Below are 121896 nucleotides of genomic sequence, written 5' to 3'. Positions count from 1 at the left end.
TAAAACTTCTGCCCTTAGATTCCAGGCTCTTCCTTCTGGAGTTTTGTCTGGTGCATTTTCTCAGTGTCTGTAGCTTCAGTTTGGAGCTTCTTTCCAGTCAGAATCCATTGAAGACATGCAGCAGGGGTTAGGTGAAAATACAGCAGAAATGCCAGGGATTATGTGCAGTTTTGCACGGGGTATGGAGGAGGCCATGCTAGCCATGAGTTCTGCCATATCCCACGCATTGGAGCACATGGCTTCATCCATGGAGAGGATGACAACCGCATGGAGATCCAGGTCGAGCATCAATCCATATGCGCTCAGGTTTGCATTCCATCACTCTAGCAATGGCTTCAGTGCAGCAGTAACTAGACAAGAGGGGGTGTGCGAGGCCTCTGGACCTCTCTCCGGGAGTCTCTTCCCCTTGGGGAGACAGGGAGGTGCCTTCCTGCACCCAGGTGGAGGGGGAGCGTGTGCCACCTGCCCCAAGGCTGTCCTCTCAGGACACCCCCAAAGGTCAGCGGCGTCTCCTCAACCCCTTCACCACTGACCACAATAGCTCCAGCAGGCGAGGCCCCTGTACCAGTGCTGGAGATCTCCAGATCTATAGTAGACAGCAGCCCTCAGGGCGCCACATCTCCAGAGCACCTCTGTAACCTTGAGGGCCACTGACATGGGGCTCCCACCAAATCCATGTGGCTGCATGCCTTGATAATCCAAGATATTTTGGTCACCATTTCCTGGGACATTCTCAGACATCTCTGGCATCATCTCTTGGATATCTGTAGGTTGTTAGTTCTTCCCTGGATGTCTGCAACCGGACCAGCTTCCCTTCTGGTGCCGCCTGCTTTTGGCCTTGTGGCCTCTGCTGTTGGACAACAAGAGCTGTCCTTCTTTGAATTCTCTTCTCCTGCTCCCGAGGTTGCAGGAAAATTGGGTGAATGACACCCATGGTCATGGCAGTAATGGCACTGTATGAAGAGAGCAGACATACAAGTGAAATCATGCTCATCTATGGTTCTCATCCATTTAACTATTTATTGGGGAGATCCTTTAGTCAGCCAATTGTGCGCAACATGAATTTCACCCACCCAAAACGACCCGCCTCCCATCGATCGAGCTTACATTCAGAAAAGCTGCGTTTAATTCAAGACTCTAAAAGTATGGTGAGTGTTATATTCTGCCCCTCTACCTTCTACCCTCCTAATATCACCCACATGTTTCCCCCCAACACCCTTGACCCACCAACATAACTATTCCTCTCCCCTCTGTTACCCTTGAACCTCTTCCTGTTACCCTGGACTCTATAACTATTACCCTCCACAGGCCCTGTACATACACCCATGACCATCCCAATGCCCCGTCTGACCCTAACCCCTCCTGTTATCTGCCTCACTTCTTTTGTTAGATACTGTGATCCAACCCAAGACCTAACAATACCCAAACATGACTCTGGTCCTGCCCCCATACCAAATACCACTTCCCCCTTTGACTGTGACTGTTTCCTTCTCCACCAGCATATCATGTTTCCCATTCCCAGGTGAGCCTGTGGAATTCGTTACCACAGAAAGTAGCTGAGACCAAAACATTGTATGTTTTCAAGGAGTTAGATATAGCTCTTGGGGCGAAAGGGATCAAAGGGTACGGGGAGAAAGCAGGAGCAGGCTATTGAGTTGGATGATCAGCCATGATCATATTGAATGGCGGAGCAGGCTCGAAGGGCCGAATGGCCTACTCCTGCTCCTAGTTTCTATGTTTCTATTCTTGCAGGCTCCATTAAATTCCACCCATAAGTATTAAATGGTTATGTCACACGTAAGTATCACAATTGTCCACAAAGTCTGAAAGGTAATTATAAAAAATCATGCCCTGGTAATTATACTTTTAAAATATAAATTACTATAAATTGCTGTGAACACCATAGCAGAGGCACTGATGTACAGCACTAACTGAAAGCTGGAAACTGACCTTCTGAGTAAAATAAACAGCTATCTTATGTAAAGTAATAAGAAAACCAAGAGGCAAGATTTCCTCTATGCCCTGGATACAGCATAATTGTGAACACATTTATAAAGGGTCTATTTATAATTTCACTACAATATTAACCAGATTAATACTTTAAAAATTGATCATTTTGTAACTCTGATTTTTAAAACAAGTGTCACTCACATTTTTCTTTAAATGCCCTTTGCTCTTCTAAATTGAAAATACAAATTATGATACATACTCCAAAGTGACATTTCAAGCTTTAGAAGTAATTATCAAAGCAGGTTATCTAAGTGAGATGATTTATTCATAACTGTTTAACCCATGTAAATAATCTTTGCAGTAGTTAAGGAATACAATTGAGAAAGATTAATTGTATACATGCACTATTCAAACCAAACTATAGCCCAATGTTTTGTAAAACTGATAAAATGGCACTCCAAATGGCTCCAGTAGAAATATAAACACTTGGCAAAGAACTAAAATATCATTTACAAATAACTATTGCAATATTAGTAGGCAAATACTTGCCATCCTCATATGGCATTTCTTTGATCCCTAATTTAGCATTAACCTAATTAACATAACTGGTTAAACAATTGTTCTAAAATAACGGAAGGAGTATTACCCTGTGAAGTAACTGATTGCCCACTAATATCACCAACAGTAATAGTCAATGTTATATCTGTTAAAGAGTTGAACAAAGCTAGAATATCTTTTTCTCACAACATAAGCAATGCTGCTGATAAATTTTACAGGTGAAGAGGGCTGAAATTTAAGTGCATCACATTATACCATGACCAAAAATACTTTTGCAATTGGGGACTTTTAAAAGGTAGTAGGCAAGTAATGACAACAGGGTTAAAGTCCCATAATACATGCAAATTTTAAATGTAAAGCGATATGACGAATTTAAAAAGTAAAGTTTTCTCCAGCTGTCCACATGCCTCAACATGGCAAAATACTTTTAATGGATCATTACCAAATGTAAACTCATAAACAATTAGAAAAGTTACATTCTGATTTTCTTCATGTAAGGCTTTGCATAACTGCCTTTTAAACATATACAAAATACATCACATTTTCTTTCCATTGGTCACCTGTAATTAAATTAATCCATAGGTTGTTCAATGATTCAAAACAGCAATGCAACCAAATATAATTTAAATGCACTTTTTATCTGTACAGTAATGTTTCCACAATTTTTATAAAACAAATTGCTAATACTTTCATTAAATTACATTTAAAATGCAAAACTGTCACTAAAATCTTTTCACATAATGTCTCACTGGGTTTCATAAACAGGAATATAATCCAAATATTCTATCACAGATCTAGAGATAAATCAAGCAATGTTTGTAACTTCACATACATACTGTCAACTACTAATGCAACTTGTTTTGTTCAATTTTCTTGCCATTTAGCACAAATTTACCAGTTTAAAAGAAACAAAAACAGAAATTATTAACAAAACACAATTCTCAGTTCTTCTGAAGGAGTTTCATTTTGTTTCTACAAGATTACGTTGCTCTTAAATTCACAGGAATGTCATGTTAGAGTATCATCTGCACTTTTGAACATAAGAATTGAGTTATAAATCTTTAATGCTGGGCCAAGTTTAATGCTCATGATCTTCACTATATCCACCTGTGTTAGAAGAAGAAAAGCCTCCCCATCGATCGACTACAAAACAAAAGTGTAGGCGTTCATCAATACAGTTCAGGACACAGGAATGAAAATGTCACATCACATGTCTTATTTCTAGAAATGTTCCTAAGAATAAACTTGGACAGTGATTCATGTTTCATCTGCTTAAGAAAATAATAATCTTTTAAATCGTGCTATGGGATATTAACTGCAAACTACAAACACATTAGCTTGAAATTCTGCTAGTTTAAATAGCAGAAAGAGGAATTTCAGCCAAGCATGTTAAGAATTTATAGGCTGGTATCCAATGGCGACATCTCCGGGCTTTAATAAAATTACACAATGGCCCGTAATTTCTGAGTTGCCCAGGTCGGATTTGGGGTGTATCCCAAAGATGCACTAGGGAATCCCGTTGGGAAGTTTCCAGGTTAGGGTCTGTATGGCAATTGCCCAGAAGTGCACACTTCCTCTGGACAATTGTGCTGCGCTGGGAACGATCCGAAAATGCGGCTTAAATCGCAAACTTCAGATGGTTCCGCCAGGGTTATACCAATGGTTACTCAGAAAAGGTTAGAAGAATTAAACTTCTTAGTAACTATTGTAAAGACCCAGGTCGACCCCACAATCCCCTCACACCCCCAACATCCCCCCCACAGGAACTCCCCCGACATCCAACACCCTAAACGCTCCCTGCCTCCAAACCACCACTGTTTCCCCCCCACCTCACCCCCGACACCCCACACCTGTCGACCTCCGACTCCCACCCACCCACCCCAGATCTCAGACTCCCCCATGAATTGCCCCAGACCTCTGACCACCTGGACCTCAGATCCCCCCACGAACCCCCCCCCCGGACCTCCGATCCCCACTCCGAGGAGTCTTTCAATGCAGGCCCCAAGCAGCTCTGGCAAACCGGAAGTGTCAATGTAATTTTCAAGACCAGGTAAGTGTGCATTTATTTTTTTCTAATTCCTGCGGGCCAGCACTTTCTGGCATTAGTCGGAAGTTACGGCCCAATATGGTACAAAAACTATTGGGAGCATGAGGTAACTCATCTCTTACCTCCTCTTTGAAGAGCTTTGCCTGTTGCTCGCAGCCAGTGAGCGTCTGAACAAAGTTTCCCACCTAAATAAATAAATAATGTTATTGCTGTGTCAATAATATACTAAATGAAGGAAATATGTGCAAAGGATTACTTTCATCTTTTATAGAAGTCTGCTCAGTCGACCAAAGTACAGAAGTTATTAGATTGAGTCATTTTGCTTACTTAACTGAGGAACACTGAATATGGTTACTGAGATTAACTATTCCCAGCTTGACAATATTTTTTAACTTTGTATGTTATTTTAAAATTCATAATACTGTTTAATGAAACAGGCTTGAATCAACTATTCTCCTGTACAGTTGAGTGATTTTCTTGTTTGAGGTGGATTGTAACTGGATAACATGGCATGAGTTTTATTCTTGAACGAGGATCATCTTAAACGACTCTACCAATTAAACTCCAAACTTTATGTCAAGAAGTTGAAATTCCAGCTCGACTATTTTCACAGTATAACATTGTTGAGCTGCTTTTACTGCTCTCAGTGAATTAACTAATGGCAGTCTTCACCCGTCCGCCAAAAAGCGCATGATGATAAGCCGCTTCTCCCTTAACTGGGGTATTTCACGTATAAACAGAGTGAGAACTAATGAACATTACAGCACTCCTTCCCACTTTGTGCACAATTTTCTTCCCTTTCCTCAATGTTTTTCCCATGAGCATGGTGACAGCACTATGGCTCCACAAACACCAGCAGCCATCCAGTATCTTGCCTACTGAATGTTAGCAAGTTTTTTTTAGCCTCAGAGCGGAGTTCAAACTGTCTTCATTAGATGCCCGTGTGTTTTCTAGTATGGAAAAGCAAGAACACCAGGTGACTTTTTCTTCCTTCCCTTGCCTGAAGGCATTAAGATCAGTTGAGCTTTCTAATCTTCTTCAGTACCAAATTACACAGTGCTTTTACCCAATGAACCATTGGAGCAACTGATGTTTTGTTTCAAAATAAATATTTGCTAACAATCAGGCTATGAGACAAATAACTTCAAATTACTTACAGTGCAAGAAGCATTTACATATTTTAAGTCATGCTAAACAATTTTAATCAGAAGCAAAGCAAACCAGAGTCCCACATCACCAAAAATGGTTTATACATTTTGGACAAAAATATGCATTCAAACAATGGCGAACCACAGAGATTTGTTTTGCTAGTGTCATTTACGAAAGATAGTTAGCTCTATAATTGCAAAAGAGACTGTAAATAATTGACATCATGGTCACGTAGCTATAGTTCAGAACAATTCCAGCGTTCAAATGGACTTGTTATATAATTTTTAAACTTCTGCATTTCATTCGCTTTTCTTTTTCTTCTTACCTCTTCGATAGTCCATTTGGCCACTTTGCTGGCACTAATTCCAGCCACGCCTGGAAGCAGCTTGCAGTGTTGTTCCCAGCACAAGGACAATGAACGAGCTGGATGTGGGGACATGGCAGACATAAAGACTGATTGATGCAAGTCTTGTTGCATACCATCTTTTGGAATGTCTAGAAATATAGCATTAGAGAAACACTAAGGCTGTAATGATACATTTGAACCCTTCTAAATATCCTTAACAATTATCTGCTCCTTTCAAGGTTAATTTTGCTTTTTTGACAAATTATGTAACTTCTAGATCTTGCACCTTAATGAAACAATTGGTAAGTACATTATTACAAAAATTAAGCTGAAAGATGTTACACAGAATTACATAGAGTAACATCACACAAAAGACCATTGGGCCCAACCAGTCAATGTGATGTTTATGCTCTACTCAAGTCTTTTCCCATCCTTCCTCATCTAATTCTATCAGCATAACTCTCTGGTTCCTTCACCCTTATATGCTTATCTTGATTTCCCTTAAAGGCATCTATTCTGTTCACCTCAACTACTCACTGCACCGCATTCTCAGCAGTCCTTGGATAAGGAAGTTCCTTCTGAATCCCCTATTGTATTTCTTGGTGACTATTTTGTATTGATGGCCTCTGATTTTGCTCTCTGTAAACTTTAACAGACAGCTAGCTGTCTGTTTTTCTACTTTTCTCCTGATTCTGCATATTCTGTATGTGAACTAGCTAAAAGACCCCTTACTTTCTTACCACTGATCATGTCTTAAAGAGCAAAAAAAAAATCAATGGGTGGAATCGTCCCAGGTTTGCACTAAGGGCGGTAGCGGGCGGGTAAGGCGTTGTTTTACCCACCAACCATGATGCCATCCCAAGTTCGCCGCATTACTTATGCATTCCTGGGAAACACGCCATTTTGATGGCGGGTGGGCGCCTTGCCGCTTCATCATGCCGGGCGCCATGTATAAAGTCCAGCAGTACGCACACATCTCAGTGCTTCCAGAGAACGACTACTGCAGGGAAGATGTCCACGAAGGGTAAGAAAACTGCAGTCCCCAGGTTTAGTGACGCGTCACTGGTACGCTTTTTGGATGCCTTGGAGTACTGCCGGAATGTCCTCTACCCCCGTGCTGGCCGCAGGATGGGCAGCAACATCACTAATCCAGTTTGGGAGGCGGTGGCAGCAGTGAGCAGCGCCAACGCCCTTCAAAAAAGGACGGGGGCCCAGTGCCGCAACAGGTTGAATGATCTCCTCCAATCTGCCAGGGTGAGTCACTCTTCTCATCACTTTCAGCTCACACACTCATAAACCCATCAGACATCCAAAGGAATTAACTAACTGCAGGTTCAAAGGACATCACCATTCACTCTCACACTCACCGTCATTGTCTTCATCTCATCCATGGGACCACTCACCACCCACACAGGCCAGGCATACTTATCATCTGGCCTGGCAGATGTCCTCCTTACACTCTCTCCATCTCTATTCATGCAGGATAAGTGGGCACACAACAATAGGGAGAGGTCGCAGACCGATGGACGAATGCCTGAAATCAAGGTCCTTAAGGACTTTGAAAACAGGGCCATCCAGCTGGCTGGCGACGATCTGGACTGGTCCTGTGCTGACGGTGAGGTCGGCGGTGCTCTACCAAGTAAGGGTTCAGCTGTGCAACATCCATCAGACAACCATGCTGTGAGTGATGTGTCCTGTTTCACAGGCCACTGCCATGCATTAATTATCACCCCTTGCTTCCGCAGGCACATCTGGGAAACAGCTGACTGAGTCCATGACCCAGGGACTCCAATCAAGCCCTGAAGAAACCTCTGAAGAACCTCCTTGATGTCCCATCACAGGGCACACCCACACCATCCACCAGTGCAGAGATACACAGTGGGACCCAGCCTTAGAAAAGCCTCGGGATCACAATGTGGTGAGCACATTGCACTGTCTGATCCATAGAAGGGGGTGCCAGGGACTTCCCAAGTGTCCGGCATTCGGAAGACTGCTGGAGGCCAGAAATGTGCTGAGTCCGAACCAGATGACAAGCCTCTGGACTTGGTCATATCACAGTTGCTTGAACTATAAAGGCAAGCTTGGAAACATCAGAAAGGGATGTCCGCTCCATTCCTCAGATTGCAAGGCACGATGGAGGAGTCCATCCGCCATCACTCTGAGGTGATAGTGCCGGCATGCCAATGCACCGAGGTCAACACTGGTTGGATGGCTGCCACAATGGAGACCTTGGTCCAAGACGTCGCAACTGCACTGCTGCGTGGGCTCAACTCCATCGTTTAAGTCATAGTTGGCCTCCAACAGTGTGTACATGCGAGAGGGGTGCCGGGCAACTCAATCTCACTCCAGCTACTCCTTCTCCTCAAGCAGTCAGCCTGGATCTTCGGGCACCCATAGGGAGGAGGATCAGCAGATGCACACCCCAGGGCCATCCATCCAGGTGACACCGGGAGTGTCCAGCCCATCTGAATCCCATCTTTCTGTGACCTCAGCAGCTCCAGTTCCACAGGCCGAGGAGGGTACCACTGAAACACAGCAGCACCCTGAAAGCAGGCCACTGTCTTCTAAGTCTCGGTCCTCCAAAGGCCGCCCATCAAGATCACCACAGACAGGGCATTGCAGTCAGCAGGCTGCCTCCACCTCCTCTGTGGATGTCCTGGGAGCACCAAGATGTAGTGGCAGGGTTAGGCAAGTTAAGAAGACGTAGTTGCACAGCCTGGGCACGGGTATTAATCACTTGTACATACTGTTCACTACTGTCAATAAACTCCCAAGAATGTCTCCCTGCCTATGGCTCCTTGTTCTGATGAGCAGTGTTCTTGTCACTCTGATGTGAAACCTTCCTGCACAAAATAAAGGCAGGTATCTCAGTCCAGGGCCTCTTCCCTGTGCTCTGTGCAGCCTTCAGGCCAAAGTGATGGTCCGGCTTCACACTCCCTGGACACATTACTGATGCCTGCACCTCGATGGTGCTGGTCATTGCTGCCAGTATGTGGTGGGCAGGTGCCACAGAGTTCTCTCATTCTCTCTGTGTGCTCTCAGCACCTTTAAGGTGGGGCTGGCCCCCACCTCTTCAGCATCTGTGACCAGTGACGCTGTGCTTCTGAAAGGATCAGGTGCTGAAGGCGGACCAACAATCAGATGCTTCCAAAGTTTCATGGCTGCGTCTCTATGATATGACCCTGATCACAGAGTGTAAGTGAACTGCCTTCGGCCAGGGGTCAGACGTTCTCAGAGGCAATGTGAAGATTTATGGAGTGTCCTCACTGCATGTCATCATCATCTTCCTACAATCGAGCAATTAATAAGGTCTCCACTGCGTCTCCATGACAGGAGCATTCTCAGAGGGTATGTGCGCTGCCATAAGCCAGACTGGAACCAAACATTCATAGGTACAATGTGAGGATCTAAGGTGTCACCTCACTGTCATCATCATCTTCCACAAATCTAGCAGCTATGAGGGCCAGCACCGTCTAGCCAGTGCAAGGGCCTCATCCCCGTCAACGTTGCCTTCGAGGACCTCCTCACCCTTATCCCCGTCGGCATCCTCCACATCGGAGGAGACCTCCAGCTCCTCCATCTCCTCCTCAGCCAGCTCCTCTCCCCGTTGCAGCACCAGGTTGTAAAGGGCACAGCAAGCGACGACGGTGCGTGACACCCTCTGTGGACTGTATTGCAGGCTCCACCAGACCGGTCCAGGCACCAGAACCTCATCTTTAGCATCCCGATGGTCTGCTCCATCAAGTTGTGAGTTGCAGCATGAACCTCATTATACTGTCGCTCTGCTGTAGTCTGAGGCCGCCGCACGGATGTCATCAGCCACACCCTCTGCGGGTAGCCCTTGTCCCCGAGGAGCCATCCCTGCAGCTTCTGTGGACCCTGGAAGACTCCAGGGATCTGTGACCAACTGAGGATGTAGGAGTCGTGCACACTCCTGCGGGATGCGTTTCTGGTGGTCGCACACTAGCTGTACATTCAGCGAGTGGAACCCCTTGCGGTTGATGTAGTTGACTGTGTGTTGCAATGGACACCTGAGCACCACACGAGTGCAGTCGATGGCACCCTGCACCTGTGGGAAACCCGAGATCTGGGCAAATCCAATTGCTCTTGCATCCTGACTGTCCTGGTCCCGGGTAAAATGCACAAAGTTATGTGCCCTCACAAAAATGGCGTCCGTGACCTCATGGATGCATTTGTGGGTGGAGGCTTGTGATATCCCACAGAGATCACCTGTGGAGCCCTGAAAGGAGCCACTGGCATAGAATACAGCTTTCAAGGCCACTGGCAGAGGATGCCCGCCATGTCCCCATGGCACCAAATCCTGCAGTAGCTGGCAGATGAGCAGTTCCCTATACAATTGCAGTCTTCAGCGACATTGGTTATTGGTCATTTTCAGGAATGAAAGGTGGCGTCTCTAGACCCTGGTCGTTGCTAGGCGCCGACCAGCGACTGCATGCTGTGGATCTCAGTGGCGTGTGAGGGAGCCCCAGCCGCCCCTTCTTCCTGAGGCTACTGCTCCTGTCTCTGCGCAGCCAGGAGCCTCAGTCGCTCTCTCCTCTGTCATCTTCGCTCTCTGTAGGCCACAAAGCATACAGTTAGTTCACCAGGCTCCATGAGCCTGATGTACTCCTCCTGCAGGGTGAAAGAGAGACGTGTAGGTTACCATGTGTACTAAGGATCTGTCCTGGTTAAGTATCAAGGCCCCTTAATGCTTCCCTTAAAGTGCTGGCCACCACTTGGATGTCCAAAGATTAGTGTGCTGTATGGCACCCTGAAACACCACATACCTCCGTCCCACTCCACCCGACTGATTGGCGGCAGCTTCAGCCATTGGACTGTATGCTGTGCTCTCAGCTCAGGCACAGACATTCTCCTAACCGGCACTGCAAGGCTGCGCTGTTAGCTTGAACCATGTGGGAGACTGGTCCAAATCGGGATGCTGACATTGCAAGGGGCTGTGAGCGTCTCCAGCAGTGGCTGCTCCACGGCCAGCTTCCCCAAGCAGATTGTACAACCTGTGCTATTCTCCAACTGTTCTGCAGCCCACTAAAATGCTCATGACTTTGCCCTCTGTGCCAGAGTGGGGGTGAAAAGCTTTGGAGCACTTGGTGGCACTTTGCTGCCTCTGTGTTGCTTGAGTGGGCAGATAAGCTAGAGGCCCGACTGAATGTGGCTGCTCCTGAACTGTCTCAGCTGCAGAGGAAGGGTCACTTTATACAGGTTTCTCTAATGCGTGGCCACGACCCTCACCCACCCCACCTCCCCACCCCGAATGTTTTTGCGCTTTATTCAATGGCAGGGCTGCCCTTCAACATCCCTACCCACAGCGCTCCTCAAGCTTGAAGTCGAACAGGTGTCCCTGGCGAGTGCTGCACAACCTTACTGTGCACTCACCTCCGAGTTCCCCTCAAAGTGTAGGCCGCCAAGTGCTCGCCTTTTACACGCTGTTGTGAAACATGTCGGCGTGCTTTTCCGCTGACGTGGACGGACGATCCAGTGGCGGGGGGGTGGGGGATGATTCTGGCTGTCTGGCCTGACAATGATATCCTGATGTATTGCGATGAGGTTCCTGATGTCTGATGGTGGGAAATGCGGCCCGCTGTTGGCGGGCTGAGTGGACAATCGCGAACTGGTTTCACGCCATCGTGAAACCAATTGTGGCATATTGTCTGCTCACGCCACTGAACATGCCCAACGCCGGAGGACACGGAAAATCCATGAGCGCAAAGGAGTTCCTCAGACCTTTTTTTGCAAAAATTAACATAAAAACTTTCAGCCTGCCAATTTACCCCTTGATGTTAACTGGATAACTAGGGTTCATTAAAAGATTTTTTTAAAATTAGCATTACTGAAATACCAAATTAATATAGAATTTCTAGAAATTTGATCAAAGCCAAAAAGGAAATGGTAGATGACACAAGAATGCAAGGGGTGAGGCAAGCAGGGGATGGAGCATGAAGCAGGAAAAGTGTGCAGTGGCCAGAGCTTCCAGGGGATAGAGCTCACAGAGGGGGTAGGACATGCAGGGTTGGATTGTGCAGAGGGTGAAGGGTGCTGGGGGAGGTGTGTGCAGAGGATGGAGCAAGCAGAGAGTGAAGTGTGCTGCGGGTGATACAAGCAGACAAATGGAGGGTATAGTGGGTGGAGTGTGTCGGGGTGAACCAATCAAGAGGTGGAGCTCGCAGGGGTGGACCGTGCAGGGGGTTAAGTGCACAGTGGCTGGAGCAGTAGGGAATGGAGCACAAATTCCACACGCCTGCTAGTTTTGGCCCTGGGGCTGTCCTGCAGAACTCCAGCCGGTTAGCCCAGGCACCTGAACTTTGCTTGAGGGGTTGCTCTTGCAAGGTTCTCTTTATATCAGCGCTCAACATCACTTCCTGGGCCCGTGATAGGATTCGTAATCCAGGTGTACAGAGGGTGTCCTCCAATTTCCAAGGAACTAATCTGACATGTGCTAATCTCGGTGGAAGACGGGATGGATCAAGTTCTGGTGTAGGATAAATACATCATGACTATTGCACAGAAAGTGGGCACAGGGCTGCATTACTCACTGCCTATGGCCACTACCTCTGGTCAAGGGCCAGCTAAATATTCAGTGAAACTCATCCCTGGTTTGTGATGGGAACAATGTAGAATAATGTTTATACAGTCAATAATGCCCTGCATCTGGGAAAATGCAGTGTAGCAATGTAGCAAATCTGACAGTTCTTTCTTCCTGATCAGCAACCTGCATTGGGAAGATGATGTATAGCTGTCTCCTTGCGAAGAGAGCATTGTCACCTGTTTGATGGTCAGATGGATAGCAAACTGACTGATGTTGCTCATGTCGCCTGTTGCAATCTAGAATGAACCCATGGCATAGAAGTTCAGGGCCACCATAACATTCACACCCACAGGCAGTGCTGTGTTTGGCTCCAATTCCTGCAGCAAAAGGTGACAGGTTAGTGACTGCTGACCTCCTGAAGTGTAGCCTCCCCACACACTGCTCCTCTGCAATGTTGAGGTAAGTCTTCCTGCTGCAAAGCACCCTCATGCTCAAAGGCTTCCTCTGCGTTTGCCTCCTTTACCATCATCTTTGAGCCTGCGCAGGTCTGTGCTGACAAATTTGCTTCTGCTGGTCATTCTAAGATCTCCATCTTTTCCTGTATTCCTGCAGTAAGTGGAGTGACAGATTACAACTGCAGCAAAACGTCAGCTATCCAACAGCTATTTTGCCAGAAAGATTTTCCAAACACTGCCAAAAGCAGCCAAAAAATGGCTCCAAAGGTCCCCAGCAGCCAACATCAAGTATCCAGAGATGCCCTAATAGAGGTTGGGACCGCTTTAAATATCAATTCTGTCCCTCTCAGGGCAGAGATCTTGCTTCCAAGAGTTGCTGGTCAATCAGAGGGTCAACAGCTCTTCAGTCTGAGCACTCCCACTGCCTCTACAGCCCACGCTTGAGCGGGGAATTAAACTCTGCCCAAAGTGTGCCTTAATCAATATTGTGACAGTCACATTTTGTGCACATTTCCCATGGGGAATTGGTGATTTGAATGCCAATTTTGTGCCTGAAAACTGTGCAGAGTGGAGATGAATTTCTATTCCCGTGTGGCCACCAGGTAAGGAGACGACTGGACACCACAATAATGCTCCAAATGTTAAACAGCCTACCAGCACAGTTAAGACCAATACTTGGGCTTTACGAAACACTTGGAACCAGACCCTAGCATCAGTCAGCACCTTCAAAAGAGGAGGTAAAGAAAAGAGGGTAAAAAGGCGAAACAAATAAAAAAATCAGAGCAGTTTTCGCTTTCTTGTAATATAATTAAAAATTGTTTATACGCTTTCTTTCACTGAATTTTCATAATAGCTTGTTAATTTGTTAACTTAGTAGTTGAATTCCATTTGTTCTGTTTACTTTTCACTAATAGACTCCAAGAGAGAAGTGAAATTTTCTTACTTGCAGAGTATAAGGAAATAGGCTTCTAAAAATGCCATCATAGTGTTCAGAAAACTATAAGGTTAAGATTCAGAATATCATTTACAAATATTTAATGCTCCCATATTGCCTTACTGTGTATGCTATTTTTATTTTAAATGGTGAATGCCTCTGTACCAACAGACAGTGGAATGTAGCATGAACACACTAAGTGTTTGTTTGTGAAGTTTACTGATTGGAATTTCTACCCCTATAAATATACTGCTGCTGAGATTTCAAATAGGAAAAATTGAAATTTGTACTAAATCAAATAGTAAATATGTGATGCATCAAAACTGCCAGAAATAACTGATCCTGCAAAGCATTCTGCATTTCAACTCACTCTGAAAGCTGACTTTTAATTCCTCTTGTTGAAGCTTATGATACTTAGGTGGACGACCAATCCTGAAAAAAAGAGAAACAGCAGAAAATTAAAGAAAGATATTAAACTTGAGGAGTAAATTCTCACTGAGGTGGTGATTTGTGGCTGTTTATATTTCTGCGGCTTCATTTTCCAGTGCACCTACCACCAATATGCCTTTTGTCAGCCCCATGTGTATTTCTGTGCGTCTCTGCACGGTGATAGGGGAAAATAGGCAACATCCTGTTCACTAGCTGAAAGAGAATATCTGGAACCACGCTACCACAAAGTAAAGCACAGAAATTTGAAACATCAAAGAATCAGTGTTTTATCAAAAGGATCACAGTAGAGAGCACTGTCTTCCTTTGGCACTCAAGAGGTACGATGTGCTGCTTACCAGTGTGGATGATTTAAGTTCTTGTGATGTAAAATTTGTCTATAAATTAAGACCACATTTGTATACTACTTTCAGTAAGATAGTTTGTTAATCCTGTTTTCCTTATCCAGTTTGTTATGGACAAGCATCTACTGTTGTACCCTTGAGTAAATTGTTGGCCTTTTCTCAATCACTTTATTGTTATGACACACTTTAATGTTTATTATGTTGTTCCTGAATTTGGCAATGTGGCTGTGTAGAATAAGTTTACTTTTATTTCTAAATAAATACAGTACTTTATCCTAATGCATCAGTGTTCAAAATGTATGTGTTGGCGATCTGTGAAAGTACAATAAATACTGCAGAACAGACCAGAGATTTCAGCAGAGTTCAAATATAAGAAATGTCATTCAACAGTCCAAATGCTTGACTGTTAACATCTTTACTAAAGTCTGAAAATAAAATGTCTGAACTTTGATCTTGCAGAAAATTAAGAAATAGTCTGCATTTATTATAACTCATATTGAGATAAATGTGTCTTTGATGAAGTAACTGCTTTTTGTCAAAGAAAATTGACTGTGAGATAAGAATTCCTCTTGTGCAATGACACTGGAAGTGGATGAATATTTCCTATTAGGTACTTATACTAAAATGTTAAACAGTTCACTAGAAATATTGAAGAGAAAATATCATGAATGTATTTATACTGTTGCTGAACATAGCAACCAGAGGACTACTTAATCCAATATTTTAATAGGAAGAAATTTTCTCATGCATTTTTATTGCATATTGCTGCAAGGCTAAAGCATATGGTTTATGCTTTAAATATAAAGCATAAAGCATATTTAAAGCATAAACCATATGCTTTAGCCAGTCGTGAAATAGCGTGGTAGCATAGTGCCTTATAACGTGATGGGTCATAGAGTTTGAGAATAAGACCTTTTATTCTGTCAGTCTGAAACATGTCAAATTCCTGATTGCCATTCCATTACCAAGGGAGGTACAAAGCAATGGCTGGGTATCTTCCTAAAGCTAGTGGAATATCAGAAGACACTCTTGCAGACCTCCGATGAGCATTAATGGGAGCAAGTTACCTCCTCACTCTCTTATCTAAGGAATTGTGATGGGCCTAAAAGTATGGAAAAAAACAAAATGTGGGAGGGAGTGAAAAAATTAGCTAACCATGATAAACACCAGTCATTAACCAACTTACTTTGATACAGTTGGTTGTTTATTTTAATTATGCAATTATGCTTTATGGCATTTACCATTATTACCTCCCATGATGTCTTGATTTCTTTCTTCGACCAAACGACAAGAGATTTCTTTTTCGGGAAGATCCTTCTGCATCTGACATCTCTACCTTCATCCTTGCTTGATTCCTTTCAGCTAATGGACAGCCTGACAGACGATGATGGGCAGTGAACTTCCCAGTAACATGCCCCGAGCCATCACAACCAGGAGTTGGGCACTTACTGAGGCAATCAGTGTGTACAAAACAGATTCAGTCACCACATTGCATAAATCTATTCCAGTATGTCTCGGTGTGGGGTAATATTGATGGAAATGAAAATTCAAGAAGTATATGAGTGTGTAACATAAAAATATAATGTATCTCTTTCACTGAAGTTCAGATGGATTCTATCCTTTACAGTAATAGCTGACTTCGCAAATGATAAAATGACTACAGACACTTGAACTTTAAGGAAAAAAAAACAGCTGGTCACACCTATGTTTCCAAAACATTAAAAATTTGGCAATCGGGTAGGGCAACTGTGCATGTGTGCAAACATGCAGGAACAAATCTGTTTCCTGGCATTCACAGGATCTCACAAAGCTCTCCAGCTATTCTGAATTAAGATTCTGCCAGATGCAAGAACAAGAAGTACACATTATTCTTTCTATTTGTGTTTTCAACCACATTCTCAGGAAATAAAGAACAGCCATTTCCTCATGTTCCCTCATGCACAGCTGCAGCAGGAGCTCCCCAAGTGTTATAAGTTACATCAATACTGCCACTTTGTCTTGGTATGTGGTGGTTTCTGATTTGACATTTTAATGACATAGTAACTTGCTTGGAAAGGATTTTTCACAAAGCTTGGGCCTAAAGCCATGTGGAATTTAACTAGAATATGGTTTCAATCTTGGCTTACGGAGTGTTACTGGCCCTCCTGCACTTTGTAAAATAGCTACAGGGTCCAACAGGTTGACAAAGTAAATGTTCCTGCCAAGCTCTGAAGAAATTAGAAATTTACTAGCTCTGGAACAGAGCTCTTCTGGTAGGAATTTGCATGTTGCTCTTTGCAGCTACTGGCCCCAGTCGGATCAATATAGCTACAACTATCAATTCTGTTGGTATCAGTTCTTTATTTTTTAGAATTTATAAAACAAATATATAACATTAAGCTGATTATTACATTTTTCATATGGGTCTTCGCAAAACTATGTAGCAGCTCTTGACTAAACTACTTTGTTCTTACCAAGGAGTTATTTTATCCAACTCAACTGTTTTGTGGTATTGCAAACTCAAAAGTCCTGATTTTAACCTGGAGCAAGATATTAGGCAGATGAGCATCAAATAGTCACCCCGCCAACAGCCACCGCACCCACACCCGCTGACCTTATTAGCGTAAGGCACAGGAACATTTAATGCCCAGATCTCATCTGCATCCCCCTAGTCAGCTGCCTGCCTGAAACAGCAGCAAAAAGGTAAGTGGCAGGGAGAGGGGGCTGCATTTGACATGCCCCCGCTGGGCATGTTTTTAGTGGGGCTGCACGTAACATTGGGCAGGTGCCCACATCACCACCTTCCCACCCATTCCCATGCTCACCCACATAATAAGGGACCAGAAATCAGCAGCCCGCCCCGTCATATTTAAATAGATAATCAATAGTCAATTAGACTTGTTAACAAGCCAATTGATCCTGATAATACATTGCCCATGCCAGAAAACGTTTGGCGTGGGCAGTCGGGTGGGAGTGGCAGCCCGATTTTATAAATAATCTCTTCAAAGGGCAGGAAGGAAGGGGAGGGGGGTGTTTTATCTTCAGGGACCTCCCTTTGCTGATCAAAGATAGAACATCCCCTTTCTTCCTACCCGCCCATAGCTTTAGACCCACTCCACCCATCTCTCCCTCCCCCTCCCTGGCCTGTTCAAATCTTCCCTGCCTAAGACCCCAGACTTACCTGCTCCCGGGGATCCAGGGGCCTTCTTCCTCCTCCTCCTCCTGCAGTCCCGTCAGCGCCACTAACCTGCTCTCGGCGCTGCAAGGGCTGATGGAGCTGGCGGCCAATCTGATTGGCTGGCAGCATCTGAAGAAGGCAGGACTTGCTACCCAGTGAGGGGCAGGAGTCCCTGTCGGCCGTTGTTTAGCCTGCCCACAGCTCATTGAGACTGCGGGGTGGACTGGCATGCAGCGGGTCGGCTCCACACCGTCTTTGCTTCCAGTGGGGGATGGTGCCAGCCATCCCCCGCCACCCCCCCCCACCCCCAACCCCATAATATTCAGCTCAGTGTTCTACATTCGGGAAGGGGAGAAGCAGGGGGGGCCTAAATTTTTTTCAGCATGCTTATTGGATGAGTGTCCTCATACCTGATCTGACTCTGGATCCTCTTTATATTGTCTTCACCTGGCAGGAAAAACACAAAAGCTTCCCCACTCAGGTGTGAAAAAGGTTAGATGACCTGAACTGTAGCGTCATTATCTAGTCGGTGTCCCAGGGAGCAGGACACTGGAAGGGAACAGGGAGAAGGTCCCAAACTAAAGAAGGGGGGCAGGGAGAGGTCCCAGGAGCAATTCCTAAGTAAGGTACAAAGACAGAGGTCAGGAATAGATGCCGTTAAGTTAAGCTGAAAGAAAGGAGCAGAGAAATAGGCTCCAAATTAAAGAAAGAGCTGCAGTGAGCAGACTTGAAGGGAAATGGGCTTGACAGAAGCCCTGAAGATCCGAGGAGGCAGCTAAGGGTTGGTGACTCTGCGCTGCAGGCCACTGGGGCAAAGGTACCCCTTTGAAGCAGAGCTGTTCTGCTTGGCACAGCTAAAGATCTGAAATCGTGTTTGGAGGGTGACGCTTGAGTGTACTTCAAAATATAGGGGAAAGGAAACTCGGAAGGCGAGATTGAAAACCTGCGAGGTAGACCATTGTTGAAACCGCACGAGTAAGTGCAACTTTTGGAAAGAATTCCAAGGTGAGATCTTCAAATGCGGAGATTGGAAACTCTTGTGAGAAAGATGAAGTTTCAGTGAGACTGGTTGGATCATTGACAAATGTCTGGGTGCTTTGGTCGCATCTGTCATTTATTGAGGAATGGTCAGTGTGTGTCAGAGAGAGAAGAATGAGATTTTAAGCTCTCTGAGAAGAAAAATCTACAAGGCCATTGGGCAGTAGTTAGCTGAATAATCAGTTATAGGACTCAGCAAAGTGATCAGTTGCGCAGAGATGCTACTGGAAGACTGAGTTTCGGGAGCTCATTTGTTCACTCTGCAGTTGAAGAAACGTTAAGTTTAGAGTGCAGTTTTTTGGTGTCTCGGGAAGAGATACAAGTTGGACGAAAGGCATCAAGTGAATGCTCAGGAATTCACCGGAAGAAAACTGTGTACAACTGTGCCAGTCCCAAGCGAGAAGCCTTTGTGCCAAGCTAGTGGTAACTCTTCACAGGTACCTTTCAAATGAGCTGAGCGATTCAGCCTCAACTGCTAACTTAGGCAGTGAATTCCAGACGCCCACCACCCTCTGGGTGAAAAGGATTTTCCTGATGTCCCCTCTAATCCTTCCATCAATCACCTTAAATCTATGCCCCCTGGTAATTGACCCCTCAGGTAGGGAAAACAAGTATTTCCTGTCTACTCTATCTAGGTCCCTCATAATTTTGTGCACCTCAATTAGGTCACCCCTTAGCCTCCTCTGTTCTTAGGAAAACAACCCTAGCCTAACCAACCCCTCCTCATAGCTGCAATTTTCAAGCCCTGGCAACATTTTTGTAAATCTCCCCTGCAATCTCTCCAGAGCAATTATGTCTTTCCTGTAATGTGGTGACCAGAACTGTACACAAAATTCCAGCTGTGGTCTAACCAGTGTTTTATACAGTTCCATCATTGCATCCCTGCTTTTGTATTCAATACCTCATCCAATAAAGGAAAACATTCCATTTGCTTTCTTGACCATCTTGTCCACCTGCCCTGCCACCTTCAAGGACCCCAAGGTCTCTCATTTTCTCAGCCCCTCTCGATAACTTCCCATTTATTGAGTATTCCCTTGCTTTGTTTGTCCTCCCCAAATGCATTACATCACACTTTTCTGGATTGAATTCCATTTGCCACTTCTCCACCTAAGGCAGGATCTTCTCCCCCGTCGAGGGGGGGGGGGGGTTGTGCAGGAGCGGGTACCGGGCGCGTGTGGGTGGGTTCCTGATCGGCGCCCCCAGTCAGGGATGTGCCGCCATTTTATGTGGGCGGGCCAATTAAGGTCCGCCAGTTGTGCGGGTGGGGGTTCCCTGAGCCTGGATGCGCGCGAAAGAGTACTCAGATCTCCCTGAGGTAAAGTGCTGCCTCACAGAGATCGGTTCAGATTTGAAAGTTTGACTAAAGATCAACATGACTGTCACATGAGCTGGGACGTGTCAATTTATTTTATTTAGACATTTTGGAAATTTTAATACCCTCATGAAACCTCGTCCCACCTGTGGATGAGGTTTCATGTTTCTTCAGAAGCTGGCCTGGGCTCCCGGCCTGCTCGCCGACCTTGAGGTTGGACGGGCAGGTCCATTGATTACCTCAATTACTTTATTAATGGCCTTAAGTGGACGTTGACACCACACACCATCGTGACGGTCGGCCGGTGCATAGCTGACTCAGCTCCGCGCATGCTGACCTGAAAATGTAAATAACGCGGGGTGACATACGCCCCGTCCCCCGCTCGCCCACCGGAAGATGCAGCCCCTAGTCAACCAAGCCATTGATTTAATTCTGGAGGCGACAGCTATCCTCTTCACTATCAACTACATGGCCAACTTTTGCAGATTGTTTTACTTCTGTGGCTTCATATAGTAAGGTTTTTTGTTTGCAGTTGTAGAATTTGTGGCTTTATTCTCCTAGAGGGTAGCCGGGATTTAAAACTTTGTCTACTTAGACAAAAAGTTACTGATCCCTGGCTAGATTATAACAATACATATGCTTTTAATAAAAGAATTATAGCTTTTGACCCTGCTAAACATGTTTACACTGACTGAGGTGAACTGTACCATTAAGTGTTAGGGATGTGATAGAAGTCTTTGACAGTCTTCCTAAACTTAACAGTACTCACCGATGATGGGTGGTGTATTTAGAGCTCTTTGTATGATTAACAGCTTTCCACCCTGGAGTTGGACATCCTCTTTGCCCAGATTCAGCTGAAGAATCTGTTACTTCTGTAAAAGAAAAGGAAGCATCATATTTAAACAAAGCTCCTGATCAACATTTTCCCAAATATAGCTGTTGACGGTGCCTTACAGCAATCTGAGAATTTTTTATTTAAACATGCTTGCTTTTGGTCCAGGCATGACTCACAGAATCATTGGAAAAAATTTGCTGGACTAAAAATAAATGTAAAGTAATAACGCTACGAAGAAACAAATATTGCTTTAATCTTCAACAATGTTATAGTTCTCCTTATAAATGGGTGCAGACCAAGTTTCAGAGATAACCTTAAAGTTATACACCTCATCTGGGCCTGCAATAATTCTTGTACACAACATCATGCGGAATAAATATCCAAAACCTTTAAATTATACCCTGAAATTAATATTAAGAATTTTGATAATGGGAGCAGTGAGGAAGAAATGCTACTGTACTCACTAATTGGTGGTTGGAGATAATGTCCTGTCCGGGCACACCACCCTGCAGGATGTATATCTGGATTATCAGTATCTACCCAGTAATTGTAAACATGGCTCGATCCATCAAAATAGATCTGCATAGAAAATAAATTAACAAAAAAAAAAATTTTTAAAGGAAAACTATATTTTTTTAATAAATTGTTTTCTTTATTCTTTCATGGGATGTAAGTGTTGCTGGCAAGACCAGCATTTGTTATCCATCGCTAATTGCCCTTGAGAAGTTGGTGGTGAGTCGCCCTCTTGATCTGCTGCAGTCCATCTGGTGTAATTACACTCACAGTAATGTTAGGAGGGGAGTTCCAGGATTTTGAACCAGAGGCAGTGAAGATTCAGCTATACAGTTCCATGTCATGGTGGTGTGTGATTTGGAAGGGAGCTTGCAGCTGGTGATGTTCCCATGTATCTGCTGCACTTGTCCTTCTAGTTGGTAAAGGTCTGGGTTTGGAAGGTGCTGTCAAAGGGGGCTTGATGAGTTGTTGCAGTCCATCTTGTAGATGGTACATACTGCTGCCGGTGGCAGAGGCAGTGAATGTTTAAGGTGTTAAAGGGGGTGCTGATCAAATGAGCTGCTTTGTCCTGGATGGTGTTGAGCTTCTTGAGTGCTGTTGGAGTAGTACTCATCCAGGCAAGTGGAGAGTATTCCATCACACTCCTGACTTGTGCCTTGTAGATGGTGGACAGGCCTTGGGCGGTCAGATGAATTACTCGCCACACAATTCCTAACTTCTGATCTTCTCTTGGAGTCATTGTACTTATGTGGCTTGTCCAGTGCTTCTGATCAATCATAACACCCCCACCTCACCCCCCACACCACCCAGGATGTTGATGGTGGGGGATTCAGCGATAGTAGTGCCATTGAATGTGATGGGGAGATGGTTAAATTCTCTCTTGTTGGAGATGGTCATTGCTTGGCACTTGTGTGGCATGAATGTTACTTGCCACTTATCAGCCAATATCGTCCAGGTCTTGCTGCACGTCAACAGGAATTGCTTCAGTATCTGAGGAGTTGGCTCACTGCAATTATCAGCAAACATCCCTACTTCTGGCTTTATGATGAAGGGAAGGTCATTGATGAAGTAGCTGAATATTGTAGAACCTAGGATACAATCCTAAGGAAGTCCTGGGGCTCAGATGATTGGCCTCTAACAACTGCAGCCATCTTCCTTTTAGCTGGTATTGGCTCCAACCAGTGGAGAGTTTTCCCTGATTCCCATTGACTTCAATTTCACTAGATTTCACTTTGATGCCACACTCAGTCAAATGCTGCCTTGATGTAAAAGGCAGTTACTCTCACCTCACGTCTGGAATTCAGACTCTTTGTCCATGTATGGACCAAGGCTATAATGGGGTCTAAAGCTGAATGGCCCTGGCAGAACACAAACTGAGCACTGGTGAGCAGCTTATTGCTGAGTAAGTGCCACTTGATAGCACTGTCAATGACACCTTCTATCACTTTGATGATGATTGAGAATAGCCTGATGGAACACTTCAGTACTTGGTAATTGTTTAATTCATTTATGGGATATGGGTGTCACTGGCTAGGCCAGCATTTATTTCCCATCCCTAATTGGCCTTGAGAAGGTGGTGGTGAGCTGCCTTCTTGAACCGCTACAGTCCCTGTGGTGTAGGTACATCCAGAGTGCTGTTAGGGTGGGAATTCCAGGATTTTGACCCAGTGACAGTGAAGGAACGGCAATATATTTCCAAGTCAGGATGGTGAGTGGCTTGGAAGGGAACTTCCAGGTGATGGCATTCCCATGTATCTGCTGTCTTGTCCTTCTTGGTTGTAGCAGTCATGGGTTTGGAAGGTACTGTCTAGGGAGCCTTGGTGAGTTTCTGCAGTGTGTCTTGTAGATGGCACACGCTGCTGCTACTGTGCATCAATGGTGGAGGGAGTGAATGTTTGTGGAAGGGGTGCCAATCAAGCGGGCTGCTTTGTCCTGGATGGTGTCAAGCTTCTTGAGTGTTGTTGGAGCTGCACTCATCCAGACAAGTGGGGAGTATTCCATCACACTCCTGACTTGTGCCTTGTAGATGGTAGACAGGCTCTGGGAAGTCAGGAGGGGAGTTACTCTCCGCAGGATTCCTAGCCTCTAACCTGCTCTTATAACCACAGTATTTATATGGCTAGTCCAGTTCAGTTTCTGGTCAACAGTAACTCACTAATAAAATCCGCTTCAGAACCATAGGGTGTGAATATGAGTCCATAAGTGGGTCCAGGCAAGGGCCCATAATGGGTCTGTGCCCTATCCACACTCTTCCTCCACCAAAGAGGATTTTTAAAATTCCTCGGTTGGTTTCAGGACTGAGGAAGGTTTGGAGAAGTTCACTTTGTGCTCCACACAGGTACATGGCAGGTGAGTACCAAAGATGCCCCATACAAATGAGATGCCCTTCTCACAAGGAGTCCCCACACAGTGGTCAGTGATAAATCTTGGATGAACTGGTGAGTGCTATCCCAGGGTAACCAGAAGGTTAAATTTTAGGGCACTCAGGTTTAGTGGAGCAGCTTTCTCCTCGCACATGCAGCTATCTTTATTCTTTCAGTTAAGGTTTCCACACAATTATGGTATTCAAGTGAGACCAACAAATTCCATTAGGAAATTCTTTACTATCTTCAGCAGGATTTATCCAGTCTGCTCCTTCCCATATCTAATGAACTGCTCTCAGCCAATTTCTCACTCTTTCTTCATACATAGCGACTACACTACAAAAAGTACTTCATTGGCTGTAAAACACTGCAGATGTCTTGGGATCATGAAAGGTGAGATATGAATGTAAGTCTTTTTTTTCACCAAATACACCATTTGTAATTTTCCATTTTTACAAGAGAAGAAGGGAATATTGATATACCAAGATGTAGACCCACAATATGTCTAATAAGACTGAGCAATGCAATCACCTACCACTACAAACCATCAATTAAAAGTGGTGAATATTCCTGAGGAAAAGCTCTCTGACTACCTTTAACCTGTGGTCGTCAACATCTACAATGGTGGATACACGAATCAGCATTGGATTGCGTCTGTCTACAACTTCCAGCTTCATGTTTTTCTGGAAACCATGTGGAGGACGCTGAAACACAAGGAAACCACATTCAAATATGTTTAAGATTTCAAAATTATTGTACAAAAAATGGGAAAATTTTATTTGTGAAGGTCTTTTTCAAAACACTTTAAATGACTTTAGTAAGAATGAAAATCATTCCACTTACAACTTTAAATGCACGAGCAGGAGCAGCAGAAGATCCAGTTTCTTCCAAATACCTATCCCAAGAAAAATCCTCTGGGTGAGGGTAACCTAGGGTACCCGAAATTAAACAGATTATTAGTCTCTGTACCCTGGACTAGATTTCCAGGTAGATTTTTTTCGGTACTCATTCATGGGATGTGGGTGTCGCTGGCTAGGCCAGCATTTATTGCCCATCCCTAATTGTCCTGTTCAGAGGGCATTTAAGAGTCAACCACATTGCTGTGGGTCTGGAGTCACATGTAGGCCAGACTAGGTAAGGTCAGCAGATCGCCTTCCCTATAGGACATTAGTGAACCAGATGGGTCTTTACAACAATCGGCGTTGGTTTTAACTTCTGAGCCTAATCTGCATGTCTCCAGTCAATGTCCTGCCTGAAATCTGGAGGAAATGACAGCTGGACAGGAGGTGACATGAGGTGTGCCAGGGTCCAAACAAATCGTCCTGTCACTCATTCAGGGCAGAGAGGGGTGGGGTGGGCTGGGAAGGTCTAAACTCTCAAAGGGAGAATCATGTTCCTCCTGGCTGCATAAGGGAAATGCAGAAATGTAACAAGACTTACTTCTCCTTGGCTATTTTGTCTCTCTGACTCTTCCTTCCCTTGCACTATAGCCACACTCAAGCCCACTACTAAAAGGGCAGACCAGCCTCAGTAATCATCAGAGCTCAATCTGTATACTTACAGAGGCATTTCAGTGGTTTCTGGCAGGTGTTCTTCTCACCTGCTCTAAAGGAGGGTAAAATTATAGCCTCCAGGTTCAGTATGGGATGTTAACTAATTGCTGATTTTTAACTATCCACATATCTGGTATCTGCCAAGCAGGCAGGTTTAAAATCATCCCTTAGAATCACGATTACGGGGTCTGAATGTGTACCAGAAAACTGGAGCGTGGCCAATTTAATATCAGATTTTAAAAAGCGAGAGAGGAATAATCAAGTTAATTACAGGTCAATTCACTTAACACCTCTGGTAGGGAAAATTTTAGAGTATTTAATTAAGAATGAAATCATATCTAAATGAAGAGAAATAGAAGTAACAAGTATAGATCTCAAAAGCGATAATCATGTTTTACAATCCTGATAGAATTCTTTGAGAAGGTAACAGACATGGAAGGTGGGGGAAATATAATGGATGTAATTGAGATAGATTTTAGAAAAGCCTTTGACAAGGTAACACACGGAGGGATACGAACATACAAATTAGGAACAGGAGTAGGCTATTTGGCCCTTTGAGCCTGCTCCGTCATTCAATAAGATCATGGCTGATCTGATTGTTGCCTCAACTCCACATTCAGCCAAACTGGATTAAAGATTGGTCAGAAAGGAGAAAACAGAGGCCAGGAATTAAGAACAGTTTTTCAAAGTGACTCACACAATGACAGCTTGTATTTATATAAAATCTTTAACAATAAAATGTACCAAGATGCTTTATGGAACCATTACAAATCAAAATTTGACATTGGGCCACATAAGAAGATATTAGGCCCGGCGACAAAAAAAAACTTGGTCAAAGAGACTGGCTTTAAGTGGTTTCTTAAAGAAGGAAAGAGGGATAGGGAGGTGGAGAGATTTAGTGAAGAAATTCCTAGGCATAGGGCCTTGGCAGCTGAAGGTACAGCCATCAATGGTGCAGCAATTAAAATGGGGAATGCTCAAGAGGCCAGCATTGGGGGAAGACAGGTACCTCAGTGGATTGTAGGGCTGGAGGAGAGAGCAAAGTAGGTAGTCATGTCCCAGCTCTGGAGGCCACTTCTGTTCGCTCTAAATATCAATGATTTGAATATAGGCCTGAAATTGGAATCTTCAAATTCTATGCAGTGTAAGTTTTCTCTGCTTACCTTGTGGAGGTGTCAGTGGTTTACCATGCTGCTGGCACCAACCTATAGGATGGATGTATGGGCTGCTGGCATCACACCTAGTAGAAAAAACTGTGAATTAGAGGAGGGTTACCAATCCATCCTCTTAGTTCGATATGCCGAAAGAATTGGCATTGTTATTTTTAATTAACAACAGGAAATGAAACAATCAAGCATTAATTTACAATTATAGCAGTAGTTGCTGAGTGTGAAACATAGCCGACAAGATACAAGTTACACCATAAGTTGTAACTGGCTGTGAATCATAAATGCTTACACATCTGCACGCAGCTCCACTCCTCTGGTGGTTACTCTTTAAAATTGGGAGAGCACAGGTGGCAAAAATTTGGTATTAGTTTTAAAAAGTGCCCAGGAGATCTACTGGAACATGACCATTTTTTAAACTTAGCTTCAACCATACTGGAGTTATATTCTAACCAGTGCACTATCCAAGTGATGTGGGATGACCTCTTAGACATGAAAAGTTTAACTGCAGCTGTAACCCACTCTCAAATGTTAGGAAATAGAGATAGTTTAAATAAGCTATATTGGTATTTGTAGGTGTTAGGAATGAGTTTTAGCTTTAAAGTTTAAGTTTGATTTGTATTTCTGTATCTGTGTGTTAAGAAAAGGTCAAATTGAGTTTTAGTTTCACTTTAAAAGATGCCTGCATTTCTAATGAGAGTTTTACGACTGTTGCAGCTATATTAAACAAACAAAAGTAAAGAAACTGGTCTGGTTGCAATGCCTAGCAACAGGGGTCCAGAGAGACAGGACCCTCCCACAGACACACACAGAAGAAACTAGAAACAGCAGTTTGATTTGGAAGTTGTTTGAGTTCAGTTGGTCAGCCCCAAACTAAAGAAAAGATCCCAAAATCCAGAGGAGTGGAACAGGAGAAAGTCCCAAGAAGAGCTTCTAGTCAAAGGGAAGTACAGGGACCTGGAAAAGGTCCTGTTAAGTGAGGTTATGAGTGAGGGGCAGAGAGAATGGCTCCAAGCTTCAAATTTAAAGAGACAAAAGCTGCAGAAAGCAGATTTAAAGTGAGAACAGCTTGCAAGAGGCCAGGAGGTCCAAGGAGACAATTGAAGGTCTGTAACTCTTTGCCATGGGCATGTGAAGCAGTGGTGTACTATTGATAGCTGAGTTGGTGGGAGAGAGTGCGTTGAAGAAAGCTTGATTGCACATGGTGACCCAGAGGAGAGGAACATCGGAAGGCGAAGTTTGAAACCCTGGAGGTGAACCCCTGCAGAAGGTGTCTGAGAGAAAGTGTCGATTTGGGAGAAGATTCCTAAGTGAGTTCTTGGAGAATGGAGATTGGAAACCCTCATGTGAAAGATAGAGTTCAGTGAGACTGGTTGGCTCATGGTGTAACAAGTGTCTGGGGGGAGCTGATGAGAGATCCACAGCATCTGTCTGGGGTGGCATTTGTCACTTGGGTTCAGAGTGTGGTGTGTCTGACCACAGGTTGCCAATTGGATTACATGGACTGTACTTACTGTGAACATTAGAGTATAAGATAGTTTTTGTAGCTTGTGTTATCCTTACAAATCTGTATATAGCTGTAAAAGTATAGTTGTGGGTGAAGGAGTATTGTAATATAGTTCATATTTTCTTGTTTAATAAACATTTTATGCTTTCATTATTCATTAGCTGACTCCGGTGACTCTGTTCAATAGCCCCATTCCACGTATCTAAACAAACAAATAAAAGTTAGGTTCTATCCAACTGGGTTCCAGACTAGGATCAGGCTTGTCCAGGGGTAACCTCAGCTGGGATCCTAACACAAACCAAAAAGCATTTTGGAGAGTAGTCGAAGGTCCAATGTTTTAATCTTATTAATTCCATTCATTTATAACAATGACATAGCTGAAACCATAGGATGTTATAACATTAAAATTACCTTAAACATCATGACTGACGTGATGAATGAAATATAAGTTTCTGTTCCCAATTGAGCATAGAATAAATTTTTGACCTTAGCTGCCTTGGTACCAGACACCATATGGAGGCTTTTAACCAATAAGAGTGAGAAATAAACAGCAAGACATCTCAGGCTACTCTTACTCTCATGAAGCATCTAGTTGGCTCAAACATTGTATTAACAGACATGGTGCAAGTCAGCTGCCAACCTTTTCAGGTGGGATGGTGTTTAATTATTATGCTTGACCACAGAGAGAAAAGGCTAAAAACAATGTTGAAAAGGGAAAAATATGAATAAATAAAACACCCTCAGCATAATTTATATAAATGTTGCTAATTTTTTATAAGAAAATTTATCCCGCCCATCTGTGCTCATATCCCTTTTCTCTCATTTTTTTTAAGTCAATCGTGCTCTGGCAGTATTTTTCTTCATTTTTTTTTCTTTTCTACTCCATTCTACAATGCTTTTCATAATCCATTTTGAAGAGTTTTCTCTGTTAACCTTTCCAGAATCCATGACAAAATGCAAGGCCTACCAGTAATCGTATGTGTCATCCCAGTTATCAAAATGTACCAGGAACCTGTTTTCAACTATATCAGTCACTGTAGCAACACAGATCAGGGATGGATTCATTCTATCAACTGCTTCCAGTTTCATTCCAACACGAAATCCCAAAGGGGTAACCATCTGGGGAAAAAAACCTATCATTAAAACATTGTTAGGTTCAACCAATTAACATGCAAGTACAAAATGAAATTCGGAATGCAAATGGTATTTTAGTTTTTGGTTATGAAGGCATTGGAGAATAAAAGTAAAGAAGTCTCACTACAATTGTACAGGGCACTGGTGAGGCCACACCCAGAGTACTGTGTGCAGTTTTGCACTTATTATCCAGGGAAAGACGGAGGGTGGAATTTTATGGCCCCTCCCACCGGCGGGATCTTCCGGTCCCGCCAAACTCAATGGAGTTTAATAGGGCTCGCCACGTTTTATGGCCCTGCCCCCACCATGACGGGGCCGTAAAATTCTGCCCAGGCTTGTCCTAAACAGAGAGCAATGAAGGTTCACTAGTCTGGTTCCAGTGATGAGGGGATTATCCTATGAAACGAGATGGAGTGGACTGGGCCTTTATTCCCTGGGGTTTGGAAAGATCTTGCCACGACAGATGGTGAAATTTGAATTCAATAAATAAAAGTCTGATGATGACCATGAAACCATTGCTGATTGTCGTAAAAATCCAAGTGGTTCAATAATCTCCTTTAGGGGAGGAAATCGGCCTCCCTTACCTGGTCTGGACTACATGTGACTCCAGACTTACAGCAATGTGGTTGACTCCTAAATGCCCCCTGAACAAGGGCAATTAGGGATGGGCACTAAAGCCAGCAACACCAACATCCCATCAATAACTTTAAAAAAAAGAATGAGAGGCGATCCAATTCAAACAAATAAAATTCTTTGCCTTGGCAGTACAGATGCAGAGGAAATATTTCCCCTGGTCACAAACTCAGAATAAGGAGTCGACCATTTAGGTCTGAGATGAGGAGAAATTCCTTCACTCAAAGGACTGCGAGCCTTTGGAATTCTCTACCCTAGAGAGCTGTGAATGCTCAGCTGTTGAGTATATTCAAGTCAGGAAAGATTTTTGAATCAAGGGATATAGTGATAATACAAGAGGGTGTAGCTGAATTGTAGATCAGCCATGATCTTATTAAGTTGTGGAGCAGGCTCGCGGGGCAGTAAGGCCTACTCCTGCACAAACTTCCTGCGTTATTATATTAATTTGCAGGCTACTAAACTGGTTTAAGTTTAAAGTTGTAATAGAAAAACACTGGGGAGAACTTTCTCCCCATCGGGCGGGCCAGTTGGGAGCAAGCGTGGGCAGGCACGGAGCCAATCGCCGCCCACCATCGGCTGCGCGGCGCCATTTTATGTGGGCGGGCCAATTAAGGCCCACTCATTGTGATGCATGCCTGGTCAGCGCTACCTGTGTGGGCGGGGGGAGGAGGAGGAAGAGCCGGGGCCTGCGCGCGAAAGAGCACAGAAATCTCCCTGAGGCACGGAGCCGACTCAGGGAGATTAGGTTCAGTGTTAAAGATGGAAAAAATTAAAAAATAAAATTATTTATACATGTCCCCTCATGTGACAGGGTCACATGAGCTGGAACATGTTTATGAATTTGCATAAAATTTTTATTTAATTAATATAACCTTCATGAAACCTCATCCCACCCATGGATGAGGTTTCATGAAAAATGCGAAGGCCGCTTGGGCTCTTCGCCTGCCCACCTACCTTAAGGTTGGCTGGGCAGCCCTGAAAATTGCTTTAATTAGTTTATTAATGGCCTTAACAGACCTTTGACAGTTCGGCGGGCGCGCAGCCGACTCGGGTGCGTGCCCACCGAACAAAAGATCGGAATGACGCGCGGTGACATCGGGACGCACGCCCGACGTCACCGAGCGTCATTTTACCCATCTGCGTGCAGGACCCGCCCCCACTCAACGAACAGAAGATTCTGCCCATTATTCTCAACGTCAGGAGAAAGCCTATGTTGTGCAAACAGTCTGATGTAAGAAATTGCCTAAAAATGATGCTCACTGTATTTTGATTGATGAAGAGCTGTTTTGGTGCAGCTTGGGACTTTGTTATCTTCAGATAATTTGGCCAATTAAACTCTTCCTCCTTGTACCCTGAAATATTAAAACAATGGCATTATGTACCCACCTGAACCAATCCTCTACTAAATAATTCCTTCCACTGGAATAACATCAACTTGTAATCTAAATTCAAATTCATTTTCATGTTTGTTCAGTGGGATTATTTATAATTTATTTCAGCACAAAAAAATGTTGATGAAGCATCATGTGTTGGTATGGCGCCATCTGGTGGAACATGGATATTTTTGTTCCTGTAGGTGGATGCCCCAAATACTGCACATGGCTGCTAAACAATACTTAGATGCAGTTTAAAGATTTAATTATATACAGAAAACTATAAATTATATAGTACAGCATAGCCAACTTGCTTATTTATTAACAGAATAAATCTACTAAAATCACATTATTGGTTCTTAATGACACTGTAATCTGATGCCATCTTATGAAATTTAATCACAAATAGCCTCAAACAAAATAATCAAACTTACTAATCATACAATATAAGCTTGCACCATATCTATATTTTCTCTCCAATATATAATTGCACTTCAGGATGATGCTTATGGCTGGCCCAACAGTTTTGTACCAGATCACTTTAATTTAACGGCACAAGTCTATCTACCCAGTAATGTAATAAATTACCCCCAAAGTGAGTTTTGCTGGTGAGTTATGCTGGTGAGATTGATGCCGGAACATCTCTCACCTTTAGGAAGATGTAATCTGTGACCTGTCTTCTCACACCAGCCTGCAGGGTGGATGTCTGGAGAGTCAGCATTCACCCAGAAATCGTGGCACTCAGAATAACCATCAAAATGGAGTCGCAAACGATGACCACAAACCTTCAGGAAACAAGATATTGCTATGATTCTCCAATTATAGGTAGCCTTTCTTGCAGTTTAATTATTAAGTTACTTACCTTAATCTAAGTCCTCTTGCTCTGCCCAGTAAATATGTTACCTTACAAAAAAACATGGTTAACGCCAGCCTTTCAAACTGGGCCCTCGATGCTACGCAGCCATCATTATCACCACTAACAAGAAGAGGCAAACTAGAATTAAGTGGCAATGTCAGCAAATCATTTTCCTGTGCAAGATTATAGCCTCTCGTCTTTTTAAAAAGCCATAATGAATCAAGTGATAATAGCTGAATTTCCAACAGTTATGAATTAGTTAAACAACTTAAAAATTTTAGTAACATACACATAATAACAAAATTAGTCTCTCTGGGTGGAATCATCTGTGCCCGCTGGCATCAGGCATGTTCGGTGGTGTGAGTGGGCAATATGACGAAAAGGCCAAAAATCGGTTTCACAACGTCATGAAAACAGTTTGCGATCGTCCGCTCAGCCCGTCAATGGTGGGCTGCCTTTCCTGCCGACAGACGTCAGGAACCTCATTGTAATACATCAGCATATCATTACAAGGCCAGCCCGCTGGACTCACCCTACCACCACCCCCGCCCCGCCCCCACCCCACCCCCCAGGCTGGATCGTCCGTCCACATCGGCGTGCAAGTTTCACAACAGCATATAAAAGGCGTACACTTGGCAGGCTGCACTTTGAGGGGAACTCGGAGTTGAGTGCTCAGTAATGTTGCAGAGCACTCGCGAGGGTCGCCTGTTGGGCTTCAAGGTGAAGCGCATTGGGGGCGGGGGGCGGAAAGGCTGCCCTGCAGTTGAGGCAACTTGGGGAGGGGAGGGGGGGGGGGGCAAAGGTAGCACACAAGCACGTGTGGGGTGTGCGCTGTGTGGGCGAGGGAAGCAGCCACACATTAGGAAACCTGTATAAAGTGACCATTCCTCTGCAGCTGAGACAGTTCAGGCGCAGCCACTTTGATATGATTAGAGTCGGGCCTCTAGCTTATCTGCCCACTAAAGCAACACAGAGGCATCAAAGTGCCACCAAGTCCTCCAGAGCTTTTCACCCCTTGGGCACAGACAGCAAACTAATGAGTGTTTTAGTGGACTGCAGAACAGCTGGACAACTGGGCACGTTGTACAATCTCCTTGCTAAAGCTGGCCATGGAGCAGTCACTGCTGGGGGCGCTCACAGCCCCTTTGCAATGTCAGCATCCCGGTTTGCACCTGTCTCCCCCATGGTTCAAGCTAACAGCACAGCCTTGCAGTGCGGGTTAGGAGAATGCCTGTGCCTGAGCTGAGAGCACAGCATGCAGTCCAATGGGCAAAGCTGCTGCCAATCAGTCAGCTGGAGTGGGGCGGAGGTGGGTGGGGTTTCGGGCAGCCATGCAGCGCATTAATCTCTGCCATCCAAGTGGTGGCCAGCAAACTCCGGGATGTGTTAATGGGCCTTCAGATTTATCCAAGACAAGTTCTTAGTGTACCCAGGCTAACCCACGTGTCTCTCTCTTTCATCCTGCAGAAATACATCAGGAGCATGGAGCCTGGTGAACTAGCTGTATGCCTCATAATGTAAAGAGAGTGAAGACAAAGGAGAACAGAACGACTGAGGCGCCTGACTGCGCAGAGGCGGGAGCAGCACCCTCTGGAAGACAGGCAGCTGGGGCTCCTGCACACATCGCCAAAGAGCCACAGCAAGCCATCGCTGGTTGGTGCCCAGCTAGACCCACAGCCTATAGACACCGCCTGTCATTCCTGCAGATGACCGAGAATCAGTGTCAGTGAAGACTGCGTGTGTCCAGGGAACTGGTTGGTCACATCTGCCACTTACTGCAGGATTTGGCGCCACGGGGACATGGAGGGCATCCACTGCCAGTGGCCGTGAAAGTGACCACGGTGCTCAATTTCTATGCCAGTGGCTCCATTCAGGGCTCCACAGGTGACCTCTGTGGGATATCACAAGCCTCAACCCACAAATGCATCCATGAGGTCTAGGATGCCATCTTTGTGAGGGTACATGGTGGGGAGGCAGTGGCATTGGCTGGTATTCTAGAGGCCCAGGGTAATGCTGTGGTGGCCTGGCTTCGAATCCTACACCACGGCAGGTGGTGAAATTTGAATTTAATTTTTAAAAATGAAAAGTCTGATGAAGACCATGAAACCATTCTCGATTGTTGTAAAATCCCATCTGGGTCACTAATGCCCTTTAGGGAAGGAAATCTGCCGTCCTTACCTGGTCTGGCCTACATGTGACTCCAGACCCAAAGCATTGTGGTTGACTCTTAAATGCCCTCTGAACAAGGGCAATTAGGGATGGGCAATGGATGCTGGCCTTGGCAGCGATGTCCACATCCCATGAACAAATAGAAAAAAATAACTTTGTGCATTTCGCCCGGGACCAGGACAGCCAGGACGCAAGAGCGATTGGATTCGCCCAGATCTCGGGTTTCCCACAGGTGCAGGGTGGGAACTGCACTCATGTGGCGCTCAGATCTCCATCGCAACACATGGTCAACTACATCAACTGCACGGGATTCTATTTGCTGAATGTGCAGCTGGTGTGCGACCACCACAAACACATCCTGCAGGTCTGCGCACGGTTTCCAGGGAGTGTGCACGACTCCTACTTTCTCAGTCGGTCACAGGTCCCTGAAGCCTTCCAGGGTCCACAGAAGCTGCAGGGATGGCTCCTCAGGGACAAGGGCTATCCACAGAGGATATGGCTGATGATGCCCATGCAGCGGCCTCAGACTGCAGCAGAGTGAAGGTAGAACAAGGCTCATGCAGCAACCCGCAGTTTGGTGGAGCAGACCATTGGGATGCTGAAAATGAGATTCCGGTGCCTGGACCAGTCTGGTGGAGCCCTGCAATACGGTCCACAGAGGATGTCACGTATCTTTGCCCTGCTGTGCCCTTTACAACCTGGTGCTGCAATGGGGAGAGGGGTTGGCTGAGGAGGAGCTGGCAGGAGCTGGAGGTCTCCTCCGATGAGGAGGACGTCGATGGTGAAGAGGGTGAGGAGGTCCTCGAAGGCGACGATGATGGCGATGAGGTACTTGCACTGGCCAGACAAGGCAGACATGCCTGGGAGGCCGTAATAGTTGCTAGATTTGTGACGGCTGATGACGACATGCAGAGAGGAGACACCATAAGATCCTCACATTGCATCTGTAAATGTTTGACTCCAGTCTGGTTTATCGTAGCACACATACCCTCTGTGATAATGCCCCTGTCATGGAGACACTCTGGAGGCCCTAATAGTCACTCAATTGCAGGAGGATGAAGACGACATGCAGTTAGGACACTCCACAGATCTTCACATAGTCTCTGAGAACGTCTGACTCCTGTCTGGCCGAGGGCAGCTCGCTTGCACTCTGTGATCAGGGTCATATCACAGAGATGAGCCATGAAACTTTAAAAGCACCTGATCCTTTGTCCTCCTTCAGCATCTGACCCCTTCAGGGGCAAAGCGTTGCTGGTCAGAGATGCTGAAGAGATGGGGGCCAGCCCCACATCAAAGGTGCTGAGAACACACAGAGAGAATGACGGAACTCTGTGACGCCTGCCCATGACATTCTGGCAGCAATGACAAGCACCATCGAGATGCAGGCATCAGGAATGTGTCCAGGGAGTGAGGGGCCGGACCATCACTTTGGTCTGAAGGCTGCACAAAATACAGGTAACAGGCCCTGGGCTGAGACACCTGCCTTTATCTTGTGCAGAAAGGTTTCACATCTGAGCGGCACAAACACTGCTCATCAGAACAAGAGCCATAGGCAGGGAGACATTCTTGGGAGTTTATTGACAATAATGAACAGTATGTACAAGTGATTAACACCCGTGCCCAAGCTGTGCAGCTACATCTTCTTAACTCCCTTGTTATTGTTAATTTAGTTAATTGTTTTGACTCAAAAAGAGTTACATCTTCTTAACTTTCCAAACCCTGCCGCTATGTCTTGGTGCTCTCCGGACATCCACAGCAGAGGTGGAGGCAGCCTGCTGACTGTGACGCTATGTTTGTGATGACCTTGACAGGCGTCCTCTGGAGGGCCGAGACTTGGTGGGTCCCGGCCTGCTTTTCAGGTCCTTCTGTGTGGCAGTGGCACCCTCCTCAGCTAGTGGAGGTGGAGCTGCTGAGGTCACAAGAAGGCGGCATTTGGATGGGCCGGACACTCCCGGAGTCACCTGGGTGGATGGCCCCGCAGTGTGCACATGCAGATCCTCCTCCCTATGGGTGCCCAAGTGCCCCTGGCTGACTCCTTGAGGAGAAGGAGTAGCTGGAGTGAGATCGAGCTGCCCCACACCCCTCTCGCGTACACACTGTTGGAGGCCAACTATGGCATCAGCAATGGAGTTGAGCCCGTGCAGCAGAGCAAGGGCGTTGTTCTGGACTTAGGTCTCCATGGCGGCCGCCATCTACCAGTGCTGACCTCGGTGCATTGGCATGCCAGCACTATCACTTCAGACTGAAGGCGGACGGACTCCTCCATCGTGCCTTGCAATCTGAGGAGTGCAGCAGACACCCTTCCTGATGTTCCCGAGCTTGCCTTTGCAGCTCCAGCAACTGTGACATGACCGAGTCCAGACACTCGTCATCTGCCTCGGACTCAGCAAATTTCCGGCCTCCAACAGTCTTCTGAATGCCAGAGACCTGGGAAGCCTTTGGCACCCCCTTCTATGGATCAGACTGTGTGATGTGCTCACCAGATTGTGATCCCGAGGCTAGTCTAAAGCTGGGTCCCAACGAGGTGTGTGTCTCTGCACTGATGGAGGGTGTGGGTCAGCGCTGTGACGGGACTTCACGGAGGGTGCCTCCAGATTCCTCTTTAGAGGTTTCTTTGGGGCTTGATTGGAGGCCCTGGGTCGTGGACTCTGTCAGCTGTTTGGCAGATGTGCCTGCGAAAGCAAGGAGAGATAATTAGTACATGACAGTGGCCTGTGAAACAGGACACATCACTCACAGCATGGTTGTCTGCTGGGTGTTACACTGCTGCATAGTCATTTGGTAGAGCACCGCCAACCTCACCGTCAGCACAGGAATGGTCCAGATCCTCGCCGGCCAGCTGGATGGCTCTGTTTTCAAAGTCCGTGAGGACCTTAATTTCAGGCATTCCTCTACCTTCTTGCTGTGTGCCAGCTTGTCCTGCATAAATAGAGGAGAGAGTGTAAGCAGGACACATGCCAGACCAGATGATAAGTAGGCTTGGCATATGTGGGTGGTGAGCGGTCCCATGGACATGATGAGGACAATTAAGTTACGTGTGAGAGAATGAATGGCGATGTCCCTTGAACTGGCAGTGAGTGAGGGCCCTGTGGATGTGTGATGGGCTTGTGAGTGTGAGTTGAGAGTGATGAGAAGAGTGACTTACCCTGGCAGAACAGAGGAGATAATTCATCCTCTTGCGGTACTGGGTGGCTGTCCTCTTTTGCAGGGCATTGGCACTGACCACCGCTGCCACTGCCTCCTAAGCCGGATTAGTGATGTTGCTACCCATCCTGTGGCCAGAGTGGGGGTAGAGGACATCACAGCAATCCTCCACTGCATCCAAAAGGCACTTGACGGACGCATCATTGAACTTGGGGGCTGCAGTCTTTTTGCCTTTCAGGACCATGTCTTCTTTGCAGCAGTCCTGGGCTGGAAGCACTGAGAGGTGTGCGCGTGGCTGGACTTTAAATATGGCGCCAGCGTGCTGAAGCAGTGAGGTGATGGCGTGGCAGGAGAATGAGAGCCCGCCCGCCATGGAAACGGCGTGTTTCCTGGGAATGCATAATTAATGCAACAGGTTTGGGATGATACGGCGTGAAAAGCCGCCATTGTGGCCGGCGGGTAAAACGTCCTTTAACCCGCCCATTACCGCACTTAGGACGATTCTGCCCTCTGACTCGTTTTCAACTGAGGATGAGGAACCTCTTTTTGATTTGCATTTTTCTACTGTGGCTTCATTAGCCCGTGCTGCATTATGTCTGAAGGATTAGGCTAATGATATGGCCCAAGGCTGTATCAATGTATGGTGCCATGAACAGGAAGAGGTGCGTCAGACTGACACAGCAAGAACTCTCTTCCTCTGAATCCCCTTTCCACCAAAAGTAAGCATCCTCTACCTGACACCACTCACAATGAGATGACTGAAATTAGGAACTCAGTGGTACTTAGCAAACAGTCCCGTATTCCACCACTGCCAAATGTTAGTACTCTCAAGGCATGGGTGCTAAGTTTTATTGGTGGTTCCTGAGTATTAGCTAACCTAACAGTGCCGATAGCTGGAGCAACAGAAAGGATGGCCACATGAGTGCTATTGTATGTATGAGAACAGGAGGTTACGTGGAATATCATGGGAAGTGGCATTTCTCCAAACTCATGGTCAAATGGCTTAATTTACCCATGGGCGTCAACATGGAAAATAACCTCCTTATTTAAAATTTTCCATCAGAATTAGATTTATATTGTTGTTTGTCATCTTTTAAATTATGACGTCCTGCTATTTTGCTACCATAAACTGTCAGCATGAATTTGAGAAATTTAAACAGGAGATCTTTCCATTTTCAAGCATCAACACAGCTTCTTGTTCCCAATTAATCCGCCTTAAAGTGACTATGGTCGTTTGGTCTCCATCCAGTCAGTTTTCTGCTGGAACAGAACCATGCTTTTATCAAAGACCCTGATGAGAATTGACAAACCTAAATTACTAGCATCAACATTAAAACTATAAATTCTTGGAATATGATTACTTGTCATAAACTCCCAAGCGTCCATCCTGTTTCAGATTAGCTAGATTAAATTTTTGATTAGCAAGCTGTAATTTGCCAAGTGTCGTAACAGGTTTAAAAGTGTCTGTTGTGTTACTGGGAGCAATCCACAAATCAGCAGTTCCCCAAAAAAAAGATACATCGCTGTTGATGTTGTTTGCCAAGATTAAAATAATGGTTTTTTTTTTGAAAGGTGATACATATATAATCTTGAGCTGAGCTAGTATTAGAGTCTTATAATCAAACACAAAATAGTGGATGCCAATTAGAACCATAGAACAGTTACAGCACAGGAGGCCATTCAGCCCATCTTGTCCATGCCAGCCCGAGGACATCCAGGTGCCCTTTCTAATCCCACCTTCCTGCACCCGGCCCATAGTCCTGCATCTTACAGCACTTAAGGTGCAGATCCTTCTTAAAACTTTTTAAAAGAGTTTAGAGTTTCTGCCTCTACCACCAACTTGGGCAGCAAATTCCAGACACCCACTACCCTCTGAGTAAAAAAGTTCTTCCTCATGTTCCGCCCAACACCTTCTGACACTTATCTTGAATCTATGTCCCTTGGTTCTAAAATTCTCCACCAAGGGAAACAATTTTATCCTGTCCACTCTATCTATTCCCCTCATAATTTTGTACACCTCAATCAAGTCACCTCTCAGCTTTCTTTGTTGTAAGGAAAATAACCCCAACCTATCCAATCTCTCCTCGTAGCTACACTTATCTAACCCTGGCAACATTCTTGTAAACCTCCTCTGCACTCTCTCCAGAGCTATTACATCCTTCCTGTAATGTGGTGACCAGAACTGCACACAATACTCCAGTTGTGGCCTCACCAGTGTTTTATACAATTCCAACATTATATCCTTACTTTTATCTTCTATACCTCTGCCAATGAAAGGGAACATTCCATATGCCTTCTTTACAACCTTGTCTACTTAAACTGCTGCCTTCAGGGATCTGTGTACTTGTACGCCAAGATCTCTCACTTAATCTACCCCTCTTATTCTTATTCTTATATTCCCATTTATTGTGAATTCCCTGGTTAACCTCCCTAAATGTATCACCTCACACTTCTCTATGTTAAAATCCATCTGCCATTTTACTGCCCACTGCACCAGCCCATCTATATCGTTTTGGAGATTATGGCTATCCTCCACACTATCCACTACTTGGCCAATCTTTGTGTCATCTGCAAATTTCCCAATCGTGCCCCCCACGTTCACATCCAAATTGTTAATATATAACACAAATAGCAAGAGTGCCAACACCGAGCCCTGTGGAACGCCACTTGAGACAACTTTCCATTCGCAAGGGCATCCATCGACCATTACCCTTTGTTTCCTGTTACAAAGCCAACCTTTTATCCAGTTTGCCACATTACCCTGAATCCCATGGGCTTTTACTTTCCTGACCAATCTGCCATGTGGGACCTTGTCAAATGCCTTGCTAAAATCCATGCACACAACGTCCACTGCACTACCCTCATCAACCCTTCTTGTCACTTCCTCAAAGAATTCAATCAAATTTGTGAGGCAAGACCTTCCTTTAACAAATCCATGCTGACCATCCCTGACTAGTCCATGCCTTTCCACATGACAGTTAATCCTATCTCTCAGGATTGATTCTACTAATTTGCTCACCACCGATGTAAGACTAACTGGTCTATAATTGTTTGGCATTTCCTTTGATCCCTTTTTAAACAATGGAACTACGTTTGCATTTCTCCAGTCCTCCGGTACCTCCCCTGTATCTAGTGAAGATTGGAAAATCATCCTCAGAGCATCTGCGATCTCCTCCCTGACTTCCTTCAGATGCTTCAACAATGAATATTTATCATTGAATATCAGATGGCAGGATCCAGTTAACCTGTGAGATAATTAAATTAATTTCACTGCAACAAGAATTTCACACTGAATTAATTATGACTATTTGGATGGAATTTAACGATGATGGAGGAGGGGGAGTCACTCGCTGGCTGGAATATCGGCAATCTTTGCATCGCTTCCATTAGGAAAGGCCCGCCAGAATTACGTGCCCACCAGACACTTAACTGGCCTTCCCTGGGATTTAGGACTCCGGGGGCAGAAATCCCAACACCCTCCTGGCCAATCAGGAGAGATTGCCAGCTCTCCATTACCCATCAGTGCCACTAGGAGTGATGGCTGTTTCCAAAAACGCACTCACCAGAGACCTAGGACTGCTGGGGGACCCAGGCCACAGGTGAGTGAGGACAGTTTGAGGGTTGCAGGGAGGGGTGCTGGCTAGGGGCAGAGGGGAGTCAGAAGAAAGAGCAGGGGGTGGCTCTCACTGGGCATCTCCTATCCACCTACTTCCTAATCAGGCTCTATGTGCTTTTCAACAAGGGACGCCCCCAGAAACCTGCACGGAAACCTGACAGGCAATAGCAGGAAGTGTTCATAAGCTGAATTTAAAGAGGATCTCACCTCTGTTGAGATAAACCTCTGGCTAGTCGCTTCAAGGGTGCTTTGAGGCCACATTTTTAGCTGTTGTGGCAAGTGTTTGTCTGTGAGTTGCTTTTACAGAGTGAGATTGTGGAGCAGGCAGGAACTGTTTCATGGAGTTTTTCTGTTCTCCACTGGCAAACATGGGAATTCTGCTGAGCTTATCCCGAGGTTCCCAGATCAAGAGGAGCAGCAGCAGCAGCAAAGGAGGCAGAAAAATCCTGTTCAAGCTGCAAGAAGAGGGCAAAGGATCATTATAGTGCGCAAGTGTGCAGAAAGAGAACATCACACCTAAGGCTCACAGAGCAGCAATATATAAGGTGGCTATGTTTAAACAGCGAGAAAGTCATCGATCTGTGCCACATGTTGGAGTGAGAATTGGAGCCCAACATTAAAGCATGCATTGCACTGCTTGTGGCAGTGAAGATCTCCATGGGCTGAAATGTATATGCCTCGGGTTTCTTCAAAACTGCTTCTGCTGATAATACGACAAGCAGACAGCACTAATTCAGCATTTTTGAGGTGATCAGATTCCCCATGGAGGATGTCAAGCAAGAAGAAAAAGAAGCACTGACATTTGCCCACATTGTTGGCTCCCCGCAGTTGCAGGGCATCATAAGATGTGTGTACACATCCTGCGTGGAATCGATCACGAAACTGGAATGTTTCTCAACAGGAAGAGCTTCCATTCATTCCATGTTCACTCTTTTTATGATTACAAGTAGCTTGTTCTCCAGTTTTGCAGATGTCAAGACTCTGAGTCACTCCCCTGCATTCAATTTCCACTGCTTGAACTTCACGTGGGACCAGCATTTGGAAACATGGCCCAGCTCCTGCCTGTTCCCTGTTGTTGCCTGTGAGTTAGCTCTATAAATAAGCAGGAAGTGTTCAGAATACATCCTGAATTTCCATGTTCCATCAGTAAGTGGACTTGTGGTCTCCACTCAACATATAACATCGTTGGTATAGAAAATGTTCTAAGGTACCTTACAGGATAGAACAAAAAAGGAATGGATGCAAGCCATATAATGGAAAAGATTTAATTTTTGTACTTATTCATTCATGGGATGTGGGGGGAGTTACTGGTTAGGCCAGCATTTATTGCCCTCCCTAATTGCCCTTGAGAAGGTGATGATGATCTACCTTCTTGAACCCCTGCAGTCCCTGTGGTATAGGTATATCAACAGTGCTGTTTGGAAGGGAGTTCCAGGATTTGATCATAGGGGGCACAGTCTCAGGATAAGGGGCCGATCATTTAGCACTGAGATGAGGAAAAATTATTTCACTCAAAGGGTCGAGATTCTTTTGAATTCTCAACCCCAGAGGGTTGTGGATGCTCCACTGTTGAATACATTTAAGGCTGGGATAGACAAACTTTTGGTCTCTTGGGGAATTAAGGGATATGGGAAGCGGGTGGGAAAATGGAGTTGAAGCCCAAGATCAGCCATGATCATGCTGAATGGCAGAGCAGGCTTGATGGGACATGTGGTCTATTCCTGCTCCGATTTCTTGTGCTCTTGTGACTTTTGTTTTAATCATCCATGGAATGTGGGCTTCGCTGGCTGGGCCAGCATTTATTGCCCATCCCTGGTTGCCCTTGAGAAGGTGGTCCTGAGCTGCCTTCCTGAACCGGTGCAGTCAATATGGTGTAGGTACACCAACAGTGCTGTTCGGGAGGGAGTTTCAGGATTTTGACCCAGTGACAGTGAAGGAGAGGCAATATATTTCCAAGTCAGGGTGGTGACTGACTTGGAGGGGAACTTCCAGGTGGTGATGTTCCCATCTATCTGCAGCCCTTGTCCTTCTAGATGTTAGAGGTCGTGGGTTTGGAAGGTGCTGTTGGTGAGGTGTTGCAGTGCACCTGGTAGACGGTACACACTGCTCCTACTGTGGAGGGAGTGATTGTTTAAGGCGATGGATGGGATGCCAATCAAGTGGACTGCTTTGTCCTGGATGCTGTTGACCTTCTTGAGTGTTGTTGGAGCTGCACTCATCCAGGCAAGTAGAGAGTATTCCATCACACTCCTGGCTTGTGCTTTTCAGACGGCAAACAGGCTTTGGGGAGTCAGAATTCTTATCCTCTAACCTTCTCTTGTAGCCACAGTATTTATATGCTGGTGCAGTTCAGTTGCAGGTCAATGGTGACTCCCCAGGATGCTGAAGTAAGCTCATCAACAGCTTCATTGAAAAATTCAGATTCAAGAAGGGTTTTAAAGATGAAGAGGTGGACAGGTTTAATATAGGGCGAAGGGAAAAGTGCATTGCACAGAAGGCCAAAGTCAAAATATGAACATTGCAGGCAATGTAAGTGCAGAGTGGAAAGGGTGGAGCAAGGCGAGGAGGGATTTGAAATAAGGATAAGGAATTTAAATTTGATATGTTAGACAAGAAGCTAACCAAGACATGTATGAGAAAGGTTATAGCATTTGCATATATTTTCTGCACTCCTCTGCAGTTAGGGTCATAAGACGTCATGGGACACATCTATTTGACACAAGTCCTTGTATATTCTAACTCACATGCTCTCCACACCTCCCTGTGTCAATCCCCCAAACGCATTCTTCCATTTACTGTTCCCTACCTGCTCACAGTAGCTCTCTGTAAAACAATTATTTGCATCTGTCACAAAAAATGCAATATTCAAACTTTAATGAAGTAATTATTATTACCTACATCTTATCACATGTTTGTGTCCTCGTACATACAGATCCTCCAATCTACTGTACTTCTGAAATTAATTTGAGTTTTAATTTCAACAATCCTCGGGTTGCATCCTTGGCAGGAGGCTCATTTATCAAACAAAATCAAATGGTAATTATCTGAAACTAACAGCCAATTACCATATTCAAATACGATACATTTTAGATGGATATTATGTGAAATGCTTTTTCAGGAACTGACAATTCTTCTGCTTGTTTCTTCATTATTTATATTCTGAGCCTGCTATTTCAATGCATCAGCTACACAGCTGTATTAGTTAAATCAATATATGTATATTAAAAATAAAGTGAAGCTTTCTGTACCTCAAACACGGTGAGTACAAAGTACATGGATGGATGCGTAGGATCAATACCTTCTAACTTCATGCCAGCCCTGAAACCATTTTTATTCTGTGGGAAGGACTGATACTGTTCAAAAGAAGAAAGTTGTAGTCACATTATAGAATAAGTACAATACATTACCATGTCCACAGTTAATTTAAATATCAACATCCATCTTCATTCATCTATACCCCAGAACCTTTCACCTTCAAACATTTTTCCATTAGTTTTTGATTGCTTAAGAGCTGCTGTAAACATGATGGTGTCTGTGCTGTAAACTTCTATTGCTCTAAATTAATTATACTCTGATGTAAAACAGCACCCACCATCTACAAGGCACAAGTTAGGAATGTGATGGAATAGGCTGCACTTGCCTGGATGAGTGCAGCTCCTACAACAGTCAAGAAGTTCAGAACCATCCAAGGCAAAGTGGCCCATTTGATCGGTACTACACCCACCACCTGAATCAATCACACCCTCCCTCACCAGCACAATGCAGCAGCAGTGTGTATCGTCTATAAGATACACTGGAGCAACTTGCCAAACCTCCTTTGACAGCACCTTCCAAATCCGCAATCTTTATCAGTTGGAAGGAAAAGGGCAGCAGACGCATGGAAACATCATCAGCTGCCAGTTTCCCTCCAAGTCACACACATCCTGACTTAGAAATATCTCACTGTTCATTCACTATCACTGGGTCAGATTCCTGGAACTCCCTAAAAGCTGTGGTGTACCTGCACCACATGGGCTGTAATCGTTTAATAAGGCAGGTCACCACCACCTTCGCTAGGTTAGGGATGGGAGGTAAATGTTGGCCTTGCCAGTGACACTTACATCCCAAGAATGAAGAAAAAAAAAAATCACAATATTTTATTGCTCCAATAACTCTGGCCTGTGATTTGTTATGGCTCACTCTATGAGAAACTGTTCTCTTCATCAATGATCCCCAAGGCTTTGCAACCACATCCAGCTGAGCAGAGCCTGAAGAGTTCTGTGCTCTCCAGCAGGGACACTCCGCTGCTGGACCTGTCTCCAACACCTGCTCCTGCTCATTTGTGATGTGCGAAACACCATGTGACAACTCAATAATCTTTCCTGGCAGTCTCATTGAGGTGCGTTTCTGAGCTGGTGTGCATGAGTCTTGTGAAAGTGCTTCCTCAGAGTGAGTGACCTCCTCTGAGGAGTCTTTGCCCTCCTCTTGCAACACTGTCTCCGGACACTGGAAGAGCATGTGCGAGATGGAAAACTTGAACTGGAAGTGTCAAGAAAGTCATCACTGTGAACTTGAACATCTTTCAGTGACTGCTAACTTTCAGTCAACATGGCTGACTGTTGTTCGTCACGTAGCTGTGTGATACACTGTAACCTCTCCAGTACAGAAATCCAGAACCAGAAACACCAGTTGTCTCAAATTTTTTTGAGCAGGTCCACACAACTCAGCGACTCCCTACTTGCGGCGGTGCAACATGTCACGATATGGTGAATGTGATAGCATTTATATATATTCTAATAGTCCGGCTTCTACTGAAGATAAGAGTGACATCCTTTGGCCATTTCAGTGGGAAGGCTGCAGGAGAGAGAAAGAGAGAAAGAGAGAGAGGAGACAGAGACAGGATAGATGATGGGGGAGGAAAAGTCAGCTAGGAATTAAAATTAAAAATAAAAGCTTTGACGATGGCAGTGAATTACCAATCTTTCTGGGAAAGCACGTTGTTTTCAGTTTTTTATATTGAATGTTTAGTAAATAATCATTTCCCCCAGCCTGGTAGTGCTAATTCTAGGTTACCTGGAATCACCTGTTTCCTCGACACCATCAGCATTATTTTAGTACAATACGGTACTGTGGAAATATGGAAGATACAGTATTTGGATAAATAAAACAATGTTTATTCGTGCTTTAGAATGTTTTGTCACTGTTTTATGTCTCAGGTGCATATTTATATCCACGCACTTCTGGTTAGGCATTCTAACGTTATTTTTTTAAGCCTGAAAATTCTGAAAAGCAAAAATGCCTTGGTCCCTAGCATTTTGGACTGGAGAGACTACAGTGTATTTAATTCTGTCACCAGGTAGCTGGGAGAAACCCATTGCTCCATCTCTGATGACCAGTCATGCTGAGACTTGGCTTATCTCTAGTGCCTCCTCCTCTGCAGCTGTCAGTATGGATTTGACGTGAGGGCCACCTCCAGTTTTCTGCCTCTCACTGGCGTTTTGTGCTCTCTTCTCCTGCAAAGGGGAAAAGAAGAGAACTATGAGTGTGGTAAATGGGCTGTGTCCAGAGGATGGATGAACAGTATTTGTAGATGGTCACTGTGCGAGATAAGTTTGACATTGCATTCAGAAGAGGGAGAGTATCAGTGGTGGATTGTCAGAAGCGAATCTGAGAAGGTGCCTTGGTGGAGGGGGATGGGTGCGCCTCCAAGATGTGTTCGTACGATGAGCGATGTAAAGAAGACTTGGGGAGACAGAGTGAGGGGGTTTTGGGTCAGATGCACATCACGATATTCTTAAATGTGACATTCCATTCACCTTTCCTGCCCTGATTTGGTCATTAAACCTCTTCTGGCACTATATCCAGGCGTGTGGCACCATGCTCCTGCAACCGACCTCCTCGGTTGCTTCCAAACGTGCCTTCTTGTTTTCTGAGGTAGGCATCTTCCTCCATTTGGAAAGGAAAAAAGTCTTCCTGCAAGCCCTTACAGCCGTAGCATCATCTCCAGAGAGGTCTTGTTGAAGGGTGGTGCTGTCTTGCTACGTTGCACATCCATTGCTCCAGGTTTTGGCTCCATCAAAACATCTCTACAAAAATTCTTTCTTTAAAATGTAGTTATTGTATGTGGCCAGTTTATTCAGTGCGCAGTCCCTTTCAAACTTTTCGTGCAGCTGTGCATGCATGATATTTATCACAGAATAAGACCTGCACGGTAGCTTCTAACTTGCTGTGCAGTGCACACCTATGCAGCTTAACGGAAACACTGCTCAAGTCTCTGTCTCGCAGTATCCCTTTAAATAGCTGAGCTGTAATAGACTGATGTAGGTCATCATCACATCTGCTCATTCCAATTGGCTGGGAAACCCAGAAGTCAGATGCAAATGAAGCGTCTGGGTTAAAAAGCCACTGACAAACTTGCTGCTGAAACTTCCCGGTTCCCAATGCACTGACGGGCTTTCCCGCTCCTCAGAATCCAGTTAAAATCCACACCTTATCCCCATTTTAACACTAACAAAAATGAGTCTTTTCTTAAAATTAACCTTGAGAAAGCACAAAAGTCATTATAATTTATTCATCATAAATTGTAATATACTGGCGACATGAACACATAGGGCCTGCTTTTTGTCTCACTACAGCCCCAAATGATGTCAGGAATTGGGTGATGACAAGGCAAAACTTGCAAAAAAATCTACCAGCCTCCTGACATCTTCACGTTCATTGAAATTTTGGAGGAGTCCTTGATACAGGCAGTTCGAAACAGACTGATAAATATATATTAAGACTGCCAAACGACTTAATATTTTAATCCAGATTAATCTCTCAATCAAAATTTTTAATCTGTTAATCTTGGTTTTTAATCGCATATCTGATACAATCAACGCATCCATTAAAATGGAAATTATTTTATTTCTGATTATTTGTCATTAACATCCAAAAACAACCCATCACGATAATTGTTTTTTTGTTTCTGTATTCATATTGTAGATCCCTCTTTTTAACTGAACTATTTATTCTGAAGAGAATGTCAACAAGTTTTGAGTTATCGTATCCTAAAATTGGCAGTCTTTACATAGGTACATGCAAAAGAATTGCAATGAAATCCCCAGTTCTAAAAAGATCCTATTTCCTGCTGCCATTTAACCAGGTCCTTAAACAGACAATGTTAATTATGTTTTTGGGAGATAATATTGGTCACAACCGATTTACAATCTGCCCCAAACATGAGAAAGTCACTCATATGGAATAGCTGTGGCCAGCATCGCTAAGTATTTACGTGCCCATTTTGCTAAGCCTTCAGAGGCACCACAAAACTTTGCCCACCATTCATGACGGCAGTCTTCCATGCTGATAACTGGCTCTGTTTTATAAGATCCAAGGTCTTGTTGGTTAACTGTGTTTTTTTGTATTTGTCCTCTAAGTAAAATGCCACTCAGTGGAGATATATTTTCTATTTTGGTGATTCTACTTCTGCAGTATGGGCATCAGGCTCCTGGTCTTGTGAGACTTCTGCCAACAGCAAAGAAAGAATTAGCTTCCAGACGTTCTTACCCTTGAGTTTTGGAGCACGTCAGACTTTTAGCTCCTGGGTCCAGCACTGTTGCTATCTTTAGCTATGGTTGGTGCTTTCTTTGTGGTTAGTTAAGTCTAAAGGTGAAAGAGTTTTCAAACCAAACTACATTTGCTGGGCCATGATCTGAGACGGCCATAACACAAATAAGTGGCACAATGCAGATTAAAACGTTAGATCAGGAAAGACACATCTCTCCCCCAAGGAAGTTGGGCACGTACCTCCAAGGCTCCAGAACAGCTTTCAGCTTTTGAAGTTTGTCAAATGCAGCAGCATTGGAAACAGCTAGGTTGAGCTACTGAAGTATTATGGTGGTAGTGATAGCAAATCCTTTTCTAAGAACGAACTATAATGTGGGCTTCAATCTAGCTAAGAGAGGCTTGTCTCTTTTCATTTGTGACCTGCTATTTTTCAAGTTCTGCCCTTTTAGCTACACTACGTTTGAAATGGTGCACTGGTTTTCTATGTTTTCCAAGTAAGTTTCTGAACCTGCTAGCATTAAGCATTACTGTGATCAAAGGGTGTAGACTGTGAATGATGCATGATATATGTTGAAGCAGCAAAAGATTGGCTGCTGCTATAAGTGTGTGCATTGGCAGTATCAACTGCTGTTATCTTGCCTGTATATCCCATTCTTTCGCAACATCCAAGAATGTTCTACACATGTTTCAACATTCTCTTTAGTATGTTTTGCTGTTAGTACAAAAGGGTTTGGTGTACAAGCATCATCTCAGAGAGTAGTGACTCCATGATAACTGTGATCGCTCACGTTCTTCAGTAGCACCATTTTTAGTAATCTTGTTATATAGATTAGCTATTTGTGATATTTTAGATCCACTAGAAGGCAAAAATTATGACACTGCAAGACGCTCTTTGAACAGCATCTTACAAAATATAGCTTGTGATGTTAAAGGTCTGCAGTTGGTAGCTATCCAGCTTTCAGGAGTACTGGTTATATTACAGTACTTACTTTGATTCAAGGGCTTAAGGCGATCTTAAATTTCTACTAGGGTACCTGTCAAAACTAACAAGTTTCATTTGTTGTAGAATTGTTGTAGCAGGAAAATTGCTATCAAGTTTATTTTCAGAAGTGAAGGTCTGTTTAGGACGCAGGTGATACAGCAGACTAGATATGTTTCTGTGTTACTGGAACTTGGTTTGATAGTAGGTATACGTAACCGCCTTTCTATCCAGTGAGCCATTGGAATGATTTAGTGCTTCTAGTGCTTTAATGTCACCAGTCAATATTTGAATAGAAAATTAGTCAAGTAACCAGAAGTGCATTAGGGTAAAATTTAACTTGTCAACAGTGCAGAAGGAAGGATAGTGAAGAGGAGGTTCCATTTACACCCCACTTCATTTTCTTTCCCAATGAGAAATAGAATCATACAGGAAGTGAACCAAGCTGCTGATTCAGTACTGTCCACTTTGCACTACCACTGAAGTTCAATTTCACCCTGTTTATCTCTGTTACTGCGGCCAACAAATGACTGGGGGGAAACTGTCATTTATATTTTTGGGCAAAATATGAGTGATATCAAATCATTACCATGTTTTACATACCCCCTCCCTGATTTTCTTTCCCACTGACTTAAATAAAAACGAAAATCAGGCAGAATGTAAAATGAGTTACCCATTTACTATCCTCATTTTTTTGCCCAATGATGAAAGTTGAAATTGCAACCAAGACCACTATTTATGTAATTAACTTAAAATTACAACTCTGTGTAATTTTTCTCTATGTAACTATTCTCTGTGTATCTTCAGTGAATAATGCATGTTAAAAAATTATGTATAATTGCTGAGGTTAACTGTGATTCATTGCCCTAATATATTTAAGTCACAGTCATTTGATATACATAAGGTCCCAATGTAATACTGATATCCATACATACAGCATCCATGCTGAATAAGCCCCATCCAGTCACAACGAGCTGAACTCGGAAAAACAATTCTCCCTTAAAGGGATTGCTGGAGGTTGTTAAAACCTAGCCAAAAACAAGTTTGGGATTGATTTTTTGGGAGCAGGAGGAGCATGAATGTGTCTCCATAAAAATCCTACCCGCCATTGTTTGGCCTTCTGCTGTCTCTCTCCTGGTATACCACTAGCAATGATCTGTGATTGGCCACTAGATTTCCAATTCCCTATAAAAGCTTGTTTAGTGCAGACACACCACCAAATCTATTTAGATGAGGCTCAACCATGAAAATGGTTCAGGCCACTGGTGAGCTTAATTAGGTAAGTGGTTGGCTCACTCCATCTACTGCCCACACGATGAACACCGTCGGATAAAAATTATCCTTAACCCTAGTTTCCTTCCCTTCATTTACTGTTCAAAATGCTCTTATAAAGCAGAACTACACGTTCGGTGATGATGATCAAAATGCTTGGACACAAAGGCGAGTAGGTCCATTCTATACAGATATTGAGTCATTTTGATCATTTTTTTTATTTCAGACAAAACTGAGGCCAATAATAATTCAAAAAAACAAATGTAAATTATTATTACCTCTCGAAAGAGCTTGACAGGAGCAGCAATAGCCTTTTCATCTTCTAAGTATGAAGCCCAAGACCAAATTTTGTTCTTTCCAATCACAGAAGCAGCTAAAAGAAAATACACTAAAGGTTTAATGGTTCTCACTTTGCTTTTAAATGTAGAAACATTTCTTTTTATGAATTCCTAATTCATATTCTAAACATACTGTTTAATTGTACTGTTTTCTGTATAAAATCTGTTTTGCATGGGAATGTCAGTTCTATTGTCAATTTAAATTCTGCTTGAGAACTAACTTCCTTACATTCAGAAAGAATCAAAAATCTTTGATTTACCTTTGAAAACAGCTATAAAACAAGTGAAGTTATGAATGATATTCCCTATGATGTAGTAGTAATGGAATATTATTAGGCACTGATCAAATGCCATATATTAAATTCCCTTATATGACAAGCTTATTAGAGCATTAATCTAAGGTTGATTCCCGCCAAGAATAAAGTCTACACTGTAAAAGCAGTCAGTGTAAATATGCTAATATGAGACTAGAATAAAATACTAACCAAGGCATGTGGATTCAACACCACATCTGACTCCAACATCTTTCTGGGATCAATGTGATAATGCTGAACTATGGTAGCTATCCTGAAATTTGTTCAGTAAAATAAACACCACCTAGATCATGTCGGCACATTGTTTTACCAATCTTTTTATCTCAAATGCAATCTCCACATCTGGTTAATTTCACACTTGAGCTTCTTGAAAGTATTTGAGCCTTGAGACATTGAGATGCTTCATGCCCTGGGGGCATCTAGGAGGGTAGATCTTGATGTTAAGCTTTGAAATGATAAGACAGTTAGATTGATCTCATCTACCCAGACTGCTGGAATCAGTCTTCGCATGCCAGGGTATACAAATCGCTAAGTTACTGGGAGTAGCAGACCTGATGGCTACCCTCACCTGGTTTGGCCTGTCTGTCAAAGCGGTTTACAGGGTGAGGCCACTGTCACATGCTAACAACTACTTCAAGCCACAGGTAAGAGCTGGGTGAAGGTGAGGACCAATACAGAGCGAGTACAACAACACTGCCCCATATTTTTAATTTGCCTCGTGCATCTTTCCTTATTTGCAGTGCAAGCACTATAGATTCAGAGAACTTTGACTTAGGCCCAGATGCAACTAAAATGGATTGTGTTGACACACAATAATTGTGGACCATTCCACAGGTACTCTATTATTTATGTCGCCAATTTTAAATTGTAATATATTGGATATTGGAGGAGTGTCTGATCCTACTTACAATGCTACCCAGATTAACTCGATGTAGTTTACTGTCAACAGTACTGATGATTACCAAGCCATAAAGTACTGCCTCTCTTTCTGGTTACTGAAAGCTTATGGGCCCCACATCTATAAAGATTTCATAACACAGCCCATCATTCTCCAAGTCCTGATCCGGAAATGAGCTTCCTTAAAATGACAGCACACTTACCTCTGATTTAGAAGGATGTGAGTTCAAGCTGCGCTGAAGGAGGTTATCTAAGGGGTGTAAGGGAGGGTAGTACCTCTCACAGGCAGGCTCAACACACTTTGGGAGTGGCTCGCTCTGTATTGGTCCTCACCCTCACCCAGCTCTTACCTGTGGCTTGAAGTAGTTGTTAGCATATGACAGTGGCCTCACCCTGTAAACCGCTTTAACAGACAGGCCAAACCAGGTGAGGATAGCCATCAGGTCTCCTACCCCCAGTGACTTAGCGATTTGTATACCCTGGCATGTGACGACTGATTCCAGTGGACTGGGTAGATGAGATCAATCTAACTGTCATATCGTTTCAAAGCTAAACATCAAGATATACCCTCCTAGATGCCCCCAGGGCATGAAGTGTCTCAAGGCTCAAATAGGCAGCCATGAAGGAATCTCTCTCAGAGGAACTCAAAAGTCACCTGTACACTGCAAAAATGGACACACTGCATTGAGGATGACTGGGCGACCTTCAGCGAAATAGTGTGCTCCATTGCTCTAGAGGCCCCTGCTCCTCACTCTCGTTAGCATCAAGATTGGTTCGATGAAAATAATGAGGTAATCCATAAACTACTGGAGGAAAAACATCATTTCTACAGGATTTACCACAATGACAATTCATCACTATACAAGCACAATGCCTACTGACACATTCGTAGGACTGTCCTAAGCAAGCTCAGATGCAAGATACTTCACTTAAATAGAAAGCAGGCAAACTTCGGTCATATTCAGGCCACAAAGACTGGAGGGGATTCTATGATGCTCTGAAATCTATCTATGGCCCCAGTTTACTAGTTCATCACCAATCCTCAGTATCCACAGGTCAATACTCCCATAGAAAATGCCCAAATTCTGGAAAGATGGGCAGAGCATTTTAACCACATCCTCAATCGGCTTTCATCCATCAACGACGAAGCAATCAACAGGCTACCACAGGTTGCCATCAACTACTCTCTTGATGACACTCCCATGTTGTTAGAAGTAACGAAAGCTATCAAACACCAGTGTCTAGCAGCAAAGCTCCAGGAAATGATGCTATCCCAGCTGAGGTCTACAAGGCTGGAGGCCAATGCCTGGACAAGAAGCTCAGTGAAGTAAAAGCAAGGAACCAACCCACAAGAATACAAAGATGCCTCCGTTGTCCACCTGTACAATCGGAAAGGAACCCACCAATCATGCGACAATCATAGATGAATTCCACTCTTCTCAGTTTCCAGCAAAATCTTTGCCAGAAACCTTGTGAACTACTTAGTCCAACATCTCGACCAGGATCTGCTATCAGTGAGTCAGTGCAGTTTCAGAAAAGGTCCGGGAGCCACTGATACAGTGTTTGCAATTAGACAGCTCTCGGAGAAATGCCAAGAGCAGAACATGGACCTCCAAACCACATTCATTCAACTGATTCCTGGGATGAGGGGGGTTGTCCTATGAGGAAAGGTTGGACAGGTTGGACCTGTATCTATTGGAGCTTAGAAAAATGAGAGGCGATCTTATTGAAACATATAAGATCCCGAGTGGACTCAATAGGGTGGACGCTGAAAGGATGTTGCCACTTGTGGGAGAGACTAGAACCAGGGAACAGTTTAAAAATAAGAGGCTTCCCAGTTAAGACAGAGATGAGGAGAAAATATTTCTCTCAGAGCTCCCTTCCTCAGAGAGTGATGGAGGCAGGGTCATTGAATATTTTTAAGGCTGAGTATGATAGATTCTTGGTTGACAAGGGAATTAAAGGGTATAAGGGTAAGGAAGGAAAGTGTAGTTGATGCCACAGTCAGATCAGCCATGATCTTACCAGATAACAGAGCAAGCTCGAGGGGTTGAATGGCCTACTCCTGCTCCTAATTCATATGTTCGCTTGTTTGTATGTTTGTTGACCTGACCAGCCTCCGACACAATCAGCATGAGGGCCTTTGGAAGGTAATGGAGAAATTCAGCTGCCCTGTGAAATTTATAGAAATGGTCTGACAATTTCATGACGACATTCTCACGCATGTCCTGGATGATGGTGAGTCTTCTGACCCATCCCTAGTCGCTAATGATGTTAAACAGGGTTGAGTGTTAGTGTCAATCCGCTTCAACATGTTCTTCTCTGCCATCCTCCCTCATGCCTTCCATGATGGTGATCCTGGCATTGAAATCAGATATTGCATATACGGGAAACTGCTCAACCTGAGACAACTCCAGCCAAAGACCAAGGTCTCCAAAAACATACTTCACGGTTTTCTGTTTGCTGAAGGCTGTGCACTAGCTGCCAGTTGCGAGCTGGACATTCAATGTAACATGGACTTGTTCTCCAATGCATGCAATGTCTTCAGCCTTATGATCAACACAAAGAAAACTGAAGTAACATCCCAGCCTGCTTCAGGAAAGCCCTATCTCGAGCCCAGGGCTTCAGTCCATGATCAGAACCTGTCAGCAGTGGATAAGTTCACTTACCTTGGCAGCACACTCTCTTGAGCTGTCTATATTGATGAAGAGACACATGCAAGATTTACCAAAGCAAGCATAGCTTTCCGTAGACTTCAAATATCACTCTGAGAACGAAGAGGAATAAATCTGCCTCGCAAACTGAAAGTCTATACAGCAATAATCCTGCCCACTCTGCTCCATGCATGTGAGACTTGAATTGTGTACCAAGAAGCTGCCTTACCAAGAAGCTCAATCACTTTCATTTGAGCTACCTTTGGAAGCTTCTGAAGCTCAGATGGCAGGACAAAATACCAGACACTGAGGTGTCCACCCAAGCTGGCATGGCAAGCATCCACACCAAACTGAGACAGTCACAACTGGTCACGTATCCAGAATGCCCGACATTCGCTTACCAAAGCGGATCTTCTATGGACAGCTCAAGTCTGGTGTGCGCTCTCATGGGAGTCTAAGAAAGCTCTACAAGGACAAGCTGAAGGCTTCACTTCTGAGTTTTGATACCCGCTTTGAATCCTGGGAGAAGTTTGCCAAGGATGGCTGGCGCAACCAAAAAAAAAACCAGTGCGGCCTCCTCCAAAAGCAAGCGCATATCAGCGGCAGAGGGAAAACTTAAGGAGAGGAAATCCCAAACCAGCAGCCTGTCCAAAACTCAATTGTCTGAGGTAGCCTATCCAATTTGCAGCAAAACCTTTTGGGCACGTTTCAACCTCAACAGTCACCTACATAGCCACCAGAACCCTACCAAACAGCCCAGATGATGAATATGGTCATCTTCACCTCAAAGGACAAACAAGACTGAAGGACATGGGCACATAATCTGAGCTAAATGTCAGTGCAATATTGGGGGAGTGCAGCATTGTTCAAGGTACCATCTTTGTAATAGGACATTAAGCCTAGGTGCTGTCTGCCTGTTCATATGCATTTAAAACTTCCTTTAAAACACTTTCAGAGAAGAGCAGAGAGTTCTCCTGGTATTCTGTCAATATTAATCCTGCAATGTGGTTGACTCTTAAATGCCCTCTGAACAAGGGCAGTTAGGGATGGGCAATAAGTGTTGGCCTAGCCAGTGATGCCTAAATCCCATGGACGAGTAAAAAGAAATAATATCACCAGAACAAATTAACTACTCATTCAACTGATTACTGTTCATGGAACTTTGCTGAGACCAAATTGGAGGATGCCTTTACCTACAAAACAGTGACTACACTTAAAAGTATTTTAATGGCTGTGAAGGGCTCTGAAGAGACCTGAAGATAATAAATGCTCTGTAGAAATCTTCGTAGCACAAAATATCACTTAAACAGGCTTGTAAACTACAGTGACCAATTGAAGAGCACAAGTGTGGCTTGCCCTCCAATCTTCTCTTATTTTAAGAATGTGTCTCCCTTCCACTTGGTGCCAACCTCTGATTTCTCAGCTAAGATTGAAAATATTGTTATGTATGCATTTACAAAAGTGTAATTTTGTCAAGCAGTATGCTGGACTTCAAGCCCGTTGTGACATCATAGTATTCGACAGTCTGCATTTGATAAATAGCACAAATTAATAATTAGGGGAGGATTTCTGGTTCCTGATGGGGATGGGAACGGAGGCCGGCAGGCATTAAAAAATAGCAGCGCTGGTCCACATGCCTGTTTCCCATCAACATTCCTGGCATCGGTGATTTTCCTCAGGACAGGGAAAGGCAGGACCCAGCAACATGCTCACTTTGGAGTTGAGGACAATTAATGTTGTTGACGAGCTTATTGTCAGCTCACTGAGCGCCAGTGTGGGATTTTAGTGAGGGCGCACTGGTTGCAAGCCGGATCAGGGACATGCCTGGTGCATGGAGGCAGCAACACAGCAGGGAACCAGTCATGGCCATACCATGATATTAGGTAGGCACATAAATGGAAGCTCTCATCCACTGACACACATGTGCTATTAGGTGTGCAGAGGTTGTGGGGAGAATGATCTGCCCATGCTCAGGCAGTGCAGGGTGTCATCACCCTCCGGGCATTGCAGGGGCATACGAGGAGGTGGTCAGCCTTCCAGACGTTATTGGGAGTTCAGCAAGGAAGGCAAACGCTGGCAACAGGACACAATTCTCAGGGATTAGATCCAGTGGTGCTGAGCATGTTAAGCATCCTCAGCAACAGAAACTGACATTCGGGTATAAAAAACGCAGAGCAGAGGGACGAGAAGCAAAAAATGGCAACAGAGGCTGTAGTCTCTCTGGGCTCTACCTGGACATGTCAGAGAACCAGTTCCACAGGAAACAGTGACTCTCCAGGCAGATGGCCACTGAGGTTTCCACCTTAGTCATGGAAGATCTCACACATCGCAGCACTGCTCCCAGTATCCATCAAAGTCACTATGGCCATGAACTTCTGTGCCCCTGTCTCCTTTCACTGGGTCTCAACAAGGTGCCATCAACATCAGGAATCACTTGATCCAGGCATGGTTCAGCTCAGCTCCTCTAACCCAGGAGGATGGCATGGTCTGGAACACACTTTCATCTGCCTGTAAGAGCATTTCCATTGAAGACAAAGGCTTGAATAGATCCACTCTTACAGCCAGTGAATGATGCACATAGAGTCATAGAAATTTACAGCATGGAAAGACCCATTGTGTCTGTGCTGACCAACAAGTAGCCATCCAGCTTAATCCTGCTTTCCAGCACTTGGTCTGTAGCCTTGTAGTTTTCCTGTGTCAGAGGTTTTACAGTTCCCCTACAATGACCCTTTCTTCCCTCATTACCCCTTCCCTATTTTCCCAATCTCACCATTAAAGAATGGAAGCTTGTAAGTCTGGCGCCATGTCCATATATATAGTGTTCAAAAATGAAAAGTGCACATTTACAGGTAAGGCAAAACGCAGTGATCCACTTAGTCCTCTCCCCGATGCAGTGGCCTCCACTCTTGGCCAGTTCTATACAGTGTTCCCCTTGTAGCCTCAGATGAGGTGGAGGCAGCCTGCTCATGTGTCTGCTTGTGGCTGAGATGCACATGGCGGTCGGCCTCATCATGGACGTGACAGGGCGGGTACATCCAGAGGCTGCTGTACTGGCGTCAATGCCAGGATAACCTCTGTCACTGGACCCTGCTGCAATGATAGTTCCTCAGTCAGAGGGGTCCAGGAGGCTGGTGATGGTGAAGGCGGCTCATGAGAAGTGGCACCTTCACCTTCCTCAGTGACTGCCTCAGCCATTAGCTGGCACTCCGGATGGCTGGAGGAGACCACCAGCTGCAGCACAACTGGTATCCACTCTAAACATCTCTGTGCCATCAGCGCCCCTGACCAGTCATTGCTACAAAGCAGTGCATGCATTCTGTACATGTCAGGACACTGCTCCTGCAACCACTCCGAGTGCTGGCTTATATGCCTCTCTATGAGGTTGGCCACTCTCTCGAAGCTCATGCGTTCCAAGCCATGGTGGTGCACATGAGCTGAGTGGACATCTCCATTCTCACCGCATGACCACGCACTGGACCTAGTTTCTATGGAACACACTTCTGCTGCTGACGGCCTCAGCCACCTGCAGCCATGACAGATAGGTTTGGGCGGGTGGCCTTCTCATTCCACCCTCTAGAAAGAGGACTTCCCTCACCACCTTTCCTGTCTCCAAACAAGCCCTGAGGTCAGCATTGGAGAATTGATTTCAAGCTCATTTCAGCTGATCAAGGTCTTTTTCTTGCATTAGTGGTTGCTGGTCTCCACTGAATTCCAGTCACTATTTACTTCTCATCCAACCTTACAACCTCAATTATCCCCTGCATTGCCCCAATTCTGGCCTCTTGTGCAACCTCCTCTATTACCCCCGCACCAGCTCCAACCCCCCCACAAATTTGGGCACCCCACCATTGCTGCTCTGCTTTCAGCCAGCTATACTCTGGTATTCCCTTGCTAAACTTCTCCACTTGCCCCTCTTCTTTTAAGAATCTCCTTAGCACCCACCTCTTTTGTCATTGGTCATATTCTCCTGGTCTTACTCAGGATCTATTATTGTAGATTATGCTCTAAAGTATCTTGGGATATTTTCTTGCATCAAATGTGCTTTAGAAATGCAAATTGTTGTCACATGTTTTGTTCTCATACTAAATCTTATGTACATTTTGGCTTGTTAATGCAGTTGAGAAGACAGTTGAGGGTTCTATGGTCTGCTTGATTATGACAATCGAATTACTGCCTGCAGTTTGATCTAGAGGTACTTCTATTTGATGATGAGGGCTCTAATAGACTTGAGTAACGTTGGTTCAGTTAAACAAGGAATAATGACTTATCAAAATCTGAAAAAGCTAAACACAAAGTAAACTATTTTGCATCTTTGTTAAATTGGATTAATTTGTTTTAAAGGGACACAGGTCATTGAAACTCAGAACATACTCGGTCCAGTGACTGTGTAACTGGGTTCATTAAGTCGATTTTGTCTAAATTCCATGTGACTGTTGTCAACCACGAAGTGATCTCTGCTATTTTTTAAGTCTTCTTTTCTCTCGTCCTGTTGTGGAATTCAAAGAAAAGTCAGATTTAGGTTTTGTCATATTTGGTAATTTTTTCAATTTGAAGTTCAGATTGCAGGCCTTTAGATTGAAGCATGCCATAAAATTCTTTACATAGGCACAGATGTGACATTATAATTCAGGAGTTAGCCCCTGATTTGTATGCAAAACACAATAAGGCCAAGTCAAGGGGAAGCTTCCCTCAGAAGGCCATGTCACAACAGGTGAAGTATAACTTCAGTCTATTATGAAATAGGTTTAAAAAATGCTCAGGTAGTTCGCTGAAACTCTTCAGTAATTCTTTGAATTTAGTACTGAATCTTTTGAACATTTTGAACTGAGGATGATCCTACCCTTCGTTGCCTACCATCAGAAGATAAGCACTGTGGAGCAGAGGTCTGAGAATCTGTGTAGTGACTCGTGGACAAGAGTTCTCTTCTGGTAGGTAAAATTCAATTCACAGTTTATGGAAAACTCTGGCCTCACAATCTACACATTTGTATTCTGTAGCCTAGCACTCTACAGCTAATCTCCAGGTAGTATTTTTAAATTTTAGTTTCAATTTTTTTTTGTATTACAGCACAATAATAAACAGCTAGATCTTCAGTGAATGATATTAGTAGTCCACAGTCCCAAGACAAATCCACTAACAACTAACCCTTTCTTCGGTCATCTGACCTGATAGCTTTAAAGCGAACCATGAGGATAGGTGCACAGGCTGTCACTGATCATTGTGATGGCTGACCATTAAGGGAATCGAAAGGGTGGAGGAGGAGTAACTATTTCCGCTAGTTGGGAAGTTTAGGACTAGGAAGCATAGTCAAAAAATTAGGGAAACACATCTTGATACAAAAGGGGTTTGGAATTCTCTTCCACAAATGGCAATTGATACCAGGTCAATTGTCAATTTAAAACGGAGATTAATAGATTTTTGTTAGCCAAAGGTATCGAGGGATATGGGACAAAGGTGGGAAATGGAGTTGGTTTGCAGATCAGCCATGATCTTATTGAATTGTGAGAGAGGTCCAAGGGGCGAAATGGCCTGTTCCTCTTCCTATGTTCCTAAGAATAAGAAAGTTTGACTCTTGCTTCCAATTTTATTTCCAACCCAATGGGTAACCCTAAAGGCCTTGGCACTTGGTGGAGTTTAGATTGCAAATTGCTCCATGTCACTATACATTAGTACTCTAGTGTTCAGTTCCTTTGGGGCACAGCAATTCAGTAGATAATGATAATTGGCTCCACTTGTAGACTTTTACCTACTGTAGGTTATGGTATGAATGTCACATTAAATTTATTAACAGGAATTTTCTAAGAAATCAGATTTCTCCATATGCCATACACAAATCTAAGTTATTTTTTCTATGTGCAATGACAAGTAGGTAAATTATTACTACTGGATTTCTCAAACAGCGCCAGTTAACAGAAAATATGAATGAGGTTGCTATCGTATGGGGTGGGGGAGGGCAGCAAAAGTCTGCTAGAGACACTGTGTCAGTACCTGAACAAAAATCAGAATGGCTGCTATGAAATACAGGCATAACAGCAAGGCAACCTTAGAGTTGAGTACATCATGGGATAGACTTGACAAATTTATGTTCTGGGCACAGAGCTTCATGTGCATTTTTGACGTGTCGGGAATTCGGGTGTGGAGGTCAGAACGTCCTGTAGGATTTTCGATCTGTTAAAATTAGCGGGTGCAAATGCCTGCAATGCTCTCAAAATGCCATTCTGGCAAGCAAAGCTCTTTGCTGGGAGTACAAAATATATTCTCACAAAAAGTGCAGTGTACATATGCCATGTGTATACTAAATGTAAATAAAGAGAAACATGCTGAAATGTTTAGGAAAAAGCATCATAAAGAGACCAACTAACATCAGCTACATGTAGGATGCTTAGAATTTCTCAGATTTATTTTTAATTAGCACTTTTCTAATTGCAGAACAGTAGCATGTTTTGCATATATTTGAAGGTATTCAGAAATGCTTAAAAATCCAAGGTTTTACATAAAAACAAATTACATCAGTTAATTATTGCATCAAGCATACCTACCGCCTGCTCTGACTCAGTTAATTCATAATCATATTCTTCATCTGATTCTGAACTAGGGCTTAGGCACACTTTCCTTTTTCTCTTTTTAACACGTTTTAGTATTGCTCCAGCACTCCTCTTGACTGCTGCACTCCCCATTCTGAGTGACCTATTTATTAAACAAAGGGGATTTGCATATTTTTGCCATTATCGTATAAACATATACAGAGGTACAGAAGAAATTGAGCTGTTTAATTGAGATTGTTAAAATAAGCAATCATATAACAAAGCAAGTTGATTAATTCCTAAAATATCAAACATGCTCATTCATATCTTAAGTTCTATATTTAACCAGATATTAAACAACATAATTTTAGCTAGAAATCTGTTTCACATATGCACGAACCTCTGGGGAAAGAATCTTCTCAGTTTAAGCTTAGTAAAGGACCTTATCACATCTCAAATCTCCTCACACCCAAATTACTCGGAATACATTGACTTGCTATAAAGACAAAAACTATAGCTATTATCCACAAAGAAAAGTACAACAAACAACTAGGCAATTAAACATTTAATCAGTTTTTGGTAGCAATGGTTGAGAGAGAAGGACCTATTCTTCTCTGAGTAGTACTTTGGGATTTTTAACATCTACCTCAATAGAAAGGAACACCTCAATTTAACAGCACTTCAGTATTACATTGGTACATCAGTTTAGATTGTGAGCTTAAACTCTGCATTTAGAACTTGAACCCTAAACCTCTAAGAGATGAGAGGGCTACCAACTGTTAATTTTCTGTTCATTCTGTCTTATTCGATGAGGACAATTTAAGTTTAATGACCTATTTACCCCCACAATGCCCCATACATCTCAGAATTTTAAGGATCTGAACTATACTCTCTCTTAATTCCCTTTCCTTCATTGAGATCAAATTCAATTTTGTGAGTTTCTCCTCAACAATTAAGTTTAAATGCTGACATCATCAGGGTTGTCATGGTTACAGCTAGCATTCATTTAAAGAGAGCAACTGCACAGCTGCTTGATTTATTTTTCAATTGCCAGCAGCCTGCTGGAAAATATTTCTAGTTGGGCTGTGATCTCAGTATATGAAATTAATCCTGTGCTGTGGAGCACATGCTTTCCCTTGCCAGTATATAAAATCCTTGAAATGTTCCAAGGAATTGAGTTTTTCTTAAATTTTTACAATGGTACCTCAAATTTCAACCTTTCCATTCTTAGCTTCTGTGATTATCCATGAGCCTGGCCATCAGAAGTCAAGACTTCAGGTTGAGTGGCATCATTTTACTCTGGGGTTGGAACCCAAGGCTGGGTACTTGAAGTACATTTTGTTCTGAATTCACTGGGCTACACCTTTGGGCAGATGGGGTCAGGGAATCAGGTCCTTTTGTTGGCACTGGGCCTACATACAAAAAAATGCACTGGTCTGCAACTTCAACTTGGGCCAGGTCTATTATCCATACGGGTTCCACTTTGGACTGGGTGCAGCCACATGACCAGCTAAAGTCAGTGATGTTGAGGTTTTCAATCATCTGGCATTTTTCTTTATCAATCAAGTATGCCCTACCATTATGGTGCAAAATTAAGGATTTATTCTAGCTAATATCAAAAATGAAAAGATCTCCTGTATATTAGCAAAGGGTAACTTTATATGTAAACATCTTACTTCTCTTTAAACTGCCGTAGGCAAAGCTCACTGCAGAACCTCCTATTGCTTCTGACTTCATTCACTGTATAAGAGTGACCACAGTTCACACAGCAGCAGGCACTTTCTACATGTGGCAGCTCATTCATGTAAGATACGCCCGTCCGTTTCACTGCAGGGAAGAAAGAATGCGATTTAAAAAATTATTCATTAAAAAAACACTCTTCTGATAAATGGTCTACTCTTGATCATCAGCAAAGTGTTGGAAGATGTCGATTTCAAGCGACACTTACTCAGCAATAACCTGCTCACTGATACTCAGTTTAGGTTCCACCAGGGCCACTCAGCTCTTGACCTCATTACAGCCTTAGTCCAAACATGAACAAAAGAGCTGAGCTCAAGAGGTGCGGTGAGGGTGATTGCTTGACATCAAGGCAGCATTTGCCCGAGTGTGGCATCAAGGAGCCCTAGTAAAAGCGGAGTCAATGGGAATCAGGAGGAAAACTCTGCTGGTTGGAGTAATACCTAGCACAAAGGAAGATGGTTGTGGTTGTTGAAGGTCAATGATCTCTGTCTCAGGACATCACTGTAGGAGTTCCTCAGGGTAGTGTCCTTGGCCCAACCATCTTCAGCTGCTTCATCAGCTCCATGATAGGGTCAGGAATGGGGATGTTCGCTAATGATTGCAGTGTTCAGTACCTTTCACAACTGTTCAGATACTGAAGCAGTCCTTGCCCGCATGCAGTAAGGCCTGGACAACATTCAGGCTTGGGTTGATAAGTGGCAAGTGACATTGCACCATAAATATGCCAGGCTTGGAACAAGAGTGAATCTAATCAGCTCCCCCTTGACATTCAATGGCAACACCATTGCTGAATCACATTTCAACATTTAGGGATTATCATTGGCCAGAAACTTAACTGGGCCAGCCATATAAATACTGTGGATACAAGAGCAGGTCAGACGCTAGGAATCCTGTAGCAAATAACTCACCTCCTAACTCCCAAAAGCCTTGCTACCATCTAGAAGGCACAAGTCAGGAGTGTGATGGAATACTCTCCACTTGCCTGGATGAGTGCACCTCCAACAACACTCAAGAAGCTTGACACCATCCAGGACAAAGCAGCCTGCTTGATCGGCATCCCATCACCTTAACTATTCACTCCCTCCACCACTAGTATACAATGACAGCAGTATGTACCATCTGAAAAATGTGTCGCAATAACTCGCCACATCTCCTTCAAAAGCTTTGTCCCAACCCCGCAACCTCTAGCACCAAGGACAAGGGGACACGCATGTTGCCACATACATGGGAACACCACCGCCTGCACGTTCCAACCCAAGCCACACACCATTCTGACTTGGAAATATATTGCAGTTCCTTCACTGCCATTGGATCAAAAAACCTAGAAATGCCTTTCTAACAGCACTGTGAGTGTACCTACATGAGATGGACTGCAGCGACTCAAGAAGGCAGCTCACCATCCCTTTCACAAGGGCAATTAAGAATAGGCAACAAGTGCTAGACTCACTAGCAATGCTCATATCCCATGAAAAGATTTTAAAAATGAATTGAGAACCTAGTAGCTTTGTAACAAAGTTGGTACAATGAAAAGCTTTTTGTAAGTTTGATTTAATGTGAGCAACAAAAAATTCTCTTGCCTTCCCTCACATAAACATCTTACTATGAGACAATCTTAGATGTTAGGCAGAAGCATTAGGAAGTTAGGTCACTTGCATACTATATAAATGGCTCTCCACATATCTGTTGTAGCATTTCTCAAATGTTTTAACATTAAAGATGTTCAATAAGAAATGTATGTATTTTTTCCCTTAAAGAAACAAAATAACACATGTTTTACATTGATGGACATTTAAACAGCAGAAGTAGCTACAAATATCAGTTTAACTATCATTTTTATAGGACCAGAATCAACTACTCCTTTAATTAGAATCAGCTAACTAATTAATTTGAACTCTATTAAAATAACTCTGCATTTATAAGCAATAATCAAAGTTTTTCTAATTAAGCAGAAATGTAATGCTACGTAATTAAAAAACATGGTTCCAATTAGTTACAAGCTCTTCGCTGAATAATCAAATAATAGACATATTAAAAACTAATTTCTTAATTAGAAGCAGATTTATTTTTATTTCTTTTCATCTCACTCCCCCACCAATCACCCCAACAGGAGGAAGGTTCTCTTTGTGTACTGCTTATAACAAAATTGTGACTCTATTCTTTAGAAATGTGTTTATATCTTTGCTATAGCACACAGCAGAAATCTCCGCATGAGCTCACAGTGAGAGAATAATAAGGGTATAAATGTACATCCGACCACCAAAAATGCATCCTGTAGTACAGCCACTGGCCCACCAGTAGTTATACTTGCCCCAACTTGATTTAAATTATCCCATATTCTGCATCATTTCATAAGTAAGTGGGAGGATTTTGTTATATGTGGTTTTCTAACCAAGAGGTTCAGAGGCAAAGAGTCTGAACAGTAACCATTTATTGTAGAACATAACTATGTACAGATATACAAGACAGTAGGCTTCTTCAATCCTAGCCATGAGTTATATCCATTCAGATTACTTTTTTTTATTCATTCATGGGATGTAGACCATTACTAGTTATGTGACTCACTTTACATCATCATGTGGGCGGTACTGTTTCCCCAGGCCCACATTAACCCTTTTCAGTCCTGAACACCCTAATACTACACCACCACCCCACGCCAAGTCTTAATCCAAATATATTTATGTTTATGTTTACATGCTAGCCCTTCTCCCCCCAAGTCTCTGACTTCGCAAGTTTAAATGGTCTGGAGATTTCACGACTCTCCCTGGTCATGTTCTTTTGAAACTCCGAGGATTGGTAGTCTCAACTTGGATTTCTTTGTTCTGACTTGGCTGTTCTTCAGTAGAAGCTGCAATATTTGGTATTTTGCTTGTTTGAGATTCAACACTTAATCCTTTTCTTCCTCTCCTTGCTGTTGTACTTTTCCTTATCAATAGTTTCCCTTTCATGGTCGGATGTCATGGGTTCATCCCTTTCTCTACATTGAAGGTGTTCCCTATCCTTGTTCATTGAATTGACGCTGGTTCTTTTTAACAATCTCGGCTGCCATGCTTTGCCTTTAAAGCAATGACTCCATGTAGCCCCTGGTGCCTGAAGTTTAGGGGAATCCTGATTGTGGCCTCCTGATGTGAGGAAAGTGTTTGATTAACATCTTGCTATCTCGCCAATTGCAATAACCCCGATGTGATAGGAAGGTCTGTATCCTCTAACATAGAAGAGGTGGATCTCATCTGATTCAGTTTTGTTTCTAGTTCTGAAACTATTTGGTAATTTGCACCCTGGGCCACCAATCCTGGTGGATGGTTTGGTGTGGATGCACTTACTATGGGGTCAATATTGACAGATGAATGCGAGATTGTACCAGCATCTCCTGTCACCTGGGTTTTGACTTTGATCCTCTCTTGACAATTCACTGATTGATGAAGAGTCATGGTCGCACTCAGGTACTCGTTGATCCAGCTGGTCCGTTTCCTCTTCAGGCTGGAGAAGGTGACCTTCACCTGTTTGGGAAGGAGCTGGAGCCTCAGCAAAAAGCGTCAAATATTCTGAACTGAAGTCCCAGTTGAAATCATCAGCGCTGTTGGACGGTTTCAGGGTCTCCAACTTGGTACACTCAATGACTGTCCTTTCCTTGATGTCTTCTGCAGTTTTGATGAGGTTGAGGGCAACACAGGCATCTCGGCTCAAGGGAGAAAATTCTCAATTGTAAATCAGATGTAGCGTCTCCAGTATTGCCTATTCCCGTATTGGAGCATTCTAGAAGTATGCTATTAACTGGTAGTCTGATCCCTCCCGGGCCATTTAATGGTGCGTCTATTGTCTGCAACCAGATGTTGGCTAGCCACGGTTCTCTATTGGACAGGACTGTCACACTTGCTCCTGTGTCTAATTTAAAACTATCAATGTGCCCATTGACGCATATGTCAGCAATCCAGAAGGTATATCTGGGATCTTTAATCTTGCCTAGGAAGCACTGCTGTTCTTCAACTTGGTGTGACTCTTCTATTTTGTTGGTGGCTTTTTGTGCCAAGATTCACTGGTGATGCTGTGTATGTTTAGACATTTTTGATCTGCACATTTTACCAAAGTGTCACAGCCTTTTACAGTGAAAACATTCTGCATGCTTGCAGGACACTGTTCGTGCCTGTGAGGCTCTTTGGTGCCACAGCACTGGCATGGTTTAATTGCCATCTTGAGTTTTAATTTTAATTGGTCTTCTTTGCCCTGGAGTGTCTTTGCATTTTGTTGTTGAATCAGCTGTACTGCCATTGGGGTTGTTCTGTACCATCAATTATCTTCCCCTCTCAATATTGCTCTATTTTGCTGATGGACCTCAGATTGTCTGACAATTGCCTTCTTCAAAATTAAATCTTCTTTGGATTGAGGCAAGTCAGAAACAGTATTGTCAGTTACCCCAACTAATATGCGGCCTCATATCAGCTCATACTTAAGATCACCATATTCACAGCCTTCAGCCAACTGATACAAATCACTGATGAAGGTGTCCACAGGTTCTCCAGGCTTTTGGACCCTTCTACTAAACATTGCTCTTTCCAAAATGTTGTTACTCTGTAGGTTAAAGTAACTGTCAAAGGACTTATGACCTCTTCAAATTTGTCAGATGATTCCTTAATGCCTTGTCTGGCTATCACATCATCAGCAATGTAACCAATTGAATACAAATATGTATTAACTTACTCAGCCTCTGATTTATTATTTAATCCTAATGCAATTCTGTATCTTAAAAATCGCCTCCCCCATAGTGCCCATCTGGTCTGGCCCTTCCACCTGTCCAAATCGTTCTGGCAAAGTAAATTTTGAATTCATCACTGTTTCCAGCTCAGGAGAGGCTTGTCTTGAACTTTTAAAATGGTGTTACAATAATTGAGTTTCCCCACACTGATTGGGGCTTTACCAGGTATGCCCCGCAGTTACTGAACCGTTTCAAACCTTCTGCGAATCCCTGGAAAAATTGGTAAAATGGTATATTAAGGCCAGTTAGTTACTTTGCTGTCACTGGAGGATCGAATTTAGTGGCTTTTTTTCTTTTTTTTTCATCTCGCGGTGTTGTGGCACCGACTCTGGACCCAGGCTGCAGCGTGCCTCAAGCCGCACACTGAAAAACGTACCGTCTCCCAATGCTGCCCGGTTACTGCGCCTTGTTTAGAAACTTTTTAAAGCCTTTGTTAAAGTTTGCTCACCTTCTATCATTGCTAGGTTCTTTGACTCTGCTTTATGATCAGGATTTTCAACAAACCTCCACGTGCTATGCTGAAATCCTTCTCGAGCTGCATAGTTGACTTCTTCTCTGCCCCCCAGTCTCCACGTCTGTTGTGGGGCTTTTCTTGCGATTTGCAACTATTTCATTGAAGTCTTCTATTTTGGTGCATTGTTTTTCAAGTCAGACTGCAGATTTCTCAATTTTTAATTTTGGAGATTTCGGGGTGCTTCACCTGCTGCCGCCATGTTGCATGTTGTTGTGGTTCTATAAGGAAGAGGTTCAGAGGCATAGAGTCTGAACAGTAATAGACTCAGAAATTTATAGCACAGAAGGAGGCCATTCGATCCATCATGTTTACACCAGTCAACAAAGATCTGACTACACTAATCCCATTTTCCAGGACCTAGCCCATAACCCTGGAGGCTGTGGCAACATAAGTGACTATCTAAATACTTCTTAAATGTTACGAGAGTTTCTGACTCAACCACCCTTTCCGGCAGTAAGTTCCAGACTCCCATCCTCTGGGTGAAAGAATTTCTCTTCAACTTCCCTCTTAGCCTTCTACCTCTTACCTTAAATCTGGTTATTGACCCCTCTGTTAATGGAAAAAGTGCCTTTACATCCACCCTATCTATGCCCCTCATAATCTTATACACCTCTATCGGATCTCCCCTCAACCTTCGCTGCTCTAAGGAAAACAACCCCAGCCTGTCCAATCTTTCCTCATAGCTCAGATCCTCCAGCCCTGGCAGCATCCTGGTAAATTTCCTCTGCACCCTCTCCAATGCAACCACATCCTTCCTATAATGTGGTGACCAAAACTGCACGCTATACTCCAGTTGTGGCCTAACCAGCGTTTTATACAGTTCCAGCATAACCTCCCTGCTCTTGTATTCTATGCCTCGGCTAATAAAGGCAAATATCCCATATGCCTTCTTAACCACCTTATCTACCTGCCCGACTACCCTCAGGAATCTGTGGATATGCACACCAAGATCCTTCTGATCTTCAGTACTTCCCAGGGTCCTACCATTCATAATGTAATCCCTTGGCTTGTGCATTCAAGTGCATTCTTCTGGGCTGAATTCCATTTGCCACTGCTCTGCCCACCTGACCAGTCCAGTGATATCCTCCTGCAGTTTACGGCAATCTTCCTCACTATTTACAACCCTACCAATTTTAGTGTCATCCACGAACCTCTTGATCATACCCCCACATTTAAGTGCAAATCACTTATGTACACCACAAACAGCAAGGGCCCCAGCACCGAGCCCTGTGAAACCCCACTGGAAAAAGACTTCCAGTCACAGAAACATCCTTCTACGATCACACTCTGCTTCCTGCCTCTCAGCCAATTTTGGATCCAATGTGCCACTTTGCCTTGGATCCTATAGGCTCTTAATTTCTTGACCAGTCTGCCATGAGGGACCTTATCAAAAGCCTTACTAAAGTCCATGTAGACCACATCAAATGCATTACCCAGTCCTCCACCCTGATGTCTATGCCTGCGTTGTCCTTTTCCATTGTGAAAACTGATGCAAAGTATTCATCGATGACTGTACCCACACACAGATTACCCCTATGGTCCCTAATTGCCCCTACTCTTTCCTAGTTGTTCTCTTGCTCTTTATATATTTTTAAAAAAAACCTTTGGGTTTTCCTTTATTCCACCCACCAATGCTTTCTCATACACTCTCTTAGCTTACCTAATTTCCTTTTTAAGCTCCCCGCTGTGCTTTTTATGCTCCTCCCGAGACTCTGCCATATTGAGCACTTGGCATCTGCCATAAGTTTCTCTTTTTCCCTTAATCTTAACCTTTATGTCCCTAAACATCCAGGGTTCTCCAGGCTTGCCCCCCCACCCCCAACTTTGTCTTTATGGGAACATATTTGCCCTGTGCTCTTGCTATTATCTCCCTGAATGCCTCAAACTGGTCTGACAGTTTTATCTGCAAGTAGCTGCTCCCAGTCCACTTGGGCCAAATCGTATCTCATCTTAGTAAAATTAGCCTTTCCCCAGTGTAGAACTTTTATTCCTGGCCCAAACTTATCCTTTTCCATAACTATCCTAAATCCAACTGAGTTATGGTCACTATCTTGAAAATGCTCCCCTACAGATACACCTTCCACTTGCCTGGGCTCATTTCCGAATATTAAGTCCAGAGCTGCACCCTCCCTTTTTGGGTTTTCTATATCCTGGCTAAAAAGGTTCTCCTGGATGCAACTTAAGAATTTTGCTCCCTCCCTAGCTTGCACACTAAAACTGTCCCAGTTAATATTTGGATAGTTAAAATCCCCTACTATTACTACCACTAAAATAACGAGACTTGAGGAGAGAGGTGAAAACAGCAAGACTTCAGGAGAGAGAGATTAAAACAGCGAGACTCAAGTAGGAGTAAGGGTAAAATGAAAGCAAGAGTCCATATTCTATTTAGTTAAGACGTGTCTGGGGAGCTCAGTCCCGTGATTTGCACATCCTGCGCTATGTGACAAATCCTAGACGCTCTTGGTGGTCTGGATGACCATGTGTGCAGGAGGTGCCTCCGACTGCAGCAACTCAAGCTCTAGGTTTTGGAGCTTGAGCAGCAGCTGGAGGCACTACGATGCATTCACGAGGCTGAGAGGTTTGCGGAAAGCATGTTTCAGGACATGGTCACCCCGCAGCTTAAGGAAGTGCAAGCAGAGAGGGAATGAGTGACCGCCAGACAGAAGAAGGGAACCAGACAGGAAGTGAGGGAATCCCCCGAGTGCATCTCGCTCGCAAACCGTTTCTCAGCCTTGGAAAACAGTGAGAGTGAAGGTTCCTCTATGGAGGCCAACCAGAGCCAAGGCCATGGCACTATGGGTGGTCCGGCTGCTCAAGGGAGGGGAGGAGGAAGTGTGTGGAAGGGCAATAGTGGTAGGGGATTGTTAGTTGACAGGCGCTTCTGTGGCTGTAGATGTGATTCCAGGATAGTACGTTGCCTCCCAGGTGCCAGGGTTAGAGGTGTCACAGAACGGCTGCAGGGCATTCTGAAGGGGGAGGGTGAACAGCCAGAGGTCGTGGTCCATGTTGGGCCCAATGACATAGGAAGAAAGAGAAATGAGGCCTTGCAAGCAGACTTTAGGGAGATAGGTAGGAAATTGAAAAGCAGGACTTCAAAGGTAGTAATCTCTGGATTACTCCTGATGCCACGCAGTGGTGAGTGTAGGGACAGAAGAATAGAGCAGATGAATGCGTAGCTGGAGAGATGGTGCAAGAAGGAGGGCTTTAAATTCCTGGGCATTGAGAACATCTCTGGGGGAGTTGGGGCCTGTACAAGTTGGACGGGTTACATCTGTACAGGAACGGGACCAACATCCTGGTGGGGAGGTTTGGTAATGCTGTTGGGGTGGATTTAAACCAAATTGGCAGGGGGATGGGATCCTGAAAAGTAGTTCAGAGGGGAGAGAAGCTGAGATGGAATTAGAAGTTAAAACGCTAGTAAGTGAGTCTGGAAGGCAGAGGAAATATTGGCTAGATAAGAAAGAAGTGAGTTTAGCAAGGCTAAATGGATTATATTTTAATGCAAGGGGCCTGAGGAATAAGACAGACAAACTGAGGGCACAGATAGGCATGAGGGAGTATGACCGAGACTTGGTTAAATGAAAGGCAGGATTGGCAGTTCAATATTCCTGGTTATAGGGTATTCAGACGAGATAGAGAGGGGGATAGAAGAGGAGTGGGTGTTGTAATATTGATCAAGGAATCAATTATAGCAGTGAGGAGGAATGATATCTTGAAAGGATCATCAAATGAGGCCATATGGGTAGAAGTAAAAAACACAAAAAGGGCAAACACACTGTTGGGTGTATACTCTAGACCCCCAAACAGAGAGAGATAGAGGATCAAAATGTAATCAAATTTCAGAGAAGTAACTATTTATTGTCGAACCTAACTATATACAGATATACAAGACAGTAGGCTTCTTCAATCCAAGCCATGAGCTATCTGCATTCAGACTATTACTAGGCACGTGACTCCCTGTAGATCATCAAGTAGGTGGTAGTGTCGCCTCAGTTCCACATTAACTCTTTCAGCCCTGAACACGCTAATACTACATATTTCTCCTGATTCCTATGTATACGCAAAATTGTCTAAATAGCAGAAAGTTTTTTTATCGTTACTCAAGCAATTGAGTTCACTATATGTAGCAAACACAAAACATTCCTACGTGTTTGTAACATTATAAACTTAGCTAAAAGACTTTCTCTAATTGCTATGCTCATCATTTTGCTGACACATTTAAGCTGTCTACACTCAAGATGTTTTAGCTAGAACAATACAGTGCAGCGAGAGGAAATTTCCATCCCAGGGTTTAGACAAATAACCTGTTCCCAGGCATCTGCTTTTGCTCCTTGAACTAATGAACAGAATAAGTAACAGGGGAACAAGGGCAAGCTCAATCTCTTTTCAGGGAATGTACTGTTTTCAGGGGAAGTACTTCATCATCAACCATGGACTATATATCAAGGATCATTGAGGAAACCGGCATTCTATAACTACATTTTGAATTGCAAACACTTGCAAAGAAAGATTTTTTTAAGCTCTTTAATTTATCGACACACATGCAAACACATGTAATTGTTTTTGATCATTTAAATAAAAATCTCAAGAAAACCACACTGATGTCAAAAGCAAATTTTTTTTTCATGTATTCTTTCATGGAATGTGGGCACTTGTTGCACATCCCTAATGGCTTAGTAGGCCATTTCAGAGAGTAGTTAAGAGTAAACCACATTACTGTGGATCTGCAGTCATATGTAGACCAGACCAAGTAAGGACAGCAGATTTCCTTCCCTAAGTAACATTAGTGAAGCAGTTGGTTTTTTACAACAATCGATGATAGTTTCATACTCACCATCAATGGTCTACTAGGTTTATAGTTCCAAATTTATTATTTGAATTTAAATGCTACCAACTACTATAGTGGGATTTGAACCCACATTCCCAGAGCATCAGTTTGGGCCTACTGGATTATTAGTCCATTGACATTACCACTATGCCACCATCTCCCCTTAATTACAGCTAGAACCATAAAATATAGTGCATTGACTGCACAAATGTGACACATAAGCCAACAATTTTAAAATCAAGCAACCTACAAAATCTTTATTTGTACAAATTCGTAATTTGCCACCATCCTGCTGCCCCCACCTACAGGTTACAAAAGTTTATATGAAAATACAATGAGTGCATTCTGGTCAACTGCACTGTCCAGAATGACCTGATTCAGAAATATCATAGGAATAGGAGCAGGCCATTTAGCCCCTCAAGCCTGTTCTGCCATTCAATGAGACCATGGCTGATCTGCAGCCAACTCCATCTGTCTCCTTTGTTCTATACCCCTTAATACCATTGGACGACAAAAATCTATCAATCTTAGCCTAGCATCAACTACCGTTTGTGGAAGAGAGTTCCAAACTTCTACCACCCTGACTTTCCTAATTTAGCCCTGAAAGGTCCGGCATTATACCCCCTAGTACTAGATACCCTAACCACTGGAAATAGTTTATTCTCTATCTATCCTATCTGTTTCCCTTAATATCCTGAAAACTTCAGTCAAACCACCCTTTAGCTTTCTAAATTAGTACAACTCTCGTTTGCGTAATCTCTCCTTGTAATTTAATCCTTGAAGTATCATTCTGAAAAACCCATGCTGCACTCCCTCCAATGCCAATATATCCTTCCTAAGGCAAGCATGGTGCCCACAACAGCTCACATTTCTCCAGGTGTGAACTAACCAGGGATTTGTATAGCTGGAACTGTTGCAGTTATTACGATCTGGTTAGGGACCAATAATTTACTTTTAAAGTAGGCAAAGTTTGAAATCCCAGATACCCACGAGGAGAATAAAGCCACAAGATTCCATCATTTTAAACAAACAAAATAAAGTTTACTATACAAAGTCAGAAAAGTAAAACATTCTCCAATATCTATCTTATAGTCTACCATTCAGAACTAACATGAGGTAAATATGGATTAACAGGCAAACTGTGGTCAAACATACCACACTGCACATTAAATGGTAGATGCGATCAAGACAGATCCCATGGATTTCTGAGCAAGCCACTCAGCTGTCGGTGACCACTGTGGGTCACGCAATCTTGTTATTTTCCTATGAGCGATAATTTCAAATTTCTTACACTCTTCTATATATTTGTATTATAAACCAAGGAAACTCCATTGTTCAAAGAAACTAAAATAAGAATTCTGTTTGTGACTTGTTGAAATATGCAGCTTAACTATGTGATGAATATCTAGTTTATGGTTCATGTTAATATTTTAGAGGTCTCCCTCAAAAAGGATTTCAACTCTTCACTTTTGAAGATCTAGTTGCTGAATTCCCTCAAAAGCCCTTCAGACCCGAACTGCCTCAATGACCGCTCACCTCCAAATGGTTCAAACTCTACTCCTAATACTGCATTCCACAGGATTCACAAAGCTGTATTCTTGCCTCTAATTAACAGCACAATTCCAGCTCTTTTGCAGACCGCTAACTTCACTAAGCTGGCATTGCTCCCTGGCTTTCTCCGAGCTCCACTCTCCTGGCTGCACCAAGCTATAAATGGTTGGCTTCTCTGAGCCCTAACAACGTCCAGCACGGAACCAGTGACCTTCCGCCATCTTCTTAGATCCCCAGGACTTCCCCTTAGCCCAAACTGCACCAAACAGCTCAGAGGGCTTCTCTATGAGTTGCAAACCACATCAAGATCCAAACTGAAACCAACAGCTGCACCAAACAGCCCCAGGGCTTCTCCCAACCCTAACTTTCTGGAGACTGCTAACAGCAGCACCTTTTCCATATGGAACCTCTTCCCCTTTTGTCTAACGCTCAGATAAATTGAAACCAGAGAACCCTCTTAAGTTCCATCCATCTCCACAACGACATAACCCTTTAGGGTTCACTGAATGCTTTTAAACTAATTTAGCTCTAATTCCCAAAACAAAACATCCCTCTGGACTGCACTTCTTTGCAAGCAGTGTAGACATCATGACTCCAGTTCTCCAGTTAAGTAAGCCCCCTGTTGTTTTAAAGCTCCCTCTCTTCTATTTTGACTCTATCAAACACAAATGGGTAACCTTCTGAACTGCCATTTTCTTTTAGGTGTTCTGGAAATCCCTAAGGCCCAGAATTTTAGTTACCTTACCTTCACAACAGCCTTCCCAGAACTAAAAATTACCTCTAAAATATTAACGTGAGCCATGAATTTGAACCATGAACTAGATACTCATCACATAGTTAAGCTGCATATTTCAACAAGTCACAAACAGAATTATTATTTTGTTATATTTGAACAATAGGCTTTCCATGGTTTATAATACAAATATATAGAAGAGTGTGAGAAATTTGAAATTATCGCTCATAGGAAAATAACTACAATAGGTCTATTCCCTTATTAAATTCTCAGCCTGGTGAAAACTTTATTTTGGGCAAATATTCTTATTTTAGCTCTGTTCTTTTGTCCAAATCTACCACCATATGTCATGCAAACTTATGAAAAAAACGACAAAGGAAAGATTATCAAACACATCAGTGTTTAACCTGTCTGTTCTGCAATGCAAACTTCTACAACTCTCTCCCTAACTAATTAGAGGAAATGGTTCTTTGTACACCAAACAAAAATCCTTATCTTGAATAATCTCAATGTTTTCTGAGTAAATGCAACAGCAAAATGTTTAAACAGAAACTCTATACTGAATTATAATACATTATTTCTGACATAGTTAATAACTTGGTGAAAGTCAAATGTTCTCTAAACTGTTTACATCCTCTTTTTATTGGCAGTTTAGAAAGTTGACTATCTGCGGAACTTTAGTAGGAAAGTTCCACAAGGTCACCCTTAGCATATCAGAGTGATGTCCCAATATCCCCCTTCAAGATGATTAGTGAATTTACATATATGTGTGCAAGCACAGCAAATAGATAAATGACATGCTGGAATAACCATGACCCATGATATTACTAAATATTTTGCTATGTACCAATGTCTCTATGTATGTGGTTGAATTCACAGTGCACAGCAGTGGATTTAATTGGGTTATCACATATAGATGGAGTAATACAGCCACGTTCTTCTTCTTCTTCCACCTCTTTCAAAGAACTCACACAGGCACAATGGGTCTAACTGTCTCTTTCTTTGCTGTGTAATTCTATGATTCTTCCTTCTGTGTATTCTGAGAGTATGATGAGGGAGGTGAAAGAACAACGCCTGTGAACCAATACTATAGCCAAGAATTGGTTAACTACATTTGCTGCTGCTTTTTGAGTTTTAACACCTTCCTCAACTTAATTTTGAGCTGCAATCTCGTCCTCCTCTGGAATCATGACACGATGGTCATCTTGAAGACATGGATGCAGTGGAATAATGCATGGAGATATGAGGACATGATTTTATTCAAGTGATATTGGACTTCTGCCATAGACTGAGGACTATATCGCAAAGAAACTATTCAAGAATTGTAAACAGCTTAAGAAGCAATTGGTTATGGACCACAAATATGTGTTTTAAAGGAACTGCATATGTATAAAATTGCAGTACATAATATACAACATGCAATGATAATACTTGAGACTGTTATATACGAACAGAACTTGGTTCTAGAAAACCATTCAACATTGACTAGAATCAACAGAGTCTAAGTTAGATCATTGTTTCACAATATGGAGTGTTGCAGCTATACTTTCTTCTTGTCAGGCTATTTGTTGTCCTTTGGTACTTTGGTGTCTAACATTGCCACCCTGACTACAAGCAACCTTTTGTCTAGTTAAATGTTAGATATCCTTTAAATAATCATTCCTCAACCATAATAATTGCTTCTTAAACTTAATTTATATTTCTTCAGTAAACACTTTTCTACTCACATGGTGAAATTCTTGTTTTGCTTCTGCTCTCTATCTTGTGTCATTCATTTTCTGCTGGTAGCCAGTTGTACAGTATAAAAAAGCATTCATTTTCACAGGTAAGGTAGCTTATTTCCGATAATTAAGATAGAACTTAAATTAATTATAAATGACTCCCAGTTGTATTAATTCTCCATTGAGAGAGTCTTTAGTGTTGTTATGGCAAATAATATAGCAGGAAATGAGTGATGGTTCAATAAACTTATCCACTAGATAACTGAGGCTTGGGAAAATTATTGGTCTCTGGTGGTTGGTCTAGCATTAGACTGTTACAATTGGTCTCCGTACCCCTAGGGAAGGAAAGGTTGCCCAGGACTCCCAATCTCTATCTAAGAGCTCCTGCTGGAATTGTATATGTATGCAGGTTGAATGAAGGTACAAATGGACTCAGCTAAAATGTTCCTTTGCCTATTGTGGTAGAATTGGCTGCTGATGCTCACTGTTGAGGCTCAAACACAAACAATGACACCTGGATGGCCCTGCCACATATGAACCTGTCTTTAGGGGCAAGAGGAAAATTGTAAAAAGAGAAAAGGGCCTGGCGTTTTCTCACCTTCCACTTGCAAAAGAGTCTAACACTTACCTAAAAAGCTAACTGAAGAATGATTCCCAAAATGTGGAGCATAAAGTAACTAAATTCACTGTATAGTTAGACTGAATACAATGGCATTGATTGCATTACTGCTAAATTGACTTTAAGCTGAAATCAGAAGCACCAATACATATCCCAGTGGGTATATCTTACATTCATTGGGAATGATTGTATTCCAGTCAGCTACATTGCAAGCATCATTCTCAGCTTTCTCTGTGGTCTCTACAGATACCTCTGTCATTTGCTCTGTCACAATACCTTCTGTGCTGACAACCTCCAGGACGCCAAACTCATTCAGTCGGAACTAAAAAATAAACAATGCATTATTTAATGCTCATGCAAAAATAATAACACAGGCACTTAGAAAGCTATAACAAATGGCACTAATTACACAATATAATGGCATTTTTTTTATTCCATTTAATTCCCATTGCTCTTATAGAAAAATTAAAACAGTCTCCAAAATTAAATTGTATCTAGGGTTCAAAAAACTCGCTGAATGGAATAAATTCAGGTTCTTGATTCAATTCCAGTCGGAGAAACAGAGAAAGAACCACACAATTAATGCAGACATACTGATTTAGTGTAGCTGTTTTCTGCAGTCGTCAGTATATATGTTATAACAGAGATCATAGAATTATACAGCATAGAAGAAGGCCATTCAGCCCAATGTGCCTGTGTTGACTCTTTGAAAGAGCTACCTAATTAGTCCCAATCTTCGGCTCTTTCTAAATAACCCTGCATATTTTTCCTTTTTACGTACCCAATTCCCTTTTGAAAGTTGTTATTGAATCTGCTTTCAATCCACTCCTTCAAGCAGTGCATTCCAAATTACAACAACTCGCGGTGTAAAAAAATGTCTCATTTCCCCTGGCTTTCTTGTCAATTATTTAAAATCTGTGTCCTCTAGTTACTGACCCTCCTGCCAGTAGAAAATACTTAGGCCAATAAAAGCATCAAAAGTACTGGCAATTGTTTTATGCAGAGTTGCATTTGGCACTGTGACTCAAAGTAATCTACAGATATAAAATAATAAAGGTCAGTTTTATTTTTACAAACAACTCCATATAGAGAACACAAAGAGCCACAGAAAAGTTACACCTGCAAAGCCTAATAAATGTCATACAAGTGGTATGGTGTAATCTCTATAAGCTAAAGGTGATCAAACTATCCTTGTATTCATACATATAAACAATAAATGGGTTTCACCAAAGATTTTTTTAACTGTACTAATCTTCAAAAGTGGCTGAGAGAAATTTTGGAGCCAAATTTTTCTGCATGTTGGTGCAAAACACAGGAACATCCTTTACATTGCTTGGGATTTTGAAAGATACAGCCCCTCCCACTGCCCACCACCACCACCACTCCCGTTCCCACTCCCCCCACCACCCTGAGACACCTTCTATGGGCATTTGCCTGGTACCTCAATGCAACTAAGTTGGGAAGGGCCATTTCTAGGCTACTACTTCAATCTCCTGGGACTACAGCTGCGAAACAAAGGTATTTCCCCACCTCCCTCAAATGAGAGGGTTTGAGCAGAATTGGCAACAAGGGGAAAAGGTGCTTATAGGACATTGTAAAGCAGCCTTTCCAGACCTTTGGGCCTTGTGAACTTCCAGCTTCTGCCCTCCAACAGCAGCCAGAAGGCTAATAGCAAGGTCATTCACCAAATTCAGTGCTGTCCAGTGGAAGAGGATTTTTATGTGGATCTATCAAAAGCAACACTTTGAACTTTGAACTTAGTCCACTTTATTGTTTCTCTAGGTGATCTCCTGTATTAGAAACTCTCCAGTTCCATGCATTAGAAACCATCCTGCGGTATTTTTCTTTGAGTGCACATGCAATTAGCCAAAGCAGTGACATCAGGACATCATTGTCTCTAAAATATCTTGAAAATTCCATCCGCAGCTGGTCAAGGCATTTATTGAGTTGTCCACGATGCCCCAGGGAGCTAAAGCAAATTGGAAGACCAAGTAAACGCTGGATCTTTGCTCCAATTGTATTTGCAAGCAAGGGTAATTTTTATTGAGAGAAGTGCCAGCAACTTAAGAATACTGGATCAGGGTTGTTCCACCATTCGGTGAGATCCTAACTGATCTGTGGCCTAACAGCATACACCTGCCTTTGCCCCTTATCTGTTAATAACTTTGGTTAACAAAATCTATCAATCACAGTTTTAAATTTAACAATTGCTCTAGTATCAATTGCCATTGGAGGAACAGAGTTCCAAACTTCTACCACCCTTTGGTGTAGAAGTATTTCCTAACTTCACTCCTCAGAGGTCAAGCTCTAACTCTTAGGTTATGCCCCCTCTTCCTTGCCTCCCCAGCCAGCAGAAGTATTTTCTCTCTATCTACCTTATTTGTTCCAAGCTTGATCAAATCACTTCTTAATGTTCTAAATTCAGGGGAATACAGCTCTTGTTTATGTATTTTAGGGGGAGATGGCGGCGTAGTGGTAATTTCGCTGGGCTAGTAATCCAGAGACCCAGGCTAATACTTTGTTGGGGGGCACGGGTTCAAATCCCACCATGGCAGCTGGTGGAATTTAAATTCAACTAATAAAATCTGGAATTGGAAGTTCGTATCAGTAATGGTGACCATGAAACTATCGATTGTCATAAAAATCCATCTGGCTCACTAATGCCCTGTAGGGAAGAAAATCTGCCATCCTTACCTGGTCTGGCCTACATGTGACTCCAGACAATAATGTGGTTGACTCTTAACTGCCCTCTGAAATAGCCTAGCAAGCCACTCAGTTCAAGAGCAATTAGGGCCTTGCCAACAATGCCCATATACCATGAAATAATAATTTTTAAAAATCTCTCCTTGTAATTTAACCCTTGGAGTCCAGGTACCATTCTGGTAAATCTGAACTTGGCAGGACCCATGTTCCAGTAGTCAGAAATATTGCCCCAGTGTAAAAGTAACTTTAATCTGGCTTCAACATCTTTGGTAAGCAAAGTCAGTCACAGTTTTTGCTTCATATTAGGATCATCATTCCCCCTAAGGGAAGTCTTAATTTGTGAAATTTAGGTCAGGTTTATCTGTGATGGCCATACAGCCTACTGTCACTCATAAACAGGCTCACACCTACAAAATAACATGCAAAACTGAGAGAGATACTATCCAGCAACTATACCTCCATGGGAGGGATTACCTCAAAGAGAAGCAAGAGGAAAAAAAAACAAAAAGATTGCAGGGAGAAAGAAAAAATGTTGCTGCAATAATCATGGACTGTGTCTAATATTTAGCATATTTTGTAAAAGGACCAAAGAATGAATATTTTATAAGTTCAATCAGAAAAGCTAACCTTCAAATTGCTGCCAGGTAAGGTAGCAATGCCATCTTTCCATTCCAAAACACTGGACATGTCACATTTGTGTGCTCCAATAATCTGCGGACTAATTGCTGTAGTCACTGGCACAGTGCTGTCTGACTGTTCCACTTCAATTGGCAAAGAAATACCTTGGTTTTCTCTGGAGAAACTCTGAGGTTTTCGATTACTCTCGGCTGTACTGACTGAATTTATATTTGAAAGAAAGCAAAGACAAGCAAAATCTGGCAATGTGATTACATTTAAACAGCCTACAACAAATTTACATTCCTTCAGATTGACAAATTTATAAAATAAAACAGTAATAACCTTGACTCCGGTTGTTATATTGACAGTGAGTTATATCAGTATTGTAAATGCTTTTTCCCTATCATCAAGTTTAGAATAGTTACAAGCATGACTGGGTTTAAAATATATTTTAAAAAGCTATTTATCGCTGTTTTAAAAAAATCAAAATAATTCAAGTTCTAAAGCTTAAAGGCATTTTTTAGGCTTGATACCTGATGGCTGATATAAAGATGATATTTGATTCAGGTATTCAGTTTGCTTTGACCCAGGACAATTCAAATCATACTGAACAGGGAACGGGAATTGAAATGCTAAATATTGCTATTTTCTTAACATGGCAACTCAACACAAGTCTGCTTTACACCTTGTAGTCTATTTTTCTGCTTTTACCCACATCAGCATTTCTCCCAGTCACACAATGGATTCCTCCTGTACTGATGGAAAGATCAGGTATCAGCAAAGTTATTCCAGACCCCCATTCCCATGTGCAATATGATTTGGAGTCAATTTTTTTTTCACAAAATTCTCAAAAGTTGATACCTTATCATGTCTATTCAATAAATATGAATGGTAATTTTATTATTCTTTAATGGTGTATCTATCAGCTGCATTAAACCTTACATGAAATAAGTTATACAACAACAATACCAACTTCAAACTATGCACCCTTTACATACCAGTAAAATTAATCTTCATATGCAAAGCAACAAATGAATTTACCTACAACACATTAAAAAATATTATCAACCAACACAACTATAATATGCGGTATGAGTGGAATTGAAAGCTTACTCCTCCATATTTAAATAATGTTATTCTGCGTTCTTTAAGAATTTGTCCAAATATGCTGGACTGATCTATCTTATGAATGTTAAATTAAAAAATATTGTCTAGCAAAATAAGTTAAGATAAAATCCTTTCTATATTCAGATGTCCTTTATTATTCGTACCATACCTGGAATAATGAAGGCTTTAGTTGACAGGCGATCTTTTTGAGGAGAGCTGTTGCTGGTTACCACCTGTAAACTGACTTCCCTGGATGCAGTCACACTGCTAGGCATCAGGACCTCCAATCCCACTCTGCTATTCATTCTAATAATGGTTCACCAGCTAATTGCGACTGACTCTGGAGTGAAGTTTGCAAAATTCAACAATCAGTCTTGCTCACAAGTCAGGAATTGTCTGGTTCTTCATTTAAAGCTTGCTATGAATGTTTGATTTCTTTGCAGCTTTAAAAGCCACTGTATCAGGAAATTTCAAGAGCTCAGAGTTATGTCATAAATAGCAAGTTCTGCTTAGAATTTACAGGAATCCTTCGTGGATAATCACAATTTGCAAAAGACAAGAACTCAGTAAGGGTTCCAATTATTATAGGATTAAAAATGGAAAGTAATGGAAATATTCATCAGGCCTGACAGCATCTAGAGAGACAGAGAAACAGAGTCATAATTGTCATCAGAGTCAGAGTCTGGGTTGAGTTGTTCCAGCAGCACAGAAGCTTGCTTCAGTGGTGGTCAGTGGGGAAACTTTTGAGAATGGCGCCTCGGGTGACTGACCTGACGTGTTCCCGCCTCCAGCCGATCTTGCCAGAGACAGATGAGCAAAGACAGCAGCCAGTAGCCAATTAGTGCCAATTCTCTGGCCAGCTGGAGCAAAATTGAGGACACCCACAGGGATCTTACAGTCAGAAGACGGGCCCCATGCTCCAAGCAAATCCCAGCAAGTTCCTGGAGGTGGCCTCCTTGCGGCAGGCCAAAGAGCCAGCAAAGCCTCCTGCATTTCAACCTCCTGTATTTCAACCTCCTGGTTGCCCCCCCACCCTCCACCCCGGGCAGCTTCTGCCACAGGGCCACAGCTGTGGCTGCTGGTCATCGTGTGAAGGGATTCCCCTCCACAATGTTTGCCTGACAGCTGTGACCAAGGGTCATTTTAAAGAGCTTGCAATTCTTCAAAGGAAGCTTCCACCTCCAATGGCGCAGCTGGCAGGGCAACGGTGCAGATTCTTCTCTTGGTCCAGTTGGGTGCCTGTCCCACCTGAAGTCCTTAATTGGATGGTGTTCTCGGAGGAAGCCTCTTTAATTGGCAGTCTCCAGTAAGGTCGCACAAGAGGGCAGCCATGGACTGCCAGCGGATTGGGATCACTTTTGGTCATGACCTCTGAAACTCCCTAAAGATGGTAAGATTCTGCCTGTTCACACTGTTTCTCTATGATTGAAGTGAATCTCTGCCACTCGCTCACTCACTCTGTACTGTGCTCCAACAAACTGATTGGCAGTTTCATCAGGGATTAATAAAGGGGATATTGTTCTGAGAGAACTGATTCACGGTGCAGTTCCACAATAGCTTTAGGGAACCTCGCTGGAGTGGCCATTCTTCCTGTGTCAGCCTAGGCAGCAAATACAAGTAAGCTAATTGGTTGAAACACCACCAGGACATCACTTTTCAGCACAGGTCACTGCAAGTCAATCAGACATGGGAACCTTGGGAGTATATTTAATGCTTACATTTTATTTTACTTGGAATAAGGAATGAGCTATGGAAATTAGGCCTTGAAATGTAAGGAACATGTCTTTTTATTTCTGTTGGACTGTTGTAAAGAACATATCTTTTTATTTTCTGTTAGACTGTGTATTAAAATTACAATGACTGCACTTTGAAAGACATGTTCACTAGAACAGGATGAGAGATGTATATAAAGTTGCAGTCCTAGAACAGAGTGTGCCATGAAAGACAGGACGGTGCCGGAAAGGAGTCCTGGACCAAGGGAGCTGCCTGGTAACAGCATTTTAATAGGCTTCTGACCAGGGTTTTGTGTGAGAGCAGTGTGCAGAAAAGCTCCTGGCCTGCAAAGAGAAAACATCTAAAATCTCTTTTCCTCGTATCTCTATAGCCTGCTCTCTCTCTCTCTCTGAAAACCCCTGTCAAGAGGCAAAGCGGGAAATCACTGTTAGAGACATTAAAAGGCACATGCTCAACCAGCGAACTAAATACTGAAAGTTCTGGAAGACCACCTCGTGTCATCAACAAGAACTGAAAGAAATTTGGAAGACATCGATCAAAATCAACCCATCAAATCCTGTACTCCGGAATTAGTGCTATTGAACTGTTTTATTCCACCGTTAAAATCCATATTTTGTGTGTCTTATGTGTCTTGTGCATGTGTGTGTGTGTGTGTGTGGGATTTAGAAAGGGAGTAGAGTTTAAGTTAGAGTGTTAGAAATTAGCAGTTCATATTTCTTTCTTTTGCCACTAGTTTTAGACAATTTGTTCAATAAACAGTTATTTATTTATTAAGTTTACAAACCTGGTGCTCATATTCTGTTAACCTAAATTAAACAGTTGGGTAGAATTGGGGCAATCTGGTAGTTTGGTCAAACTTTTCACATTTATCGTGGCTCAGGGAGCAGTGGGGCTTGATATTGCAGTGCACTATCCCCAGTGAGTCGTGACAAAGTTTGGGGGCTCGGGTCTGGGATATTTTGGAACAAAAGGCAATGACACTTGGGTGTAGATTTAGTAAATAATAAAAGCTAAAAGGAAACACCAGATTTGTACTGTCAAAAATAAGTGGAAGAGATGTCCCTAACGACTTTACAAAGAATCCCAAAAGCCAGGCTAATCGAACTGGCAAGTAAATTAAGAGCAGGATTGCCTGCCAAAGCTAGCAAGGCAGAGGTGATCAAAGAGATAGCACAGCATTTGAAATTGGAAGGAATACCCGAGAGACCAAGTTCTCCAAGGGGTGGTTCATTGGAATGGGCTCAAATTCAGTTGCAAATAAAAAAACTGGGGCTAGAGGCAGCAGAGAAAGAAAGGGCAGGGAAAGAAAAGGAAAGAGAGAGCATTTCAAAGGAAACAGGTAGAAAGGCAGGAGAAAGAAAACAAGAAAGGGAATTAGAAATGTGAAAACTTGATCTTCAGAGGGAAAAGTCAGTAATGGAAGAGAGAATGAAGGAAAGAGACAGAGAGTACCGGCTTAAAAAGTCGCATTTTAAAAAGGAGGCATCAGATGCTGAGGAAAGTTCTGATGTTGCGAAAACCCTTAATCTAAAACCCAGTGAGGGGATATTTAAATTTATACAAGTTCTTCCAAAATTTGAGGAAAGGGATGTTGAAGCATTCTATATTTCATTTAAGAAGATAGCTAAACAGGTGAACTGGCCAAAGGAAAATTGGCCATTGCCCATGCAGAGCAAATTGACAGGTAGAGCACAGGACATTTATGCTTCACTGTCAGAGGAGGTTTCTAGGGATTATGATGTGGTGAAAAGGGCCATTGTGAGTGCCTATGAGTTGGTCCCTGAAGCATACAGACAAAAGTTTTTGAAATTTAAGAGAACAGCATTAAGGTGGATTGGAGGGCTCTCAAGAGTGGATCAATGCTGCATTCAGTATAATACTTTTGGGTAGTTCCAGGAAAACTTCGAGAAGAAACAAGCACCAAGAAGAGAGGAGGAAAGGAAGAACTGTTTGCACATGCCAGCCATCCTACCTGACTTGAACCAGTACTTGCCATGGTTGTATGATTTTGCTGCATAACTAGTATGTTATGATTTTTTTAAGCACTGATTAAATTCAGTGTACCCACCATACTGGTTGCAGTCGATTCTGGTTAATTGATTAGAACTTGAGAACATAAGAAATAGAAGCAGGAGTAGATCATACAGCCCATGGAACCTACCCCACCATTAAATAAGATCATGGCTGATCTTCATCTTCACTTCCCGTCTGCTCCCCATATCTCTCGATTCCCTGACAGACCAAAAATCTGTCTATTTCAGTCTTAAGTGTGTTCAAATATATTCAATAGGTTGATAACAACACTTACAAATGCTGCCTGACCTGTTGAGCATTTCCAGCACTTTCTGTTTTTTATTTCAGATTTCCAATGTTCACTGTATTTTGCTTTTGTTTCAATTGTTGGAAGTGCAGGAAACTACTGGGAGAAAATCCCGCTCAGTATTCAACACAATTTTGGTCCAAGTAAGTAATAACTGTGCAACTGTTTCAAAATAGCACCTGAAAATGACAATGAGTGTTGAATAATCAGGAAACTGTAGGATGTGGTTTTTAAATGTAGGACACTGAAAGAAGAAAAGATTAACCTGTAGGAAGAGGATTTGCATGAATTACATGAAGACATTTTCCAAATTTAAACCAGGTATCATATAAAAATGATTCTCAGTGAATCAGTACTTTGTTCATTCAAACTTCCGAGGGATCTAACCATTTCCATTGCAGCATTTCTCAGAGCTGCTGATGAGTAACTTAAAAACAATACAGGAATTTAGTTAGTATTTCTCATGTTTGCTTTCTAAGAAAGCATAGGTGACGCTAGCAGAGCTAATTGGAAATGCATCCGTTCTGATAATACTTCCTTCCACAACAGCTATAGTAATGTTTTCCTTTTCCTCAGCCGAAGATCTCCTTCCACAAGGGGACTCCACCACGTTCATCCTATTTCCTGCACTTCTGCTGTCACAGCTTCTCCTCCCTCCCAAAATCCTATTAGGATGTCTCATGTCCTTAGCTTCCAGTTCACCTCACCTCCACATTTAAAGGATCATTCTCCATCATTTCCACCAAATCCGATGCAATGCTGCTATCAAACACATTATCCTCTCCCCATCCCCCCTATTTCAGCATTCTGGAGGGACTGTTCCATCCTGAATCACTCTTCCATCATCTCTACTTCAATTCCCATGGCACCTTCCCATACATATGCTGGAAATGCAACACTTGCCCTTTCCACCAACCAGGATTGAAAACACATCTTCTGGTAAAACAGCAGTTTACTTCTTCCAAGTTAGCACACTATTCAGTGTTCACATGGAGACCAAATGCAGACTGGGTGATGGTTTTGCTGAACATCTCTGTTTAGTCTCAACCATTCCATTTAGTTCAAATCTGCAACCTCCACCACCAAGAAGAACAAGGGCAGCAGATGCATGGGAAAACCACCACCTGCATGTTCCCCTCCAAGCCACACACTATCCTGACTTGGAACTATATCATCATTCCTTCACTGCCGCTGGGTCAAAATCCTGGAACTCCCTCCCAACGTGGGTGTACCTACACCACATGGACTGCAGCAGTTCAAGAAGGTGGCTCACCATCTCATTCTCAAGAGCAATGAGGGATGAGCAATAAAAATACTGGCCTAGCCAGCAACACCTATGTCCCATGAAAGGACTGAAAAAATGAGATTCTGATTAATTGCCACTTTAATTCTCCATCCCATTCCCACTTTGGCCTATCTGTCATAAAAATATAAAAACAAAAAACGGCAGATGCTGGAAATCCAAAACAAAAACAGAAACAGAAATACCTGGAAAAACTCAGCAGGTCTGGCAGCATCAGCGGAGAAGAGCACAGTTGACATTTCGAGTCCTCATGACCCTTCAACAGAACTAAGTAAAAATAGGAAAGGGGTGAAATATAAGCTGGTTTAAGGAGGTGGGGGGCTTTGTTGGGACAAAATGTTGGCCTATCTGTCCTTGGCCTTCTTCACTGTTTGAATCAGCCATGGCTCAGAGGCCAGCACTCTCACCTCTCAAAAGATTGTGGGTTCAAGTTCCACCCAAGAGACTTGAACACAAAAAGAGAGTGATTTTGTTCAGATTTAAAACAAAGACATCCACACTTCAAACAATATAAAACCCCAAAGTTTACCTCAGTTAACGTTACAATGATATTGTGGCCCGCAGACTACTCCCTGCACATCATTTTATAACCTCATCATTGGGAGCCATTTATTAATAGTGATTAGAGCATAAATCTTTAAGCTGACACCTGAGGGTGTGTTGCTCTGTCAAAGGTGCTGTCTTTCAGAAGAGACATTAAACCAAAGCTGCACCTACTTATCAGGCAGTATTATTTTGAAAAAGAGCAGGGGAGTTATCACCAGTGTCCTGGCCAATATTTATCTCTCAGTAAACATTACAAAATCAGATTATTTGGTCATTGTTACATTGATGTTTGTGGGAGTTTGCCATGCCCAAATTAGCTGCTGTGTTTCCTACATTTGAAAATTATTTAATTGGCTGTAAAGTGCTTTGGAATATCCTGAAGTGATGAAAGGTGCTATATAAATGCAAGTTTTTCTTTTTCTTTTCATCTACGATGCACAACATAAGTTCAAGGAACAGCACCTCATCTTTCTACTGAACAATATACAGCCTTCTGGCCTTCTCACGTTGAGTTTAACTACTTTATATCTAACCCAGTACTCCAATTTTCTCTGAACCATAGAAAAGCTACGGCGCAGAAAGAGGCAATTCAGCCCATCGTGTCTGCGCCAGCCAAAAATGAGACAAAAGAAACTAGTCGCTCATTTTAATCCCGCTTTCCAGCACCTGGTCCATAGCTTTGCAGGTTACTTCAGATGCAGATCCAGGTTCCTTTTAAATGAGTTGAGTATGTCAGCCTCAGCCACCAACTTAGGCAGTGAATTCCAGATGCCCCCACCCTCTGGGTAAAAACGCTTTTCCTCATGTCCCCTCTAATCCTTCTACCAATCACCTTAAATATATGCCCCCCTGGTAATTGACCCCTCGGCTAGGGGAAAGAAGTGAGACAGCAGGTGCTACTAATGGAGGATGGCTGTTCCTGCGCCACTCAGAATGGAGGGAATGTTGACGGGTATTTGCAGTGGAGGAACCCTATAGGTACATTTCCAGCCGAGTTCACTCCTGGGGTTTACCTGCCTGTGTTCCACCACATTCCTAGGCCAAGAAAGTCTTCCTTTGCCAGATTTGCCATGTTTCCCTCCTCCTATGTTATTCTTGCTTTAAACATGAACACCTCCCCTGGTCCCATTGTTTGTATATTTGCCTCATTATCGCCCCATTTTGCCTTATCATTGCTGTACTTTAGTCATTTAATCACTCCATCCATTCTATCAGGGGCCTCTCCCTTTCACTCCTTTCCTGTTCACCTGCATCATCCCTCCTCCAACCAACCAACCTTTTCTGCCCACTCTGCACTTCAACAACAACTAGCATTTATATAGAGCCTTTAATATAATGAAACACCCCCCAAGGTGCTTCACAGCAACATTAAAGAACAAAGTATGATACCAAAAATATAAGGAGTTATTTGGACAGATGACCAATAGCTTGGTCAGGGAGGTAGGTTTTAAGAAGTGTCTAAGCAAGATAGGGAGGTGGAGGGATGGAGGGTATTCCAGAGCTTGGGGCCTCATCAGCTGAAGGTATGGCCACCAATGGTGCAGCAATTAAAATTGGGGATGCACAAAAGGCCAGAATTAGAAGACGACAGGTATCTTAGGGTGTTGTTGGGCTGGAGGAATTTGAAAACAAGGATAATAATTTAGAAATCAAGACCTTGCCTGATGGGAGCCAATATAGGTCAAGAGCACAGGGGTAATGGGGAGGGTAGTGGTGGTGTGTGACATGTTGCAAGTTAAGGCTTGGGCAGCAGAGTTTTGGATAACATCAAGTTTACGAAGGGTAGAATGTGGGAGACCAGCCATGAGTGTGTTGGAATAGTCAAGTCTCGAGGAAACAAAGACATGAATGAGGATTTCAGCAGCAGTTGAGCTGATACAGCAGTGAAGTCGGGCAGTGTTTCGGTGGTGGAAATAGGTGCCCTCAATGATTACACAAGCAGGAGATCAGGATCTTACTTAAAAGCTGTTCATCTCTAACATCTTCCAGTTACGACACAAGGTCATCAACCTTAAATGTTAATGCTGTGCCTTTCTCCACACATACTGCCTCACCTGCTGACTGTTTCCAGCATTTTTTTTTGTTTTAATTTCAGATTTCCAGTGCTTGCAGGGTTCTTTTTTTATTTGTTTCCATATTCTGTCATACTAGAATGGGATAGCTATTTATCAAAAAGTAAATGTTTATCAACAGCATTGCCCAATTTATCACTATTTTATCTAGGTCTCATGTCTATTTCTGCAAAGTAAACTACTGATTGTTTTTCCTTTTTTTTAAAACATGAGGCATTTTTAATCAATTATTACCAGATTTAATCAACCACCAGGGAAATTTCATTATTGCAATTAAGGATTTTAAAGAGTTTATAATTGTATGCAATTGAAATACAGCAATTTTGAAAAGTGTTATGATATTTCCATAATTCCCATAACCTGCTTATTTGCTGAACCCGGTATGTTTCTGCATTTAAGCCCCACATCACATTGCGCTGTGCGATGCAATGAGATGATATTCAACACGCTCTAAATCTCCTTTGCTTTTCATGGTATAAATAACGCGCAGACCCATGAATTAAACTTCAAAATATACTGTCTTGCCAAATATGTGCGCACCAACGCGTTCTTTATTCCCAGCATTCGATGAAATAAAAATTGCCGGACAAATCAAATATTTCCTAACAGGATTTCTGAAAACGAATTAGATTAGGATTTTAAAAAAAAAAGTATATTTTACACCCTTTGCCCCAGAATGATCAGAAAAAGACTGCGGGGGGAAAAAAAATATTATAATTAAAGCCAACAGTAAAAAACATGCAGTTTAAATGGCAAACTCAAAAAAAAAACACCTTGGGGACATTAAAAAAAAAAAATCCTTTAATAAAATGAAACATTAAATCGGGATATACCTGTGAATGGTCATGACCATGCATTAGGAATTATCATTCATCTTTATTGACTAATAAAAACCAGGCAATTGGGTTTTATTTCTTACCAAAATGGCGGAGCTGACAGCGAGCCACAGAACAGGAGCCACAGTAAAATTAAGTGGGATACACTTGGCTACATAGGAACACCCTGAATTGAGATTCAAGGTGATGGATCCACCGCCACGGCCATTGCCCCAGTGTTTTTTTTTTCCCCTTCATTTAATTCTCAGCAGAGATACAGTTAACGAAAAAGTTGCAAGCAATAAAAAAAAAGGTATCGAATTCACAAATCGCCACTGTACACACACTGAAGCAAATGTGTACAGATTTCCTGGCCACATGTATATATATTATATATATAGATATATAAAATGTATTTAGTTAAAAACTGGCACCCGCGATTAAAATAGAATAGAAAGGCAAATGAATCCATTTGGTGAGAAGAATATAAAAAGAAAAATGTAAAATAAAAGCTGACGCTATTTACACCCTCGGGATCTTGTCTTTCCTTTTAATGGAAGTATTTTAAATGTTATTTTACTAATAGTGAAATAATTTGGTTTTCTTACCCATACAGTGTTCGCTCGCGCGTCTTATCGCTTGCGGGGCTGAGTGATGATGGTGCGCATGTGCAGTGCTCAGCGGCGTTAGTCACCCCCCCCCCCTCCCACCCCACACTCTCTGCAGATAATGAAGCTTTTTTTTTTGTTAATTCTGGAACGTTTTAAGGATTTCATCTTCAATTCCCAACGCTTTATCCTTCTTTGCTTAATTTAGTTTTTTTGGATTTATTTAAAACTTTAACAGCCTATTTCTCAGATGCATTGGAAACCAAGTATTTATTTATTTTTTTTTACTTTAAGCACCAGAACTTGATTTGGGTCCTCGCCTGCAGTTTTCTGATGCGGTGAAGGCACAGAAACTGTATCTGCCTAGGTGAGCACAACCACACCCCCCCCCGCCCACAGTAAGATACTAAACAGCTAGATGCTATGATAACCTTCCACTACTCTACAGGTTTTGTGCCTCGCGATCAACGTCGCCTTGCCCAGGGTTATAAGGTTTATGTATTTCTAAAATTGACATTTTTTTTTGTTGCTGCTGCTGTCTACGAATAAGAAAACGTTTTGTTTTTTAGCTATTTTCCTTTGCAAGGCAAGAAAGTTAGGTTAGGTTCGATCCCTGGAGTCTTATCTCTGGCAAATTTCCACCCAGCATGAACTGCGATTTAGCCCCCCCATCTCCAAACCCATGACACGCACACTTTTCTGTTTTACCAAATTATTCTAACCTCAACTTTCCTAAAACCTACATGACTTTCCAAAGCCTCTGTGGCACACTCAGAAAACCCTCCTGTCTACTTGGGTCACTAGGTTCTTATTGTTCCTTATGACTCAGATGATGTGCGCCAGGCAGATCAAATCCAGCAGGGAAACTTGATCACACGGTCACAATGGTTTTGCAATGTGTATTTTATTTCGAGATGCGTGCCCTGAATTCAGAAGTAATAAATCCACCAAGACTTGAGATTTTTTTTTAAGAAAACTAAACATTTATTAACCAAAGAAAATATTTCAAGCATACATAGGTCTACAAATTGCTTACTATATTAACGCCTAAAGCTCCTAATTAATCTGGCTCCCCATTAAGGCAACGATTTAAAAAAAAAATTAAACAGACACCAGCAAGCCAACACAATACCATGGACAGTAGAATTCAAAGTGGCTTTTCCCAGCTTCGGTTTCTGTAGACAGCAGTCTTAATGCACAAATACTGGAGGCTTTTCACACTGGTAAATCTCACAATGCCTTCCCAAACACACAGCCTCATTCTCCTTTATACATGTTTCTCCCTTTTAATGCAAATTCCATTTGTTTCCATGTCTTTGGAACTTCTCTCATAACATAAATCTTTTCATGGTGCAAATATTATCAGTAACCTTTGGGAAAAACAAACACTGTTTGGCCTAGCTTCTCTGGCTAGGTGCAACATCCTACCATCTGTTTGAAATTCAAACTACTGATTTATCTAAAAACGCAAATTCTCCTCACCTCACATTCCATGACTTCAGCCATGTTTACGTATTTAGCATTTCAAACCTTGATTCTTTTGATTAGTCAAAGCCTCCAGACTAGCTGTCTCCAATTCAATTAAATCCTACACATACACAAACTATCCAAACCCCACTATTAACCATTTACAATAAATCACAATAGGAGAATTATTATACTTTTGTGACGTTAAAATTCCTTGAAGCACTCTGACCAAACATCCATTTTTGCAAATCATTTTATGATCCACCTTAGCTAGGATCTAAATTACAAAATAAATTGTAATTTATTTTATATTTATAAAATTTCTCATGTAAAACAACTCATTATACTTTTCTGTTGTGTGAATATTGGTTATAATGACATGGAGGGTATGATCAGAGCAAACTTGCTCTGTATCCAGCTATCTGCCACCCTAGGAATACTCTTAAAAATAACCTGCACAGATTGTTGTCTTTCTTCTTTTCTAATACTGACAAACCAACCATGCATTCCCTGTATCTTTATTTTCAGATTTTGCAAAGCGCTTGGATTACTATCCTGAATATGAAACTATGCCATGAAGATCTCACTTGCAAACCCCAGTTGGTTTCAAATAGCTAATCTCAGCTAGGAAAAAAAAATCAAGATTATTCAGAAGTAAATCATACATCCTATCTTGGAAACAAGAAATGGAGCAAAGCATTTTCAAGTCTAATTAAGTGCACTTAATAATACTTTTAACATTAAATCAAATGTCTTCATTGGCTGAGTAGAAGCTTGTTTATTGCACATTCATAATACACCATAGGAAATGTGACTTCATCAAAGAAGGTTTGCAAATCCAAGCTGCTCACTGCTGATGAATAGCAAGCAACATTCACATCTTGCAAATGCTTGGAATGAGCACCCTTGAGAGAACTTACCCAATTCTCCTTGATATTGCATTACCATTACATACCTCCACCAACATCTTGGAAGGTGGTTGGGGTGGGGGTGGTTTAGCATCAACCAGATTAGTTACCACAAAAACATCATGGCTACTAGGGGTCAGAAGCTGGGTATTTTGCAGCAAAGTGGCTCATCTTCTGGCTCCCAAAATCTCTATTTACAAGGCATAAGTAAGGAGTGTGATGAAATACAATGTCTATTTGCCTGGATAGATACAATTTCAACAGCCAATGACGACACCATTCAGGACAACACAATCAGTTTGATCAGCACCTCATCACTAACCTACACATCCACCATTGGCATTCTGCAACTTGGCATGGTCTTTTTAGCAGCACCACCTAAACATGTCATCCCTACCACTCAGGATATCATAAGCTCCCAAGTCACACAACATTCAGACTTGGACACATGCTGCTGATCATTCCTTACCAGCAGGTCAAATTCCTAGAGTTATCAACATAACAGAGCTGTGGCTTCTTCACCACAGACTACAACAGTTCAATGTGAGCCACAACCACTTTCTCAAGGACACTTAGATGGACAACAAATACCAGCCTTTCCAGTAACACCCAAATCCGAAGAATGAATTAAAACTATTTTTACAGAACCATGTACAGCAAAAATGAAATTCAATTGTTTAATAGACAGAAACTTGAGCTGAGAAAGTGACACTGCAAGAAAATGCAATATTAAAAAAAATTAAAATTCAAACCCAAGTTTCAACTGACAAAACTTTTTTATTCAAGATAAAAGCTAGTGTAAATAAGGTTTTTCCGATCTTAGTACAAAGCAAGAAGCAAACACTATTTTTTTTAAAACAGTAAAAAGCAAAACTGTTTTCCCTCTGCCCTACAAATCACCTGCTGCCGAGCTTTATCGCAGCTTCAGCTAAGACTGTTCACCCATTATGGGAAAAGAGAAATTAATGCATGAGTCAACTGTTGCTCCCAAATTTACATTAACTACTTTACAAAGATTGATAAAGTGAGTGGCATTTTACTCTTTCTGAATTCTAGATTCTGCTCAGCCAAATATTGTTCTGCCTGAAAGGTATTATATAAATCAATGTTTTGCCAGAGAAGAAATCTGATTTTGCTTTAACAGAAGATGTTTTGCCACCAGTAGTGAACATTACATCTGTAAAAACATGGTGTTGCACATTTCATCCTGCACTAAGTTACAATGGGTACATGGCTAGAAGAGGCTGAGGGTTGTAGCATCTATTCCAGCACACACGCACAATTGTCAACTATACACGGTACTTTCCAAATTCCTCTTTGAAAAAAATAGCACTTGTGTAAGCTTCCATAATTTCATCCCAGGAATTCTTAATTTCATTATACTGAAAATCTTAACTAGATGCTCCAACAAATAGTCATCCCTGCTTCAAATAATTTGAAAAATTTAACTTTAAAAAGATTGTTATACTCATACCAATATATGTACTTATTAAACATTTAAGACAAAGCAATGAAACCCTCAAGAAATAAAATTACAAAAGTTGCAATAAAATGCTTTATTGAAACCATGCACATTTCAAATATGTTCCAGGTGTAAAAAAAAAATCATGCATCTGTAATGCTGGTCTGCACAAACATCAACAATCTAAATTAGAATAGTTTACTTTCATTATAAGTGGAGGGTTGTGCATATTCAACTGTAAATAATGTGTCCCATACAATATGTGCAACTTTATTTAGAAGTCATTTAAGCCTACAAAGCTCTTGACAGCTATTATGTAAGCTTAACAAGATTACATTGCTAATATGTATGGTTTAACTACATATACACCAACCACCATAGATTGGGGTACATAAGCATGACATTAAATACTTCAGGAAGCATTATACACAATTATAACCTTGCCACCTCCATAAAAGTATTCCTATGCCTGCTGCATACAAAGTCATGCCATGGAGCTGAATTAGTTTATTCAAACTTTTAAAGTCGAAGTTCAATAGCATTACTTGTATATTTAAAAATTAGAGTTTTGGCACTAAAATAAAGTGCAACTATCAAGATGTTTTATGACAGTTCTTCACGCACAATACCTTGTGCAATACCCCGGCAATAAAATAGGAAAATAAAATCAAAGCTACCCTCAAATAATACAATTCAAAAAGGTTATTAATAGAAGAAAAAAGCAACTGCCATATTTGCATTTATTGCTCAACAGAATTTAGTAATGAAGGTTTATATACAATCATCCCTATACTGTATTCTACACTAGAAAGAAAAACACCAGTTTGAAAAAATTTAGAGTCTCAAAGTTGCATTTACATGTACAACTATTTTAAGGAAAACATCCAGCTCGAATTCAGCGTTCGTGAGAAGTTTCTTGTTAATCCTTAGAGCCAGATCTGGACCTGGACATCGATCTAGATCGGGACCTAGATACTGATCTAGAACGAGAGTTGGGTGGAGACATGTTTTCTGATCTTGGCTTTGATTTAACTGGTGACATAGGAAGAGGTGCTTCTCTTGATCTTGAGCGGGACTTTGAACGCGAACGAGACATTGATTTAGCATCTCCTTTACCATTCACTTGAGGGGATCTAGATCTGCTGTGTGATTTATTATTCAATTCAGATTTCGATTTGCTTGGAGACCGGGAACGGGAGCCCTTATCAGACATGGCTTTGGAGTTACCTCTGGATCTAGATTTCCTTTCTGGAGACTTTGATTTGAACCTGGAATGGTCCTTGCTGTGTGATCTGGAGTCAGAAATACAAAGAAAAGTTATCATTGAATTTGAAAGCATCCATGTCTTTTTGCATAATAAATTTAGCAAGACAGACAGTTGTGAAAGATTAGACAAAAATCCAAATCAAAAAGAATGCAAATGATTTACAGTAGTTAATACAAGAGGTAGAGAGTCTGTAAAGTGAAATAGATAGATTAAGGGAGTGGGCAAAAATGTGGCAGATAGAGTATAATGTGGGACAATGTGAACTTGTCCACTTTGGCAGGAAGAATGGAAAGAGATTGCAGAACTTGGAGGTACAAAGGGATCTGGGTGTCCTGGTACATGAATAACAAAAACAAAGTTAGTGCAGGTACAGCAAGCAATTAGGAAGGCAAATGGAATGTTGGCATTTATTCCAAGGGGAATGGAATATAAAAGTCGGGAAGTTTTACTGCAGCTATGCAGGGCATTGATGAGACCACATCTGGAATACTGTGTACAATTTCGGTCTCCTTATTTGAAAAAGATACAATTGTGTTAGAAGCAGTTCAGAGAAGGTTCACTTGACACATTCCTGGGATGGGGGGCTTACCTTATAGTTAGGCCTATATCTATTGGAGTTTACAAGAATGAGAGGTTATCTTACGGAAACATACAAGATCCTGAGGGGACTTGACAAGGTGAATGCTGACAGGATGTTTCCACTTGTGGGAGAGACTAGAACCAGGGGACACAATTTAAGAATAAGAGGTTTATCGTTTAAGGCGGAGGTGAGAATTTTCTTCTCTCAAATGCATAGCAATCAAAAAGTGCTTTGCTGAGCTAACTGATATCTGCCTTAGCACTGGAATTATCCCTCCCCCACGCAACCACCAGCCGCCCCCCCCTCCAATCTTCAGCAAAGCCAAAGAAGGCAGTCACCAAGGGCTCCCAGTTGACTACTTTTCAGCAGTTCTCACTGGACATATAGAAGTACAATACCCAGTAAAGAGAGGATCAAGTTTAGCCCTGAAAGCTACCCCCAACACCACTCAGATTGGCAGGTGTAACATGGAAGGCAAATTTGTACAGTGCATCAGGGATTTTTTCTTAGAGCAATACATTAAAGAACCTACCCAGGAACAGGCTATTTTAGATCTAGCAATGTGTAATGAGGTGGGATTAATAAGAGATATCATAGTTAAGGATCCTCTGGGAAGTAGCGATCACAACAGGGTAGAATTTCAAATTTAGTTTGAGGGCGAGCAACTCGGGTCTCAAACCAGTGTCCTAAACTTAAATAAGAGCAATTACTGATGTATGAAGAAAGTTGTCTAAAGCAGGCTGGGAAAATAGACTAAGGGGAAGGTCAGTGGATGACCAGTGTCAGACGTTTAAGCAGATATTTCATAACGCTCAGCAAAAATTTGACCACGATAAAAAGGACTCAATAAGGATGAACCACCCATGGTTAACAAAGATGGTCAAGGATAGTATCCAATCAAAAACTAAGGCATACAAAGCAGCGAAAACTAATGGTAGGCCAGAGAATTGAGAATTTTTTTTTTAGGAACCAGTAGCGAATGACTAAAAAGCTAATAAAGAGGGAGAAAATTGATCATGAAAGTAAATTGACAAGAAATATAAAAACAAACAGCAAGAGCTTCTACGGGTATATAAAAAGAGTGGCTAAACTAAGCATGGGACCCTTGGAGGATGCGACTGGACAGGGAACAGGAAAATGGCAATAATTTAAACCAACATTTTGCATCGGTCTTCACAGTGGAGGACACTATAAACATCCAAAAGATATCAGATAATCAAGGAGCTAATGGGAGGAAAAATCGTGTAACAGTCTATCACAAGGGACAAAGTATTTGACAAGCTAATGGGACTAAAGGCAGACAAGTCACCAGGGCCTGATGGGCTGCATCCAAGGGCTTTAAAGGAAGTGGCTGCAGGGATAGTGCAGCCATTGGTCGAAATATTCCAAAACTCACGGGATGATCCCAGAGGATTGAAAAACTGAGTGATGCCCCTGTTCAAGAAGGGAGGGAGACAAAAAGCAGGATACTATAGGCCAGCCAGCCTAACATCTGTCATTAGGAAAATGCTAGTTCATTATTAAGGAAGAAATAGCAGGACATCTGGAAAAGTTTAATGCAATCCAACAGAGTCAACATGGTTTTGTGAAAGGGAAATCATGTTTGACAAATTTGTTGGATTTCTTTCGGGATATAACAAATGGAGCTGATAAAGGGAAATGGGTAGATGTAATTATTTGGATTTCCAGAAGGCATTCGATAAAGTGCTACTTAAAAGGTTACTGCACAAGATAGGAGCTCACGGTGTTGGGGGTAATGGACTGAGGATTGGTTAACACACAGAAGACAGTGTCGGGATTAATGGGTCTTTATCAGGTTAGAAAGATGGAACTAGTGGAGTGCCACAAGGATCAGTCCTAGGCTTGAAATTATTTACTATCTATATTAATGACTTGGAGGAGGGGGCAGAGTGTAACGTCTCCAAATTTGCTGATGATACAAAAATAGGTGGGAGGGCTGTTATGATGAGGACATAAGGAATCTGCAAGGGGCTATAGATAGGTTGAGTGAATGGGCAAAAACTTGGCAGATGAGTTTAACATAGGAAAGCATGAGATCATGCACATTGGTAGGAAGGATAGATGTTGAGAAGATGTTTTCACTAGTGGGGGAATCTCAAACTAGGGGACAGAGTTACAGAATAAGAGGACACTCATTTGAAACTGAGATGCAAAGGAATTTCTTCTCTCAGAGGGTAGTGAATGTCTGGAATTCTCTACTGCACAGTTGTAGAGGCTAGATCACTAAAAGTATTTAAAGAGGAGGTGGATAGATTTTTGAAATATCGGGGATTTGAGGGCTACGAGGAGCTGGCATGAAAGAGAAGTTGAGGCCTGGAGCATATCAGCCATGATCTTATTGAATTGTGGGGCAGGCTTGAAGGGCCAAATGGTCTATTCCTGCTCTTATTTCTTAAGTTCTATGTTCACTGCTGCTGACTAATGACGACTACTTAGATAAGGTCCCAGAGAGTACCTGGCAAGTTACACCCTAGAATCAATACCCCAGATGAGAGAATATTAGGCAAAAATGTCATTATTGAGCCTAATGAACTGTTTATATTATAATTCAAGTAGGGAGGCAGGGGGTGCTGGGGAAACACCCGAAGACACCAGGAGTATCAATTATGATACTAGTTAACTGGAGGAAAAACAAGACTATTTCCATATTCACTTATGTATGTACACATTGAACGTGTACAATTGAACCTGTACACATCAACTTAAGACAATAACAATTAAGTTCCTAAGCAAAATGTCAAGCTCCAACCACTTGCACTGATTCCTAGTTAGTTAAGCAAATTAAGAACAGGATAGTGAGACAGAAAGGCATGCAAGGTATTTTTGTGGCAAACTTCAAGAACTCTTAAATCCACTGCGGTTGATGCTACATTTGGAATGAAGTAAACTTTTTCTGGAAAGATACAAAACAGTAACTTCACAAAGGATGTCTGGATATATTAATTCAAATGCAAAATGAAATAAGTATTTTTAAGTATGAACACAATCCCAATCGCTCATAAACACTAATCCTCGAGCTACTATCAAAGTAATGTGTCTTGAACGGTTTAAGGGTAAGGACTGACAGTTAACTACCCAACTCTCCACCTACTGCACCCCAAAGAAAGATGAAAAAGTGAAATGTTCATAAGGTTTAATTTTATAATACAGGTGTTGGTTTCGGACTGCACGGTGCCCACCATGGAGCCTTCAGCTGCAAAATACAAATTGTTTCCTTAACAGTCATATTCCCTAAACAGGGACAGGTGATGTACTGATCACAACGACACAACCGTGCCAAAATCAAAATCTACAAAATTCAAAAAGGGGCAACAATTAAGAAAGCAAATGAGACTGGGTTTGTTGGATTTTAACAGCTAGATTGCCAGAGATCAGGGTCACATGTGACATACCCATACTATATTGGATTTACCAGAATTCTATTCATGGCCCGGTCATCTCTAAAGTACTCCAATTGTACATCATCCTATTATATCAGACTATCTAAATATGTTTTGATTGTAAAAATACTGTGGATGCTGGAAATCTTAAATAAAAACTGAGAATGCTGGAAATACTCAGCAGATCTGACAGCATTTGTGGAGGGAGAAACAGAATTAACTTTTCGACTCCTGACCTTTCATCAGAAACTGGTTTCTACTATTTATCAAAATAAATTGAAAGAACAAGTTCTGTAAAGTTAAAAGCGCAAGAGACCTGACATATACGATACAGAATTTGCCTTCCAAAAACAAAATCTGCCTTACACAGTCATTCAATAATTAACTTACCGAGAACGTGACCTGCTCTTTGAGGCACTACCAGATCTGCTTCGACTGCTCCTACGACTTCTGCTGCGAGAATGACGACGACTTCGAGACCTAGATCTGTGAATTAAAATATTACTCACAAGTGATATGGCTACAAAAACTGGGGTTTCTTTCTCTTTGTCAGTTATTTTATGTTGAAATATGCGCCTCAGCTCAAGCTTCTCAATAATCACATTTTCTACTTGAGGACAGTATGTTTTGTAAAAATATCATCTCCATCTTTATGATACTCAGATCAGTTTAAACACTGAATGGAAAAGGAAGGTCACAACGTGCTGTTGAAGCATATAGATCTCGCAGGCCAAAGTTAAATTTGTGCTCTTATGTCAAGCCTGTCAAATCACAACTGGGGGACAGCACCACTATTGGCTTCAAGTGCCCAAGTAAAAGGATACATTTTGGGACAGGTAACACAGCAAATTCTTTGCAGTTTAATATTACTTATTAGTTCATGTGGATATCCAGCAGTAATAAGGTTATACCACTGAGAAGAAAAGGTTCCCAATGGCAGGCACAAGCTATTGAAACAACATCCAGACCTGGGAGACAAAAATCTTGAAAGCGCAGAGAGACATGACTTGCAATAACATAGTGACTTCATCATGGCCTTAATTTTGAAAGTGCTCTACTCTCAATTTCAGTGACTGATCTCTTGAAAAGTCCTTTCAGTTGTTCTACCATGTTAAACCACAGTGTATAGATAGCATTGCTGTACACAACGTCTATTGGATTTTATAAACTGATTCTTCTAAAGGAGTTACTAAAATCTCCATGAGACAAACTAATTATCAAAGATGCAGATACATGCAACTTTACAAGAAGATTTACTTCTGAACATGCTTGCTTTAAAAAGAGCACTCACCGTGACCGACTTCCAGAGGAAGAGCGTCGATTGCGGGGCCGGTCTTCAACTAATCGAATCTTTCTCGCATTAATTTCAGTGCCATCCAGCTTGTCCAAAGCACGTTTCATATCAGAGTAAGACCTGAATTCAATAACTCCTTCATTCATACGCTGCTTATGAGCATCTGCATAGGTCACTTCTCCTGCTTGTCTCATGAAATCCTTCAGAAGTGGAAATAAAAAGGCAGTCAGCGAACAATGAAACTTCAATGTTAAATATTACCCAGAAAATCATCTGTAGTCCCAATACCTACTTTTAGATCTTGCCAGCTGCAACGACTTGAAAGATTTTCAACGATGAGCCTGAACTCTGTTCGGACAGGTGGTCCATATTTCTCCCGTCCATTTCTTCGATATCCATAGCCACCACCGCCTTAAGAGGTTTAACAGAAAGTCAGTAATCATTTAATTTATGACAAATCTGTAATATTTTAAATGAAAATGTAAATTGATTAGAATATTAAGTAAACTCAGTTAATAATTACAATTTCAGATTGTATTTACACTAAATGCTACAATTATGTTACCATGCATGTCTGCATATATTTTGCCAAATATTAAAACTAAATATTACATTATGTACTTACATTCTAGCAGATTTTAGAAGTTTGGTACAACACACATATGGTAACAGGCACCTAGTTCAGATTAACCAGTAATGTCTAACCCTTGGCATCCTCATCACCCAGGGTCTAATGGCAAAGGCAGCTGTCGTCATGGCTTCCATTAGGTCAGCCAAACGCCAAAGGCTACATATTGTAAGGTAAAGCCAAGGTCAATCGGAACGGGCAGACATCTTAGCCTCACTGGATTCTTTCAATTAAAAGATCAAGGTCTCGTTAACAAGGTTTGGATGAACACTTCCATTGTTACACAATTTAAACAATAAAAATGCCATTAGAAATTTTTAAAAGCAAATTCAAAAGTTAAACGTAAAGTTATGTTGAGCAAGGTATTAAACCACTCACTGCGACCGCCACCACCACCATAACCACCGCCATAGCTCCCATCACGACGGGGTCCTCGTGCATGCTCCACAATTATACGCTCGCCACAAAGCTCTTTCCCATTCAGCTCATAAACTGCATCATCTGCATCACGTGCATCTTCAAACTCAACAAATCCATAACTGAAGGGAAACGAATCAATTAAAACATTGTACAATACTCTTGCATGGCTCACATGATGAACAGTTTACATACAGGGTCTATATCTATTAGCAATTCCTGTACCCTTAAAATGGACTTCAGTTGATAGTTAAATGACTTCTACAGGTTGGTTCAACATAAGGAAAACAAATGAGCAGAAAGGGGACAGAAAGACAAACGCTACTAGGTTTATTTTAAGTGCAACTTACAAAGTCAGTGAACTAAGGCCAAAAGGTGAGAAAGTTGTAAACCTCAAATTCGTAATTTTTTAAAGTGATTTCTTCGTAGAATCATTAAAGCCAGCGTTAGCTCTCTGACAAGAGGATCGCTTAGTCCTATTTCCTGCCCATTCCCCAAACCCATGTGTCTACCAAATATCCTCTGCCCTTTTAGAAACCAATATGGGTTCTGCTTTCCCACCATTTTTGGTAGAATATTTCATAATCCAACACTGCAGATAATTTTTTCCCCAGAAATTCTCTTATTATTTTGACAACTGGCATCTAACTTAAAATTTGTGCTCTTTAATTAATGAGTCAAAGTAAGTGAAAACAATTTTCCCTTTATTCCAAAACCCATCATTATGCACATGCTACAATTTCGATGTTCAGACTACCTTTTTGGCACTTCAGATCAAAACTGCAAGTTTGAGATCAGTGTGGTTCTGTCCAAATATTTCCATAACCTCAGGTTTTGCCTCAGATGATGGTGGCGCAGTGGCAATGTCACTGGACTAGTAATCCAGAAGCCCAGGCTAATGTTCTGGTACCAAGGGTTCAAATTCCACCATGGCAGTTGGTGGGATTTAAATTCAATTAATGATCTGGAATTGAAAAGCTACCATGAAATCATTGTAAAAAACCCATCTGGCTCCCTAATTCCCTTTAGGGAAGGAAATCTGCCATCCTTACCTGTTCTGGCCTACATGTGAATCCAGACCCACAGCAACGTGGTTAACTCTAACTTCCCTCTGAAATGGTGTGGCAAGCCACTCGATTCAAGGGGGATGGTGGCCTTGCCAGTGAGGCCCACATCCCAAGAATAAGTTTAAAAACTGGTGAAATACTAAACACAGTGGGTGATTCTGGCCACAATTTGCAAAAGAAACCTTGGGTAACAGTTTTAACTGTATGTAAATAGTGACCAATCTACAATGGAATTGATTATTATTATGGCTGCCAAAATCCACATGGAAGTACAGATGCCTAAAAGATACAAGTTTAATAATGGACAAATATATTATGAAAAACAGTGTTCACAGGCATCAAGTTGAGTGCAAAAATAATTACTCCATATTTCAGAACAAAAATAGCAGCACACTAAATTAGGATGAAGGAGGTTATGTTGTATTTGCTTGGGAATACATCAAGTGCAATTTTCAATATTAAGTAAATGCAAATGCTTTTCACGATTAAAGTAGAGCAAGAGTGGGAGTGGGAGAAAGCCCCGAGCCTTATGCAGGATTTAAAAACCTGGGTTTGACCCCCTCAACCCCGCCCCTTCATCCCCCCTCCTTGCTCTCTCCCTCTCCCACACTCCCTCCCCCCCACCAACCCCCCCTCGCTCCCCCCACCAACTTGCTCTCCCCTGACACCCCCTCTCCTTGCCCTCCCCGCAACACCCCCTCCCTGCTCTCTCCACACCCGACACCTCCCACCGTGTCCCCAACCCTCCTTGCCCTCCCCACCCCTTGCCCTCTACCTCTCCCCAGCCCCCTCCTCCTTGCTCTCCCTCTCCCCAACCCCCCTCCTCGCTCTTCCTCTCTGCTCTCCCCTCACCTCCCCCTCTCCCCATCCCTTCCCCCATCTCCCCACCCCTCCTCCCTCCCCATACTCCTCTCCCCACCCCCATCCTCCCCCCTTCGCTCTCCCTCCCCCCTCCCCGCTCGCTCTCTCTCTCCACCCCCCTCCCCGCTCGCTCTCTCTCCCCACCCTCCACCCCGCTCCCCCTCTCTCCCCACCCCCCACCCCGCTCCCCCTCTCTCCCCACCCTCCACCCCGCTCCCCCTCTCTCCCCACCCCCCACCCCCTCTCTCCCCACCGCCCCCTCTCTCTCCCCACCCCCCCTCGCTCTCCCTCCCCCCCACCCCCTCGCTCTCCCTCCCCCCCTACTCCCTCGCTCTCCCTCCCCCCCACCCCCTCTCTGCCCCCTCCCATCGCTCTCCCCCTCCCGCCCCCTCACTCTCCTCCCCCCGCCCCATCCCCCCTCACTCTCTGCTCCCGCCCCCTCGCTCTCTCCCCCACCCCATCCCCCCTCGCTCTCCCCACCATTCCCCCTCACTCTCCCCTACCCCCATCCCATTCCCACCCCTCTCTCCTCCCCTCTTCGCTCGCTCTCTCCCCACCCCTCTCCCTCCCCTCCCCGCTCGCTCTCTCTCTCCACCCCCCTCCCCGCTCGCTCTCTCTCCACCCCCCTCCCCGCTCGCTCTCTCTCTCCACCCCCCTCCCCGCTCGCTCTCTCTCTCCACCCCACTCCCCGCTCGCTCTCTCTCTCCACCCCCCTCCCCGCTCGCTCTCTCTCTCCACCCCCCTCCCCGCTCGCTCTCTCTCTCCACCCCCCTCCCCGCTCGCTCTCTCTCTCCACCCCCCTCCCCGCTCGCTCTCTCTCTCCACCCCCCTCCCCGCTCGCTCTCTCTCTCCACCCCCCTCCCCGCTCGCTCTCTCTCTCCACCCCCCTCCCCGCTCGCTCTCTCTCTCCACCCCCCTCCCCGCTCGCTCTCTCTCTCCACCCCCCTCCCCGCTCGCTCTCTCTCTCCACCCCCCTCCCCGCTCGCTCTCTCTCTCCACCCCCCTCCCCGCTCGCTCTCTCTCTCCACCCCCCTCCCCGCTCGCTCTCTCTCTCCACCCCCCTCCCCGCTCGCTCTCTCTCTCCACCCCCCTCCCCGCTCGCTCTCTCTCTCCACCCCCCTCCCCGCTCGCTCTCTCTCTCCACCCCCCTCCCCGCTCGCTCTCTCTCTCCACCCCCCTCCCCGCTCGCTCTCTCTCTCCACCCCCCTCCCCGCTCGCTCTCTCTCTCCACCCCCCTCCCCGCTCGCTCTCTCTCTCCACCCCCCACCCCGCTCCCTCTCTCCCCACCCCGCCCTCCGCTCCCCCCACCCCTCTCTCCCCACCCCCCCTCTCTCCCCACTCCCCTCGCTCTCTCTCCCCACCCCCCTCCCCGCTCGCTCTCCCCACCCCCCTCCCCGCTCGCTCTCCCCACCCCCCTCCCCCCTCGCTCTCTCCCCCACACCCTCGCTCTCTCCCCCACCCCCTCGCTCTCTCCCCCACCCCCTTCCTCGCTCTCTCCCCCACCCCCCTCGCTCTCTCCCCCACCCCCTTCCTCGCTCTCTCCCCCACCCCCTTCCTCGCTCTCTCCCCCTCCCCACCCCCTTCCTCGCTCTCTCCCCCTCCCCACCCCCTTCCTCGCTCTCTCCCCCTCCCCACCCCCTTCCTCGCTCTCTCCCCCTCCCCACCCCCTTCCTCGCTCTCTCCCCCTCCCCACCCCCTTCCTCGCTCTCTCCCCCTCCCCACCCCCTTCCTCGCTCTCTCCCCCTCCCCACCCCCTTCCTCGCTCTCTCCCCCTCCCCACCCCCTTCCTCGCTCTCTCCCCCTCCCCACCCCCTTCCTCGCTCTCTCCCCCTCCCCTCCCCACCCCCTTCCTCGCTCTCTCCCCCTCCCCACCCCCTTCCTCGCTCTCTCCCCCTCCCCTCCCCACCCCCTTCCTCGCTCTCTCCCCCTCCCCTCCCCACCCCCTTCCTCGCTCTCTCCCCCTCCCCTCCCCACCCCCTTCCTCGCTCTCTCCCCCTCCCCTCCCCACCCCCTTCCTCGCTCTCTCCCCCTCCCCTCCCCACCCCCTTCCTCGCTCTCTCCCCCTCCCCTCCCCACCCCCTTCCTCGCTCTCTCCCCCTCCCCTCCCCACCCCCTTCCTCGCTCTCTCCCCCTCCCCTCCCCACCCCCTTCCTCGCTCTCTCCCCCTCCCCTCCCCACCCCCTTCCTCGCTCTCTCCCCCTCCCCTCCCCACCCCCTTCCTCGCTCTCTCCCCCTCCCCTCCCCACCCCCTTCCTCGCTCTCTCCCCCTCCCCTCCCCACCCCCTTCCTCGCTCTCTCCCCCTCCCCTCCCCACCCCCTTCCTCGCTCTCTCCCCCTCCCCTCCCCACCCCCTTCCTCGCTCTCTCCCCCTCCCCTCCCCACCCCCTTCCTCGCTCTCTCCCCCTCCCCTCCCCACCCCCTTCCTCGCTCTCTCCCCCTCCCCTCCCCACCCCCTTCCTCGCTCTCTCCCCCTCCCCTCCCCACCCCCTTCCTCGCTCTCTCCCCCTCCCCTCCCCACCCCCTTCCTCGCTCTCTCCCCCTCCCCTCCCCACCCCCTTCCTCGCTCTCTCCCCCTCCCCTCCCCACCCCTCCCCACCCCCTTCCTCGCTCTCTCCCCCTCCCCTCCCCACCCCCTTCCTCGCTCTCTCCCCCTCCCCTCCCCACCCCCTTCCTCGCTCTCTCCCCCTCCCCTCCCCACCCCCTTCCTCGCTCTCTCCCCCTCCCCTCCCCACCCCCTTCCTCGCTCTCTCCCCCTCCCCTCCCCACCCCCTTCCTCGCTCTCTCCCCTCCCCACCCCCTTCCTCGCTCTCTCCCCTCCCCACCCCCTTCCTCGCTCTCTCCCCTCCCCACCCCCTTCCTCGCTGTCTCGCTCCCCCACCCCAAATCCTCCACCTCCTGCCGCCATTTTATCCCCCAAACCACGCGGCGCCCCCTCCCCCTTCACTCAGCAGCGAGGTGAAGGGCGGTCGGGGAGACTCCCGACCGGCTCATTACCAGCTCCCGCTAACCACAGAGAGCAAGGGGAGGAAGAGGGGGGTAAAAACTGCACCGTGTGGAGCGAATGGGAGTGAAGTGAAATGGGAGCCGGCTCTGGAGGGTGAGCCGAGCCGGGCTGGGCTCCCATTCGGTCCCCGGCCGCCTGCCCGCCGTGCATCCCTCACCCATTCTTCAGATCCACCTCCAGCAGCTTCCCGTAACCCTTGAAGAACCTCTCCAGGTCCTTCTCGCGAACTTGGTAGCTCAGCCTCCCGACGTAAACACGCGGCATCGTTTCTACTGATTGATTTTATTTATTTTTCCCCCCCCCCCCAACACCACCAATCTCCAAACCGCCGCCGCCGCCGCTGCTTTATTTCTCTTTGTGCTTCGCCAGTGACGTGGAACCCAGGCCGGCTCCGCCTCTCCGAGGAGAACCTCGCCGTAAACGTCACCGATAGTTGCGCCCCAGCTCACGGGCACGTCATCGGTTTGTGCGCGCTCTGCCCTCTGGGGAATGTAGTTCTTTCTAACACGTTGCTCTGCTTTTGGTGAAGGCGAGCAGCATTTCACTTGCACTTACCTCAATTTAGTCTACTGCATTCGCTGCTCCCAATGCGGTTTCCTCTACATTGGAGAGACCAAACGCAGACTGGGTGACCGCTTTGCGGAACACCTTCGGTCTGTCCGCAAGCATGACCCAGACCTCCCTGTCGCTTGCCATTTCAACACACCACCCTGCTCTCATGCCCACATGTCCGTCCTTGGCCTGTTGCATTGTTCCAGTGAAGCTCAACGCAAACTGGAGGAACAGCACCTCATCTTCCGACTAGGCACTTTACAGCCTTCCGGACTGAATATTGAGTTCAACAATTTTAGATCATGAACTCTCTCGTCCATCCCCACCCCCTTTCCAATCCCCCTTTTTTCCAATAATTTGTATAGATTTTTCTTTTCCCACTTATTTCCATTATTTTTAAATGTATTTCCATCCATTATTTTATCTCTACTTTTTAGCCTATTTCGATCCCTTCCCCCCACCCCACCCACACTAGGGCTATCTGTACTTTGCTCGTCCTGCTTTCTACCCTTAATGTCACCTTTTAGCACATTCCTTAGATAATATCACCAGCTTCAACACCTCTTTGTCCTTTTGTCTATGACATCTTTTGGCTATCTCCATCTATCACTGGCCCTCTATCCAGCTCTACCTGTCCCACCACCCCCACCCCCTTAAACCAGCTTATATTTCACCTCTTTTCTATTTTTCCTTAGTTCTGTTGAAGAGTCATATGGACTTGAAACGTTAACTGTGTTCCTTTCCGCAGATGCTGTCAGACCTGCTGAGTTTTTTCCAGGTATTTTTATTTTTGTTTTGGATTTCCAGCATCTGCAGTTTTTTGCTTTTAAAATACTGCAGATGCTGAAAATCTGCAACAAAAACAAAAAATGCTGGGGAAAAATCAGCAGGTCTGACAGCATCTCTGGAGAGAAAGACAGAGTTAACGTTTTGAGTCCCTATGACTCTTCTTCAGAGCACTGCTTTTGGGACTGCAGCTACACTAAGTCCCCACTTAAAGTCGTGGTTGCGATCCTGAAAATCGGACTTTAAGTGAAACAACTTTGTGAACCATTGGTTCTCATTGGAATCAATGGCAAAGTTGGATTTAGGTTTCTTTGGACATTTCTTGTCTAGAAAAATCAATGAGCAAGTTGGAATACTATACAGTGCATATTCAGCACTATGCATTCCTAGCTAGAATAATAAACCACCGAATATAATGGAAGTAGTATATACATTGAAACTAGATAATAAATCACCCAAACAAGCCCTGAATAGCATAGCCTCTGTGTCTCAACCACAGCACTCCTGAAACTCAGCTCAAATTTTTGCTTGTTTAAGCAATAAATTTCCTTTCTCACCCTCATTTCCCATTGTCTTTCTCTCTCTCTTTCTTTCCTGCTGTCTCACTCTCTCTCTCTCTTTCTCTCTCCTTTCCCACTCTGTCTCTTTCTTTTCCCATTCTGTTTCTGGTTTTCTGTCTCCAGAGCCTGGACCCCTTCCTGACAGTTTACAGAGGCCGAACCCCTGCCCCGCAGGGTCCCATGGAAGCGACTGGGCGTGGTGGGGGCAATCAAGCCGGGAGGGTTGTGCGAGGAACCTGCGGATGGGCTGTGGAAGATGCCCAGTGGGAGGAGAGGCCATGGAACAAGCCAGGAGGTTTGCGGTTCTACCCCACCTTCCCCCGTCCCGGGTTACTCACAGCTCATCACCTGATCAGCAGCTGGTAGCTTCCCATCCCTACCCTACGTTCCTGCTCCTGGATCTCGGACCTCAACCTCTCCCCGCAGCCTGGGCCCCTGGTGACTGCGCTGGCAGCTCTGATATCAGAACATGGCAATGGCTGGCCCAGAGTTCAGAGGGGGAAGTGGGGGTGGGGGTGGGGGTGGGGGGGTGGGGGGGTGGGGAACGGTGGCGGGTGGATGGGTGGCCGGTCTCAAAGTGCAGACAACAATATACACCCAAAAAAAAGTTCCTAGCAATGTTAAAGCAAAATATCTTTGTATATGTGATCCTCCTCTGAACACATCTTTTGTTCCTTGTCAAAAGTAGATGTTGAAAATCTGAAATAAAAGCAGAAAATGCTGGAAACACCTGGCAGGTTGGACAGCATCTGTAGAGAGTAGCGTTCCAATTGTGGATACATAAATGTATTCCTGGAGGTTTTGACTTGCCTCCACCCTCCGGCCATTAGTCAGCCAACACATCCATCATTGTAACGTACTGTCTTCCTACGCCAATTGGAAAGTAAAAAGACTCATTACCCAATTGGATGATGCCTGGCTGTCAGCCAAACAGCCTTTTTTTCCCCAATTTCAATATTTTTATATCAGGTAAAGAGAAATGTTCAAAGAAAATGACAAAAATAAACAATCTTCCTCAATGACCCAATGATTCTTCTGCAGGGTTGCACACAGCAGTGTCGTGGAGATTGATCTTCAATTCTTGGAGACCCCAGGCCTATCCTAGAGGGTTGGCAATCCACAGGAAAGAGTTTAATTCAGGCTGGGATGACTTATTTCATAAAAACTGGGAAAAGTTATGTAGTATAAAGGTCTGACACATATAGCGTTAATGTGGGACTAAGTACAGTACTGCCTACACAGTGATGTAAGAGAACGCATGACCCACACCTAGGGGTCAGTCTAGTGCTGGACAGAGCTGTTTGCACAAGCAAGCATTGGGACAGCTCCAATCTTGAACCCTTCACTGTATATATGTACATAGTTCTTGCATACATACATACAGTTAGCCTACTTAAGACCACGAAGACTTCATTAAGACCTACTAACCAGTATCCAACACCCTACAACATGGTGGCAGTGAGTGGAAAAACCCAGAACGTTGAAAAAAATGCAGAGAAAAACAGAAATCCTGCAAGACTAAAAAAAAATTTGAAGAAGCATTCTAAACTGAAGAAAAGTTGGAGAAGCAGACATGCAGAGGAAAATCCCCAGGGAAAAGTTCCCTGGCTTGGAATCTGAAGGCAGAAATTTAAAATTCCTCACTGCAGCGGAAGACTGCACACAAACTCTTGGCAATCCAGCTTCAATTCCCAGAGTGCAGAGTCAGCAGACTGAGCAGGTGTTAGCTGAAACTTCTAACATCCAGGATACAGCAAGTCCTGAGAAATGTTTAAATAGTTCAGTGGTCAGAAATTGCTATTTAAAAACTCCATTGGAAAACCAACGAGTTTTTGAACATAGAGTGTCTGAGCTCGTTCCGAAAAGGGGAAAAAAAAATTAATTCAGAAGAATAGCAACTAAGGAATCAGCTTTAAAGACCAGCAAAGTGCCAGGATTCGAAGCTTTCATGACCCTATGGCATAGCGCTGAAATGGAGAAGTCTGCAACTCATCAATCCAAGCAGCCATTGTTTAAATTTTATCGAGACTGAGCATGAGCACCGTTGCTGTGGGAGCCCAGCAAGCACAGGTAAATCCTTTGTCTTCAAATGAACGGCAGCACCATCTTGAATTTCTGCAGCTTCTTAAAGTTGAACCTACACTTTAAAATTTTTTAACCATGGATCAGAAATCCACTCTTCCAGGAAAATTTGGACTTATCCAAGGCCCGGATCAATCACCCAATTGGGGGCTTTGGAGACAAATATGTCTTAGATACATGATTGCTTCTGGTCTGGATAAAAAGACAGAAGCTCAGCAAGATAACATACTGCTTTACTCGGTAGGCCCAATAGCGGATGACATTGTTGCTGGACAAAGACTCAACGAATCATCTGTTCAATTTGAAAACATACTAAAATCATTTGATGTTTCTTTTAGCCTAAGGAGTAACAAAATCTTCGAAAGGGCTAAATTTAATAATGGGTCCAACAGCCCAGAGAACCTGTCGACTCATTCATTAGTGCTCTGTACAGGATGGCTGAAGGCTGCGGATATGGAGATCTACAATGTGGACTTATTAGGGATAGAATAGTTGTAGGAATAACAGACGACCACTCTGAGAATGTTACAAGTGAAGGATTATCTAACCCTCGAGAAAAGCTATCCAGATTGCTAGGCAGTCTGAACTCCGTATGCAGCACAGGTCCATTTAAGAGGAGAAAGTAAACTGGGAAAAAAAAAATTCCACAGTCCAGTTAGTTAACCAGCACAGAAACGGGGACACTCGAGGCCAAGGGAAGCAATACCATAACCAACCCGTACAGTGGCCATGCCAGTGCTGTGAAGCAAGGCACCTCCATAGGCAAGATCAATGTCCTGCAATTTCAGCCCAATGCTTCCAATGTAACAGAATTGGACATTTCGGCAAACTGCGCAAGATCAAAACATCTAAATGCATAGAAGGCTCAAAGAATGTTCATGAGATCGAGACTGCACACCAAGAGGATACACAGCCATGCTTCTTGGGGAGGTCAAAGATTCTGGATTTTCATTTTGAAATGAGGACATTTCCAGTAACAGCCATCTCACAAATTTTAAATTGGACACGGGAGCCAGTGTTATGATCCTATTGGACAAAGAACTGTGACTGAGAGACCTCTGGCTTCAAACAACAGACACAGCGCTCTGTGGGCCTGGAGGGATCCAACTTCAGGTCATAGGCATGATTCTGGAACCACTAAGGTAAGGCGGCAAACAAATCTTCGAGCTAATGTACGGCATCCATAACCAGTCTTTTTCTCTCTTGAGCAGAGATGCCTCTGTAGCCCTGAATCTCCTCAAAATGACAGAAGAGGTCAAGACTACCACTGTGTCATAAATTATACAAAACTGCAAGTTCCCTAGAGCTCAAACAAGAAAGAATATCCTGACTGGGACTTCAGCTCTGAACTGTCTTCTCTCTTTGCAAAACGGGTTTGTCCATTTTCACTACAGGTGCTGGAAAGCCCTCATTGGTCAGACCGGCCAATCATTCAAATGGTTACCACAACATCTCCAGTGGAGGATGGACAAGAGAGCAACCAACAACCAGAAGAGCCTCAGCCTCCGGCTCCGATGACCGTTGACGAGGTCAGCACTGTGACCACAGGGCAAACACTGCAACTCCTGGACAGCATGTCAGTGGCACTGACGATGCTGGAAACAAGTAGCAGCCATCCATTGCCGACAGCACAGCACACAGCCAAATGCAAAGGTGGGCTTACTATAAAACCACATACTCACAACAGGAATGGACTTCTTCCATCACAGAAGACATCACAACAACCCACACAACGAAGAAAGATGTAAAAAAACGACATGGAGACAACCACAATATTCATCCACCCCGCAAGAAACAGAATGGAACAACAACCCCCCCTCACCACAACTACCGAATCGACAAAGAGCAGTTCAATACCAAGGAATGGAAAAAGAGGATAAAAAGATACCCAGATGCCAGAACAACCTCCAAATCAGCAGAGTTTACCTGCAACAACAGAGCCTAACACTCCTTCGACAGTAGTGTGAATGAGATATGGGAGGGTTATGAGGCCTCCAGAGTGCCTGAACCTATGAATTCAGAGTCTTGAAGGGAGGAGATGAGTTACTAATTATGACGTAAATACATGGGGTAAACTAGAATAACTTGAAATACATTGGATAAAAACTTGAGGGCGGTGTGTATAAGGGTCTGGCACGGATAGGGTTAATGTGGAACTGAGTATAGTACCGCCCACACAGTGATGGAAGAAAACACATGAGCTACACCTAGGGATAAGTTTAAGAACATAAGAAATAGGAGCAGGTGTAGGCCATTCGGCCCCTCAAGCCTGCCCCGCCATTCAACAAGATCATGGCTGATCTACCCCAGACCTCAACTCCTCTTTCGTGCCAGCTCCTCATAGCCCTCAACTCCCCGATATTTCAAAAATCTATCCACCTCCTCTTTAAATACTTACAGTAATCTAGCCTCCACAACTCTCTGCAATAGATAATTCCAGATATTCACTACCTTTTGAGAGAAGAAATTCCTTTGCATCTCAGTTTTAAATGATTGTCCCCTTATTCTGTAACTATGTCCCCTAGTTCGAGATTCCCCTGCTAGTGGAAACATCTTCTCAACATATATCCTGTCAAGCCCTCTCAGAATCTTAAACGTTTCAATAAGATCACTCCTCATTCTTCTAAACTCTAATGAATAAAGGCCTAACCTGTTTAGCCGTTCTTGATAAGTCAACCCCTTCATCCCAGGAATTAGCCTAATGAATCTCTTTTAAACTGCCTGCAATGACAATATATCCTTTCTTAAATATGGCGACCAAAACTACACAGTACTCACCAACACCCTGTACAGTTGTAACAAGACTTCCCTATTTTTAAACTCCAATCCCCTAGCAATACAGGCCAAAGTTCCATTTGCCTTCTTAATTACTTGCTGCACCTGCATGCTAACTTTTTGTGTTTCATGCACAAGAACACCCAGATCCCTCTGTGCTGCACTTTTTTGGAGTCTCTCTCCATTTAAATAATAGTCTGCCTTTTGATTTTTCCTACCAAAGTGCATGACCTCACATTTTCCTACATTAAACTCCATCTGCCAAGTTTTTGCCCACTCACTCAATCTAGCTATATCCCCTTGCAGATTCCTTATGGCCTCATCACTATGCCCTCTCACCTATTTTTGTATCGTAGCAAATTTGGATAGATTACAGTCTGCCCCCTCATTAATATAGTTAGTAAATAATTGAGGCCCTAGGACTGATCATTGTGGCACTCCACTAGTTACGTCTTTCCAACCTGAAAAAGACCCATTAATCCTGACTCTCTGTCTTTTGTGTGTTAACCAATCCTCAATCCATGCTAATACAATACCCTCAATACCATGAGCTCCTATCCTGTGTAATAACTTTCTATGTAGCACCTTATAGAATGCCTTCTGAAAATCCTACATCTACCAGTTCCTCTTTTTCAACTTTGCTTGTTATATCCTCAAAGAACTTTAGCAAATTTGTCAAACATGATTTCCCTTTCACAAAACTATGTTAACCCTTTGATTGCAATAAGCTTTTCTAAGTAATGGACTCTAGCATTTTCCCAATGACAGATGTTAGGCTGACTGGTCTATAGTTTCTTACTTTTTGTCTCTCTCCCTTCTTGAACAGGGGCATCACATCAGCGGTTTTCCAATCCTCTGGGACCCTCCTGGAATCCAGTCAGTTCTGGAATATTTTGACTAATGCCTCCACTGTCTCTGCAGCCACTTCTTTTAAAACCCTTGGATACAGGCCATCAGGTCCTGGTGACTTGTCTGCCTTTAGTCCCATTAGTTTGTCAAACACTTTGTCGCTCGTGATAGAGACTGTTACAAGATCTTTCCTCCCATTAGCCCTTTGCTTATCTGATAACTTCAGGATGTTTCTAGTGTCCTCCACCGTGAAGACCGATGCAAATTATTGGTTTAAAGTATCTGCCACTTCCCTGTTCCCCATGATCAATTCTCTAGTTGCATCCTCCAAGGGTCCCACATTCGCTTTAGCCACTCTCTTTCTTTTTATATACCCGTAGAAACTCTTGCTGTTTTTATTTATATTTCTTGCCAATTTACTTTCAGAATCAATTTTCTCCCTCTTTATTTGCTTTTTAGTCATCCGCTGCTGGTTCCTAAAATAATCCCAATCCTCTGGCCTACCACTAGTTTGTGCTGCTTTGTATGCCTTAGTTTTTGAATGGATACTCTCCTTGACCACTTTTGTTAACCACTTGTAGTTCATTCTTCTCATCGAGTCCTTCTTTTTGACCGGGATAAATGTTTACTGAATGTTATGAAATATCTGCTTAACTATCTGCCACTGGTCATCCACTTACCTTCCCCTTAGTCTATTTTCCCAGACTAGTCTAGTGTTGGACAGAGCTGTGTGCACAGGCAAGCATGGAGACAGCTCCTAGCTTGAACTCTTTATATATGTACATAGTTCTTGTAGTTAATAAATACATACAGTTAACTAGCTTAAGACTACCAAGACTTCATTAAGACCTACTGAATGGTATCCAACACCCTACAACAAGTTAAAATGTAATGGGTTTTCACCAAGAGAAATGGGGGGGGTGGAAAAAGAACAAAATGAAAGGTCTGTGATGGGATGGAAGAGAGGAGAGATTAAATAACAAAATAATTGGCGGTGCAGGGCCAAAGGAAGTGACAAAAAAGGACAAGATGTATCTAGATGGGGAATTACCTAAACAGCAATCATCCAAAAGAAAAAACTCAAGAAATACAAGAGTAAAACCAAAACTTACAATGAGAAAGGAAACAAAATGGGGGCAGAGATTATGGCCTGAAATTATTGAACTCAAATGTTGAGTCTAGAAGGCTTTAAAGTGCCATTATGACTCCCTTATACTCTATACAATGAACTGTTTTGTCATTTAATCTCTCCTGCCTTCCCCCGATCACAGACCTTTTAGTTTTTTACCCACTTTTTAAACTTTTCACAGTTCTGATGAGAGGTCACAGATCTGAAACATTAATTCTGTTTCTCTCTCCACACTTGTCGCCAGACCTGCTGAGTATTTCCAACATTTTCAAAGCCAAATGAGGTATTCCTTCATGGATGTCGACAGGTTGAAAACCAATGCTGCATAATTCACTTTTCCAGTGGAGTTGACTTCACATAATGAGATAAGCACACAGAGATGACTCAGCAGTCTTGTAAGTGATGGCACAGAAGTTCCAGTAGAAACAGTGTAGTTGGGGGCAGATATTCAGCCTGAGCAGAGCCCCTTTTCTGTGCTGCCATTTACATAGTAAAATGGCAGACACCTGAATTTGCAGTACAGCAAGGCAATATAACTGGTTCCAACAGCTAGATATTCACATCACATGACTCCCACCTCTCCACCTCTCCACATTGTCTTTGACAAGAGATGTGTATCCCTTGTCTGGGTTTCTGAGATGGTTAAATGTTCCAACCCATAAGAATTTAAAGGAAGGTTGTGGGGTCCTTTGCCCTAACAGATGAATAGAGTCCAATTGGCCAACCAGGGTTGGGAAATACAGATGGCCTTTGTATAGTTCTCTTTGCATTTGGTCTGTGCAGCCCACAAGGGAGTCATTAGTGCTTCTTCAGAGATAACGAGGAAGCTCCTTTTGTTCAAGGGTCACAGGCAAATAATTTCAGGCATTCTAAAAGGTTTTTGTTCAGTTTTTGAAATTTTAGAAATAGCCATGAGGAGATCTATATCCATTTGATAAAAATATACAGGGTGAGGTCTTAGTCACCTCACACCTAAAATAAAATGTCACAATCCAAATTTGTATAGATTAGGCCATGTTAAGCAGGCATGTTTCTTGGGAAACTTACACATTGCTCTCTATGGGCCAAACTCAAACTCAGCAATGGGTGGGGTGGGGGTGTTGGTGCAGTACTCTGATGGGGTGCAAAGAGTTTTCAAAATCAGGTACCAATTAAATATCTTGGCAGATTCCTCTGTCAAAATAATTTGTGTCACCTCCATCAAATGTTCTGGGTGCTTCTATTTCAATGGACTATCATTTGGTATCCACTCAGCTTACAGTAAGTTAGAGGATTCTGTTTGTTGAAATAGGTGGTAAAGTAGGTTTTGAGCAATAGCAGGTATCAGTGTCAGCAACTGCCCAGGAGACAGCCTGCAGGAAGCTTAGGCCTTCTCCCAACTCTGCTGAGAAGGACAGAGGTATGGACTTCAGGGGTACTATTGGAAGGCCTGCAAAAGAGTTTCACATTATAGCTGAAGGCATGGAGGAATCCACTACCAGCCTGTGTGGTACCATTGCCCAAGGCATCAGCACTCTGATGGCTACCTTGCAGAGTGTCATCACATCCCGTGGTTGCTGCAGCTGAGTCTTCACAACAGGAGTCACTGTTCACAGCCGTTGCACTTTTGGTTAAAACTCAACAACTGCCATGCAAACTTTGAGCCTGAAACTATGCACCACCTAGGAGGAGCAAATGTTCTGCCTGAAGAAGCAGATGTGCATCTTGAACAGATTTATGGTGCAAATGGATGAGGACTTTGAAGGTGCCACTTCTGCAGTCTGCTCTCTCACAGTTTTATGGAAATGCTGTGCTCCGGCTCCATGGGATTGGCAGTGGGGTAGCGAAAGGAGCACATTGTTGTTCTCTCTCAGGAAGTCTAAAAATCTGCTATTTTGCTACCTCCTCAACCAATACCAACCACGATGCCAGAAACCACTGGGCCAGACTGCCCTGGCAGCAGCTGAAGAGCTGCTGTCTGCAGCTGGACCCTCAAAGCCTCAAGCTCCCAATGGTTATCAGCTACAAGCAACTCAAGGTTCACCATATGAGCAGCAGCAGCTTTCCACCAACTCTGCTGAAGCCACTGGAAGAGCATTCATAGTAAAATAGTATACTTAAGCAAATCTTCTAAGTAAAATACAACAGGTCAACCACTTGGGTGACAAAATATATCCACTACACAATAATTGTGGGAATGTTACCTGTCCCCAGGACAGGCAGGAGAGGGAAGAGGAGGTTTAAAATTCAAAAAGTGTAAACACAGCCCCAACCAGTCACAAACCCAGTTTGAGTTTTGACGGAGGCAGTATGGGGTGGCCAGCAACTAACCTGTTCTCCAGAGACAGGCGCTTTATTCAAATATTTTAATAAGATTGTTTACCTCAAATTTTAGTAATTTTACTACGATTGCTGGTTGACTGAGTTTCCCAGGTATCAGGAAAACCAGCAGCTGAAGGGAAATGAGAAGGGCTGGTGATTAGTTAAATGCCTTTATAGCATGGCTTGTGGGCCAAGAGCAGCAAAAATGCTTCCCCTGGATAGCCTGTTTCCCTCCCCATGAACAGATTCACCTCCCAGCACGAGCCCTAAGATCAGGCCACCCATCCCTCCCCCCTAAACTACTCACAGCCCACAATCTCAACTCTGGCCTGCCCAAATCTCACAGCCCCAATCCTCTCTCTGCCCACCTTATATGTACTCTCCCGCTCACACAATGTTTTTCCAGATCCTCCACGAAACCTGCCCAACCCATGATCTCTCGCGCCCTTCCTACCCTCTCTTCACTTCTCAGCTGTAGCCTGGTGCCACAGGCCTTCCCATCTGACATCCAGCCAGCCGCTCAATGTGCCCAACTGCAAGCCAGGAAATGGGGTCAAAAAATATAGCTGATGTCCTGCCATAAAGTTCGATAGCAGCCACTACATCTCGATTCCTTTTAGCACCTCCTGATAAATATCAAGACCATTGTGATTGGAATTAAAATCAACACCTTTATTACATCTGACACTTTTGGTCTATAGTTTTATTTCTCTCAACACAGCTTCTTTAGTTTGCATTGTCAGAATTTCATTGAGATAGAGTTAATTTAATGATTTCAATATTGCTGAAAAACGAAACATGTTATCGAAGCTTTTCATCTTGAACTCATCAGCTTCGACAGCATGTCACTTTGTTCAGCATTACTCAAGTTCTGTACAACCGTCGACAATTTGCTGGCCCTCCTTTTTAGCGTTCTCACTTGCCTTCATCGAATTTTTCTTCATCTGATGAAGACTCTACTTGTTGCTTTGCCTCCTTCATATCTGATATATTTGTGTTGCCAGGTTGTGTAGAATGCAGCAAAGTACAATGATGCCATCCTCTTTCTCTGGGCCATTTTGTAGGGAGTCACTAAGTAGTCAAGGCATCTGATTCTTCCTCTGGAATTTTACTGGTATGCCTTGGGTCCTGCTGTCAGGACCAAATGAGGGCCTCAAGCCTATGTGGGTGACTAGTGGGTCCATGGTGGTGATCCTACCAGCTGTGGCCAATCAGAGGGCTTGCAGGTCTCCAGCCTCAGCAGTGCCATGGATACAGGTGGCCCCTGTTGAGGCTGCAGGGAGAAGGAGAGAACACCTCCATTTTGAGACATCTTTAATGATTGGGCAGTTGTCCCAATGTTACAAATGCAAGAATTATAAGACTGCTATGTTTTAGAAATATAGAACCATAGAAAAGTTACGGCACAGAAAGAGGCCATTCAGCTCATCATGTCTGCCCTGGCCAAAAAAGAGAAAAAAAAGGCCACTCATTTTAATCTTACTTTGCTGCACCTGGTCCATAGCCTTGCAGGTAACAGTAGTTGAGGTGCAGATCCAAGTATCTTTTAAATGAGTTGAGGGGTTCTGCCTCCACCACCAAACCAAGCAGCGAATTCCAGGTACCCACCACCTCTGGGTGAAGAAGTTATTCCTCATGTTCCCTCCGATCACTCTAAATCTATGCCACCTGGTAATTGACCTCTCAGCTAGGGGAGACAGGTCTTTCCTGTTTACCCTATCTAGGGCCCTCATAATTTTCTACACTTCAATTAGGTTGCCCCTCAGCTTCCTCTGTTCTATGGAAAATAATCCTAGCCATAGCAATCTCTCGTCATGACTGCAATTTTCAAGTCCTGGCAACATTCTTGTACATCTCCTCCGTACTTTCTCCAAAGCAACTATGTCCTTGTTCCAGTCGTACTCAGGCCCCCTCCCACAACTCTTTTTTTGGTACATTGATGACTCTATCAGTGCCGCTTCATGCTCTTGTCTGGACCTGGAAAAATTTTATCAGTTTTGCTCCCAATTTCCACCCCTCTATCACCTTCACATGGTCCATCTCCGATACTTCCCTTCCCTTCCTTGACTTCTCTGTCTCTATTTCTGGTGGTAGACTGTCCACAATATTCATTACAAGCCCACCAACTCCCACAGCTACCTCGACTACAGCTCCCCACACCCTGTTTCCTGTAAGGACTCTGTTGGAATTATGGTTTTATTTAGTATGTAATAAACCTTTAAGAATAATGCTTATTAAGGAAAATCACATGGTAAGTAGCAACCAAGTTGAAAGGAAATCAGCACTGTACCTCACCCAGTTATTGTAAGTAGAAAGCTCCATTTGAATTGAAGAAGATATCCCCTCTCAAAATGCCACAATTCGGGAGAATTAATCCTTTTGATCCAGCCACAGATGATTGGTCTCATTATATAGAATGTCTCATGTTCTTTTTTCAAGCCAACGAGATTATGGGGGAAAGAGAAGAGGCGAGCGATCCTCTTAAGTACATGTCGGAATAAAATCTATGGTTTGATTAGAAGTTTGATGGCACCCAATGCCCCAGATTCGAAAATTTTGATGAATTGGTGGACCTC

The 121896-nt window shown here is 43.5% G+C and overlaps 2 protein-coding genes across 2 annotated transcripts; both read right to left on the bottom strand.

Moving 5' to 3' along the window:
* Nucleotides 1-2255: 2255 nt before the first annotated feature.
* On the bottom strand, nucleotides 2256-91971 carry l3mbtl1 (L3MBTL histone methyl-lysine binding protein 1). The gene is made up of 22 exons (XM_078555109.1): nucleotides 91931-91971; nucleotides 82702-82872; nucleotides 81435-81643; nucleotides 78276-78426; nucleotides 63325-63475; nucleotides 61664-61811; nucleotides 59496-59610; nucleotides 51200-51294; nucleotides 44392-44496; nucleotides 32008-32143; nucleotides 31246-31337; nucleotides 29186-29337; nucleotides 26709-26785; nucleotides 24836-24921; nucleotides 24586-24696; nucleotides 21581-21695; nucleotides 21051-21153; nucleotides 16025-16222; nucleotides 14354-14415; nucleotides 6030-6199; nucleotides 4678-4740; nucleotides 2256-3651 (listed from the first exon to the last, which is right to left on the bottom strand). The coding sequence occupies exons 2-22, from the start codon at nucleotides 82835-82837 to the stop codon at nucleotides 3517-3519; spliced, it is 2610 nt and encodes an 869-aa protein (XP_078411235.1). The 5' UTR covers nucleotides 82838-82872; nucleotides 91931-91971; the 3' UTR covers nucleotides 2256-3516.
* Nucleotides 91972-95062: 3091 nt separating this feature from the next.
* Nucleotides 95063-108673, bottom strand: LOC144688486 (serine/arginine-rich splicing factor 6-like). The gene is made up of 6 exons (XM_078555107.1): nucleotides 108444-108673; nucleotides 103316-103476; nucleotides 102602-102720; nucleotides 102307-102509; nucleotides 101406-101501; nucleotides 95063-97059 (listed from the first exon to the last, which is right to left on the bottom strand). Exons 1-6 carry the CDS (start codon nucleotides 108548-108550, stop codon nucleotides 96687-96689), a joined length of 1059 nt encoding a protein of 352 aa, XP_078411233.1. The 5' UTR covers nucleotides 108551-108673; the 3' UTR covers nucleotides 95063-96686.
* Between the last annotated feature and the right edge of the window lie 13223 nt (nucleotides 108674-121896).

Source organism: Cetorhinus maximus, chromosome 13 (genome assembly GCF_964194155.1).
Source record: "Cetorhinus maximus chromosome 13, sCetMax3.hap1.1, whole genome shotgun sequence".
NCBI lineage: Eukaryota > Metazoa > Chordata > Chondrichthyes > Lamniformes > Cetorhinidae > Cetorhinus > Cetorhinus maximus.
The sequence above is the reverse complement of the archived record's forward strand: the minus strand, read 5'-3'. Positions and strand labels throughout refer to the sequence as shown.

Coding starts and splice junctions, on each gene's coding strand:
- LOC144688486 (XM_078555107.1), bottom strand. CDS start 108,550: ATGCCGCGTGTTTACGTCGGGAGGCTGAGCTACCAAGTTCGCGAGAAG. Junction 102,721..103,315: donor TGGTGGTGGTGGCGGTCGCA/GTGAGTGGTTTA, acceptor AAACCTCTTAAG/GCGGTGGTGGCTATGGATAT. Junction 102,510..102,601: donor GCAGCTGGCAAGATCTAAAA/GTAGGTATTGGG, acceptor CCACTTCTGAAG/GATTTCATGAGACAAGCAGG.
- l3mbtl1 (XM_078555109.1), bottom strand. CDS start 82,837: ATGAATAGCAGAGTGGGATTGGAGGTCCTGATGCCTAGCAGTGTGACT. Junction 81,644..82,701: donor TAAAGCCTTCATTATTCCAG/GTATGGTACGAA, acceptor ATATAAATTCAG/TCAGTACAGCCGAGAGTAAT. Junction 6,200..14,353: donor ATTAAAAGTCAGCTTTCAGA/GTGAGTTGAAAT, acceptor CTATATTTCTAG/ACATTCCAAAAGATGGTATG.